This window comes from Telopea speciosissima, chromosome 10 (genome assembly GCF_018873765.1).
Source record: "Telopea speciosissima isolate NSW1024214 ecotype Mountain lineage chromosome 10, Tspe_v1, whole genome shotgun sequence".
Taxonomy (NCBI): domain Eukaryota; kingdom Viridiplantae; phylum Streptophyta; class Magnoliopsida; order Proteales; family Proteaceae; genus Telopea; species Telopea speciosissima.
The window spans coordinates 42026717-42170895 of record NC_057925.1 but is presented as its reverse complement, the minus strand read 5'-3'; the positions used below and the strand labels follow the sequence as shown (position 1 = coordinate 42170895).

Genomic DNA, 144179 nt, shown 5'->3' with positions numbered 1-144179 from the left:
ATAGACAGGTCCGTTAATACGAGCATTCCTGGCCAAGTTCTTGGCTATAACCATACTAAAGTTCTGATTACTAAGCCTAAAATATACATCCTGAGTTAAGTCTGATGTGTGAAGAAGCTTAGTGAACATGTGCAACGGCCAATTGCTTTTGGTTGGAGATGGAAGAGATTCAGTGATCCCTTGATTATCACACCAAATTTCCTTAATCTGCAACCCAATACTGGCAGCATGGTCCAGACCCTTACGGATCGCAAAAATGTACCATGTGGAATGATGATATAAGACTCATTCAAACGGTCCAGCCTTGAAAAGCTTATCAAGGTGGCCCGTCTCATTGTACCATGTGGAGTGATGATATGTCAATTCTATCCTTGGATAGCTCATGTCAAATTTAAATGTCTAATTCAATCACATACTCTCTCGTGTATTGACATACATCCCCATGTATGTTTGTGCATGTTTACAGTACCATGTTCATTACTGTAAACTCTTCCGTTGTCTTGATTTTCAAACTTTTATTTCTGTCACTTGATAGATTTGTGTGGGTCGAAATTCTATGTATAAGCAAGGTACCTGACTCTACTTGTCCACAAAATTTGAGCTCTTGGGATCTAACTTTGGGCAAATATTTGAGTTACTTATCAAGGCATGCCATTTTGATAAGTTTTGTCTAAAAAATTGAAGGGGAAAAACTCATTGCCTGAACTTCGGTAAAATTACCAAAGTGGCTCATTTTCATTTAGTGTGTGAAATGATGAGATAGTGGTAATTTTAATCATTAAATAGAGAAGGCACATGACATGGACTTGCGAAGTTTCCAAAGTCAGACCCTAGTTGAATCACATACCTCTCTGTGTAGTGGCATGCATTCCTACGTATGTCCATGGTACATGTTACATGCACTATCCCATAAGCTTGAATCATACCTCGATTTTCTTACCCTCAAAAAATAAAAATTCATACCTCAATTTTGCCATTTGATAAACTTTGAAATTTAAGTATCATGTAATTAGCACCAAATGGTAGATATTTAGGCCACCTTGCACTATCCCATAAGCTTGAATCATATCTTGATTTTATCACTTGACAAACTTTGAAATTTAAGTTTCATGCGATTGCCCGTTGATGAGAGTTTTAAACTCTATAATTTTAGATTTTTTTTTATAACGATAATTTTAAATAAATGATAGGTTTATCTACCTGCCACTAACTAAATTTTTCATAAGCCATTATCAATGTTTACATTTAATAAATTAAATGAGCCGACCTTGGGTGAGGCCGAAGAGAGTCCTAACATAAAAATCATGAAGCACGTGGCTACCACACCCTATTTAATATTTGGGAAAAAGAACACTACCTGGTCGCCTGACCTACATGGTTTCTATGGCCCCAACACAAGTGTGTGAAAGTACCATACTGCCCCAATAGATAGACGAAAATCTCATCCAAGATGATGCTTACACATGCACTCCCATTGGTAGTGTGTGCATGCAGGCTCTGGAGCCCTAGGCAGCGAACTCTTTCCCTTAATATTTAATAGTAGAAATACAGGTCTCTCTAGTCCAGGGATTTAGTTCTTGGTATCGAAACAAATATCAGTTAATTCCTAAATCAAGATATTGATACGTTTCAGCTTATTTTAATTTGGTATCATTTCAAATAAACTAAAAATTCAAAAAGAAGAATCTTTTGACCGATACCATTGATTTGTATCGATATCATATCAATATCCCATCATCTGATGCCGATACGATACAATAAGATACATAAACCAACCCTGCTTCAGTCTCCACTTTTGACTTCCTACTTCACTTGACAAGCCTAAAGCCCCACAGTAGTAAGAGTAAGGTCAATTAAAGGCATTCATCCAAAAAAAAGGGTCAATTAAAGGCTGAATTTTTTTATTTTTTTTAGGTCTTGTCCGACAAAAAGGCCTAAAGGGCAAAGGCCAACTAAGTGGGGAGGGCCCATGCACTGAAATGTATTGACCATTGCGCTTGGATCCTACACCGCAGACATGGACCCACAAACTCTAAATTAATATTACTAGACCTTCAATCTTGACCGATGGTTCCACTCTACACATTGAGCACATCTCGCTGTTGATTGTTGAAAGTTGAAACACATGCTTCACCAAATATGCAAGAAGTTTTTCTTCTTAAAAAAATAAAAAATAAAATAAAAAGGAGACTCATTTATGTGCCTAGTGGCATACCATAAGCTAACACCTTATGTGAATATTTCTCTCTTTTTTTTTGAAATGACTCATTTATTTTTCAAAAGGAGGAAAAGAGAGATAAGACACATGAGGGTGAACGAAATGACCACTCCACCCCCCTAAATACCCAGTCCATGTATTTCGACGCAGCAGCCTGCGCTACGACATAGAAAAAATCAGCCCAAAATAAATATGCAAGAAGTCACTTTCTTGAGGCATTCTTCTTTTCCAAATTAAGAAAGGGAGTAGTTATACACAATGGGAAAGAATGTCTCAAGAAAAGGATGGCATGTGTTAGCTCTCACACCTTTTCTCTTCTCTTAAGATGTGGTCCCTCTTGTAAACAAATCGTGAGGCATTCTCTTCTGTTATTAAATGTATAACTATATATATGATTTATATGATTACATCAGTCTTACCTGTTGCCATTTAAGATGTATGAAGATATATTTCGGAAAGCAAAAAAAGACTGATCAACAGCTCAACATTCCCTTCGCGTGTAACTTTAGCATACATTTAAGTCCTCTTTAAACAAACAGAGCCTAAGGCATTAGGTGGAGATGATCCCAAGTGTTAATGTTCGTTCGAATCAGATTGCTTGGGTGGATTCAACCAATTCCATTAAAAACCTAAAACCTATAAGTTAACATAATAGACATGCGGCCAACATGCAACAGTTACACCTATGGGTACATGATCCGGGTTTTCTGTGTCCATTGGATATGAGAGATGTTATTACATCCGAGCGACGTATAAATCCCTTACCCTAAATAGATATGAGGTTGACTACACTGGATGTACTGTCCCATTCACTGCCAATAAGAACCCATAGAATGGTTTTTGTAGAATGGCTAATTAATTAACTTAATATAATCTTACTCCTAATCTCCGCCCTCAAAGTAGGGAGTGCTCTTAGCGTTTAATATTCATGCCGCCTCGGGGCATTTTTTTTGCATTACATGTGACGATAGGCCAACTCACTCAAAACACCTACTCTCCTCAATTGTTTCTTACCAAACCTAAAGTCCTCTACGTCTCACCACTCTTATAAAGTCCCAACAACTCCTTTAATCCCCTCAACTTTTGGGTTATTTTTTGCTTATAAATACAAATCACTCCACTCTCTCTCTCTCCACCCACACCCACCTTTCCTGCCTGCCTCATTCTTCCTCTGTACCATTGGGTAAGAAATGAGTCTCCTAAGGAGACCTTACGCTTACTCAAAGATGGAGATGGAAGACCCAGAGGAGAAAGCTCATCGGCGGGCACAGTTCTTGATCTACAAGGTAATGGAACGAGCGGAGGATTCGCAATCCCGGAGGCGGCGGCGGCCATCGGTTCTGAGGATGAGAATATGTAAATTGAAGGTCAAGATTGGCAAGAGATTGAAGACAATGAGGAAGACTATGTTCCTCAGTATCTCTAAAGCTAGAATTAGCTTGTACAAGAAAATAATGGCTCAGTTGAAGATTCTAAATCGTTTGCTTCGTGGGGGAGAGGCCATGGTCAGTCTTCCTCCTCCTCTGTGCAATTGAGTTTCTTTTTGTTCTTCTCTGTTTCTTCTCTCATGGGTCTCTTTTCCTCCCCTGAGCATGAAAAACAGAGTTGTTCATATTTGAATTTTCACAGAAAGCAATTGAGTTGTTGTTGGTATTGTACTTTTAATTTTTTTACCCCAAAAAATTCAATAATAAAGAGGATTAAAGTTTTTCTATTCCTCTCAAAGTGTGGGGAGTTGAAGCCTGATGAAATCATGAAAGTATTTTAAGAGAATGTGGTTGCCATGTACAAGTAGGACTAACATGGATGGATTGATGGTGTATTTAGAATTAATATTTTTCTAATTGTTCCTTGTCTTATTTCCAGAAGTTCATTAAGATATGGATATAAAAGGGTTTTCAAAAATAAATTGAAAAACAATAACAATTGAAATTGGCTGGATCCGTGCAAAGACAAAGTTTAAATAATAGGAATAAATTATAATACAATGACTCAATGATATCTCACATAAATGGGATCGACTACATTGATACTTGCCCTCCAATCAGTTCTATTTGAGATTATACTTGACACAAGATCTAGACATATGTCATTAGCAAAAGATTTCGAATGCACATGTGAAATGATGTCATTACCCTCATTTCAAAAAACAAATGTATCATACTTAGGGGTGCCAATAAGAAATCCCTTTAGATTTTAGACTGAAACAAGTTTGCAATAAATGATTTCATCAAGATTTGATCCTATTTAAAGGAAGCTCATCACACATGTATGATATGCAAGGTTGCATCCTGTGGCCCAAAGTAGGGGTGAAATAGGGTCGGGTTGGGCCGGGTTTTTTAAAACCCTAACCCAATCCTGAGTCCTTTTAGCTCAACCCAAGCCCAACCAGCCCTAGGTTGGGCTGAGGCATCTCATCCCAGGCCCAGCCCTCCAGGGCTAGGTTGGCCCTGATTGACTCTGATTTTTTCTAGGGTTTGGTTGGCCTTGACTTGCCCTTCTTTTTTGTCATTTACGTCGTCCTATGCATTAAAAAAATGAGACACATGTGCTTGGGCATTGGTTTGCTTCATACTCAATTGAGTATTAGACTTTTCCTTGGGTTAAAAAACCTAGCCCAAGCTTAAGATTGTAAATATTTTCGTTTAATAGATAATTGCCTTTTTTTTTGGTAAACCAATAGATAATTAGATATTAAACCAAAATTGTAAAATATAAACAACAAATTGTAAAGTATAACCTAACACATGCAGGGCCAGGCCGGGTTGGGCTTGGCTTCACCCGAGGCCTTAACCCTGGCCCAACCCGACCTTGACCTGGGGCCTGAAAATTTCAACCCTAACCGCCCTCAGGGTTGAAAAATCCAGCCCAGGCCTATTCGAGCTCAAGGTGGGCTCGGACCGACAAGGCCAAACTTACACCCCTAGCCGGGCCAAAGTATTGGACAGTCGGAGAGAGAGAGAGACACAGATGGGTTGAAAGACAGATTGGGAAGAGAGATGGTGTGAGCAGGGGGTTTGAAAAATCAGAATGACCCAATTGAACCAATCTGATCTGATTGAATGAACTTTTTATAGGTTTGGTATTGATTTTGATTTTTAGAAACTGCTAAAAGGCCGTACCTACTAATCTGAATCTGACCAATACAACCATTGGGACTCAACTTTAACATAGCTTGACATGTGGGTATTGGGTTGAAGGTTGGACCAGAGTCGTCCAGACTGACCTGGAAGATATCTATGGGAGCAACTAGGGGAGAACCGGAGAAAATTAGAGCTAGCTAGAGAAGTTTCCAAGAATAAGTTGGAAGCTAGAGAGGATAGGATTGTAATAAAGGGTTTGTAGGATGGTTGTAGTGGGTTTTGTAGCTCAAGCATGATCCCATAATTTTAGTTTCTTTCTTCAATTTCGTCATTACTAACCATCTTCTAACCCTCTTAATTCCGTTTCACCTATCCGGGTGAGTGTGTGGTTCCACAGTGTGCAGGTACAGAACCACAATTGCTGCCGAGGAGGTAATTGATGGATTGCATTGGGCTCTTTGACAAATTTTTTCTCTCTTCTTCTTTACTTGTTGTTTCAGGTCCTCTTTCCCGCTGCTCTGTTCTTTTTCTTGGCTTGGTTAATATCTTTATGTTCTTGGCTCTTTGACAGAGTGGTGTTACTCGATCTATGCTTAATCCTCTTATAGGGTTTTGCTTTTACGACCTATTTCTCAATTCTTTCTCTTCAATTTTTATTCCCTGCTTTCCTCCATGTCTCGTCGGATTCCCCCACTTGAGCCTTCAGGTTCTAGAATGGGACGCTAGTATCATATGCATCGTTCTGCTGGTTCTGGGTGTGGCAGGCTTGAGGCTTCCTCTCGCTTCCGCCCAGCTACCATTGTAAAAGAAAATCAGGTTTTTTGTTCTGGCTCAGCCTCTCATAGTTCTGTGGTTCCTAGCATTTCTGCAAGTAAGGCTGGTTACAGGGAGAACCCGGTTTTGTTTGGGTTGACTGTTGGCTTCCCAAAACCTACAAAGGCGATCTTCTCCAACCATTTTTCTGTTATTTGGGAACCTTTTGGGGTCACTTCTATCACCTGGTTGGAACTTGGAAAGTTTTTGGTTGAAATGGTTTCTCTAGCTGCTCGAGATAGACTACAAGGCCTTTGTGTTAGAATATTTTATTTTATATTCTTTCCTATTGTGTGGGCTCAATTAATTGTGACAATTACCATTTAGAAAAGGTTGATCTAATAAGGAAGATATGCAATATCTTGAGAATCTAATATGGACGGACTAGTGTAGGCTCACAGATCATCGTTAGATCCGTAATGGGAAGATCTAATGGGAATCTGTTTAAAAGTGAAGCTAGGTCCCTCCTCTAAACCCTGATTATTCACAATATTGTAACACCACTCTGGAGAAACGGTGACTTGAAGGTTCTACCATTGAGCCAGTGATAAAAGGGAGTTTAGAGGAGAAGATCCTTGCTTCAAGGGATATTAAAGCTTATTCCGCCGCGTTCTTCATCGTCTCCATGGATCCCAAAGAAGGTACGCTCCCTAGAACGATTCTGTCACATAATGGTTGTGTTCTTAATCAGTCTATTTGCGATCCTGTACGGAGTTAATCTTACATGTGGTATCAGAGTAATTATAGACTTGATTATGAACCTATATGGATTGATTTGTGATTTCTGTTCATTATTGTGTTGAATCGATCTGCCGAAAAAAAAATTTTGGGGTTTCCTGTTGAACGCGTACGTTTTTCGGCCTCTGTTGGACTTTTCAATCGGTGAAAATCGAAACAAATTTTATAGGCTTGTAGGTCTCGGAATTCCGAGCAATTTGATGGGTGGTTCACCGCCAGAGACCGCCAGACGTGCTCTCACTCGGTGACGAACTCCAGCGGGTGATATCACTCGCTCGACTGGGTTTTAAAAATAATTATTAAAAAAAAAGAAAATTGACCTTGACCGGTGGGTCAACCCGGTAACCAGTGACCCGACCCATTTGGGTCAGGCCAGTAACCCGAGATCGCTGTCCATTGGACCAACTCGGAAACCCGAGACTGTGATCCATTCGGGTCTACCCGGGAACCCGACCTGGTGATCCATCCGGGTTGACCCATTGACCAGTTTTGGTGGCCCGTCCGATTAACCCGTTAACCCTGGTTGATCGCTGGCCGGTCCGGTTCACCCGCGTTGGACCGAACTGAGCCGAAACCCCCGGTTGGACCATTGCTAAACCCGGATTTGATTCCTTTTGATTCTAGAATCTTTGACCGCACGTGTGCTTCACGCGCCAACTTTGACCAGCACGTGAGGGAGCGTGGGAGCTCCGTTTGGGGCATTTCAGGTAATGTTGGATTTGGCTCGGAATTCCCTACATTTTGATAGGTAATTTGGGTATATTTGATGCCTCGGGATTTATGAAAATTACAAAATAGTGCTTTTTTTTTTTTTAAACTTTTCCACCCTTTTGCATGGTTTCTGGATTTTTTTTTTTTTTTTTTGTTAATTATGGAATTTTCTGCTATGATTCTGTAATTTCTGCATATTCTATATTGTTAGAATGTTTGTTTTATGTAATCTAGCAATTTTGGTTAATTAAGTTTGATTGCCTCTTCCAATCCCAAACCTTTTCAAACGATGTGATTGGCATGTGTTGTAATTTTTAGACAATTTAACCCCTTGTCATCCAGTCTAAAATTACATACATTATGGTTTGTGTGAGTAACATAAAATATGTCCCTATATGAGAGAGTTTTGTGAATCTAATTAAGTGGTGACCGCTAAAGTGGCACTCTTGGTTGAGTTCATGGAATATCGGTCTTATATGGCAATGGGATTTCTCTGGTTCTAATGCATAATTATACACCCAAAGGTGGTGATTGTGTATTAGTTCCTAGAAGGTCACACATGCAGCATATGGTTGAAGATTGACTGACCCAAGAAGTCTATACACCCAAAGGTGGTAGATTATCGAGGATTAGAATATATTCTCATGGCCGCTGATCTGTGAGGGGGTATTACAACTGCATATCATTAATTCTGCCCAAAGGTGTTTACATGGTGATGCTTGTGAACTCTCTAAAAGGTGTACTTATATGGTTTCAAAAGTTACACATTACTCACATTGTGCTAATAATATATATTGTTTGCTTTTTAGTTACTTTTTCTGTCAATAACAATATGGTTACCATCGAGATTCTTACGGGGATAAACTACAAGAAATGGAAAGAGGATTTTATGTTTGCTATGGAGATGACTGATGTCCATACATCTCTTGTTATGGACAAGCCAGTAGATCTAAAGATGATAAGATGGTACATGCTGCATGGACGAAGAGTAATCGTCTTTGTTTATTGTCCTTAAAGAGGACGATCAAGGAGCACCTGAAAAGTGGTTTTTCCTCTAATTGCACTACTAAGGAGTTGATGGCTGTATTGGCACAAAGGTACTGAGTCTCATCCAATGCTGAAATAGGAACCCTTCTGCAGGAACTTTTCAACATGACTTATGATGGTTCTAGAGGAGTTAGGGATTATATCATTAGGATGGTCTACTACCAGACCAAGCTGAAAGGCCTGAATGTTTTACTTCCTGACACTTGCATTGTTCATCAAGCCCTTAACACACTTCCATCTGAATTTGGAATTATCAAAACCAATTATTGATCTGCTGATGAATCCTGGCCCATCAATGACTTGATCTCTAGAACTGTGGCTGAGAAGGAGAAACTAAAGAAAAACAAAACCCATGTAGCCTTGGTTGCCTCTAAATCCAATACCCCAAAAGGAAAGAAGTCCAAATACCCTACCAAAAAGGATGCTCAGGTAAATAACAAAGAGTCCGGTCAGACTAACAATTTGGGTCCAAAGAAGGCTCCTTTTACGAAAGGAGGTGATCGTTGCTTCTTCTGTAAGAAGAAAGGTCACATAAAGCAGGACTGCGCTAAATACAAGGCTTGGTTGGCCAAGCATGAGAGCAAAGGTAATGATTCTTTGGCTTTTGTTTGTGAATCCAACTTGTCTAAAACCCCATCCAATACGTGGTGGCTAGATAGTGGTGCAACTAATCATGTTGGTTTTACCATATAAGGGTTCAGAAACAGGAGGAAACTAAATAAGGATGAGTCAAAGCTCTTCATAGGGAATAATGAACCAGTTGACGTGGAGTTTGTGGGAGATGTCACTTTAATCCTAGATAGTGGTTTTAATTTGATGTTGAAAGACACTTTTTATATACCTTCTTTTAGACGGAATTTGATTTTTGTTTATAGTTTGAACATGTGTGGCTACTCTTTTGAAATAAAGAATAACATTATTACAATGTTTTTTAATTCAAATAAGGTTGGTTGTTACACTATATCCAATGGATTATATAGATTGTGTTTGTCTCCCAATGAAATCTATGTCTCTTATAGTGCTGAGAAAATTATTTCCAAAAGACTCTTGCCTAAGGAACAGTCTTACACTCTATGGCATAAAAAGCTTGGGCACATCTCTAAAGAAAGAGTAGAAAGATTGATACAGTCTGGCATTCTGCCTACTCTTGAAGGTGAGCCTGAGACTTGTGTAGACTGTTGGAGGGGTAAAATGACCAAGACAAAGAAGAAATCAACAGTCCATAGTTCTGACCTGTTGGAGGTCATTCACACTGACATCAATGGACCTTATTCAGCCACGTTGTGTAGAAATCATTATTTCATCACATTTATTGATGATTATTTCCGATATGGTTACTTGTACTTAATTAAGGAAAAGTCTGAATCTCTTGAGAAATTCAAGATTTTGAGGATTGAGGTTGAGAAATAGTTAGGGAAAGTCATAAAAATTATTAGATCTGACCGGGGGGGAGAGTGTTATGGCAAACACGGCGATGCTGGATAGCTTAAGGGCCCGTTTGCCAAGTACTTCGAAGATTCTGGGATAGTAGGTCAGTTTACTATGCCTGGGAGTCCTGAGCAAAATGGGGTGGCCGAAAGGCATAATCGCACCCTTATGGATATGATTAAGAGTATGATAAGTAAGACAAACTTACCTGAGTTCTTGTGAGGTGAAGCTTTGAAAACAGCTCTTTGTATCCTCAACCGTGTTCCTTTCAAATCTGTTCCATTGACTCCTTTCGAGTTGTGGATTGGACGTAAACCTAGCTTGAACCATCTTAGAGTCTGGGGTTGTCCTGCAGAAGTAAGGTTGTATGATCCAGCATTGAGCAAGTTGAAATCCAGAACTACTCGTTGCTTCTTTGTTTCCTATCCAGATCATTCGAAGGGTTATCGTTTTTATTACCCTAGTGGAGGTACTAGAATTATGGATTCTCAGACAGCTAAGTTTCTGGAATTCGATGTGGTCGAGAAGAGTAGTACTTGTTCTCAGACTGTACAGGAAAGTAGTGGGATTGGGACGACTGTATTTTATCCTCTACCCATTCGGACCCAAGTTGTTTAATTCGGTGAATTATTCGCGAATAATTCGGCCGAACCGAATTTTACAAATAATTCGCCCGAATACAAATTGGGATCAAAGAAGCGATAAAATTCGCGCTTTATTAGACTTTTTAAAAATTTTGAGAATAATTCTGGTTTGGCCGAATTTTACCCGAATAATTCGGACTTTACGGTTAGGTTTCAGTTCACCGTTTCACACAATCACACTTGCAGTCGATTTTCAAACTCTTTTTCTCCGTTTCTTCTCCATAGAGGTAAGAGGATTAGATGATTGAAGATTAGAGGTGACCTACAGTTGCAGATAGCAAGAGTTTGTGGAAGTGGAGCTGTAAGTTGAAACTTGGAACTTAAAGTGAGTTTGAGTTTGTTTGAGTGGAAAAGCCAAACCCTATTCCTATTTTTATCTCGATTCGAAGTTTTGAACCAGCGAAAGCACAAACCCTTCTTCTTCAGCGCCTAGCGGAGAGCTTTACCTTCTCATCGGATTTGGATCTAAGGTATTTGCCTTCTCCCTCTTATCTATAAATTTATTGTTTTTCTATCCCACTGTAACAGTGTAACTTACTCTTTTCTCTCACACACATTAATCTCGAAAGGCTGAGCTTCAGAGAAATAGAGTGTGGCGGTCAAACCCAAATCAACTTTTCTATAATTATTGATGAAATTGGAAGCTTAAAAAGCTCTTCCCCTTTTTAATTCAATTCTACCGAAACTGATTGTGATAGTACCCATCAAACCTTTCCTGCTCTCTGATATCCTGCAATGTCACATACCCTTTCTCCATCCACGGTTTCAAAACCTCTAAAACCCCAGGATGAAGTGATGAACCCCTTCGGCATCATAAATTACACAATGGGATTTCTCTCCCAACAGTTTCACATGGTACGCCATCCACTCCCATATCCTCTGCGGTTGTTGAGAAGAATAAAGCAGGTCTTAGCTATGTAAGTGAGAAATTGATCTTGTTGTTTAGGGAAATTTTACCTTGTTTCTGTCAGACACTTTTTGTTTTTGGATTCAGATGGTTTAATCTTCTCATAAACATACTTGAAAAATCCATTTGTTTCCTAAACCAGAATCTTAGTTTTTAAAATAAACAGAAGCTCATAGTCTCATGCTGTAAAAAAAAAAAAAAATAGAGAAGAAGATCGATTAATTAGCTTTGTTTTAGCTAGTTACTGAGAGAGAGAGAGCCACTGTTGTTACCCACTTCTTTTAGCTTTCTTGATGTTCTCAGTGATTCAGTGTAGTGTGTACCCACCAAATTCTTTTTGAGAGGCCCTACAATCAGAGAGAGAGAAAGAGAGAAAGAGAGAGAGAGAGAGATTGGCCCTATAATCATGATGATCCCCAATTCCCATTGTATAACCCATACGGCTATACTTGCTGCATTCCATGACTGCAAAATTAATGGCCTTGCATTTCAAACCTCTCATCAGTTTTGACTTTTGAGTCCAACTCCAAACCATGACCATCTTTTTCTAGGCTAGTTGTAGTTTTACATTATTCCAGCCAAATAGAGGTTTTGCCCTCTTTATGTTTACTATTGAATATACTGATTATTGTTGTTTCTTAATGGGTTCAAAGTTCAAACCCATTTTTTTGCTACAATTTTTGTTCTATGGTTCTTATAGAATTTGATTTTATGTTTTGCATCAAATAGGAAAAATGGGAAAATTGAAAGACAAGTTTTGGCAACATGCTGAACAATTGGATAATGGTTACTTCAAATGTAAATTTTGTGAAAAACAATTTTACGAAGGGGTCACTAGGCTTAAGTATCATTTGGCTCGGGTTAGTGGTCATGATGTTGCCCCTTATGAAAAAGTAACTGATGATGTTCAAGCACAAGGCATTCTTCTTGTTAATTCTGAAACAAGTAATAAAAGACGTAAGGGTGAAAGTGGAACTTGTTCCAGTTCTTTTTCTATGACTTCACGTGGTCAGAGGCAATCCACAATGGAAGAAGCCATACCTAGTATAGATAAGCCAACTTGGGAAAACAGCCTCCGTGAATTCTTTATTAAAAACAACATTCCTTTCAATGTTGTTCAATCGGAGTCTTTCATCAATTTATTAAAGTGTACTGCCCGTTATGGCCCTAGTGTTCCTATTCCAAGTTATTCTACCCTTCGTGGTAGAATTATCCCTGAAGCAAGAAAGGGTCTTGAAAAATATGCTGGAGAAGTAAAGTTGTCTTGGAAGGAAACGGATTGTACCATTATGTCTGACTCATGGACTGACTTAAAGAGGCGGTCTTTTATTAATGTCACTGCTTGTTCATCGGGTGATGCTCTTTTCTTGAAATCAGAGGAATGTTCTCATGCTAGAGTGACTGGTCCATCTATCTTTGATATTCTGGAAGGTGTGCTTGAAAGTATTGGTCCAGAAAATGTTGTTTAGATAGTGTCAGACAATGCTTCCAATTATGGAAATGCATTTGATATGCTTCTAGGAAGATACCATTGGTTGTTTAAGACTCGATGTGCAGCTCATGAAATTAATTTAATGTTGAAGGATATTTATGAGACTGTGATATGGGTTCAGGAAATTTTTGATGAAGCAAAAGGCTTAATTGATTATATGTATAGATCTGTCATTGTCTTGCAGTTGATGAGACAACTCACACACAAAGATCTGAAATATCCTTGTAAAATCAGATTTGCTTCCAACTTCTTAATGCTTCAGTCCATTATTGAAGTGGAAGAAAAGCTTAAACTCCTAGTTGCATCAGCGGAGTAGAGGGGTCTAAGAAATTCTAGATCTTTTGAAGCAAATAGGGTATTGAATACTATTCAAAGAGAATCAATTTGGATTGAGTCAAAAGAGATTATGATGTTTATGAAATCGATTGTTCGAGTTCTTTGTTTGGTTGATGGTGATGGGCTTACCTTGGGGTACTTATATGAGGCAATGAAAAGAGCAAGAAGGGTACTAGAACAACTTAAGGAGACAGATAATCAGTATGAGCAGATTTTGGAAATCTTTGATAAAAGAAGGGATGGAAACATTTTGAGTCAAATTCACTCTGCAGCTGTCGTTCTTAACCCTGCTTATTATTGTGGTCCAAGATTTAAAAAGAATCTTAAATTCAAAGAAGCAATAGAGCTCATTGGTGATACATTGGTTCCACAAGCTGAGAGGGGAGATTTTTATGAACAGTTGGCATCATACCAAATGAAGGGTTCAATGATTTTTTCTTCAAGGGCCATGATAATGATGAAAAAATGTCATCCTCGTAAGTTTTTTAAGAACTTTCAATTTAAAATTTTTATTCTATTCTTTTTTATGTAAAAATTATTTATAATTTAGAATTACATATTTATATTTCTTTTATTTTTTTTTTCCCAATGACAGGAGTTTGGTGGTCTCTTCAAGGTGATACTATTCCTATCTTACAAAAGTATGTTATTCGAGTTTTAAGCCAACCATGTAGTTCTTCAGCCTGTGAGAGAAATTGGAGTGCTTGGGATGTTGCACAAACAAAAAAGAGGAACAGATTGTCAGCAGAGATGTTAGCTGATTTAGTTTATGTCAGGATGAATTCATTGATGATGGAAAAGAAGGCTGCACTTGAACAAAAAAATATGTTGCCTATTAATCTTGACAACATAAGTGTTTACCATGATGATGAGAGTGTTGAGGACATTGATAGAGAGCTAGAGAGATTATTGGATGATGTGGATGATAACTTTGTTGAAGACTTGTTATTTGGAGCAGTTGGCACTTTTACTGAAAGCGAGACTCAGCCCCTTGATAGTTTTGTTTGACTTATTTAAATTATAGAAACATTATTATGTTACCTTTTGGTTTTTATTGATGTTTATTGTTGGATTATATGATGGCATGTTCGATCAAAACAGGATTTCAACTTTGGACCACGCTCAGGTTGAACTTGGCTATGAATTAATTAGTGGGGATCTATGGAACTGATAGACTTTTGTCAAATTCATTTAAATGATTAATATTCTGTCCAAATTGTATTTTAATTTTTACATCACTTACATTTTATGCACATATGTTAATTGATTTAAAACAGTTAATACTTAATACAAATAATAAAAATAATGTCCGAATTTTTTGCCCGAATTTGGTTTTTGTAAACGAATAATTCTCGAATCCGAATCCGAATTTTATTTAGTTCATTTTTTTGACCACCATTGTGACCGAATCTTTAAAATTACCGAACGCATTATTCCGAATAATTCTTCTCCCGAATAATTCCCGAATCCGAATTTGCTAACTAGGATTCAGACAGATGCAAAACCTGTTGCACCAGAGGTTGTACCTATTGAGGTTCAAGAACCTATTATTGATCTTGTTCCTGCTAAAGCTCCTCAGGTTCAGGATGTGGTTGTGGAGGCTCCACTTAGGAGATCCATTAGGGAGAGGAGGTCATCCATATCACCCGACTATGTGGTCTATCTGGGAGAGCATGACTATGACATTGGTCCTATAGCAGATCTAGTTACTTATTCGGAAGCTGATTCTGGCCCTTAGTCAGATTTATGGTTGGAAGCAATGAAAGATGAGATGCAATCGATGAGACATAATGGTGTTTGGGAGCTTGTTGAGTTACCTGAAGGTTTCAAGCCTATTAGATGTAAATGGGTGTACAAAACCAAAAAGGATTCCGAATGTAAGATTGAGAGGTTTAAAGCCAGACTAGTAGCCAAGGGATTTACTCAGAAAGAGAGAGTTGACTATAATGAGACTTTCTCACTAGTTTCTTCGAAGGACTCTTTCAGGGTAATTATAGCATTAGTAGCTCATTTCAACATGGAGTTACACCAGATGGACGTGAAGACTGCCTTTCTGAATGGAAACCTTGATGAAGAGATCTATATGGTTCAACCTGAAGGTTTTTTTATGGATGGTTCAGACCATCTAGTGTGTAGACTTAAGAAGTCTATCTATGGCCTCAAGCAAGCCTCCAGACAGTGGTACATAAAGTTTGATAGTGTTGTGACTTCATTCGGGTTTGTTGAGAACCGCATGGATCAGTGTATACACTATAAGGTGAGTGGGAGGAAATTTATCTTCCTGGTACTTTATGTGGATGACATTTTGCTTGCAAGTAGTGACGTTGGATTGTTACATGAGACAAAGCAGTTGTTGTCTAAGGAGTTTGACATGAAGGACCTTGATAAGGCATCTTTTGTTCTTGGCATTGAGATCCACAGAGATCGTTCACGCCACCTGTTAGGTTTTTCCCAGAGGGGTTACATTGATCATGTCTTGAAGAGGTTCAGTATGCAGGATTGTAAACCTGAGAATGTTCCAATTCTCAAGGGAGACAAGCTGAGCTTATCACAGTGCCTTAAAAATGATGCTGAGAGAGAACAAATGAAGTTGGTACCCTATGCTAATGCGCTTGGAAGCATCATGTATGCTCAAGTTTGTACTAGACCAGATATTGCTTTTGCAACAAAACTTCTAGGCAGATATCAGTCCAACCCTGGTCACGATCACTGGGTTGCTGCCAAGAAGGTTTTGAGGTACTTGAAGAGGACAAGGGATTATATGTTGATCTACAGACGTGTTCAAGACCTGCAGCTAATAGGGTTTTCAGATTCTGACTTTGCTGGCTGTTAGGATGACAGGAAATCCACATTAGGTTATATTTTCTTAATGGCAGGAGGGGCAATGTTGTGGAAAAGCACGAAGCAGGGAGTGATTACTTCTTCAACTATGCAAACAGAGTTTGTAGCATGCTATGGGACACCTACTCAGGCAGTTTGGCTAAGGAATCTCATAAGAGAGTTGACAGTGTTTGATTTTGTGGATAGACCTATCCAGTTATACTGTGATAACAATTCTGCAATGTTGGTTATCAACAACAATAAAGGTATCATAGGATCTAAACACATGGAGATCAAATATTTGACCATCAAGGAAATGGTCAAAGAAGGTGACATCACAGTGGAGCACATTGGCACAGATGACATGGTTGCTGATCCCCTAACTAAAGCCCTTCACCCTAATGGTTTGAGAGACATATTGCTAGCATGGGCTTAGAAGCATCATTAGATGCGGTCATTTAGTGGGAGTCATTTTATTTTTGCTCTATTGTGTAATGAAGTTAGCATCTGTGCTTTATCTTTTGATAAAAATTTTGGAATTCATATATCAACTATCTATGGCATGAATTTTTTATTTAATAAAGTGTAGTTTATTATGACATATTGTATATGTATCTGTTATAAAGTCTTTAGGTATGTGATAACCTTAAGCAAAGGCTGGGGCATTTATTTTTTGCCTTAAGGTATGTCTTATATCACATAAAGTAAAACTCGAGTTACTACATGTAAGACATACAGGTTTGTTGAAACCATAAAGTTTTTCTGTAATGTGTCCTTGCGTCACTTACGGAAAGAGAATCGGACTGACAAAAAGATGACACATAAAGATTATCTATAAAGTGTCATTCAGTTGTTACACTACCATATTGCATCCATTTCAGTAGAGTTAAGGGCATTCGTGACTATGAATGGTCCTGTGTCGCTTAAAAGATGTAGTTACCACCATGATCCGGTGTTTGAGACTCTATGTGAGGGGATTGATCCTTTAGAATTATCTCTAGACCAACATAAAGGCACGCACAAATTTTCAAAAATGATTTTGAACTGTTTTGAACAAAAACAAAATTTTTTGGCTTTCTAACTTTGGTTACAATTAATATAGCCCAAGTGGGATAATGTTAGAATATTTTATTTTATATTCTTTCCTATTGTGTGGGCTCAATTAATTGTGGCAATTACCATTTAGAAAAGGTTGGTCTAATAAGGAAGATATGCAATATCTTGGGAATCTAATATGGACTGACTAGTGTAGACTCACAGATCACCGTTAGATCTGTAATGAGAAGATCTAATGGGAATCTGTATAAAAAGGAAGCTAGGTCCCTCCTCTAAACCCTGATCATTCACAATATTGTAACACCACTCTGGAGAAACGGTGACTTGAAGGTTCTACCATTGAGCCAGTGCTAAAGGGGAGTTTAGAGGAGAAGATCCTTGCTTCAAGGGAGATTAAAGCTTATTCCGCTGCATTCTTCATCGTCTCCATGGATCCCAAAGAAGGTATGCTCCCTAGAACGATTCTGTCACATAATGGTTGTGTTCTTAATCAGTCTATTTGCGATCATGTACGAATTTAATCTTACACTTTGCCCCTGGTGGTGCAGAAAGGTTATGATTAATCTTGTTTTTCATCCATTAGATGACGAGTTATTTGCTTTTGAACGTGATATTGTGCCTCTATGGGTTCTATTCAGTCCCATCCCTTTGGAAGCCTATTCTTTTGATACTATAAAATAAGCTGTCTCCTGTGTTGGTAAAGTTCAAGACTTGTTCCTTAATACGGCTAAGTTGGGGTTACCATCTAATGTTGCTCGAGTGAAAATCTTATTCAAGTGGAGGAGACCAAATTGCATTCATTCCAAAATATGTAACAATAGAGGGGATTCTTTGTCTGTGTTTCTCAAATATGAGGCTTTTAAAATTTGTGGTATATGTGGACATCTCTATCATGAGGAGAACAGTTGCCTCACATCTTCAGAGCCTTGTCGTCTAGTAAGACCCCTTCGGTTAGTTTCTTTGAGCAAGCTTTAACTCTACCACTTCGTGTAAATTTCACGGGTGTGATGGCTTCGAACTCCTTGGCTAGGGATGAGGTTAACCAAGGTGATTCCCCGATTTCTGAACCTGATCTCCTTTTGGCTTATAACAGTGGACCAAACTGTTTAGGGCAGTTGAGTGGTGCTGTTGAGCTGCCTGGCTACAACTTGCCAGTGGCCTCTTCTATTGAGATTGAGTCTAGTATTTTTACTCTTGGTGATTCGGGTGGTGAGGATGTGGCTTTGGATGTTGAGGATTTTTCTTTTGGGAAGTCTCCTGATATTCTTTTGGAACCAGCTACTGGCAACTCTATCTCAAGGTCTATCTTGTCTACCTCTTCTCCTAGTGATGATGTGTTTTTATCATCGATTCTCTCTGACTTTCAGTCGAATGTGGATTTCTTTAATATTATTGAGGATGTTTTTCTTGATGATGGAGAAACTACTTCTAACTTGGGACCCAGTTCTGTTGTGCCAACTATTGACTTGAATCATTTAGATTTTGATCCATCCGTTGGAAATGCTTTTGATCCTGTCATCCCTGAACCAAATAGAAGGAGGCTTGTTCAGGAGGTCTTGGTGGGGAATCCTCTCTGCTGTTCTATTCCTAAAAAAAGAAAAATATTGTCTCCTTCTTTTCCCAATTCTCTTGAGTCTGAAGTCTCAGCTTTCAAAGCTTTGTTGGAACTTTCTCTTACTGCCTAGAATGATCCTTCTTCCTTTATTTCTTTGATTAAGGATTTTGTTAATGAGCTTGATGGTGATTTCCATAATGGTGGTTCGGGTTTACCCTCTGATGACGGCATCTCTCTTGGATCTGTACCTGGCACATCGGTGGAGATACACACACATAACCCGGTGTTCTCTTTAACTCAGTACCAGCAGTTTTTCAACTTTTTCTTTGTGTTTTTTTTATTATTCTGCTTAGTTTATCTATCTGTATTCTAGACCTTAACAACCATGCTTTGCATCGGACTTTTCATCCTTGGAGAGGTTATAAATTCTGTAGGTGTCCTTTCCTTATATATTCTCTTTATCCTTGTTGACATAATGCTTATCCTCTCCTGGAATACTAGAGCTTTTAACAATAGCTTTACTAAAAAATATTTATCTTTTCATTTAAATAAATTTGCGCCTGATATAATTTTCCTTTGTGAAACTAAGTGTGTGGATCATGCTTGCTTATAGCTTAAACCTCATATAACTGATTACAAATCTGTTTGTTATATTAATAGTAGTGGTTCTAGAGGAGGACAGGGTGGGCTTTGAACTCTTTCTAAACCAAGTTTAAATGTTTTGGATTCCTTCCTTTCTAGCAATTTTATTGGGATTAAAATTGAGGAATGCGGTGGTAACATTTTTTGGTTAATTTGCTTATATGCACCACCACATCAAGCTGTCAGATGTCAGTGTTGGATGGAATTATTTGATTTTGTATCCTCCCTGGACTGTATGTTTTGTATCATTGGGGATTTTAATGAAGTTCTTGCTCCTGAGAAATTAGGGGGGTCTCCTTTTCAACCTTCCTCGTGTCACTCAAAAACTTAAGGACATTATTCATTCTTTCTCTCTTGAGGATGTGGCTTTTCGAGGTTCTCGCTTCACTTAGACAAATAAGCAAAAACCACCTAGACTCATCAAAGAATGTCTTGGTAGGGTATTAGCTTCTCCTCAATGGTTCTCTTGTTTTCCTCTAGCTTTTGTTTCTAAATTATCTCCAGTAGGTTCTGATCACAATCCTTTGTTTCTTTCCACTTCTGGATCTCGTCCCAGTTACAAAAAAGTTTTTCATTTTCAGGAATCTTGGATCTATCACCCTGAATTTTCTTCTTTTTGTTTGTCCTCTTGGAATTATTTGTCTGGAGATCCAATTGTTAAGAAACTTGCATCCTTCTCAAATTTGTTGAAATCTTGAAATAGAGTGGTGTTTGGGCATATTAATTTCCTTAAGAATCATATGTTTGACAATTACCTTAGTTGCTCGAATAAGTCTGTTTCGGATCAATTCATGATGGATAAAATTCACGGCCAGTTGAAATGGATTTTTGATGCGGAAGAGGCTTTTTGGTTACAGATATCGAGACATTTATATATCCGAGATGGAGATCGCAACATTAAATTCTACCATTCAGTGGTGAAGTCTAATTTGAGGAAAAGAAGGATTGATTTTATTTGGGATGAGGAGAGTCACAGGATTGATAATCCAACGGATATGGCTCACATTTTTGCTTCCCATTTGAAGGAAGTTTTTGCAACTTCGAACCCCTTAGATGCAGGGTTTGTGGAATGTTTTTTTCCTCAAGTTCTTTCTTCAGCGGATGCATATTTTATTTGCTCTCCCCCTTCTTTGGAAGAGATCAAGAAAGTTGTGTTTTCATTTGGTTCCCTTAAAGCTCTAGGTACTGATGGCTTCCAAGCATGTTTCTTTCAAAAATTCTGGAATTTGGTAAGCCCTAACTTACTCTCTTTCTCCTCTAAATTCTTTGTTGATACCCTTATCCCTCAAGGGGTGAATCATACCCTAATTTGTCTTATCCCAAAGAAGGATTCGGCAGTTCGGGTTAGGGATTTCAGACCTATCAGTTTGTGCAATGTGGTTTACAAAATTTTACCTAAACTAATTGCCAACAGACTAAGAGATTTTTTAAACACTTTTATCTCCCCTTTTCAGTCAGCTATTATCCCGAGGAGATAAATTATTGATAATATTATGATTGCATAGGAAATCTTCCATTTTCTTGAACACAGCAGAGGTAAGACAGGTTATGTTGCTATTAAGATAGATATGTCAAAGGCTTATGATAGAATTGAGTGGAGTCTTATTACCTCTTTGTTTCAATTTCTAGGGTTTGGTGATAAATGGTGCAATTTGATCCTTTCTTTAATTTTCACAACCTCCTTTTCTATTAAATTAGATGATAGTCCTTTTGATTTCTTTAAGGCCTCGAGGGGCATTCGACAAGGTTGTCCTCTTAGTTCTTATTTATTCATTGTGGCCATGGAAGTTTTGTCTAGAATCTTTTTGACTTATATAGGGATTTGATTATGTTTCGGGGTATTAAAGTGGTTAGAACAGCGCCTAAAATCTCCCATCTTTTGTTTGCGGATGACCTTTTTATTTTCTATCGGGCCTCTCGTGATGATTTATTATCTATTAAGGCCATTTTGGATCTTTTTCGGATTTGTCAGGCCAAGAAATTAATCTTTCTAAGAGTGGTATTCATTTCAGTAGAAATGTACCACTGGTGGAAAGATCGGCTCTTTGTTCCCTCATTGGAATTAAAGGAATGGCTAAAGATGTTGTTTATTTGGGAACTAACATGTTTCATGGCAGATCTAAAGTCAAAGAATGGAGAAAGTGATTGGGAAAATGAAAAATAAATTTTTTCTTTGGAAATCCAATTTTTTGTCTTATGCAAGTCGTAGGGTTTTAATCGAATCTGTTCTTGCTTCTACCCCTGCATATTTGATGAACTGCTTTCAGTTTCCTAAAATCTGTCGTAACATTGATTCTCTATGTCTCAATTTTTGGTTGGGGAACTTAGGCAATAAGAAAAAATCTACTCTCATTTCTTGGGATAGGATGTGTGTCCCTAAATGAAATAGAGGTTTGGGTATTCGAAAGGCTGAGGTCCATAATAAGGCTTTGTTAATGAAATTAGGGTGGAGACTCATGTCGAAGTCATCTTCTCTTTGGGCTCGCACCCTTAAAGTTAAGTAATTCCAAAAACTTCCTTCTTTGATCCTGAAGTCAGGAAAAAAGGGGCTCTTGGACTTGGAATAGCATAAACCACATCATTCTAGGTTTGCAAGAGATTGTAATTAGGAAATTGGCAATGGTAAATCAATCTTCTTTTGGACTGACCTGTGGATTCCCTCATTTCGAGGTTGTCTTCTTCCTTCTTTACGTGATCTATCTAAGAGGGATGAAAAGGTTGATGATTTTGTTGTTGATTCAGGGTGGAATTTAGCTTTGATTGATGAATCAATTCCTTTACTTCTATCTTCTAATATTTACAGGATCAATTTGTCCTTGACAAATGATAGCTGGTGGTGTACTTTGGCCAAGAATGGAAAATTTAGTACTAAATTAGTAGCTAAATCTTTAATTTCTTTTGATTCCAATAATAACACTTTTCGAATCTCTTGGTGGAAATTTTTTTGGAAATTGAAGATTCACCCCAAGTTTAAAGTCTTTTTCTGGCAACTGTTAAATGCAGGTCTTCCAATTAAGGCGCTCATTTCCAAATGACTTCAGATCGATACTACTTGGGCTTTTATGTGGAAGTTGTGTCGAATCCTACTGGCACTTATTCCTTTCATGTGACTGGACTAAACACATCTGAGCTGCTGGGCCGTTGGGGCTAAGAACTAAATGCTTGTCGCATTCATCGTTGGAAAATTTATGTTATTGAGACCCTGTTTACTCGCAACCTACATATATAACTTTATTTGGGCTGCTAGAAACAAAGTGGTAATTAGTCTAGAAAAGCCTGATCCCATTTGGGTTTTAAAACAGACTAAAACATGGATGACCGATTTGGAAATATCCCCACCCCCTATTACATCCCACTATGTAAGCATGGGTAATGAAGATGAGGTAGTATTATCTAGCTTTTCTTGTCTTCCGCAATTCAATTATCCTATTTTAATCTATGCAGGATACCAGCAACCAGGAGTAACCTCTGCGGGATGGTCTGTTATCTTTTTGCTAGATGGTAGATTCCTTTTGCCTATTGCAGGCTTTATTAAGAGTTCCAGTGGTATAGATCATGATGTGATCAGTATTAGAACAGGACCTGACCTATCAAGGAATTTAAAGTTGAAGATTAAAGAAGTGTGGTGCTCAAATCGTTGGATCGTTGATCTTCTTCCATCTCCAACATCTAATCCTTAGCCTTGGTCTCTATTAAAAGACTTTTTGTACATAAACAATATAGGACCTGATATTTACTATACTTCTAAGGGGGATCCTTTTTGTATAGCAATAACTAGTAACCTAGCTAAATTTGCACAATCTACACAATCTATGTACATTATTTCTAAGTAGTTTTTAATATATTTTATTTTCTCATGCAAAAAAAAAAAAAAAAAAAACTAATAAAACCAAAAGTAAATCCGATAAAATTTTATATTTATATTTTTCTTTTTATATATGAAAAATGATGACTAATGCTAGAACGATGAGATAACCATTAAAAGAGACCAAAACAGATTAGACCGATAGCTACTGCTTTTTTCTACCCAAAAAAAAAAAAAAGCTACATGGTTGTGGCCAGAGCCCGGAGGAGAGAAGAGAGAGAAGGAGAGGGGCAAGTGGCGTATAGGTGGGGGAGAGACCGAGAGAGACGTGGGAGATGGAGTAGAGAGAGAGAGGGAGAGGTCATGTCATCATGATTGAGGTAAGAGGGAGAGAGATTAATAGTGGGTGAGTCAGAGGGACTGCAGAAGCGAAGAGAGAGAGAGAGGGGGTTAGGCCGGCTGGCTCTAGGAATTGGGAGTGGGTGATTTTTTTTTTAATGTTTTTTATTAAAATAATAAAGGTGTGAGTTTTTGTTTATTTAACTCGTGATCAATATGGGATTTGCCCTTTGCAACAAAAAAAAATAAAACAAAAATACGGGATTGGCCCTCAGAATGACTTAAAAAAATATTTTGAACAAAGGGTGACAGTTAATCATGAAATTCATTATTTAGTAAGGATACAATTGAGGCCATTTGAAACAGGATTTTTAATATCTTTGGTGTTCTTGAGATGCGGGATGGAGCCTTTTACTTAGAACTAGGGATGTAAATGATTAGCTAAAAATCAGTGTCTGGTCTATGTTCGAATTCATTTTAGGGTTTTCAAATTCAAAATTTTGATTTTTGAAAAATATTTGAATCCATTTGAAATATAATTGGATTCAGATTCGGATAGTTTGATTTCTTATCAAATAATATTCAAATAATTTACTATTCTATTGTAAAATGCTATTCATTTAATATTTTTTGTAAGAACATATAATATAAATTATGATATTACCCTTATTATAAACATTTTTATAAGGATATTTTGGTAATTAGAGTTGAAAACAGTAATCAGAATCAGAAATCCATAATCGATATTGGTTAGATTCGTTTATTAATTGGATAGTTTACCAGATCGGATAATATCCGGATATCCGATAAACTCTAAAATTCGGATATGATATTAGTTTTTAAAACTCCGTTGGATATCGGATCGAATACGGATATGTCATTCAGTAAACGGATTCAGATTCGGATAATAGTAAATCTGAACCAAATCCGATCCATTTACATCCCTATCTAGAACCCTTTGGTTTTCAAAACAGGGAAACACAAGATTTTAAACAATGTTATTTCTCACGTTAAATCTAATTTAGGAATGTGAAAAGCCTCTTTGTTGTATCACGTAAATAGATCTGTCTTGATAAAGTCGGTGTTGAATTATGTCCCAACTTATTGGATGTCTATCTTCCAGTTCCCTGTAATGGTTTGTGCACAACTAGACTCTTTATCCATTAGATTTTAGCATGGATACAATGATGAGTCTATTAGGCATTGGTCATTATCTCATGGAAATCCTTGTGTTTACCAAAGTTCTTAGGAGGTTTAAGTTTTCGACCCAATTTTGTTTGTAATAATGTCATGTTGGTCAAGCTAACGTTCAGGGTTCTGTCCCATCCTTAGGAATTATAGGTTTAAATAGTAAAGGCCAGATACTTTCCTAGCTACTACTACTCTATAAGAACCTCATGTAATAACTAAAAAAGGTTCCCTCATTTGAGATAGGATTTTTTTTTTTTTTGGGGTAATAATTTGAGATAGGATTGTACTGCTCTTTTGTTATTAAAACAACTGATTTGTTGTCAAGTTTCTGGTCATTCTGTAACGACCCCAAATCCGGACAGAACATAAGGTACTGCCCTCACGGATGTTGATCAGAGATCACCATTTACATTCATATAAATATTACAACTCTCATATACAACACATACACAACGGAAGACTTAATAACACTAAAGTTGGATTTAGATTAACATATTGTATAAACAAAAGCTAGAGGCAAAAACTGTAAGTTTAACAGAGTTATCAAAAAGTACTACTTAAATAGTAATTCCCTCTGTCTAAATATGAGATGTTTTTTGTCTTGAAAAGTAGTTGTGTTGCTTCTTAAACTTGAGTTAGGGGATAACTTCTATTCCTATAAAAGGCGTATATGGTGCATCTTATAGAATTTGAGAATCCATCCTAGGTTTAGAGAATTTCTGTGGAGGGTTATGGTTGATGGGCTTGTTATGCGTAATAGACTTAAAAAGTTTCTTCATGTTGATACTTAATGCCCTCTCTGTGAATCTGCACCTGAATCACCATGACTTCTGTTCTTCTAGTTGAGCCGATGGGAGTATCTACGGAGTTCTTCCAAGCACTATCCATTGTGCTTTTTATGAATCACTGATTTGTTGATTTGTTCCTGTACTTTTTCTACCTCTGATTTGCACTGTTTGCTATCTATCCCTACTATTACTATGTATGCTATTTATTTATTTTTTTGATGAAACTTTGTATGCTATTTATTTACAACGTAATAGGTTTGTTTTTCAGAATACTCAACCTCCACCTTATGATACTGTTAAATTTATTTATAAATGGACATTTGATTTGTTGCATCTCTTTGCTCTTGCATTATCTAAGGCCATTTTTTGTATGATTTTTATTTCAATTTTTTATCAAGAAATTGAAATTCTTTTGGTTGCATCAGTTTGAAATATTTTAAGAATAAAAAATTCATTTGGTATTTCAAATTTTGAGAATAAATTATTTATATTTCTTTGGGAGAGGGTGGTGGTGGTGGTGGGGTGGAAGCAGAAAAGGTCCGGGCTAGGAAGGTGTGGTGATGGTTGTGGTGGCATAATGGTGGGAGACCATCATGAGAAGAGTAAGGGTGATGTTTTATTTTTAACATGAAACTACTGCTTTGCCCATCAAATTATTCATGTGCTCATTAAAGAGCAAGAGTAAAATAAATTTTAATTTCAAAGTTGAAACTATCTCCTGTGCTAGAATTTCTATTCCATTTGATTTTTATTTCATTGAAATAAGGTGCAAAAATCAAACCAAAAAATTTCCAAAATAGAAATCACCCCATGAAATTGAAATAGAAATCATACTAAATTAGGCCTTACTCGTCAAATTGCTTGTTATTGATGTCCCCTGTTGAATATCAAGCCTTGCCGATCGGGGATCAAGTAGTTCTTATATGTGATGGCTCTTTTGAGGAGGGTACTTGTTGTAATGGATGGAATCCTGTAGTACTCTATGATTTTATTTTTCACTATGCTGCTCCGAGTTCTAGTACTATAGGGAAAATGTTGGTACCGAAGGCCAGAGGGATATTGTAGGGATTGCAGCAAGTCATGGCTAAAGGATTCAGGGAAGTTGAGGTGTGGGTACATGGTTAATGCAAGGCACTCGTGCCGTTTGGCACTTAGATTTGTTTAACCTTTTGTTAGTTACATTTTCTTTAATGACGTACGTTAAGGTTTGTATTCTCTATAAGGATGCCTATATAGTTTTAATAGTAAGTAAGTTAGCAATTAGGGCCATGATAACTCAGTTAAATCAACTTGTCGAGGATGATGTATCTATAATTTTATTATCATAAAATTTATTTTCATTATTACAAACAAACAAAAAAATCAAATCACCATGGGTGGTGTAAAACTTTCTCCAATGATAAAATTACCTTACTCGTACTAATATGCAAATTGTCACACCCCCATAACGACTAGATCTGGTGGGGCCCATGACACCGGATCTAACTGGGGGTCATGCAAGCAAAGCTTAAATAGTTTTATTAAAAACATATTGTGCATGGATCTTAAACATTCATGAAGTTTAAAATTCCAAACCTAACATGGTAAAACCATTCCTTAGATCCATAACTAGATAATTATCAGAGTCATAGTGGGACATCAAATTAAAAACCATTAAAACTTACACCAATTCATTGGGTGGTAACACTGTGGCATCAACTCAGTTTAATATAGTCATCCTTAAGAAGTACAATTCTTAAACATCTATAATAAAATGTTTAAATAAGCATATCATAGACCGTAGCTAAACTTTCAAGAACAGCAAGGTTCCCTTCAATCCAAGTGATCCTGCTCGATCACGATTCTCTTTCCTTTGTCTTTGGCTCCTTTCTCTATAAAAACATTTATGATAATGGAATGAGCTTGACAGCCCAGTAAGCAAGATAAACAACCATTCATAATTAAACATACTCTTTATTTTAATCAAAACTAGGGTAACATGGATCTTTCATTATTTATATTTTTCTTTATATCATTCACACGATACTCGTTTAACATTCTTAGCCTTAATCTTAGTTCCTTATTGGAAATAGTTTCCTTTCCTTTTGGGCCGTGTCTTGGCCAAAGCCTCAACGCCTCTCTAAGCTTTTTATGTCGGGTCATGTCTTGGCCTTAGCCTCAATGCCTCTCAAAACACCATTAATTACCATTTCGAGTTGTCCACTTACTTAAGATATATTTTACATTCTTTCTTAAACATTTGATTTCCATTATGTATATGTGTACCTTTCCCTTGATCACTCTTAGCTCTATCTTGAATATGTGAGTAATACATAGGAGCATAACCTAGTTGCGAATCACAACATAAGCATAAATATTCAATTCACATGCACAGTACATAAACCATCATCATGCATCTATCTCAATCATATTCTCAATTGTATATATAATGCTAATTATCATTTTCTTCTATAATTAAATAAAACTTTCACTTCCATTCTAACATACATATCTTCATATACTATACATACAAAAATTTTTAAGTGGCATAATTGTTAAACCCTTGTTTGTCCCCATACAGATTTCTAGAATACGATTGAATCAAATAACGCAGGGAAAGCAAAAGTGTACCTGGCACCCACGTGTGTTAATGAAGAATAGATAAGATCGCCTCCAATAGCTGTAACAATCCGTCAGATAATGAATGCAATCCGCGATGGGGATCTTCTGCCGTCTCCTAGACTCTCCCACAGCTCCCTTTTTTGTGGAGAAAAGAGAAAAGAGAATAGTGACTGCAAGGACCCCTCATCAGTAGTATTTATAATACTCCCCAAACCCTAACCCACTTCCACAATGGGCCAGGCCAGTCCGGTCCATCTCAATAAAATAGTAGCATGTCACGTCAGTCTTTGTATTTCTTGATCCCCATCAATGATCGACCCGATAATTAATTAAGCCCACACTCGTCGCATTTTGGAAAAATCCTAACAATCTCCCACTTGGGCTAGATTAATTATAAGGTCATCATTATCAGATGTGGCCATGGGATCTCAATACAACAATAATGCTACTAAACCTTGATCCAATCAGTAAATATATCGATGTCGAGCAACAACAGAAAATACACCTTAACATACGGCATATCACTTTCTGTCAGCTACAAACAAGGATTTACCTACTAACATGAACCGCCTTGAGATGATTCTGTACAAGGAATGGCATATACGTCTGTGATCACATAAATATCGTCATCATTCCTTGTGGGTCCTCAAAGGCATCATGAGCATCATACGATTCATGGATTACCTTTGAACATCGTCATGATTCGTTGATAATCAAACGACTTGGTTTATCACCAATCAAAGATCCATAGCTAGAAATAGTCGAACGACTTGGTTCGTCGCCAATCGAACATCCTTGGACCAAAAGGCCCTCAACACATCAATCATATACATGCATGCAAATGCTATTCATCACATCGAGCAGAAGCATCATAATCAAAACGAAACATAAATTAAGTCCTCCCACTCAACAAGCATATCAACGTAATAAGAAGGACTCTCAATTCACAAACAAATCAATTATGTAAAGAAGTACTCCCACTGATCAAAAGAATCGAGCAAACTAAATCGACAAAGTTTGAAAATAAATATTCAAACCACAAATTTCGCATAAAGCAATCAAAATCATCAAACTACTCAAATCGATTACTTCTTTTGTTCTCAGTCAAGTTACCATTCCCAAGATTCTTCTCTTTCTTTCTTGTGCATAATTAGATATCAATTCCTTCAAGGGTATAATCGTAGTTTATTAAGTGCATCAATTTCTTTAATATGTTCTTCGTGATTTATTTGCTCATTCATTCCTTTCATTATTCCTTATTTTATTTCAGTGTTTGGTTTCATCTTTTCATATTATTGATGCATTTTCAATCCATGCCATCGAAGTAGCTTCCGTCAAATGGCTCAAAATCGGTTATACCCCATAGGTTACAAATTGTTAATCTTTCATCATTTCAATGCTTATTAATGGATTATTCGTTTATAGTTCGTTATGCAAGTTGGTTAACCTTCAGTTACCATAATTATTCACTTATTATTTCATCTATCATAATAAGTTATCGTCATTCGTCACTCGCATAACATTCCATCAATATATAGAAACAAACATCATAGCATTAAAGGTTTCTATATCGCACAAATCAACATGTTCTTTAATCATCGCGTGTCCATTCATCATTTAAACATGCTACATATCATCATAAAATAAGTGGTTCTAAATATTTATCATCAACACATCAAGTACATGTATGCATACAATCAAGATGATAAATATCAATCAACACTACTTCTTTATAATATTGCATTCTTGCCCTTTCGGGTCAAAGGTACACGTCTTTATCATACCGCAAATGCCGCAAGATAGCAACAACTTTCAAAAATCTCCCTCCACCTTCGGATGATAGAGAAAATTCTAGGTTATGCACCTCAATAACAATTTATCGCACTGCAATTACCGCGAGATATCGATGACTTTTAGAAATTTTCCTCCACCTTTGGGCGATAAGAAAACCCCTAGGACAGTATCCCAAATTCATTGAGTATACTATCTTTGGATGGACACACTGCCTTTCCGTGAAGATATTAGTAGTTTTCAAAAATTCCAGCACCTTTGGGCAACTAGAACCCTTAGACCACTATCCTTCCAATCCATGTGCATATCACCTCGTCAAATTTTGGCAACATCGTTTTTGGGCTAATGGCACTTATTCCGCTACCTTGACAGAACCATAAAAGGATTCAATGTGCCACTTTGGTGGATCACCATTTTATCCTCTCATAATTTTTCAACCAGATATGCAACAATATATGTGGAAGTAAACACATCGATCGTCCATAATGTGTTGTAACATGCACATTCATCGTCCAAGCGGCAATGGTCAATCTAAAATAGTCCAAATACGCTCAAAGCAACATAATCATCCAAAATAGGTCCTTGGAAGTATTAAACGTCCAAAATCAGGTACCAGTGGGTAGGTCTTGAAATTGCGAACGAAACAAGACCAACCAAAGCCCAATCAGATGCTCCACTCGCCCATACGTCACTCAAAAGTGACATAATCGTCATTAATAGGTCCCATAAATTCAATCAAATATTCGAACTGAATACCCAAAACGTCGGCCTTGAAAAATACAAACAAAATGGGGCATCTAAGAATAGAATCCAATCAAAATGGCGTTCCAAAATAGGAAAAATTGCTTCTGGAACAATAAAAACGTTCTAAAATAGTTAATTCTGTTTCCAAAACAATTGAAAAACGTAAAAATGGTTAAAACCATAATCTTTGTTTATCCAAGGTATGCTAAATTGCATATCAAAACGAAGAGCACGAAAAAACAGACACACTAGAAAAAGCCGCATCTCAAAATTCATCTAAACGAACCCACACGGTCCATTTGAAATTTTCTAGTCATTTTCCCTTCTTTTTTTTGTTTTAAAAGGCGAATTGAACCGACCCGAGCCAAATCAAACCGAATCAATCAAACCAAACAAGACCGAACATGGTTCACCTGAACCTAACCACTGGTCCACCCAACCGGGCCATCAGGTCAAAAATAGGTCGAAAGACAAGTCATGTTTGACTCGGGTCGGTTCAGCTTTGACCGGGTCAAACGTGACCCGCAAGTATCAGGGCTGACGTCTCGATGACGTCAGCATCGCTATGAATTTCTTTTTTCTTTTTTTCTTTTTCTGTAACGGCCGCCGGCGCGTGGATCTCACTAGCGTCTTTGGCCGAAGTGTCCAGCCACCGGCGGTGATGATCCACACGTTGCCGCGGTCGTCTCTCCGAGCCCTTCGCACCCATATAAAAATATTCAACTTTCGCTAGTGGAAAAATCCGGCAACGGCAAAAACGTACGGTTTTGTCAAAAATCCCAATTTTCGTCGTCAAAACTCGATCCAAGTTCTTAATCAATCGATCTTAGGTCTGTATGGTCATCTCTGATGCCACTTATTAGAACACGCAAGGGTTTTGCCAAACCCGAATCTGTCCCTATACAGGTTTCTAGAATACGATTGAATCAAATAACGCAAGGAAAACAAAAGTGTACCTGGCACCCACGTGTGTTAATGAAGAACATATAAGATCGCCTCCAATAGCTGCAACAATCCGTCAGATAATGAATGCAATCCGCGATGGGGATCTTCTGCCGTCTCCTAGACTCTCCCACAGCTCCCTTTCTTGTGGAGAAAAGAGAAAAGAGAATAGTGACTGCAGGGACCCCTCATCAGTAGTATTTATAATACTCCCCAAACCCTAACCCACTTCCACAATGGGCCAAGCTGGTCCGGTCCGTCTCAATAAAATAGTAGCATGCCACGTCAGCCTTTGTATTTCTTGATCCCCATCAATGATCGACCCGATAATTAATTAAGCCCACACTCGTCACATTTTGGGAAAATCCTAACAATAATAACACTCATTTATTTGTTCATTTGATCATTCAAAAATACATTTATTTTATAACCATAAATTTTAATATGATCATGTATCATTACTTACCTTTCAACGCTTTCCAATATTTTCAACTTGGTTCCAATCTTTGAGTGGCCCTAAGGGTCATTAAATTAATCCATTTTTATGTCATTCTTGGTGTCCAAGGACTGACCAAAATATAGAACAAAGCTGTATAAACATTTTTTGAAAAATCACATTTTCAATTTTTGGGACCATTCTGTTTAGGGAAAAATATAACATGAAATCCGAAATTGAAGAAATTCTATAAAAACTCATTCCAACATTGGGGATTTTATTCCCAAGTTCCCAAGCATGCTTTCTATCATTAATACCTAGCAAATTAAACTTCCAAATTTACTTAGAAAGCTCTAACTTATGCTAATTTGATCAATCAATTAATCAAAAGGAGATACCTTCTTCTCAAATGAAAAACCCATTTTCAAACTTTGGGGGTTTCTTCTCCTAGCTCCCAAACATGAAATAGCCTACTAAAACCCCTCAAATTAATGCTTTAAAATCCCTTAGAGACATCAAATAATTCATAAATCAATCAATTTAAGAATAAAAAGAAATACCTTTTTTTTCAAGAAAAAACTCTTAATTTCAAGTGTTCTTCCTTCAATCCTCTTCTCCAATCAAGGGATTCCTTCAAATCAACATAACTATAACTTCCTTACAACCTAAACAAAAGGTTTAAACAATCAATTTCATAGATCTATACTTTTAATTCAAAGATTAAAGCTATAATCAAGCTTACTTACCTTTAGATTTCAAGTAGGAGATTGCTCCTTCAAACCAAAGCTTAAATCCTTCAATTATATCCCTAAACTTGATTCAATCATCTTCAATTTCATCATAAAGACCTTCAAATCTTCAATCCAAAGTAAAATCCCCTTCTTCTTTATTTTTTATTTTTTTTTCCTCTTTCTCTTCTTTAGCAAAGTGAATAGAACTAAAACAATGGTGAATTTTCTTTTCCATAAGGACTATTTATAATTCATGGCACTTTGGTAAATATCAAGTCTCCATTTGAAAATACCCAAAAAATCATGTCAAAAACCTAAGCCCTAACCTAACATCCAATAGTGCTTAAGGATAAAATATCTAGCTAATGTCTTTACTTAAATACCCTTAGTTTCATTGTTAGATTAAAATTAACTCAACCCAAATTCACTTAAATTAACTCAAGCCAAATTCACTTAAATTCATTTAAATTAACTCAGGCCAAATTCACTTAAATTTACTCAAATTAAATTCACTTAAATTAACTTAAATGCATAAATGAAATTAAATCAAACCAAATGAACCTAAATGAACTCAATTTCACAAATTGGCCCAAAATCAAACACGTACATTACATTTCAGGCCCATAAATAAAATAAAAACCATAGGCTTTAATAAAAAATCTCATAAGGCCCATACCTAGCCATTAATCAAGAATAAGCCCATGAATCATTTTAACACAAGTAAAAATCATAATTACAAGAGAATTCTTATCAAAATCAAACAATATCATATAGTAGAATCGATCTCCTTCCATCAGTCCAGTCACTCTATAAAAAAAAAAGGATTATTTTCAAATGCCCCTTAAAAATGACCAAACTTACAGTTGCCCCCCCTGAATTTTTACTAATTCCACGTGCACCCCTGCTTTCCAAACTAAGTACCACTACAGTCCCTCCCGTTAGACAGATCTGTTATGTTATAACGGATCCCAATTTTGTAACATTGATGGACCATTCTGCCCCTTGATAGGGTAGAATGACAAAAATACCCTTATTTGAAAAAAAAAAAAAAAAAAAAAAAAAAAAAAAAAAAAAAACCACAAACCCTGGAACTCATCTTCCCCAAATCGATTTGGGGAAGATGAGATGAGTTGCAGGTATCTTTTAACCCATTTGCAATCATCCCTGCAACAACAGTCGCTGTTCTTCGTGTTCTGTCTCGCTTCTCCTTCACGAACTCTCAACCTCAAAACCCAATCCAAAGGTTCTGAGCTTCACCGGAGCTGCGATGATTCCTCACTCATACCCCATGGACTCTTATAACAAAGCTGGAGAGCTCGCGTCCACCATCCTCGCCTCTTCATCTCCTCTCATGATCTCTGCTGCTTCCACTGCAGTCAAAGCATTCCTCCATAAGCACAACGCAGACCAGTGCCGATCCTTCTTCTCGATCGTGTTTCCTTCTCTAGGTCTCTTTTCTTCTGTCTTCAAATGCTCCACTCTCATTTAGTTACAAACCATGTTCTTGCAAGTTGTAACGTTTTCAACTACTTATTTATTTCATTTATTCAAATATATTTGTTGTTTTGTGAATACAAAGCTTGAAGACTAGTAGTGATATCAGAAACTTAGGGTTCCAGATGTTTTTATCAATTTGAGAAGGGTTCTCTTCTTTGATTTAGAACACTTTGTTGGTTTTGAAAAAGAGAAAAAAAATTCCCTGGTTTTTTAAAGCCCTAAATCGTGGGAGCTCCTTGATCCGATGGTTCCACTCTATAGAAAATCGGCAACACAATTTGCCCCTTCTTCTTGCACTCTGCTATCATGGCGATCTCAATAAGGCATCATTTGCTAGAAGCATAGCCTTTGGAGAAGATCGGGATCGCGATCGTCGATTGCTGGATTGCGGCGAGAAGCTCTGGACCGATCCCTTCTCCTGTGTTGAGTTCATCGTCATCTCTGAAGGTGTGAATTTCATTGTCTTTCAGAGCTTTGTAGAGGTGATCAGTGAAGCTATTGCCAGTGTCTTCACCTCTGAAACTCAAGAAAACCTCATAGTTCAATCCAGATGAAGTAGATGAAGAAGAAGAAGAAGAAGAAGATAAAACCGAACTTTTCTTCTTCTTGGGGCTAACAGGTTTAGTGTCGGTGAGTTTGTTGAGGACAACACCGGCGCCTAAGATGAGAAGAAAATCGATGACGAAACCAAAAACAGGGCGTACCCATCCGTAACTTTTTTTTTTTTTTTTTTTTTAAAGTTAGGGCATTTTTTTCATTAACTTTTTTTTTTTAAAGTAAGGGCAATTTTGTCATTCTACTCTATCAAGGGGCAGAATGGTCCAACAATGTTCAAAAACTGGATCCGTTATAACATGACGTCTGTGACTAACGGGAGGGACTATAGTGGTACTTAGTTTAGAAAGCAGGGGTGCATGTGAAATTAGTGAAAGTTCAGGGGGACAATTGTAAGTTTGGCCATTTTCAGGGGGGCATTTGAAAATAATCCAAAAAATAATAATAACTAATATTAAAAGACAGCACTTGGGTCGGGGTATTACACAAATTGTCATACTTAAACAATGTGTTTCAAAATTCTGGTTTTTTTTTTTGGTGTGTGTGTAAGAAAATATTATTAAGGATAACGTGAAAAACTCATGGCGGGGCATTACACAAATAACGCAACCATCGATCAGAAATAGGCCACACCATCGTACACGTCATCGATAGGGCCCTCTTGGCAAGGAGTCAACCAAGCTTTTATTCTCCCTTGGAACAAAAGTGAAAATACAACTAACAAAGTAACTGATAGAAATATGAAATTCAGAACCTCTTTTTTCAACAAAATAGCATGTTTCAATTTTCTATACCAAAAGAAGATAGAAAAGCAACAAAAAGTTAAAAGTTCAGACTAAATGAAATTTTGCATTATTACCTCACCCTCACAAATGATCACCTTTGGTTGGACTGAGCATGGATCCTTTGCCAAATCATGCAAACTTGTGCAATCTTAGATCTGCTCCACTGAGTTAATTCCATTTAAGATACTAACTACTTAACTACAATCGACAAAGTGACTCTTGTTTCGTAAAATGCCCATAGTTTTTCTTATTTGGTGCTAATTTTCTTTTTGTTCAAAACTTGTTCAAAATCTTTTCCAGTGACTGAAACTTCAAAACTTGACAAAGAAACTGAAAAAAGATTTAGATCCGCAATCCAATAGACATGGGGGATCTTGATAAAAGTAAATCGTCTTCAGTCAATGTACAATTGGATGGGGAGAAGGAACAAATAATTTCAAATCTTAAATATATATATTCGGGGATGAATGAAATGTCTAAAATAATACTAGGAAAAATGTTTATGTACGGTGTCGGACAACTTGTTCGTCCTCACACCTCTCTCAAATTACAGAGAATGAACTCTCATTACAAATATATTGTGAAACCTACATAGGCACACATTACCAAAATACCCTTGTAGCCCTTCAAAAAAATTCCTTAGCCCTTGAGGAAATCAATGGTACCTTTTAACGGCCTTTCAGAATCAGCCCACAAAACAACAAAATATGACATCGTATGCCTAACAGCACCAACAAGTTCTTACTTGCCCTGGCCTCTAGGAAGGGGATGACCGATTGCAGGGAAGCACTGATTTCGTGTCACTGTCTTCTTCTTCATCTAGTGCTTCTGACCCTCCATCTGTAAAAGCATGTTTGAGTTATGAATAAATTGAAAGAGACCATGTATATCTTTAATTGATAAAGTTAGTAACCCCTCTCCCTCCCAAATCAGGGATGAAGGTGGGGCCATGCGAGTGGTGGCAGGGCGAAGGGTGGAGGGTGGAGGAGGGTCGGTTGGGGAGATGCTTGAGGGAGCTGTGAGAGGAGTGTTGTAGGGGGAGGTGCTTGGGGGAGGGGAGGGGTCATGGATAATTTAGAAATTTTGTATTACCAGAGAAGATAGAGAGGTAGAAATTTTTTTTTAAAGAAGTTTGGAATAGGAAGAGTTTGAGTAAATATATGAGAAGTATAAGAGAGTGATAAAAATGTCCTCTTCAAGAATTCACCAATGAAAAAAAGTACCCCACCCACAATTAAGAGAATCAAGGGTCATTTTTATCCCTCGTATTATATGAAGTCTGCCTACCCCTAGGATTCCCATCAATATTAATAATGTGAAGGAACCTCATTATTGTGGGGGATGAGAACTCGGTCCAACCCGCATGTGTTGCAATCTACCTAGTTTATTTTGATTATGGGAACCACACTAACGCAGGGATGGCCCCCACAATCATAGTAAGATCTGAGCATTGGTTAGGGTGTGGCATGGTTGGAAAACCAGGTTTTCTGACTTCACTCGTCTTTAAAAAAAAACCTAGTGACTCAGTTTGTCAAACCTAGTCAAGACAAGTCACGTTTTTTGTTATTTTAAAATTTAATGCAAGAAATATCTATAAATTAGTAAAAAATCAGAAAAAATACAAACAAAATATGGAAAAACCAGAAAAAAAAAAAAACACCAAGGAATCACATATTAATGCATTTTGAGTTTATGCCATTGAACAAGAGAAGGGAGTCGATGAGGAGTTGAGGATTACTTATTGTTTTAGAATACAAATTTATTGTTTTACTCAACTCAATTTCTAAGTGAATCGATTTTATGGTTTTTAAAAAACGACTAAACTCGCCGACTTTGTTATGAATGGGTAAAAATACCGAACTCCTTTTGACTCTTACAATTTATAATCCAATCTCATTATTTTTTTTGTGCAGAGGGTTGTTGCTTGGTGCGATGGCAAGGTCTCGTTATCGTCAACGTAGTGGCGCAAGTTCGAGTCTTGGGAATCAACCTCTCCGTGAAGGGGGTAAGGCTGCCTACCATCTACCTCTCTCAGACCCTGCAAAATGCGAGAGCCTTCTGGGTACAACCCTTCATGTTATTTTTTACCCTGACCTAATGTACATGATTCTTGACTAGGTTTTCCAAAAATTTGCCTCGACTTGGGTGACTCCCCTAGTCAAAACTCAGTTTTCGAACTATGGGGCATGAGGCATTATATAACCACATAACCACACACGCGATGACATCCAAGTACTAGTAGAGGAGGATGAGGATCTTGACTTAGCGTCTTAGCATCATCGTTGCTAAGGCTGAATGCTTTGAATTTTTTTTTTTTTTGATGAAAATGGTAAAATATATAAAATTATAGAGAGGAATCTACATCAAAGTTTTGTTGAGAGGAGTTACAATAATCCTTTAGGGCATTGAAAGCCAACAGTCTAACTGTGCTATATAAAAGTTCATTACTACTCCAAGCGAATCTAATACTAGTAAAATTTTCTATTTTATCAGCTAATCAAAATAAAGCCTGACTAGGTTCCGGGGTATGCACATATGGTCAAAAGGGTGTAGATATGTGTGCATAGAGCTCTATTGTTGCACCAAATTTCTTTGAGATTGATGTTAGCATCTTCAACATGTTTCCACCCCTGTAGAATTTCAAATAATTTAGCTTCCATCGCATCAGTTGTTGTGAGGCAACTTGCAGATGTTAAAACACCTTGTTCAGCTAGCAAAATGTAAAAAGCCCAGCTGGTTAATCTTATTTGAGGATTATATATGCCTGTACATATTAAAATAGGGAGTTGTAAATCGGGGTTAGAGACATGATTCATCATATTAGTGGGGTGTGGTTAGTGGAGATGCAATGGGGGTTGATGCTAGGGGGGGGGGGAGAGTGAATATTTAAATTAGAAAGCCATTTAATTACATCCTTGATAACCAATTGAAGATCAACTCTAGCTAAAGGGGATGGAAATTGCTTCTAAATTACAACTATTAGATTAATTCGGACTCATTGGTCGGGGCAAGGAGCCTTTTAACCCTTTAATTACTTTGTTCTTTACATTCCAACCAAAATAGCAGGTAATAATAAAAACAGAACAAAACCAAATAGAAGATTATTTATCCATGACTTTAGAATGAAGAAAAGAAGCACACAGATGTGCCATTGAAGGATTGGAGAGAAGCTCTGTTCTCAATCTGAGAGGGCTTGATGCCCAGATACACTTAGTCCAATCACATGATAGAAAAAGATGCCAAATGGATTCATCACAAGAAACACAGAAAACACATGTTGGCTCGACAGACATCCATTTTGAGAGAGTTGCTTTGACAAGCAGTCCTGCATTTAAGACATGCCAAAAGAACATTTTAAATTTTAGAATGAATATTAATTTTCCAAAATAATCGCCACCATTCAATGGGAATGGAGCTAGATTGATTAGTTGCATCAATGAACTTGGCCTCGTGTTGAGTGGAAAAAGATCCTGTTGCGTCAGGAAATCGTCGGGTGGTCCTGCGAGTGCCGTCACCTGCAAGAGGACCAAGAAGTCACCAGAGAGAACTGGTGTGGTTCCGGCCTAGGGCTCTCCGATGCCAAAGTCAGATCTCCTGAGCAAACAGATGAATACTGATTATTCCATATGGGTTGAGGGTGTGAGATACCTCTTCTTTTATAGTGGTCTGTGGTGGAGTGGAGAGTCCCTAGTTGATGTGGAGTCTTCTTCGTGGGTTGAGGAGTCCTGAGTAGCAGGGCTCCTCCCTGGTTGTTTGTCTTCTCGTGAGACTTAGTATCCCAGTAGGGTTGTCCTTCTTGGTGGATAGATCCTTCTACGTGGTAGATAAGGTCCCTGGTGCTTAAGTCCATTCGGGTTACGTAAGTGGTAGGTGATGGCCCGGAGTCCTCGCGGTGGTGTATATCTTGATGGCGACGTGGTGGTGGTGTCGTCCAGCTTGTACCTGCACCCTGTCGAGGTCTCAATACCTCAGTGGATGAGGCCTGAGAGGGAAAGATGTCCAGGTGGTCCTTGGCCCAAGGTGGGTGGTGCCTAGGGCGGCTGGCGCCCTGGTGGATGGCACACCAGGGGATGGCACCCAAGTGAGGGTGATGGTGCCCAAGGTGTAGCTGGTGTCTGGGTGGATTTCCTGCTGTTAGTGTCCGGGTGGATCTCCTGCTGTTGGTGTCTAGGTGGATCTCCTGTTGTTCAGGGACACGTGGCATCTTCTGATAGATTGGGATAATTTGTGGTTCATCAGATCCAATACTAGATAAGGAGCATCTCCATTGATCATCAAATTCTGTAACATTGATCTTCAAGATTTCATCAATAAAAACATCAGAAAAATTATTATTGAGTAATGCAAAATCCCATACACTATCAAATATTAAGTCCTTAACCCTGCTTAAGGAACGAACATGTACAATCTTTGGTGGCAGAGAAAAACCCGGGATTGAGGGGATCCAAGGGTCATATACCAGCAATGTGTTCTATTTCCATTACCTATCTAAGAAAAGATAATTTGTTTAGATTTGATAATAAAGCAGCAATCTTTACCAAAAAACAAAAAAAATAATAAAGCAGCAATGCTGTTCCAAGTGAAGACCCTATTTTTGAAAGAACTTTTGAATCAAACAGGTAAGTCCTTGGGAAATACTTCGGCTTTGAATGTTCTTGCCCAAAAGGAAGAACCCTGAATGCTTTGAATTTTGACCAGGAACCATAAATAACTTAAACATGACCAAAATGGTCTGATCACCTTTGATACATTAGGGTCGTGGTGTTCTGGTCTACCAACTCTCAACGAATTGGACGGTGTAGATCGAAAATCAGGTGAACCCACGTAGACTTCGTCTCGATGACGTGCTCCCATGTTTTTAGTATGATCTTAGAAGATTCCTTGGGGCCGCCTTGTTTCTCTTGAATCTGACGTGGAAATAAGGAGAAATGCAAAAGAGTGCGTGTGGTTAGGTTCTGTGGGTGTCACGAATTTAGTAGAACCAACACCTTTTTTCCGGGAAAACCCTGTGAAATCGTTGCCCACGGCTGGTTGGCTGGCTCTAAAACGCTCCGCTTTTGCTCTTGTGTTCTTCCTTCTCCTTATATACCTTCAAAGACGGGTTCTCTTTTCCCGGGCGTTCGTCTCTCAGCCACCGCTCATTCCCTCGAATCTCGTTCTCTCTCCAATTCTAGGGTTTTCTCTCCCATTCCCCTTTTCCTCCTCTTCCTCAATTGTTCCTGAATCAGGTACGTCTAATTCTTCTTTTCTCTGTTCGTATCTGTTTCATTGAAGCTAAAATTAATTTTGCGTGATCGAACTATTTCGTGATTACTAATTGAATATCTTGTAAAAAATTCTCGAGATATTCATTTTTATTTGTCTTCGTCTGTCATTATTGAGCTGTAATTATCGTTAGGGAGGTTTGTTGTTGTCGATTCCATCCAATTTTCGCTGCCTTTGGCTGTTGACCGTTGTTTAAGGTTGCTCTTGCGGAATGTAGGGTCTAGTTGATGAATTCGGAATCAGTTGTTTTGAATTTATGTAATTGAACGAACTTTTCATTGTCGATGCAGTGAGCTTTTGTTCCGGCTATCTGAATTTGATGAATTCACTGCTCAGCTTGAGAGATTAGCTGCTTTAGGATTTGGCGACTTTTTCACTGTCACGATTCAATGAATCTAGTGTGCTTCTAGTGGTTTTTGTTCAATTCATTGTAGGATTTGAGAGTTTTGTGCTCTCCTTGAGTTAAGATGAGTGTGTTGGGGTTTGATGTCGGAAATGATAAGTGCGTCGTTGCTGCTGCAAAGCAGCGGGGCATTGATGTTTTGCTTAACGAGGAATCGAATCGTGAAACACCATCTGTTGTCTCATTTGGTGAGAAGCAACGGTTCTTGGGCTCCGCTGGAGCTGCTTCTGCAACCATGAATCCAAAATCCACAATCTCTCAGGTGAAGAGGTTGATTGGTTTGAACTTCAGGCAGCCTGATGTTCAGAATGAACTCCGTTTCTTCCCCTTTGAGACTTCAGAGGCTGCTGATGGTGGAATTCTGATCCATTTGCAATATATGGGGGAGACTCAGAAGTTTACTCCTGTTCAAATTTTGGCAATGCTTTTCTCACATTTGAAACAGATGGCAGAGAAGAATCTGGAAAATCCAGTCTCGGATTGTGTTATTGGCATTCCTTCATACTTCACTGATTTGCAAAGACGTGGGTATTTGAATGCTGCAGCAATAGCTGGGTTGAAAACATTGAGGTTGATGCATGACTGTACTGCCACTGCACTTGGTTATGGGATTTACAAAACGGATTTCTCCACTACAGGTCCTTCTTATGTTGTGTTTGTCGACATTGGTCATTGTGACACGCAGGTCTCTGTTGCAGCATTTGAGGCGGGCCATATGAAGATCGTTTCTCATGCTTTTGATAGAAACTTGGGAGGGAGGGAATTCGATGAGGTTTTGTTTAGTTATTTTGCATCGCAGTTCAAAGAGAAGTATAATATTGATGTGCATTCAAATGTCAGGGCATCTATAAGGTTGAGAGCAGCATGTGAGAAATTGAAGAAGGTCCTAAGTGCAAATGCAGAGGCACCACTGAATATCGAGTGTTTGATGGATGAGAAAGATGTGAAGAGTTTTATTAAAAGGGAGGAGTTTGAGAAGCTGTCGTCTGGTTTATTGGAGAGGATTACAGTTCCTTGTAATAGGGCTGTAGCTGATGCTGGTTTGACTGTGGATAAGATCCATTCAGTTGAGCTTGTGGGGTCGGGGTCTCGGATACCTGCTATCACAAGATCGTTGGCTTCTTTTTTCAGGAGGGAGCCTAGACGGTCGCTGAATGCAAGTGAGTGTGTGGCCCGTGGATGTGCTCTTCAGTGTGCAATGCTCAGCCCAATATACCGGGTCAGAGAGTATGAGGTTGGTTGACTTTTTAGTTATTGACTTTTGCCAAATTTTCCATATAGTAAATGCAGTTAGTTTTTGTGAATGCATATGCTGTTGGGTTAATCATTAGTTATGCCTGATGCATTTATGGTTTGTCTTGTGGTTCAAATATCTGCATACGTTCTCTTTTGAACCTTTTCTTGACGATTTCTTGTCACAAATAGTTACCATCCTTAAAAAAATATTTGCTTTTTTGTTTTGTTTTGTTGATTTTCTAAATCCATATTGTGCCGTTAATGCTTGCCCCTTTGGGGCTGATCTTTCTAATCAACATGCTTGGTTCGCTTGGTTAGTCATGACATTTGATGTGGCATTCATGAATTTTTTTCCTTTATCTCTTCCTGTGCTTTTGACCACCACTATATGATGCTGGATATTATTCCACTTGCTAGGTAAATCTATCTAGTCTACATGTCTGTAGCTCTTGTAAATCTCTGGTGGTTTCTTTGATCTAGTGTAACCCCCCCCCAAGAAAAAAAAGAAGAAGACTTGTTAATGGATGCGCTCCGCAAAAGATTCTGTGTCTTTCTTTTCTCCCCCCCTCCCCATCTGTGGCTGAAAGGCATGTGAATTGCTTGTATATGCTTGTTTCAAAGTCCTATTTGTTCTGCTTAATTTTTTGCTACCAAATATGTTGTTGGTTCCATTCATTGTAAATTTTCCCAGGATTACCGGTTTTAAAATCAGTGCTTGTTCCAGGTAGGTAATGCCTTTCTCTGGGTTGTCTTTAGTGGTTCACGAATTATCAAGTGATGAGAAGTTTGTATGGAACTGAGGGAATTGGAGATTAATCTGTTGATCTTTTTAGCGTTCTGCAGGGTCATACATTCCTAGAAAGGATGAATGGGAGTGTAATTGTTAACGTCCCATAATTACTACTTTGCATTTCAGGTCTTAAAAATTCAATTGAACTCTTAGAAAACAAGTCTGTGTCTAGATCTGATTTCTTTTGGGAAAAAATTTCCCTTAAATTTTAATGTTTATTCCATCTTTATGGTTGTTCTGCTTCTTAGTCGTTGTCTTAAATTTTGAGCAAAACACAAGCTATTAGTTGAATGAAGTTGTACTTCAGTATACATTTAAGAATATCGGGTTCATTTACTTGGAGTTTTAATTCTTGTGCTTTTCCTTAATCCTAACGAAGCAGGAAACGGATCTTGACAACTAGGAGCTTTTTAATAGGATTTGCTTCTTCCTACAGTCCTGCACATTGCTACACCAGAAATGTAAAATGTTGAAACATTGCTTTGACAAACTTTTTAAACTTTGTTGGTATGATTCACCATTTTGTGTAAATGTTGTTGACATTGATATGCATACAGTTTGCCTTTAATATGTAATGCAATGTTTAGGGGTGGTGGGTGAGATGCATTACTATCATACGCCGTACATTGATATGAGAAAGACCACTGCACCCGAAAAGGCAAGCGGTTTAGAGCTCAGTCATCCAAACTTGAATCCCCAACATAACCTTAAAATGTGTGTGCCCAACTTGTTGTGGGCTAATTGCCTTGTTTTCTATGTTCAGCAAGTTTCCTTTTTTCTTGGCCTTAAAACGCTGTATTTTCTTATGATAATTGAGGATTTGATAACTTTTTATTCTGTTAAAAATTAGAGAACAACATTCTTTTTTCATGGCTCAATTCTTGACCATATAGCGGTGTAAATCTTATCACTTGGGCCTTCCAATCAATGACTAATGACTCCGGTATGTTATGTTTTCTAAATTTTATAAAAAAACCTTGAAATAGAATATGCCCAGGGAAGTATCACAGTCGTTCAGCATTTCCTATTCAATTGATGGTTGATCACAAATATGGCCTATTTGTTTGATGTGTTGGATCACATTAGGCTGAATTTGAACTCATTATCCATGAATTATGGAAAACTCTTTTAACCCCCCCACCCCCCCCAACAAAAAAAAGAAAAGAAAAGGAGAACCATGCAAAATTCAATGCAAGTCGCCTCATATCTTTTTAGTCCTTTAATTCTTGAGTTTCTTTCACTTCCCATTAGGATACACTCAAATTTTGACCTTAATGTCATGACTTGCTTGATTCAAACTGGTTCTGAGTCATGCTTCAATGAACAAGAAACTATCAATTTGAAACTTTTCACTTCTTTATGTATGGGCATAAAAAAGATACATTTCTCTGACAGGAATTTGAGTCATACCACTTCCGTTGGATCCATTGATCCATGGGAGATCATCTAGCTGAAAAGTTCAAGATTGTGAGCAAACGATGTCAATAAAACCACATGCAGTAACATGTTATTAACACGTGTGTGATGGGTTGTGTCATTCTTTTCATGTTTCTTAGCCCTTTAATTTGTTCTTTTTTTTTGAAGGAAAAAAAAATTCTATTTTTAGCATATTTGATTTCTATTACTTGAGCAATTGCAATAATTTAGTGAGTTGCAATTTATTAGTTATAGTGAATAACAATAACTAATAAATTTTTTTTAGTGAAAAACAATCTTATTTTTATAGCAAGTTCAAAATTACGTTTTACAGTACGTCTTATTTATCATTTTCTTAGTAAATACTCCTGTTCCTTAAAACTATCCAGTTTGGTCTTTTTAACTACTTCCAAAATGTTAATTATTTCTATAATTCATGAATGAAGTTTGGTTGCTCTTACCATTTTCCCCACTGTCACACTAGTACAAACTTGCAACCTACTTCATGATGAGGGGAATTGAGAAACCTGACAAAAATAATTTGTAGAAAGGGGTAATTTTGAGTTTTCATTACCATTCCTTAAAATGTGTGATTTTCAAAATGGACAATCTCTAACAGAACAGAGGGAGTATGAGTTTCTTTAGTATTTTGCTTGTTTGTTTAGTTTTTCCTTTTTTGTTTTTTTAAAGTCTTGATAGTTGAAACTCTATTTGACTTCGAGCCATAGTATTAAATCTCGTTTTGGAAGACCATTTTGGCCAGACCGAAATTTCCGAGATACCGAAATTTTGTCGAAATTTGTATTTTTCCTATGATTTTTGCTTGGCCATTTGTGGGTGTAAATGGAATGCCGAAACGAAATGACCGAAATAACCGGAATTTCGACGAAACAGTGCATTTTTTAGACCGAAATTACTGAGATTTCCGAAACATGATGACTGAAATTTCCAAAATATTGCATTTGTTTCATTTGATTTTGTATTTTGTTTTGACTCGATCGAAATACTCGAAAACGAAACGAGATTTTGAAATATGCTCAGAACTGCTTCTGGCTATAGGGTGTGCCCGTAGATGAGGGGAAACTTGACAAAATAATTTGTCCAAAGTGGTAAGTTGGAGTATTCGTGACAATTCCTTAAAATATGTGATTTCCAAAGTGGACAATCTCTAACAGAACAGAGGGAGTATGAGTTTATTTAGTTTTTTGGATTTTCCTCTTTCTTGTTATATATATATTTATTTATTTATTAAAGTCTTGAAAGTTGAAACTCTATTAATTTATTTATTAAAGTCTTGAGAGTTGAAACTCTATTAGATTTGGAACTGCTTTTGGCTATGGGTTCTGTTTTGGTCATGGAGTCATATTATGATTCAGTTGAGAGTCTATGGTGTGTTTTTCAGTCCAAACTTGTGTTGTAGTTTGAATAACATATAGACAGGTGTCAAATGTAGAAATAGGGCACTGTTAACCTACCCTACAGTTAGGATCAATAGGCTGTCCAACAATAACTTTCAGAGGTAGCAGCAGTCCTTCAAATGCTTCTCAGGAATACGTTGAATCACAGAAAATAAGATAGAAACTAAGAATAAAGCAGAAAATAGAGAAGAAGAAATCGATGGATAGAAGAAGGGAAGAAGGGAAGAAGGGATAGGGATGGGTTTCTCACCCACGTCCTCTCACCAATGGCATCTCACCATACTCTTTCAGAGAGCAACTGACTCACTCAGCAAGGCATAGCTTTCTCTTTTGTTTTAGTCAAATCAGTCCGGAGGATTCTTTCCTTTCAGGTATTAATAGATTGCAATTACAAAGAGAGAAAAACCAGAAATAGAAACCAGTACATGCGTGGCCTATAGTAGGCTGTTAAACCATATAGATCAAATCTATTTAAATAGAAATTCTACCCTTTTGCTGTCAATTGAGAATAGCACCAATGTTTCTACTCTTTTTTCTGTCAATAGGGAATAACACCACCATAGTAACTACAAAAATAGAAACTAAAGACAAGGAAACTAAAGAAATAACAAGCAAACAAAATAGCAACTCATCTAGCTAATTTCCCCATCAAAGATCCACCATACCTCCATCAATTCGGGCCCCACTCCAGCCATACACAAGTTCTGGAATTCCTTCTCCATGCAAAGATCCATTGGGCCCCACAACATCTGACAAAAATCTTCCACTGGACATGCTGTTCGACGACTATCTTGGTCAGAACCTGGCTGGACCCGTGGGCCTAAATAACACCATCACGCATGGTTTAAAGTATCGACCGATACGATACGATACTGACCGATACGATACATACCGATACGTCTCTTTTTAAAAAAAAAATGAACTGTCTCGAAGTGTATCGACCGATACGGGCCGATACGATACGATACGACTGATACGTATCGATACCATTGATACGTCTAGTAAAGGGTTCAGTGGGTGGTTTAATACGTATCGATTACGGCTCGATACATACCGATACATCACCGATATGTCCCGAAACATACCGATACGCACCGATACATACCGATATGTACCGATACCATTGATACATTCCATAAAAAAACCATTTTCACTCACAAGCTCGATACAATTCCTAATCTAACGAAAAAATGAAGGAAAACTCTTAACCAAGAGTCTAAAATCTTGCATTTAATCTTGGTTTTTCATACTTTTAAACTAAAAAACGAATCAAGGAGTGCTACAACATCATCCTTTGCATTATCCAATACTCTTCAGGGCTATAGACGATTACAACATGTGAGAAACTTCATCTTTTATAACAATTTCAATTTAATGCACTTGTTTGGTTATACATTATTCACCATTTTAGGTTTTATGCATGACACTTATTATATATTGCTTATTTATATTGGTTTTTGTTCCCAAAGTGTATTTTCATGTGTATCTTGACCATTTCTACGCGTATTTGTATTGTTCGATACGTATCTCCGAAACGATACGATACGATACGTCTCTTAAAATCACCCGACCGATATGATACCCTATACTGATACTTTAAACTTTGCCATCACATAGGCCCAAATATGGGCCTGCGCATGGCTTAAACTGATGGCCAAAACAGGCCTTGTTTTGGGCTGTCCATAACCAAGACCATGTGGACCTTTAAGGGGCCTGTTTGGATTGACCTCACACAGCATCAGTGTTTTTGCTGCAGTTGCTGGCTCTTACTGCTGAATTTTTGATATTTTTGTCCTTGAGCTGCCACTTTGTGCTTTTTTATGTATCTTTTGAGTTTTTCTACATCTTGAAGTGGTCCAGTCATAGATCTTCAATTCTTTCGTTACTTGGTTGAGCTAAAGGAGGTTACTTATTGATGACGCCAATATCTTGATGGTTCTTCCTGTGCTCTTGATTTCTTACAAGATGCATATCCAACTTCAATCTGAATTTTAAAATCCAAGATATCAAATCCTACAGAGCACACACTCCCAACACAAAGGAGATACCTTATTTCTCCAAACTGGTTACTCCCCCAGCCCCATAAAATTTTCCTTATTGATCTCTTGATTTTCTGAATAATCCAAGATATCACATCCTACTCCATCTAAAGAGAGAGAAAGTGAACACCTTATTTCTTCCAATTGGCTAGTCTCCCATGCCCTAAAAATGTTTCTTATTCATTTCTCCATTTTTTGAATAATATTAAACTTCTTACATAAGGTTTTGACCCTCAAACCCCATGCCCTAAAAATGGGGCCCTTTTGCTTTTCACTCCTTACCTATTTGAAAACACTGTCTCTAGGCCAATTCAACATAAATCCTGAAAAGTGATCCAACTGAATCTTTTATGGACATAATCCTAATACCTTGACCCTATAATGTAGTCCTGGATCTGAATTACTCAAACCAGAAACCAAATAGGATCTTTTAATCAAAGGATGGTTCAATCTAGGGTTAACAGACCAAAAATAGGTTAATTAGGGTTGGTAATAGGAAGTTAACTTACTGATTTCAGAGGTGTAATAATCTGATTTCAGGAAGCTAATGGGGTAGGAATTAAAATCGGCAGCAAGCTATGAGGGGTTAAAACAGAGTTGAAGTAGGAGTAGGGGCATAATAGGAAAGTTGGGAATAAATCCAAATCGGTCCACTGGAATTCTGTCAAATTTGAATGATTTCCCAAATTAGGGTTCATGGAGGTCTGGTAAAAATCTAAAGTCAATCGGATGGCTGGTTCATGGATCCCGAAAATCACCTTGTATGTGATCTTCTAGAAGAGGAGATCCAATTTGCAGGTTTGAAAGGTTTGTACTTGTTAATGGCAACAAACTGAAATAGAACGTTCAAACTTGAAGACTGAAGAGCAGCAGTAGAGAATGCAATAAGGTAACCAAACGATCCACCTGAGCTTCCCACCGCTAGGTGTCAATCGGATCGAATACCGATTCCTTCAAACCTTGATCAAACACAAGATTCTTCTTCACGAGGAAGACTAGTTGCAGAGCTGCAGCTTTGTTTTTGCTTTCTAGATTCTGTGAGAGGTAAAAAAGAGCCTCCACGGTCTTCTTTATTTAAATACCTAAAGGCCAAGTACTTCTAATCACACTAGGGGACTACAAGTCCACCTAGCTGAGTTAAAATAACAAAACACTTCCTCTCTTATGCGTGGAGAGGGGTGGACCCAACTTACCAGAAGTAAAAAGTAAATAAATCAAATCAGTTAAATTGAACCAAAGTGGGACCAACTTGGACCCGGTTCAATTTAAAACAAAATACATAAAAAATAAACTATGGGAACTAAAACAGCAAGCTAAAACTAAATGTTGAATAATGTAAACCAGAATACCGTGGGGGGTATTCTGGTCTTTTGGGTGTTTTATTTTATGTTTTAAATTGTTTTGAGCACTGCCTAGCTATGTCGGCTATGGCAGGGCTATTTTGGTCATGTAATTTCATTATTAAGAGTTATAAATAAAGGGCTTGACTGATCACAATCGATCATTCAAGCATTCTCCAATTTCTGTTTTTGATAACATGGTATCAGAGCTATCTTCTCTGATCTAGGGTTTTCAAGACCTATCCCCTCCATCGACTTCTTCTCTTTCATCCCCTTCATCGACTTCTTTCCTCTCTCTTCTTTCTCTTCCTTTGGTTCTCTCAATTCTTCAAGGGCAGCACTAATGAGGTGACCCTGTTATGGTTCGAGTGCTGCCCTCCATTCCACCTCAGTTTTAATGCCATAAGTACAAGATCGATAGCTGCTGTTTTTGCCTCTGCGATTTTTTGCTGCTCCTATTTTTTGGAAGATTGACCCTATCGACATGGAATGTTAATTGTTCACTTTTGGAGCACCATCGGCAGACCTTTGGACAGCATACATCACATCTGAATTCTCCCAATTTGAAGTCCTCAAGTTGCAGCCCTTCTCTCGTATTATCGATCTCAATTGTTAGGGTTATTTCAAAACCCTAACACCTTATCGATTTGGGTTTTCTTGGCTACTATTTGGGAAGATTTTTTTAGGAATAATTCCCTAATTATTCTGCTGCAATTGACCTTGGATTGCAACCCCAATCGCTGCAGTTTGTTGAAGATCAGATTTTTCCCCATAATTCAAGAATCGATATTTGCCTGACTGAATTATGGGTGACTCAGAGATAACCTCTGCTGCTTCTGGAGGAGATCAGATCAGGAATGATTTCCTTCCCTATGCTGCTGCCATCAAGCTTGATAGTACCAACTATCTTATTTGGGCCAGATCATTATCTCTGACTGTGGCTGGTAGGGGATTCACTGGCCACCTTACTGGTACCACCAAACAGCCCACTGAAGAAGGTGCTGCTCGTACTAAATGGGTAGCCAATGATGCAATGGTGATGTCCTTTGTTCTGAACTCCATGACCACTGACCTCTCTAGTCAGTATCTTCTCCTTGACACTGCTACTAAGATATGGACTGCTGTCAAGGGTACTTATGGTCGTTCAGGGAATGGTGCTCAAGTTTATGAGATCAGGAAAACTCTTCAAAAGAGTACTCAGTAGGAGATGACAGTCACTAAGTACTATGCTGCCCTCAAATGTTTATGGCAGCAATTGGATCACTATGCTCGATTTCAGCCTACCACTGCTGCAGATATCACTGCCTACCACACCTATGTAGATCAGTTTCGGGTGTATGACTTTCTGGCTGGACTCAATGATGAGTATGATCCTATTTGGGTGCAGGTTCTTGGTCGGGTTCCTTTTCCCACTTTGGAGGAAACTTTTTCCTACGTTCACAGTGAAGAGACAGGGAGGGCTGCTATGATGATCACTCCTAAGGTTGAAAGATCAGCCTTACAGACTGCTGGTTCCACTAATGACACTTCTGCTGATAATGTTGCTGCTACAGCTACTACTAAGGAGTCTGTGAAGTGTGACCATTGCCATAAACCATATCACACTAAGGCTCAGTGTTGGAAGCTTCATGGGAAGCCTGCTGATTTTGAGAGCAGACGGGGTCATACCAAGCCTAAAAACAAAACCAATCACACTGAAAGTGTAGCTCCAGCTCCCACTACTGACATCGGTTTCTCCCAGGAAGAACTCCATGCTCTCCGTCGTCTGTTGAATACATCTGCTGCCCCCACCACATCTGCTGCCAATTCGGGTTCCTTCTTTACCCGTACAGGTATTTCCTTTGCTGGTCATTGTGCATCAGTAGTTTCCACTCCTTGGATCAGACTCTGGAGCTACTGATCACATGACAGGTTCCTCCAGTCTTTTTAACACCTACTTTCCTGCTTCTGGTAAGGACAAAGTTAAAATTGCCGATGGGTCTCTCTCCTCCATATCTGGGAAAGGATCCATTGGCTGTTCCCCTTCTTTAACATTATCTTCTGTGTTGCATATTCCCAAGTTTACCACTAACCTTCTCTCCATTAGCAGTATTACCAAATCTTTAAATTGTAAGGTGACCTTCTTTCCTACTCATTGTGTTTTTTAGGAATTGGACTCGGGGAAGACGATTGGATCGGGTAAAGTGCATGGCGGATTGTACCTGCTTGATGGAGATCCTACATCTACTCAGGCTTTACCTTCTAGGCTTTGTTCCTTGGCATCATTTTCCTCTGAACTACACATGTGGCACTCTAGACTAGGACACCCCCCTTTAGGTACTTTATCTACTTTATTTCCAGCTTTAAGTAATATTTGTAATAAAGAAGATTTCTTTTGTGAGCCTTGTGTCTTGGCCAAACAGACACGTTCCAACTATCCAACTTCTAATAAAAGATCATCTTCTTTATTTCATGTTGTTCATTCTGATGTGTGGGGTCCTGGTAGAAAAGTTTCTCTTTCGGGTCATCGGTGGTATGCCACCTTTATTGATTGCCATTCTAGGTTCACTTGGGTCTATCTTATGCACACTAAAAGTAAAGTTTTTTCTTGTTTTCAGCACTTTCACTAGCTGGTTAAAACTCAGTTTAATGCCACTCTTCACATTTTAAGGAGTGATAATGGGAGAGAGTATATGGCAGGTCAGTTCCAACAGTACTTGGCTGCCCATGGCATCCTTCATCAGACCAGCTGTGTTGATACTCCAGCCCAAAATGGTGTGGCTGAGAGGAAGAATCGCCACCTCTTGGAGGTAGCTCGTGCCCTTCTGTTTGCCCGTAATGTCCCTTCCATTTATTGGGGGGATGCTGTCCTTACTGCCGCCTATTTAATTAATAGGCTGCTCAGTTGGGTCCTTCAATCTAGAGCCCCTATTGAGCTCTTACTTTGCTCATCCTCCTTTGTTGTTCCTCCTAAGGTTTTTGGCTGCGTTTGCTATGCCAGGGATATAAGTTCCCCGGGCAAACTTGACCCACGTAGTCTTCGGTGCATTTTCTTAGGGTACTCTGCTACACAAAAGGGGTACAAGTGCTATCACCCTCCCTCCCGGCAAACCTTTGTCAGCATGGATGTCGTGTTTCATGAGAGTGTTTCCTACTATGTGTCCCCACCTCTTCAGGGGGAGAGTGGTAGTGGAGATGTGTTGACTATAGACTCTTCACCTCCCCTCCAGTCTGATTATAATGAGTCTGACTCTGTTCCTGTTCAGCCTACTTCTGGTCCTACTTCTAGTCCTCCCCCCGAGTCAGTGGAGAGGTTCCTGTACAGGGGGAGATAACCTCCATTCAGGGGGAGCAAACCACTCCAGCCCAGACTCCTGTCCAGAGGACCATTAGTGAATTTCAGAGGAGGATTGATGCTAACAATATGAAGACCTATACAAGGAAACATAAGCAGGTTCAATCGACTGTTGCTCCTGTACCCATTCCATTGCCGAACCTGGATCCAGAACCTGCCTCTCCACCTGGTAATGTTCCTTCTCCTGAGTTACCTTTTGCCCTTCGCAAAGGTGTCAGGTCTTGCACTCAGCATCCCATATCTCATGTTGTTTCATATGATTCCCTTTCCCCATCATTTCGTGCTTTTATTTCTTCTCTTTCTTCTGTTTGTGTTCCTGACAATTGGTAGGAAGCTCTCTCAGATGGAAAGTGGAAGGCAGCCATGATGGAAGAAATGGAGGCTTTGAAGAAAAATAACACATGGGAGCTTGTGGTTCTTCCACCTGGGAAGAAAACCGTTGGATGTAGATGGGTGTTTGTGGTGAAACAGAAGGTGGATGGCACTGTGGATAGGTATGAAGCATGACTCGTGGCCAAGGGTTTTACTCAGACATATGGCATTGATTACCAGGAGACCTTTGCACTGGTTGCAAAGTTGAATACAGTCCGTGTGTTGTTATCATGTGCAGTTAACCTTGGTTGGGATTTGCAGCAGCTAGATGTTAAAAATGCCTTCCTAAATGGAGCATTGGAGGAGGAGGTATATATGGACATCCCACCAGGGTTCTCCTGTGACAGAAATAAAGGGAAAGTGTGCAGACTGAAGCGTGCACTATATGGGCTGAAACAGTCACCCAGAGCTTGATTTGGTCGATTCCACAAGGCCATGATTTCTGTGGGCTATAAGCAGAGTAATGCTGATCACACACTCTTTATTAAGAGGGTTGGTGAAAAACTCACTATTCTTATAGTCTACGTTGATGACATAGTGGTTACCGGCAATGATGGTGATGAGATCAGACAGTTGAAGACCTTCTTTGGCCAGGAATTCGAGATCAAGGATCTAGGGAAATTGAGATACTTTCTTGGGATTGAAGTGGCCAGATCTTCAAAAGGCATATTTCTCTCCCAAAGAAAGTATGTCCTAGACTTGTTGGCTGAAACAGGTTTGCTAGGCTGCCATCCTTCGGATACTCCTATGGATCCCACTGTTCGGCTTAAGGAAAATGAGGGTGAGCCTGTTGATAAAGGCCGGTACCAAAGACTTGTAGGGAAGCTGATTTACCTTTCACACACTCGTCCAGACATTGCTGTTGCTGTAAGTGCTGTGAGTCAGTTTATGCATAATCCCTACACTTCTCATATGGAAGCTGTTCTTCGTATTCTATACTATTTGAAGTCAGCTCCTGGGAAAGGCATTCTTTTGTCTTCACATGGTCACCTACGGATAGAAGCATACACCGATGCTGATTGGGTAGGTTCTGCAGATCGGAAGTCCATTTCTGGGTATTGCTCCTTTGTAGGTGGAAATCTTGTCACCTGGCGTAGCAAGAAGCAAAATGTAGTTGCCCGTTCTAGTGCCGAAGCTGAATTTCGAGCTATGGCACAAGGCATTTGTGAGTTACTCTGGCTTAAAGGTTCGCTACAAGATCTGGGTATTCCTATTCGTCTTCCTATGATGTTGTTCTGTGACAACAAGGTTGCAATCAACATAGCACACAACCCGGTACAGCATGACCGTACCAAGAATGTTGAAGTGGATAGGCATTTCATCAAGGAGAAATTAGAAGATGGGCAGATTTGTATTCCCTTTGTGACTTCTTCTGATCAGCTTGCTGATGTCTTCACCAAGGGACTGCCTGGAAAGTTATTTCATCCTAATCTAGTCAAGTTGGGCATGGTCGACATCTTTGCTCCAACTTGAGGGGCAGTATTGGATAATGTAAACCAGAATACCGTGGGGGGTATTCTGGTCTTTTGGGTGTTTTATTTTATGTTTTAAGTTGTTTTGAGCACTGCCTAGCTATGTCGGCTATGGTAGGGCTATTTTGGTCATGTAATTTCATTATTAAGAGTTATAAATAAAGGGCTTGACTGATCACAATCGATCATTCAAGCATTCTCCAATTTTTGTTTTTGATAACACTAAACAATAAGCTATTTGGACTTCTTACGGATGTAGGTCTTCAGATCTGCATCACCCTATTTTATTTACCTTTTAAAATCCTACTTGCATTGCCTAGGGCGTATCTACCATACCTTTAACCCTAAAACCCTACCCTTTTCTCTTGAATTTTGCTTGGTGCATCACCCTATTTTATTTACCTTTTAAAACCTTACTTGCATTGCCTAGGGCCCATCTACAATACCTTTTAACCCTAAAACCCTACCCTTTTCTCTTGAATTTTGCTTTGGTGAAATTGTAGGATTACCATTCTACTCACTCAGTTAGTAAAGACCACGTTCTCATCACTCACAAAGTAAAGACTAGTGATGCAGATAAAACACAGAAGTGGGCTTATTGTAGTGGAAATAAGCCTTGGGTTAGAGTTGAATCAATAGGGTAGGCATTTCCGTTTTTCATGGGGAGGCATGGTGGTCATTCCGCCCCCCCTCTGTGTCTGGGCTCAGGGGCCACGCTCCCCCACAGAAACCATTTCCCTTTGTTTTATTACGTAATTGTTATTTTATGTAGTTGTTAAGGATTGGATAGTCTTCTATGAATAGATTTCTACATTGGATAGAGTTTTAATCATGTGGGACACTTTCTTTTCTAGTTAGTTAAGATAGAGTTTTAGCTATAAGGGACATCTATTCCTATTATGGATAACTTTTCTTGTTCCTTACTTTCCTATTTGAAGTACACTTTCTTTTCCTATTATAAGCATAGTTGTCACGTCATCTAGGCTTCTAGGTGACCCAAGGTGTTGGAGAGGGTAAAAAAGCAAGGTGACACCAACTAGGCGATCAAGGCCATAGAACCTCGCACAGTTTTTATCAATGAAAGAAAGCTTTGCCCCTCAAATTATGTGGTGAATCAGAATTCTGGTGATTCAACTGGTGGGTTGGTGCTGATTCCAGCCTAAGCCTTGGGTGGTGATTTCCAGGTCATATTTTCTTTCCTTTCCATCTTCTTTATCTTTCTAACTTGCTGAAATACAGTTGTGGACTCATCCAATTTCTACTAGGATTCTTCATTAACTGATGGTCCCACCATTGGATGGTCTTGATATTCTGATATAATAAAGAGCGTCCCAGTGCATGAGGGTCTCGCTACTGCAAGGTCTGGAAGGGGCAAATGTGCGCAGCCTTACCCCCGCTTCGCGGAGAGGCTGTTTCCATGTTTTGAACCCACAACATGATAGTTGCAATTGCGCAACTTAACTGTTGCGTCAAGGCTCGCCCACTATTGATATTCTGATATAATATTCCCCTAAATATTCTAAGACTTCGACCAGCTTTGGGTTTAGTTCTGATCTTTTGTTGTTGAGTTATTTAAATTCTCTTATTCTGGTTCTACAATTTTGTTATGAGAATCCTTGTTTGAGTGGAATTCTACAGATTTCAGAATCAGATCATCTGATCTTTCTGAAACTTTGGTATGTTCTTCTCCTATATTAGAGTAGAATTTCATCATATTTTATTTTTTAATTCTGTGTAATGAGTTTTCTTTTAATCGGGTTCCTACTTTCCCGCGATTCTGGAAATTTCTGTTGGTTTCTAAACCCTAAGGTCCTAGGTGATTAGGACCACATTATTTGATATCAGAGCCATGGCCATCAGCGAATTAAGGAACCTTGAGATGGTCTGACATAAAAATTCCATTGATCAGTTGACTGAGATAGTCAGAGAAATGAATGATTATATGTCAGAAACATTATGGAAACCAACTAATGTAGTCGAGGCCCTAAATCAGCAAAGAGGGAGCACCTCAACATTAATTCCCAATCATTGAATGAGCTCAAATTTGTACCACCATAGGCACCAGTCAACAAAGCTGCGCCTAAACTCGTGGTTCAAGTTGAAGAGGTTACATAGGACTGCAACAACGGAAAGGGAACGTTTGATGACCTTATGACGCAAGATCAACAAAAAGAGGATTCTAATGTGGAGGCTGTTAAGTTGCGGTACTATATTACTATTAGGATTAGTTGGTGATAACGATAGGTGGAGTGTCCCTATCGTGATGTGCTTTTGTCTTTTTGTGTTTCCTTGATAGTTGGTAGTTAGTCTTAGGCTTGTCCAATATATACTCCTACTAGGAGTCCGTTTGTTTTATTGTTATAAATGAAGGTAGTAGTTTACGATAGAGCTAGACTGAATCTATCTCTCTCTCCTCTCTCCTCTCTCCTCTCTTTTCTTCATAGATTCTGGTTTGCTTTCTCTTTGGTTTTGTCACATGGTATCAGAGCTGTAACCAGTACTTGCCTTCTCCTTGATATCTGGTTTGAGAGTCGTCTAAGGTTCACTAGTTTGTGGTGTACAACCACCTATGCTGGCAATTCCTAATTGTGAAACCCTAGTTGATAGGAGAAGAACTAAGGTTTTGATGAAGATTTATTTGTAAGAAAACATAGTTTTCATGGCGTCGCCTAGGCACTGCCTTGGTGTCCAGGCAGGTTTTTTTGAGGTCAAACTATTGGTCGCCTTATGTTAAGGCACTGTTGTAATTTATTATTATTGTTTACTATTGGTTTGTGTACATAATTCTGGTACACAGGCATCACACCGAATCACTTAACAGGAAACATAAATTGAAACCAACTCTCAACTCTCGCTACTCACTCTTTGAATCCCTCAGATAATGAAACCCTCGACTCTGCTCCAGCTCCAGCCACTCCGGCGACCACGAACATGGCTGGTGACAGACTGCAACATCAGATTTTCTCCCGGTAAGTTCTCTTCTTTTCTATTGTCATTTTTCCTCTGTTCTTCTTCTTCTCTGCGATTTTTATCCTCCCAAGTTCCCCATCTCCCAGCTCCTCTCAAGTACCCCCTTGAAAATCATGACATGTGGCACTTTTTAATCCAACGGTCATGTTCTTCGTTTTTCTTTCTTTCTTCTTTCTTCTCCACAGAACAGCACCGCCACACCTGCCACTCCCGCCCCCATCCCCTGCTCTTTCCGACACCCCCACTCTAAAATTCCTTCTTCTCTGTTGCGAATTTTTTTTCTTTGGTCTTCTTCTTCTCCTCCTCCGAACTCGACTCTACTCCGTTGATTTTTTTTTTCCTTTTCCGGATTCTTCTTCTTGGCCAGCGCCACCTTGATTGCAATACATTTTTTTGTCTTCTTCCTCTTCCTCTCTTGTTCTTCATTTTTTTCCCACTCTCTTCTTCTTTTCCCATTTTTTCTACTTTACTCCCCCCCCTCCGGCGACACTCTGTAATACGATGCCCTTTTTTTTAATATATATATAGATATATTCTTCTTATTTCCTCTTTTTCCCCCCCCCCCTTCAATCTCTCTACTTCTTTTCCTTTTATTTCCCTTTCTTCTTCTTCGGTAATCTGGCTGTGTTTTTTATATTTTATCTTTTTTCCTTCTTCAGTTCTTCCTCTTCCTCCTCATTTTCTTTACTGCAGAGTTGTTGAAACAAACCATAGCGAGTTCGACTGAGGACCTTCACAAAGTTGTAGAGACCATCTCCCAGGATCATGGCGATAACAATGAAAATTCGTAACGCAACACAAGCCAAGTGTTAAATGGTGAAGATGATTCTGACAAATCGATTAAGTTCCTCCATATACCAAATGCCGTTCTATTTCAACACCTCTGGGATTTTATTAACCAATCTATCATTTTCTTGAGCTTGGTTGCAAATACTCTTTTATTGTTAGCATACTTTCTACAATCTGTAGTCTGCATTGTTGTTTTGTTACTTCCACATGGCAAATTAATGGTGTAATAGTAGCATAATTCTATGATTGTGTGATTTACTGATTTTGTAATTCTGTGATACAATTGTGCAATATAACCCTGAACATCAGCATCTAGGTTTAACCCACTCATACACGCCTAGGGCGCCTAGGCGGAACCATATTGCCTAAGCACTTAGGTGCCCCTTCACTGCCTTGGGTCGCCTTGACAACTATGTATGAAAATCATGCCTGTGCATGAAGATGTTCTGCAGTTTTGATGGTGTGCATCCTCTACTGCCATTGCTCCTATTCTCTTAACTGATTTGCTGCTGATTTAAATCGAACCAACATCGAAGTTTTCTGTTCTGCTGATTTGATGATCGAAGATTTATCTGGTATTGTTACTGCAATCTGCTGGAGTCGATTTGTTGCTGATTTATTTTGTTTGATTCTTGTTTCTGTCGGAGGCTATAGTACCAGCGGTTTGCTTCTTGTGAGATTCCTGTAATCACACCTCTGTCCTAGTTACAGATCTGAATCTGCTACTGCTATCGTTTGCTACTGTTACCGTTGATGTATCTTGTTGCTTTGCGTTTGATTGAGAGGAATGATTAGACTGCCTGTGAGACAGCCCTACTTTATTTATAATAAGTAACAAACTGGTACAAGTACAATAAGGCTCCTATGGACAGATTTACCCTTATACCCATATTACAACACTACCCGTCAAGAAGGTGCATAGATGTCACAGACGCCCAACTTGCACACTATAGGATGAAACAATTTACTAATTAACTCTTTGTAAAAACATCTGCTAACTGATCTCCAGATTTTACAAAAGGAATACAAATCAGTCATCAATCTTAATTTTCTTTCATGAAATGACGATCTATCTCCACATGTTTGGTGCAATCGTGCTGAACTGGATTGTGAGCAATACTAATTGTAGACTTACTGTCACAATAAAGCATCATAGGAAGAGAAACGGGAAGGTCCAGATCTTTCAAGAGACCTTGAAGCCACATCAACTCACAAATGCCATGAGACATGGCACGAAATTCACCTTCAGCACTGGACCGAGCAACAACTGCCTTTTTCAGCACTGGATCGAGCAACAACTGCCTGCTTCTTACTCCTCCAAGTTACTAGGTTCCATCCCACAAAAGTACCATAACAGGTGATAGATCGCTGATCATCTAGAGAGCTGGCCCAATCAGCATTAGTAAAGGCCTCAACTCGTAAATGGCCAGGAGAAGAGAGGAGGATTCCCTTTCCTGGTGCAGACTTTAGGTAGCACAAGATCTAGAACACAACTTCTAAGTGTGAACACAACTTCTAAGTGTGAGGAGTAAAGATCATGCATGTATTGGCTTACCAGACTAACAACAAAGGCAATATAATGCAGATCCGGGACCCAAATCGGATCGCTTATGGGCCCACCAGAATCATAGAAGGGTTAAATAAAAGGGTTGATGTCAAAATCCATAAATAAATCAATGTATACAAGGAGGGTGGCAATGCTGTAAATAAGTTGAAGTCATAAGTGAATGGCAGAGTTGTAATTTATTGGAACTCCAAAACACAAGCAAAGGCTTATAACGTACCTAGTGTAAAGGGTATACTTGGAACTAAGGGTAAAATAAGGACATGAGAGATTAAAGGGCTAAGCGGAGGGTATTATTGGAAAGTAGGGCAATAAAATAATAGAAAAGAAGAATCGTGGAAGAAGGATTAGGGATGTAAATGAATAGCCGAAATTCGCTTCCGAATCCGTGTCCGTATCCATTTAGCACTATCTGAATCCGTCCGAAAGCTAAACGGATACGGATACGGATACGGATAGACTATAGCTATCCGAAAAGCTATTTACATGTAAACAGATAAATATCCGATCCATATCTGTGTCTGTATCCGTTTAACACTATCCGAATCCGTCCGAAAGCTAATCGGATGCGGATGCGGATTCCGATCCGTTTACATCTCTAAGAAGGATTTGGGGGTTGTTGTCTTCAACCTCTAGAACCAACCAGAGGTGGAAAAACCAAACACGATTTGGAGAAGAAATCCTCCCAACACAGGTTGGATCGAGTTGGGGATTTAGAGAGAGTATCACAACTACTTATTCAATGGATATTAGCAATAATCGAATCGATAGATCAAAGAACCAGGTAGGATTCAAAGTCTGCAACTGAATCTTACGGTAGGATGAAACAGTCCTAAATTCTGCTTTTAGTCTATTTCTTTAATCGATCTGGGAGGAAAGCCAAACCAATGAAGCTCTACCAGGTTTGCAAAGGTTGGGACTGATTACTCAATTAGAACAGTGTACGATCATGAAACCAGGCGAACAGAACATGTTATATAAAAGTAGGATTAAATAAAAAAGGTAACAGTAGAAAAGAGAAGATAATAGAAGAAGAAGAAGAAGAAGAAGAAGAAGAACATGGGTTTGGATCGGTCCAAGGCAGTGTACCTGCATCACCATATCATGGCGAGTGTGGGATACTGTCCCTTGTCCACTGGATTACCACTCTCACTAGAGAGATGAATATTCGCTTCAGGAGGAGTATCTTAAGGCCTACAACCTAGCATCCCTGTTTCAGATAAAAGATCAAACGTATATTTCCATTGAGATAGGAAAAGATCCTTGATGGAATGGGCAACCTCAATATTGAATTATTGAGAAAATAACGCAGTACCTAGGTCCTTGTTCTCAAACTCTTGACCAAGGTAAACCTTCAGGTGAAATATTTTCTCTGTTTCACTCCCACTGACTACAATGTCATCAATGTACACATGAGATTAGCAATCTTAGAACCAGTCCGCTTAATGAACAAAGTGTGAACATCATTGCTTTGAGTGTAGCCTACATACACCATGGCTTTGTGGAATCTCCAAGGCACGAGGAGATTGCTTTAACCTATACAGAGCTCGCTTGAGCTTACAAACCATTTCCTTGGTTTTCTGACATGAGAAGCTAGGAGGAATTTCCATGTACACTTTTTCCATTCACCATGAAGAAATGTGTTCTTGACGTCAAGTTGTTGCAAATCCCATCCTAGATTCACAGCACAAGAAAGAATCACACGGATGGTATTCATTTTTGCAGCGAACGTCTCCTGGTAATCTAGACTGTAAGTCTGAGTAAATCCTCTTGCAACCACCTGGCCTTGTACCGGTCCACTTCGCATCCATATTTTTCTTTACATTGAAAACCCAACTACCATTCTTTTTTCAGGGCTTGCATTTCTTCAATCAAGCCTGTCTTTTACCACAGTTCTGTGATAGCTTCCTGCCAATTATGGGGAATAGAAATAGATGACAAGCAAGATACAAAGGTATGATATGAAGGAGAGAGAGCGAGTTGTACGAAACCACCTTAGCAATAGGATGTTGAGTACAAGATCTCGTTCCCTTTCAAACAATGGGTAAGTCAAGAGATGGGTCAGATATAATAGAAGAATCACAATGAGTATTACTAGACCGAGAATTAAGACCTAAATCAGGAGATGACGGCTGGCTAGGTGGTGGTGCAGGTATCATAGGTGCCACTGGGATGGTGTCTATTTGTTGCTCACAATGACGATGGACATATACTTTCATGAGCGGCTGAACATGAACAAGACCCTCCCCTTGAATTGAAGGACCTAGAGAAGTAGAGTCAGAGGCAAGAATAGGGACGACCAAAGGCACATCTTCACCAAACAGAGAAGTATCCCCCCATGAAGAGTTGCCGGAGAGTAGTAGGCAGCAAACCCATGGAACACAACGCCCATAGAAACAAGGACCCGAAGGAGGGTGGTAACACTGTAGTCCTTTTGGGTAGGAGAGTATCCAATGAATACACACTTAAGTCCCCGGTGATTGAACATGCCATGAAGATGATGATTTCGGACAAAACAGACACATCTGAAGACTTTAGGTGGAATAAGAAAGGTGGAAGAACCCTGTAGAACTGCAATAGGAGCCTTAAAGTCAACGACACAAGTTGGCATCCGGTTGATGGGATAAGCGAAAATGAGGACAACTTCACTCTAATACTGAGGAAGAACATTCATTTCAAACATAAGAGACGGGCCACTTCCAACAAATGCCTATTCTTGCGTTCAACCACACCTTTTGAGCCGGTGTATCAACGTAACTGGTCTAATGGATAATCCCCTGAGGAGCAAGATAAGACTGAAAGGAACCCTTCATATATTCTCTGCCATTATCACTACGGAGGATTTTGGTGGTAGAGTTAAACTGCGTATGGACCATGGTGTAAAAAAGTTGAAACAGCAAAACACTTTACTCTTTTGATGCATCCAATAAATCCAGGTAACCCGTGTATGACAATCAATAAAAGTCACAAACCAACGATAACCAATAATGGAAGAACAACGGGCACGACCCACACGTCAGAGTGAATTAACATAAAAGGATGACTTCTATTGTTCAAACTGGAATAAGTAGAACGAGTTTGCTTGGCTAAAACACAAGCATCACAAAAGAAATCTCTGGGATTATAGTGCTGAAATAAACTAAGAAAAGTTTTAACCAAAGTGCCAACAGGGGGATGACATAAGCGCCTATGCCAAAGAAGTAACTCAAAAGATGCTGAAGGAGAACCGGTTTGATGAGCTTGATCCATTGAAGAAGTGTCATTGTTGGGCAAATAAAGACCACCATGCACCCTACCACAACCAATCGTTTTCTCCGTAACTAGATCTTGAAAAACACAATGAGAAGGGAAAAAAGTCACTTTACAATTCAGATTACTGGTAAGACGACTGATAGAAAGAAGATTAGTAGAAAAATCTGGAACATGAAGAACAAATGCTAAGGATAAAGAGGGAGAACAAGGTATAGAACCCTTTCTAGAAACCGAGGAGAGGGAACCATTAGCCACTCTAACGTTGTCTTTAGTAGAACAAGGGGAACACTGAAAAAAGAGACCAGAAGAGCCTGTCATATGATTAGTAGCACCAGAGTTAATGATCAAAGGACGAGATACAACCGATGCACAATGACCACCAAGAGTAGGCAAGGCGGGAGTAAGAGGAGACCAGAGCAGATGGAAGGCTCCAGTCGATTCATCAAATGCCGAAGCGTAACAAGCTCATCCTGAGAAAGAGAGGAACTGGTACTATCATGAGTAGGTTCAGAGGCCTCTGTGGGATGTGCAGCCTGCGAGGATCGGCCACGGCCTCGTGAGGAGGAGGAGGTAGGTCGGCAATGCAGCTTCCAATAGAAGTGCTTGGTATGACGTTCCTTTTCGCAGTAGTCACACTTGACCGGTTCCCTATTAGAGCAAAATCAGGGGAATGATCATTGGATCGAGGGGGACTACTTTTCGGCTGAGTGGACCCAGAGAGTAAAGCTGATCGGTCCTGAATAGTGTGCTGTAACATAGCATTGCAGCGGTTGTTCTCCAACTGGATTAATGAATAAGACTGCTCCAAGGTATGGAAAGGGTCCCGACTAAGTACTTGGGCACGAATCTGCTCATACTCAACTGATGCAGATTTATCATCGAAATAGGCTTGTTTTATTTGGAATAAGTCTAGGGTTGGGTTCTATATATGTTAGGCCTTTGATCCCATGGGTTTTTGATGTATTAGGTCACTTTTATGGACCTTTAGTATGGGTAATAGGGTTGCATACGGGATTCAATGTTTTATTTCCCATACTTAGTTTTATTTTATGTTTTAAATTGAACCGGTCCAAAACTGGTTTGAACCAGTGGTTCAATTTAAGTGAAGTTAGAATATTCTGTTTTTTTTTTATTCTCTAGGACTTTAATTTAAGTATCTAGTTGGGCTGAATTAGGACTCTATTTTGAGTCTATGGGTTACCTAATAAGTTAAGGATTGGGTTAGGCCTTTCCTTTTTAGTGTAGGAGTCTATTTTTGAGTCTTTTATATAAGGTTGTAAGGGGGGGCAAGTATTGAACACGAATTTTGATATTATGAAAAGCTTTTTCTGCTCTTCTTCTCCATTGAAGATTTTTGTCTTGTGTTTGATCAAGGTTGGTGGGATCGGTGTTTGATCCGATTGACACCTTGTGGTGGGAAGCCCGGGTGGTTTGTTGGTGGGATTAGTGTGTGATCCAATTGACACCTTGCGGTGTGAAGCCCAGGTGGTTCTGTGAAGCTTTCTTTCAATTCTTTGAAGATCTCTTTCAAGTTCAAGATCAAGATTCAAGATTTATTCAAGATCCTCTAACCAACTGAGCTGCCCTTGCAGCGACAGACGACAGTAAGTTGGAATCATTCCCATCCACAATCTTCTTCTCCTAATCCTCTACATCCCCAAGGCCTTCTTAATCATCCAGAGAAAGCTCGTAGTGACATGACTATTGAGGAAAGGATTGGAACTGCAAAAATATATAAGGGAATGCTCTTTTCAAAGATGAGAAACTTGAGGATACCCATTCTTCTCCTAATCCTCCAAACCACCCTAAAACCCTAATTTTCCCACCCATCACTTGAAACCATCCCATCTCCCAATATTCTTAACAAACCATTCAGCTAACAACATCTTCACATAATTGAATCAAGTATTCTCCTGCCCAATTGAAATACTTGAACCAAGCTGTTTTCCCATTACCCCATTCAAACCGCAACATCCCACCTATTTCTGGAGATCATCCCATTACTCAAATTCTTCACAGACCAATCCAACCATAAGAAACACACCATACCTGAATCGAATTTCATTCCCTACATTAGGAATTATTAATCCAAACCCTAGCCCCAAATTCCCATCCTAAACCCTAGATCCCTCTCTTTTCCTCTTTTCGAAAACCTGAAACCCTAAGCCTAAGTTGCTGCCCATTTGAATTTACACAGTTCCATCCATCAAAACATCTCAGGACCTTCACTGATAGACTCCCCTACACCTTCCTAGCATAACCAACACCTCAAACCCTAACCCTAATTGTGACCTAAAACCCTATTTTGACATATTCGGACTACCTATTCATATCAGATACTGGTTTACTGGCTCCTAGTTGGCCTCCTACCAATCTAGGACTACATTATCAATGTTCAACATCATAAACCCGACGAAACTTATTTGGTTACACTTTGCTTTACCACATGTTTACAACCCCCATGAGTTGGTTTGGAAAATGAGGATTAGGGTTTGGAAATCGAGCTTCAGAAGTCGCCATGGATTTATCGTCTTCAATGATCTAAGTAGAAGAAGATTGATAACCAGAAAAAGATGTTCTGGTTGGCTTTCATCTCTGTCGATCTGCCGTGGTTACTGCGTGGGGATCCTGGTTTCTTGGTTGCAAGGTTGAAGACACAATGATGCAGGAGAATCTTGGACCGGGGCCAACACAATTGGTACACTACCTTGGACCGACCCAAATCTGCGTATCCAGATATTGAAGACACAATGATGCAAGAGAATCTTGGACCGGGACCGACACAATTGGTACACTACCTTGGACCGACCCAAATCCGCGTATCCAGATGGAGATGAATCGGATTCAAATATGGTTTTATTCTGTTAGATATTTAAGATTTTATTATTTATTTTATTGGGATAATTATGTAAGGAGAACTTTTAATTTGGGTAGGATTTATAGGATGAGTTCTAGTAAGTTTTAAATTGTCTTTTTTGTTAAGAGTCCTAGAGTAGTTGTTTCCTTTTTAAAGTCTTTTATTTTCTTATTTATATGGTTGTAACCAACGTATTGGACAAATTAATGAAGAATGAATTGAAGTTAGTTTGTGCGTGTGCACTCCTTCCCCCCTCTCTTCTTCTCACGGTTTCTTCTCTTTCCCCCTGCAATTCTGATTTCCATCTAGCTTTTCTCTTCTCCTTCCCGGTCTCCCATTATCTGGTATCAGAGCCCAAACCTGGGTGAAATCTCTCTCTCGGATTCTTTACCCTCTCAGTCTCTCTTTTCCCCATTCTGTTCTTCTTCCTCCTTTTTCTTTCCTAATTTCTTTTCTCTGTGGTTGTGACCGAACAACACCAGCAGCAACCCCAACCTTCACTTTGATTCCCCGAAAACCCCTCCCCATCGATTCCCACTGCAACAACACTCCACCTGTTTTGTTTTTCCCTGCTGTGACAGTGAAAAAAAAGAAAAAAAACTCCCTGCAGCCCTCCATCTTCCCAACCCTTCCCGATTCGCAGTAACCCTTTTCTCTTTGTTTCCCCTGCTGTGACTACTATCCAAAAAAAAAAAAAAAAAAGAAGCAACCCCATCCTCACCGTCCCCACTGAAACCCTACCCCAACCCAACAACCTATCGACTTTGCTGAAACCCCATCCCATTCATCTGGAAAAAAAAAAAAAAAATCCTGAATCCCATTGTTTCTTTTCCCCCTTCTGCAAACCATTCGAACCACCCCTACTTCTCGTTTTTCCAGCACCAACCCCACCGTCTTCCTTTCCCCTCTTAAGTTTCCACCGAAAAAAAATAAAAAATGGAAAAGAGTTTCAGAGAAGAGAAGAAAGGGCAAGAGAAAAAAAAAATAAAAAAAATCTACATACCTGGTTCAAGACTTCACAGCAGGTCAACTCCCGGCATTGACGGCATCCTTCGAGCTGATTTTCTGGTTCGATTCCATGCGCCTCCTCCTTCGCCTCACAGTTTTTTCAGTTGGTTTTGATCACTGCAGCCGCAATACCTGTCAGATTCTCCGCTGCTAGAAGCCAAGTGAAACACCCCTCCTCTGTCGTTTTCCCCTAGAGTACATGACTCCAAGCAGGAGACGTTAACCTACTCTTTTTGTGTTCCTTTATTTTTTTTCCTAAAGTGCCCTTTCCCCATATTACCCCCACTTAACTCATTTGGTTCCTTTTAAGTTTTATTCTATCTTACTTTCCAGAATTATTCCTCTTAAATCATCACACGATTTTTTTTAAACCAAAAATGTTTTTTTTTTTTCCTTTTATAGCCCTTTAGTACCTTATTTTTCCCACCTTGTCCTTGTTTCCTAGTTTACCGTCCTCACCCATTGTTACACCACCCTTTCATTTCTTCTCTTTCAATCCACTACCCCAATGGGTCCTGAAGTGTAGACCAGAATACTTCAACAAAATGACAAAGCCATAAGAATCCTTCAAGCAAACCTTGAATGGTTGAAGACTGAATTAAAGTTCCAACAACATGACAAAGACATAAGAGCCCTTCAAGCAAACCATGAATTGTTGAAGGCTGAGTTAAAGCCCCAAGGTCAGATTTTGACCCAGGTCGTCGAAGATCACAATGAAATCGACGGTCCGATCGAAGAATTTAAATTCCATGATCAGATTTTGACCCAGGCAGTTGAAAATCACAATAAAATCAACGGTTCGATCGAAGAATTGAAATTCCATGATCAGATTTCAATCCAGGCAATGCCGTTAGCCGATGAACATCAAGAAATCGTGACGGATCAGATTTCAATCCAGGCGATGCCGTTGGCCGGTGAAAATCAAGAAATCGTGGCAGTTGATCTTTTAGTTGATCCATTTGAATATGTGCTTTCCCATGATTACTTCCATCAAGAATTTTGGCTCGTGGATTTTATACAAGTTGGATGTGTACTGATATTTGATGTCGATCGGACGATTTTGATTCTCTCGTTCTACAAAACTTGTGGACGAGTTTTTCTAAACTCCTGGAGAATTGATGCAGGAAAATCTTGGACTGGGGCTTACCCAACTGGTACACTACCTTGGACCGACCCAAATCCAGTTGCATATCTAGATGGAGATAAACTGGATCCAAATATGGTTTTATTCTGGTAGATATTTAGGATTTTATTATTTATTTTATTGAGGTAATTATGTAAGGAGATCTTTTAATTTGGGTAGGATTTATAGGATGAGTTTTATTAAGTTTTAAATTGTCTTTTTTGTTAAGAGTCCTAGAGTAGTTGTTTCGTTTTTAAAGTCTTTTATTTTCTTATTTATATGGTTGTAACCAACGTATTGGACAAATTAATGAAGAATGAATTGAAGTTAGTTTGTGCGTGTGCACTCCTTCCCTCCCCCCCTCTTCTTCTTCTCACGGTTTCTTCTCTTTCTCTCCTACAATTCTGATTTCTATCTAGCTTTTCTCTTCTCCTTCCCAATCCCCCATTACACAATCCTTTTACTCGTAAGTCAATGGGTTGAAAGCGCAATCCCTCTTCTGGTATCCTGCTGGTTACGTGACTGTGAAGAAGATAGTCACGTTATTTGCTTTATTTATCTTCTCACATCCCACGTTCCATAAATACCCTTGTCTTTATGCCTAATTCAACCCATATCCATATTTCATGGTATTGCCTAGTCTATCCCCAAATAATAAATTCTAATTCCCTTTATGTTACAATGCTTCTTTATTTACCAATAGTCCCTTGAAAATTTCTGGATATTTATAGATCTGCCACTATCTCTTGTTATTGACATATTTTTGAGTATTCTCTTGCTTGGGTGGGCCCATAAGTGCGGCCAAAATTTATAGAATTTCCATTGGTTGCAAATTTGTAATTTTATTGCTTTGGTAGGCCCCAGATTGCATCATTCTGGGATTGCAATTTTTTGCAGATTGGTACTTGATATTTATAGATCTGAACATTTTTTATAATATATTTGGTGTTGGTTCTTTCATGTGAAGCCATTATTTTGCTGATGTTATTATTGGAGATTATTTGCTTAGATTTATGTAAATCTGGCCAATGGTTGATCTTATTAGCGTCTGCTCTTGATTATTGGATTTATGTGATGCTCATCCTTCATGATGCTGGTTATTGACTGCATATTTTATTGGATTTGCTTAGATTTATGTAAATCTGTCCTATGGTTGATCTTATTTGCGTTTGCTCTTGATTATTGGATTTATGTGATGCTGATCCTTATGATGTTGAATTATTCTTTATTACATCCTCTGCATTATTTATCCATGTGCAATGCTACATGTGAGGGGGAGATTGAAGATTATTGTTATTATCTGCTCAAGTCATCAACTGAAGAATAATATTTTGTTTATGTCATTTACTTGTGTCCTCAGCAACAATTTTATCTATGAAGATGGTTATTTGCGGTATTCAGCAACAATGCAATTTATGAGTGGTTCGAAAAACCTTATGCTGTCTGGTTTGCATTAGCCTTATGCTATCTGGTTCCTAGCAACCTTATGTTGAGTTATTTGCTCTCCAAAAACCAGATGTTGTTACTTGGTTTGTAGTGACCTATACTGCATTTTTACCTGGTTTGCAGCTACCTATGCTGCAATTTTATCTGTGACCTATATTTGGGGTTCATAAATGCATCGATATTTGCATTTTTATCTGTCCTCTTTCTGAAGCTTACTACCTGCTTTCCTTGAGAAGGGCTTATGATGTATCTGTTGCATGTTGCATGTTGCACTTGATCTCTCTTCTTTGTGAAGAATACTACTTACTACTTTCCTTTTTTGAGAAGGGCTTATGATGTTGCTATTGCTGTTATGATGATTGGTGTGCTTGAGTTGATATTGCTACCAGAATGAAGTTCTCTTTGTGCTTACTAGCGTCTCTGACTGTTATATATATTCAAGACTGGTGCTACTTTTACTGTTTACTCTTGTTGTTCCAAGCTGGAGCTTTTATATATATATATATATATTTATATAAGATAATGATTAGTTGGTGATCACAATAGGGGAAGTGTTAAGTTGCAGTCCTATATTACTAGTAGGATTAGTTGGTGATCACGATAGGGGGAGCTTCCCTATTTTGATATGTTTTTGTCTCTTTGTGTTTCCTTGTTAGTTGTTAGTTAGTCGTAGGCTTGTCCAATGTAGACTCCTAGTAGGAGTCTATTTGTTTTACTGTTATAAATAAAGGTAGTAGTCCACGATAGAGCCAGACTGAATCTATCGTGGTTCAGCACATCCTCTCTCCCATCGTTCTCTCTCTCTCTCTCTCTCGCTTTTCTTCATAGATTCTAGTTTGCTTTCTCTTTGGTTTTGTCACATAGGGCTACGTGAAGATATTAAGCGAACGAAGTTGAAACAACAGTGAGTGATGAGGTAGTGGTCAAGAATGATTGTCAAAATGATAAACCATACTAATCCATGATGACTCAATACATTATTCTTACTATCGGAGAAGCTGTTGACTTCATGATTCCACCTTGCTATTTAGAAGAGAAAACCCCCTAGATCGAGGACTGCATTCCTAACACCTCTGCACAACCAAAATTTTGTGAGGGACTCATTCATTAAGGCTACTACACACATGTAGCTACCCTCCCCCTTGCCCCAACAAAACTCATGGACGAGAATTTTTTCAAGCTGAGGAGAATTGATCAGATAAAACACCAAAGTGGATTTATTTTCACTAAAATAAGCCTTGGGTTGGATTCTATACATGTTGCCAATGGGTTTTTATTGTAAACGCCACTTTAATTGGCCTAAAATATGAGTAGGAGGAATGATATGGGATTTACTTTATTAGTTTAGTTTGTGTGTTTTATTTTATTAAGTTATTTCTTTAGTTGTTAGGGATTGGATAGAATCTTGTATGAATATTACTCCTATTCCAACATTGGATAAAGTTTTAATCATGTGGGACACTTATCTTATCTAGTTAGTTAAGAATTAAGATACAGTTTTAGTTATAAACTTATAAGGGACATATGGATAGAGTTTCTTATTTCTTTCTTTCCTATTTCAAGTACACTTTTAGTTTCTATTTAAAGGTTATAAGCCCATAGAGCCCCACATTTTTTATCAATGAAAGAAAGCTTTGCTTCGTCAAATTTTGTGGTGAATCAGAATTATGTTATGGTGATTCAACTGGCCCTGTTGTTGTGATTCAACAGGTAGGTTGGTTGTGATTCCCATGTATATCCTCTTTCCTTTCTATCTTCTTTATCTTTCTAGGTTGCTGAATAACAATTATGGACTTGTTCGGTCTCAACTAGGATTCTTCGTTAACTGATGATCCAACCATTGGATGGTTTGATATTCTGATATAATATCCCCCTAAATATTCTAAGCCTTTGATCAGCTTTTGGGTTTAGTTCTGATCTTCTGTTGTTGAGTTATTTAACTTCTCTTATTCTGGTTCTACAATTCTGTTATGAGATTCCTTGTTTGAGTGGAATTCTGCCAGATTTCAGAATCAGACTATCTGATCTTTCTGAAGCTTTGGTATGTTCTTCTATATTAGAGTAGTATTTGACCAGAATTTAAATCATATCTGATTCTTTGATTCTTTGTTATTGAATTTTCTTTGAATCTGGTTCCTTCTTTCCTGCGATTCTGAAGATTTCTGTTGGTTTCTAAACCCTATTGTTGTTGTTGATTCGAACCACATTAACTAGAGGCTAGTTGATGCATTTGCCAGTGACTTCTTGTAAGAAAACCAGCTGATATATCAAAAGGCTCCTTTAGGACAACAAATAATACTTGTTGGCCAAATTTAGCTAAGGATTTGTTCTGGTTCTACCAATCGAACCAAAATTTCCCTATTATTTGACTTATAATTTTGATATTTATTGAGTATAAGGGTGTTTGTATTCAAAGGGGAAATATTAGGGCCTAATTTTGTAATTGGCATTAGAATGGTTGATGCTTGTGTTACTTGATTAGAAGAATTACTGTTTGAGATGGTGGAGATTGGATGGGCTGGTGGGTTTATTAATGTCTAGGAATAGAATTCCATAACATGGAAACTGAAGAATATAAAGAAGTTCACAATGGCTGTTCAATAAAGTTCTACTCAATTGTCATGAAGTTTGGATGGTATTAAACCAATTCTGTCAGGCAGCATGGGGATCTGATCAATCAGCTTTACCAGCAATCGGCAGCAGGCCAGCACCATTTGGGCACTAATAATGGTTTCTAGGGAAGTAGTGAAATATGGGAAAATCATTGAGTGAGTTGCTTCTTTATGGCCAAAGCCAAGAGGCACAAAGTGATGAAAGACTCCTCAAGATCCTGTTCAATTTCATAAACCAGAACTGAACCACAATAGTACAATACTGACTAAAACTGTAGATATGACTCTAACTACTATTTGCATGCAAAGTCAAAGATTACTGGCACCTCTGATGTGTGCTGTGCGCTTAGACTCCTTTTTCCACATGCTTATAAGTTTAAGTTTCAAATAATTAACTACTTGCTTATTAATTTAAGTTTCAATAATCAAATTAAGTACCAAATAGGGATGTGTCCCATGCTTTGCAGCCCATGGTAGTTGATGCACTTCTGGAATTTTGCTCTGCTTTCTGTTTTCCCCATAGCATATGCATGATCCTTCTGTGGAGTGGTATAATCATCCACGACTCCTATTGACCTTCTTATGAGGAGTACATTTGATATTCCAATGTGAAGAGTTGGAATTATCAGACATACATGCTCCTGCATCATAATGACTTTCTATTGAACTTTTCCCGCCTTTTTTTTTTGGGGGGGGGGGGGGGAAGAGAAGAAAGATTTGGGTACTTATGCGGAAAGAGGCACTATATAATGGAAAATAAAATAATGTCTGACCACCTTGACCAAACTACTAGACTTTCTCTTTCTATGATGATCATGGGTTTATGACTCTTCCTTTCTTTTTTCTTTTCTACTTTTTCATCATGGAGAATGGTGGATGAAGTTGTTCTATTTGTGGTTGATTTTGTTATTTGTATGGTGGAAGGCCTACCTGTCGTTAGATTGCAGATTCAACTGACTGCGACTCATACATGCCAGTTTTTGTTTTGTTTTTTTTTCTGGATGATTTTCACACATGCAAGCACCCATAGATGTAGTACGTATGGCGCATTGGTGCTTATACATGTGTCACAAATTTTTGTTGGCAGGTGCAAGATTCGTTTCCTTTTTCGATTGGATTCTCATCAGATGAAGGTCCCATTTACACATTATCAAATAGCATATTATTTCCAAAAGGGCAATCCATTCCAAGTATTAAAATGCTTTCATTTCATCGAACTCATACATTCCACCTTGAAGCATTTTATGCTGATCAAAGTGAATTGCCTCCTGGTGTTTCTCCAAGAATTAGCTGTTTCACGGTATGCACACCCTAATTGCTTGCCTTCTCTTCTGATTCTTGTGCTCGTAGATTAATTTTATTATTTGATGTAATGCATTGTAGTAAGTTTTGAATGCTCATATTATTCAAACTTGGAAAAAGACTGTCTCACCAGCGAGTGATTTGACCCCATCAATTTCATGAGCGGAAAAAGTGTCTCAGGGCATTTCAGTGGTTACATGTACTCATCTGGTGTATTTATATAAATACCTCTAGATACTTTTTTCTGCTGTGTGGTATGATCAGGTTAGCTATCTAGCTCACCACCGATTCACATCCTTCAACCTTAAGTGCTAATGCTTGTCTTCTTTTTGAATCTCATGAATGGCTAAAATTTCTTGATGCTGCTGCAATATCATCATAGTTAATATGTCAAGTAATGTAGCCAGCAACACAGAGTTTGTTCATGCTTTCTGAAGAATCTGAATATCATCGACTTTTTCTGAATAGCAGTGTGGTGGGTCAAAGGCTTTTATATATTGTTATGATAACTTGTTGCGAGTGTTATGTTACATTGTTGAAAGTGATTATACATCAATATTTGCTTGGTTTCTATCAAGGTTTGAGATTTTGACAAGATAGGTCATTTTGACCTGTCAAACCCAAATATTTTGTCGAAATGTGTGAATTCTGTCGAAATGGTCGTAATTCGGTAAAATTTTGGAAAATTAGGAACAAAAGGGAAATACTAAGAATTTGCAATGAAACTGATGAGGTATGGTAAGCTGAAATGAATGAACACTATCGAACTTAATAGAAAACCAGAATTGCAGTGACCAAAACTCAGGTTGGTTACGTGCTCAAAATTTCAGGTTCATCCGATTTAGGCATTGGGAGAAATAAATAGAAACAAAAATTAGAAAGTAGGGAAAATAGAAATTAGAAACTAAAGGAGATTTAATATAACGTGCAATCCAGCAGTCTGATGGACTGCAGACTAGGATCGAAGGGAGCAGAAAAGGGGAAGAGCAACATATCAAAATCGCAGTACAATCTGACGGTAAGATTTTCTGAAATCAAAGACTGAAGATTAAAATATGCTGCTGTCTAAAACACCTATCACAGACACTAAACTAGGCTGGAAAACTTCAGAACTGATGAGGAGATTGTAGAACAGTAACAGTCAATTAATCAAGCATTAAAATAAGTTCTGATATTACCTGAATAAAAATCCACGTCAGTGAAGGTTGGTTGCTGGAAAACTGCTGTGAACCATACTCAAAGAGCATATATTGTCTCAACCAAAATCATGGTCATAGGGAGCCCTTCCTCTTTATTTATAATCTTCAAATCATCATATCACAAAGTTTGCAACTCCCAATAGTGTGGAGAGAATGCTTTGCTGCCAAGCTAACTAAAAAAATAGTAATTGACATCAAAATTGAAACTTAATGACAATAGAAACTCTAGCTATTGACTCAATAGCAATACAAGAAAATGACTATTGAAATAGAAACTAAGATATAATATCCTACAGAATATTGGCAGCATCTCTCAACCATGCCAGCTGTCATATGTCCCAAAACTGAAGCATACAATGATAGACATATGCGAGCAGTATCACTGTTTATGTGACAAGTACCACGTGAACAGTAACATGTGCGCAGTACTCTTCCTTGAGCTGCTTCAGATCTACCCAGCTTGAAAAAACTCGACCTCGAGTTTTATCGAGTCGAGGGATCAACTCTGTATGATAGTTATCGAACTTCAGCCCATACAAGTGCTCCGGTATCTCACAATAGGTAGGGGTGTAATCCTCAAGGCGTGGTCCCCTCTCCTCAAAAACTTGGGTGGAATAAACTCAACGTGCTCCACCTTGGGTTCAGCTTCAACTGAGATGTGTATTTCTGTAGGAATCTCTGACTGTGGTGTCAATCTCTGTCTCAATCTCTGTGATAGTACCAAGTTCTTTGTCTTCTGCTCTGTCGCCCTCTTCATCTGTGTCAGTGATAGTGTGAAGACATATAAGATTGACACCTTGAGTGTTCTTGGCTTCTTGCCACAATAGTAAGCATCATCAACAAGTGGATATGGCTTGGTCACTTCCACTTCATTATCCTCCTCAGTAGTATCAGTAATCACAACATTCAATTGTAGTTGCAAAGGGAAGAATTTTGCGACATGTCCAAACTCCTGACAATGGCAACATTGCGTTCTGTGGATACCATCCGTAGGTGCTTTCCATTTGTTGTTGGTATGTGCGGAGATAGTAATAGGTGTTGGTCGATCCGTAGGCCTATCAGTTGTCAGGTCCCTTCTACTCTCCCTGGCTTGAGAACCAAACCGTCTCGTCGAAGCCTTCAACAAGTTCTCTGCTCGGAGTGCTTTCTGAAAACAATCATGCAAGTCATATATGTCAGCAACTCCAATTCTATCCCGAATGTCCGGCCTTAATGCCAATTTGAATCGGGATGGCAGTTAGTCATCGTCCTCCTCAACATATGTAACATGAGGGCGTCATTGATCCATATATTCTACTACAGGCATGATACCTTGTCGAAGAGAGCTCAGCTTGTCATGCAACTGGGGCTTAAAAGTTGGGGGAAAATATTTTTCTTTCAAAGCTTCCTTTATCTCTCCCCAAGTAGTGATGGAAGCATCAAGGTTTTGCATCCTCCTTTCTTGGTTCCTCCACCATTCCCAACTCCCAAGCGGGTCCAATCAGCTTAGCACGAGCAAGTTTCAACTTTCGGGGCTCTGTCAATCTAAACCAATCAAAGTAATCCTCTAAACAACATTACCAGTTATAGAATACCTGAGGAGTTGTCTGTACTATTATTCTTTGACGTTCCCGTAGAGTCCTTGAAAAATTAGTTGCTGTAGAGTACTCATATACATCTTAATGAGGCCTAGAACTGGCAATGTTAGGCTCTGATACCAAATGATGAGGTATGGTAGGCTGAAACGAGTCAACACTATCAAACCTAATAGAAAACCAGAATTGCAGTGACCAAAACTCAACAGAATCTGTGGACAGAATAAAAAAGGTGTACCCAGTGCCCGAGGCTCCCACTACTGCAAAATCTGGGAAGGGGCTTAACTCAACAGAATCTGTGGATAGATGTAGAAGTAATAATAACTGTAATCAAGCTAATGGATGGGGGGCTGAAATTACAGTCAAAGGTCCTGTTGATTTGGTTATATGCTCAAAATTTCAGGTACATCCAATGGGGGGTATTAAGAGAAATAAACAGAAACTAGAAAGTAGGGAAAACAGAAAATAGCAACTAAAGGAGATTTAATATAACTTGCAATCCAGCAGTCTGATGGACTTCAGACTAGGATCAAAGGGAGCAGAAAAGGGGAGGAACATCATATCAAAATCTCAATACAAGCTAAAGGTTAGATCTTTTGAAATCAAAGACTGAAGATTAAAATATGCTGATGTTTTACGTTTGCAACACATAGAGTAAGTTATCAGTTCTATGAGGTGGTTAAGCTTGTCATCATCATGAGGGGCTGGGAGGAATGTGGATCACTTTCGGCCATGGCTCTAATAGACTGACACCAAATGATGAGATATGTTAGGCTGAAACGAGTCAACACTATCAAACCTATAGGGGAATCTTTTTTTTTTGGGTGAATAAAAGAATTCATGAACTGAGGAAAGAGGGGCTCCCATAGGGGGAAAAACAAAAGCCCACGGCTAAGAACACTTCAGCTAGAAGGAGCTGAAGCTGAAAAAGAGACATTTGAAAGACCCCAGGAGACAACAATAAGTCTGTTCCTTGGGGTGTCCGAACAAAAGGAGGGGGGGGGGCAGACAGTAATTTGGAAGAGATTTCAAAAGAAATAGAATCCCAAATCTGTTGATAGGAACGAGAATTGGAGGTCCATTTTCTAATATTCCGCTCCATCCAAACATGGTTAAGGGCAGCACAGAAGGCCATCTTTCCCACAGTGTCACAGATAGAGGATCCACCAAAAGTCATATCAACCCAAATCCATTCTCTAGAGAAGTTGAGGATCCTTCTAGGGGAAGGCCAACACTTGGACAGGATGCCTTTCCATATGGCCTTGGAGGTAGGACAATCAAAGAAAAGATGATCCGTGTCTTCAAGATTGCTCCAACAAAGACAACAGGTATTGGAAACATGGATCTAGCACCTGCGAAGGAAAGCTTGCGTAGGAAGACAATCGGAGAAAACTCTCCAAGCAGTGAAGCAGTGCCGAGGGATGTGATGCTTGAACCCAAGCAGCTTCCTCCAGATAGCAGTCAGACCTTTGTGCCGGATAAGATTCCAAGCTCCCTTAGAAGAGAAAATGTGAGAGTTGTTTGCAGTCCATGAGACACAATCTCCCCTAGAAGGCAGTCTTCTGCTGATGGACTGAAGATCATTCCAAATAAGGGCTAGCGGTATGGAAGAGGTTGGGGGGGGGCAGTCATTCAGGCGGATGATGTCAGCAACAAGAGCCTGCCTATGGAGACCGGTTGCATAGATCGTCCATGGAGTAACAAGGTGAAGTAAAATACCCTTGGGGTGCCAATTATCCAACCAAAGAGAAGTGGAGAGACCATCTCCAATGTGGTTGAGAATGTGACTTTGAACAAGATGACGAGTCTCGAGGATCTTACGCCAAACCCAAGAAGCATCAGAGGAGACAGAAGCAGTCCAGATAGAGTCTTGTCGAAGAAGACCCGAGTAAACCCAGTCGACCCAAATGCTCTTTTTCTTTGAAGCAATCTTCCAGATGAGCTTGATAATACCAGCCAAGTTGACTTCCTTGATTCTTCTGATGCCCAGGCCACCCTCCTTTTTTGGGAGGCAAACTGAAGCCCATCTAAGGGGGTGGAGAAATCTTGGAGTATCAGCTCCTTTCAAGAGGTAAGCAGCTAGCAGAGACTCCAAGGACTTGATGATAGCTTGCGGTGGCCCATAAATACCGGACCAGTAGATGTAAGAAGCTCCTAGGACAGATCTGATGAGGACCAGCCTGCTTGCATAGGAGAGAAGCTTGGCTTTCCATAACTGAAGTCTTTTCCTTATAAGGTCCAACATGGGAGTACAATGATGAGCAGAGAGCCTGGCTGGAATCAAAGGAAGCCCCAGATACTTGACAGGCAGTTGGCCCTCATGGAACCCTGATCTCTCTAAAAACTCACTTTTGTCCGGGCCTGGAATACCAACAAAGAAGATGAGGGACTTGGAAGGGTTGATGCGAAGGCCCGATATCTGATGAAATTGCTGCAAGCAGAGCAAGATACACTCGAGGGAGGCTATGGAAGCCTTGGAAAATATCATCAAGTCATCTGCAAATGCAAGGTGGGTAAGCTTTAAAGTTTTGCACTTGGGCATTGGAGTAATGAGCTACTAGTCAGTACAGGACTGAATTTGCGTAGAGAGGACTTCCAGGGCCAAGGTGAACAAGTAAGGGGATAAAGGGCATCCCTGACGGATTCCCACAGTAGCACCAAAGTAACCAGCCGGACTGCCATGGACAAGGATTGAGAACATAGGAGAGGAGATGCAGTGACTTATCCAGTGGACAAAAGGCATAGGGAAGCCCATCTTGAGCATAACTTGAGAAATATAATCTCACCTGAGAGAGTCAAAAGCCTTGTGAATGTCAATCTTTAATGGGATAGAGGGCGAATGATTCTTCCTGTCAAACCCTCTAACTATATCATTGCACAAAAGAATATTGTCAGAGATGTTCCTGCCTGGGATAAAAGCTGATTGGTTGTCACTGACTAGTAAATCCACCACACTCTTGAGTCTTCTGGCAAGGATCTTTGCAATAAATTTGTAGATAATATTGCAAAGGGCAATGGGCCTGAAGTCGTTCATCAAGGTCGCACCTTCCTTTTTAGGGATAAGGCACAGGAAAGTATGATTAACTCCCTTGATCTGACTGGGATTAAAGAAGAAGCTCACAATGGCAGCAATGAGGTCCACCTTAATGATATCCCAAGAAGCAAGAAAAAATCCCATGCTGAAACCATCTGGCCCTGGAACTCCAGACACCTTTGAGGAGTGAATGGCTTCCAAAATCTCCTCTTCTTTAGGAATAGAGCTCAAGATATCCATGTGACTAGTAGGGATGAACTTGTTAAGTAGCTGACTTTGCAGGGGAACATAATCCATCAAGGGAGCATTGAAGATACCTTTGAAGTGCTGAACAGCCAACTCCTTAATGTCTTTCACAGTGGTAGCTATAGAGCCATCAGTGGAAGTGAGCTGGGTGATGGAGTTTGCATTGACATTGGCCTTGACTGAGCGATGGAAGTAAGCCGTGTTAGAGTCACCCAAATCAAGCCATTTGATTCTTGATTACTGCTTGAGGAAGCTCTCTTCCCTAGAGAGCAAAGTAGAAAGCTCAGCAGTAAGCTCTTTCTCAGATTCAGCAAGGGAAGTATTGAGCATATCTGACTGCAGCTACACCTGAATAGAGAGAAGTCTCTCTTTGCAATCAGCAACTTGAAGGGAGATGTCACCGAAGGTATTCTTGTTCCAGCTCTTGAGGGCCTCCTTGACATTGCGAAGCTTTCTAGAGAATGCAACAAGGGGAGAAGTGAAGGCGAAAACAGGCTTGGCCCAAGCCTCCAAAACCGTGGGCAAGAAGGTAGGGTGGGAGGGCCACATATCAAAATACTTGAAGGGCTTTGGGCCAAAAGAAGTGTAAGGCTGAATGACAAGGGCTATAGGAGAATGATCCGAGATATCAGGGCTCTCAAAGGTGGCAAGGGAAGAGGGGAAGGAAGTGAGCCAAGCCTCATTAACTAAAATCCTGTGAAGCTTGTAAGAGATACGATGGATACCAGCCCTTTTGTTGCACCAAGTAAGGGGGAAACCAGTCCAACGGAGATCATTGACTCCTATATCATCGAGACTATCATTGAAATTTTCCATAGCTTCCAAATCAAGCTGGTTACTACCCTGTTTCTCAGAGGAGAATCTGATGACATTGAAGTCACCCCCCAAGCCCCATGGAAGAGGCCCAATATAGCTGGCAATGGCACGCAGATCAGTCCAAAGAAGAGACCTTTGAATGGGACAGTTGTGAGCATAGATGACAGAAAAAAAGAAAGAAGCCTGGCCTAGGCAGTCCGAAAAACAGAGGTGAATGAATTGGGAGGAAGAGGACAGAAAAGAAATGGAGATTTTTCGAGGATCCTAGATGACCCAAATACGGCCATTTGGGTGGGAGGAGTAATTAGATAAGAAGGACCAGCTAGGGGCTAAAGACTTGAGGATTTTATCGGCATTTGGCTGTTTGATATGAGTTTCAAGGAGGCAGCAGAAAACAGCATGAGAAGAACGAATCTTTGAGCGAATAGAAGCTTGTTTCGAGGCAGAGTTTAGGCCTTGAGTATTCCAAAGGAAGCCGCTGATCATTGAGAAAGAGGGAGGAGGGGCAGCGGAGACTCCAGGAGTCGAGTCATGACTGAGCGAGACCTAGTTTCACTTCGGTGCCATCGGCTGTAAGAGCTATGGCGAGAAGAACTCTGGTTCAGGTTGCAGGGAAACCGAAAGCTAACAGCAGAAGGATCAGGTGAAGAAGATGGGTCATTCGGGTTAAGAGCATGTGCAGGAAACAGATGTTGGCCCGACCCGGAAGGGTTAAGAGAACCAGGATTTAAGTGGATAAGAGGGACAGGGCCCAGCTGGCCCAAGATGGGCTGTTCTAGGCCAGGCAAAAGAACCCCCGAGTGGGCCACAGTCGAAGAGGTGGAACCGTCCATAGTAGTGGGTCCTAGGCTTGACTTCTCTAAAAAGCCAGACGACGAGTTAATTTCCAATAAACCTTGAAGGCAAGAGGCCCGAGGCAGTATCGTAGGAGCTGAAACCATCGGGAGCAAAGTGGGTAATCCCAGAGTAGCAGTGTCACCAGAGCTTGAAATGGTAAGATCAGTAGTAGGATCTTCCGACAGCCTGGATCTGCTGCGCGGCAAAACATCGAAATGGAGTTTTTCAGGGCAGGCGACGATAGCCGCGTCATCAACATCGTCTCCTGCCGAAAAAGCACCTGCAGCGTCAACATCGTGGTCAGCCTGAAGCCTGAACCTATTCTGAGCCAGAGGAACAATCCTTGAAGCCCACAATGAGGACTTGTTGCTTGCCGGCTGCGGCTTAGAAGCCGGAATGGGGTTCTGAAAGCGAGATCTGTGTCTTCTCCGACCACGATAGCGTTGTCGCAGATGAGTAGAAGTCCTCTGGTCTTCACCAGCAGCCGGAGAAATCCCTTCGACAGAGTCATCAGCAAGGGGAGAAGGGTCTTCAGGGACAAGGGCCTTCGGGGAGCAGAGGCTGGAATCATGTCCGAAGATTTTGCAAACAGTGCAGTGAGGAGGCTTCCAGTCATAATGGATTTCTTGCTCGAAAGAGAAGTCATCTCCTTCAACGACCTTGATGAAAGTGGGTAGGGCTTCTTGCGCAGAGACTTCCACATAGAGACGAGCAAAGGCCAGCCTATCTTTTCGCCTGGTCCTCACATCAGTGAATAGGGGCTTTCCCAGAACAGAGCCCAAAGAGCTCAGGCCATCCGTACACCAGTAGTGAAGGGGAAGGTCCGGCAGGGTAATCCATAAAGGAATCGAAGAAAGATCAGTGCGCCTGAGCTGCAAGCCTGCAATTGCCGATGCCACTGCTTGAGGAAGATAGGCTTTTTTCCAACAAGCCAGGGCCCTCCTTCTAAGACACGAACCTTGTCGGAAGCCGAGGAGAATTTGAATAGGAAGAAGCTATTATCCAAGAGAGAGACATCTAAAGAAGCCTGAGGTCTCCACTGTTTGGAGAGAGAAGCTTTGACAATCGGGAATGGAGGGCGAGAGCCCAGAAAGTTTCCAACTAGGCTGTTCTCCCAGAGCTTAGCTTCAAATTCCAGGACTTCAGAAGGGTAGAGGGCTGCCTTAGTCGAGCCATCCATAGTAGGAGCAATGAAATGAAGGGGTAGTCCATCAGGCGATGGGGCAGAAGCAGGATTGCAAAGGGAAGACCAGGGGGCAGAAGAGGAGGGTTGAGGAGCAGGGGTGGAGGAGGGATTGGGCAATGGAGAAGGAGGATCAGGGCTGTGAGAAGAGGCCGGCATTGCACCGGGAGAGACAGAAGAGGGGAGGGACAATCAGGCCGGCCAGGATGGCCGGAAAAAACGACGGGGTGCTTCAAGCATCACAGGCAGGCGCCGTCCCAACAATAAGTCTGTTCCTTGGGTGTCCGAACAAAAGGCTATAGGGGAATCTTTTTTTTTGGGTGAATAAAGGGGAATCTTATTTATGCATAAATAAATTAATGCAGTGCTAATAATCAAGTCAAAGGGTCTCCAAACTCTTGAAGTAGGAAACAAGAATTCGATGAGAAAGATATGTTTTTTTTTTTTTTTATAAAAAATTTTAAATCTGAAACTGAAATAGAATAAAATAAAAGAAAAGACAGAAAAGATATGATCAGGAATCACCACCTGATCTGTAGGGCTGGAATCACCACCAGGTAGCCTACTGAATCACCACAGCAGGGAGCATTCTGAATCATCATAGAACAAAGGGCAACAAGCTAAATTCGTTACTCAAATTCATGTACAGCGCTGTAGCCCCTTACAAACTTATATAAAAAACTAAAAAACAGACTATAACTCAAAAAACGAAAGGTTGGATATTGCGTTGGACTCATGTGCCTTCCAGAACCTGGGGAGTTCCCTTGCTCCTGCGGCGAACGATTAGCCAGCCTTGTGGTGGCAAAAGGATTAGATGTCCCCCCATGCTACGGTTCCCTGTGGTCTGAACCCGGTGCTCCATTAGGTTAGGGAGCTGGGCGATAATAGCTCCTCCGCATCCCAAAGCGCGCTGCTCTCCTAGGTGCGTAATTCGTTACTCAAATTCATGTGCAGTGCTGTAGCCCCTTACAAACTTAAATAAAAACTAAAAAACAGACTAAAAGGACATACCCAGTGCACAAGGCTCCCGCCACTGCAGGGTCTGGGAAGAGAATGTATGCAGTCTTGCCCCTGTTTTCACAGAGAAGCTGTTTCCAGACTCGAACCAGTGACCACTTGGTCACAATGGAGCAACCTTTACCGTTGCACCAAAGCCCACCCTCAAAAAATGAAAGGTCCAAGGTTGGGTATTGTTGGTGATTCCAGCCCTACAGATTAGGTGGTGATTCCTGCTTATATCTTTTTTATCTTTTCTTTTATTTTTATTCTATTTCATTTTCAAATTTAAAATCCAAAAAAAAATTCCTATCTTTCCCATCGTATTCTAGTTTCCTACTTCAACTTGTATTTCTCCAAATCTCTTGTTTTGAAATTGATGTCTGTATTCTGTTCCAGTTCTCTGTTCTGCTATTATTTCTGAATCTTGTAATGGTTTCAAAATCCGAACTTTCTAATTAAAACCTGAAATCCTACTGCAACTAGGATTCATACAATTTTCAGCTTTCTGGTTCTGTTTTTGAAATACTGTTTCTATAGCGATTACTATTCAATCAGTTATTAGAGCCTTAGTTGATCTCTCTTTAGAGCCCTAATTCTGTCCATCGATTTCACAGTTGTCGAGTTGTCCATCTCCAAGTAGGATTACTTCACAAGTGTGAATCTGAGGATCAGATTTTGATCGCACTTTGCAGAAATCTTCTACACTGAATTCAGACCCTTAGACTTCATTATTGGCCAAAGTAGACCTACTGCTAGTCTGTTATTAGTTTTCTTTTCGAATTTGGTTTGTCCTTTTTAAATCTGCGATCTATCACAAGTTGATTCCCTTCCGGAACTCCACTGGTTTTGCATTAACATTGCATTAATTCGTATCAGAGCTATGTAAGGACTAAGGACTATAAAGGGTTGCTGATTATTGTCATACTGTTCGAGGTCAAAATTCAACTTCAAATTAAAAGTTGATCGTGCAGCTCTGATTTGATGTCACTTCAAAACTCGTGGATGAGTTTTTTCAAGCCGGGAAGAGTTGATGCAGATAAAACATAGATGTGGGCTTATTTTAGTGGATAGGCATGGGTTGGGTTATATATGTGTTGGGCCATTGTCCAATGGATAGTCATTGTAATGGACCACTTTAATGGGCCTAAATATGGGTAAGAGGTAGGAATATGAGATTTGCTTCATTAGTTAATTAGAGTTCTTATATGGCTCATAATGTAGTCCTAGATAGAGGATAGGTCTACTAGGATGACCAGGACCTTCCTAAATCAGTTGGCCGATTAGGGCAGAATTAGGGTTAGGCTTAGGGTAATGGGGTGGGATCTTATTTAGTAAAGTTAGGCAGGTTTTTAGAAGCCTAATGATGTAGGTTGGGTGAGGTTTGAGTGAAGATTTAAAAATCTAAAAATTAGGGTTAGGGTTTTGGGTTTTGGAAAATAGGAAAAGGGATATCAGTGAGGTTCGGCTGTAATTTGGACAGGTTTCCATGGCTGGATTATTCTGGGCAGCTTTTAGGGTTTTTAGGTTTAATGGAGATGAGAAGGGATTAGGGTTTGGTTGATGTGTTGGGGCAGCAACCTGGATTGAGTGTAGGGTGAGGTGAGAGGATGTTGTGATTGAATTATGGACGAGTTTTGATGGTTAAGGCTGTGATTGAATCAGGGTTTAAGAGATTCAAATAAAAAAAAGCGGGGAATGTTAGGGTAGGCTGTAGAGGATTAGAAGAAGAAGGGAATGACTGAAAATATTAAATAACTTCCTAGAATTGCAGGTTCTTCAATGGCAGCTTGAAGATGAGCTTGAACAAGACCTCCCGATCTTAACAGATGCAAGGAGTCGATCGGAGTCCACCAATCCCTTCCATCTTGATATGACTGACAAGGCTTCCTTGATATTACCCACAAGGAACACTCTCAAAGAGTTGAACAGCAGCAGCAATGGCAGCAATATAGATAACGATTTTTTTTTAAGTCTAACTGTGGGGGAGCCTCCCACGTTTTCATTAGTAAATAATATGGCCCAAGGCCCAATCCTATTACAAATCTAAAAGCTCTCCCTCTAAAGATCATGGAGGGATGAAATTAAAACACTTAAAACAAAAGATTCCTAGTCTACCAATAAGAAATAGACACTAGCAACCAATAAGAATTAATCACTTAAATTGAACCAAAACTGAACCGGTTCAATTTAAGTTACATTTTAGCTGATAAATAAACCAAGTATAGAATGCAGAAAATTAAAACTAAGGCTAAAATAACTAAGTATAAAACTAGTCTAAGGCTCCAACACTAGGCCCTATGATTAGGGCAGCTTGTCTTCTTTGCGGATGCTTGGATCTGCATCAGCTCAGTTTCTTTATTGTTTCAGTTTTTTAGTCAGTTTATGTTACCTTATCAATTCAGGATTGGTTTAGGCCTTTCCTTTCTTGAGTTTGAGTCTTTTTTAGTCTTTTATATAAGTTTGTAAAGGGCTACAGCCCTAGACACGAATTTAAGTAATGAAATGGGCTTGTTGCCCTTGGTTATGTGGTGATTCAGAATGCTCCCTGCTGTGGTGATTCCATAGGGCTCTCCTTGGTGGTGATTCCAAGGTTGGGTATTGATGGTGATTCCAACCCTGCAAATCAGGTAGTGGTTCCTGATCATATCTTTTCTAGCTTTTCTTTTATTTCTATTCTACATTGAATCGCCAGAGCATGTAGCATTCTTAATCACCATAGAACCAAGGGAAACAAACCAAATTCATTGCTCAAATTCGTGTTTAGGAGTGTAGCCCCTTACATAATTATAGAATGGACTAAAAAACAAATTCAAACTTAAAAAAAACATAAACTAAAAGGCCTAAACTAGTCCTGAACTGATAAGGTAACATAAATGGATTAGGAAACTGAAACATAATAGGAATTGACCCAAATAAGGAATCTAATTTAACTAATGAAGTAAATCCCATACTCCTACCTCCTAGCCATATTTTAGGCACATTAAAGTGGCCCATTGCAATGATATCCATTGGACCAACATATATATAACCCAACCCAAGGCTTATTTCCACTAAAATAATCCCACATCTGTGTTTTATCTGCATCAACTCTCTCTGGCTTGAAAAAACTCGTTCACGAGCTTTGAAGTGATGTTGAATCAGATCCGCACGATAAAATTTTAATTTGAATTTTGACCTTCCTCGAATAGTAAGAAGATAATCAACAACCCTTTGTAGTTCTTCCATAGAACCAATTAATGCAATGCTAATCCCGAATCAGTGGAGATCTAGTGGGAGATCAGCTTGCAACAAGATAGTAGGAAAAAAAGGACAAATCAGATTTGAAAAGAAAACTAATTGCAGAATAGCAATAAGTCTGATTTATCCTATAATCAAGTCAAAGGGTCTGAATTTAGTGTAGAAGATCTTACAAAGTGATCAAAATCTGATTGTCAGATTCACACTTGTGGAGTAACCATACTTGGGGAAGGACAACTCAACAACTGCAGAATCAATGGACAAAATGACGGATCTAAACTGAGATCAACTGAGGTTATAATAAGTGATTGAACAATAACAGCATGTAGGAACAAAATTTCCAAAATGGAACCTTAAATCTGAAAATTGTATGAATCTTAGTTGCAGTACGATTTCAGGTTTTAATTGGAAAGTTCAGATTTTTTAATCCGTCACCAAAATTCAAGTAATAGTAGAGCAGAAAACTGAAATCAGAATTCAGAGATCAATTTTAGAACAAGAGATTTGGAGAAATCCAAGTGGAAGTAGGAAACTAGAATTTGAGGGGAAAGATACGATTCTTTTTTGGATTTTAGAACTGAAATTGAAATAAAATACAAATTAAAAAAAATAAATAGAAAAGATATAGTCAGGAATTGCCACTTGATCTGTAGGGGTGGAATCACCACCAGGGAGCCTACTGAATCACCATAGAACCAAGGGCACAACAAGCCAAATTCATTACTCAAATTCGTGTGTAGGGTTGTAGGCCCTTACAAACTTTTATAAAGAATAAAAAAACAGACTCAAACTCAAATAAGGAAAGGTTTGATAAGGTTACATAAACTGACTAGGAAACTGAAATAATAAAGGAAACTGACCCAAATAAGGACTCTAATTAAACTAATAAAGTAAATCCCCTGTATTTTCATCTCCTACCCATATTTCTGTCCATTACAACGAATACCCATTGGATCAACGGCCCAACACATATAATCCAACCCTAGGCTTATTTCCACTGAAATAATCCCACATCGATGTTTTATTTGCATCAAATACATATGTATCAATGATTAGATTTGAAAAAAGAACACACAAAGTGGTATTTTTGTTTTGCACCCTATTTTGCTAGGGTAAGCATTCAAACATTTGCTCAAGTCTAGCAAAAAATTTGAAACAAGATAAGTTTTAGGGACTTGCTACTTTCTTGAAGTTTCAACTCAAATGTCTCTTTGCAATCTTGTTGTGGGAGTTTAGATGATTTTGGGAGAGAGGTTTGAATCTCCAAAGATTTGTAAGTTCTTGTACAAATTAAGTGTTCTACCAATTTCCTCTCCTTTCTCTAATTTCGACTAACTTCTTTAATTTTTCCGATTTTGACTCATTTCGACTTGAGATTTGGAATTTTATATGAAAGGAGTGTGACATTTCGATTATTCCAACACATTTCCATTATTTCAACTGAAATTTTGACATTTTGATCATGTTGTTTTGCTCATTTTGACGAAATAGTACAAACAGGAATTTCTATCACTCCCCCATACTTACCCTACATTTACTAAAACTCCCCTACTCAAACCTTCACATCTGTTTCCCCGCCCCTCCCCCCCCCCCCCCAAAAAAAAAAAAAAAAAAGTGACCTCCTACCTCTCCTTCTCCCCTGGTACTTAAGATACCCAAATTACCCCTCCTTTATTAATAGAAGTGGAACCCACATCTCACTCGTCTGCCGCTGCACCCCCCTCTCCTGAATTCAAAGCGGCTCATCCATTTGGCTTTGTTGATATATCATGTGAGAAAAGGACTAAACGTTATAAGCCTCGTCGTCCAGTTTAGCTTTCCCCCCGGTTTCCCATGAAAATGGATTGGATGAGATTTAGGTAATCCTTGTAGAAACGGGACTGAAAACTAATTTCTGGACCTGGGCAGCCCAGATCTCTCAGCTCTTTTGCTGCTAATCCCAATCGGGCTTAATTCAAACCCAGAATCGGAACCGACCTTATTATTCCTCTTCTTGTTATAACTTATTCAGTTCCTGTGACCCAAGCCATTTACATCCGACCTGCAGTTTCCCCTTAATTGCTATCCATTTAATTAATTCTTAATCCATGCCCACTGGTTCAATGAATTATCAAAATAAAGGTAAAGAATTTCAGAGGCAAAAACTTCTCGTAGCTTCAATAAAATATTAACTTCTCTTGAAAATTTAATAATTACCACAAAAATACTCTCCCAATTATTAAATAACTTATGAGAACTATCCATTTATCGTTAATAACTCTTATCTTGCGGGAAACTACAAATGATTAATCCTAACCATCCATTCACACTTCACAGAAGTGCAGATCATGAGGGTGGGGTTGGGGGTGACAGGGGCAGGGGCGGGGGGTGACAGGGGTGGGGTGGTTGGGACTAGGATTGAGTGGAGAGGTGAGGGGGTTGCAGTGGCGGGGCAAGGTGAGCTGTGTTCTGCAGGAGAAGAAGTCATGCAGATTTATCACCAAACTGGACTTCTTTTATTAGGAATAAGTCTAGGGTTGGGTTACATACATGTTGGGCCTTTGATCCAATGGGTTTCTAATGTAATAGGCCACTTTTATGGGTTTAAAATATGGGTAACTAGGTTGCATATGGGATTAACTCCCATACTTAGTTTTATTTTCCTACTTAGCTTTTTATTTGGTTTTTTAAATTGAACCGGTTCAACCAATGGTTCAATTTAAGTGATTTTATTAGTTTTTCTTTTAGTTGTTTAGTTGGGCTGGATTAGGACTCTATTTTGAGTCTATTTCAGTTTCATAGTCAGTTTAAGTTAGCTAATAGGTTAGGGATAGGGTTAGGCCTTTCCTTTTTAGTGTCTAAGTCTATTTTTAAGTCTTCTATATAAGTTTGTAAGGGAGGCCAGCATTGAATACGAATTTTGATTAATAAAAACTCAGCTTTATGCTTGATGCCTTTGTTGCTGCTGTTGCTTATTGTGAGTGTGCATCCTTGTGGATCTCAAGGTGGATAAGGTGGGTGGACTCCTGCGACTCCTTGCATCGTGAAGATCGGGAGGTTTTCTCACAATTGCTCAAGCTGCTGTTCTTGGGGATCTCTTCAAACCAGTAAGCTATTTTAATTTCAGTTTATTCCTTCTACTTCTCATCCTCTAACCTAAACCTACCTTCCCCATCGATCCAATTCAGTTCATCAAACCAGCATCCTTATTCCCTCCATCAATCATCATTAAACTTCATCCACAACCTTCATACTTTACTCGACAACAACCCTAATATCAGTTCTCCATTGCAGCCTTATAATCCCTTAAACCCTAATTAGGCCCTACAGCCCTAACTTTAACCTAGACCTAACCACCCATCAAAATCTGATCTTTTTATTGTCATCTCACTCCCCATACTGCCATTAACACTCGACCAGCTCACTTTCCCCAGATTCCATCTCTATACCCTAGATTCTAAAAACACCCAATTTTTACAAGGCATCTAACCCGAAACCCTAGATTTCCAACTTCATCCAAATCAAACCAAACTTACATTAATAGACTCCTAAAAACCTGCTCATAATAATTAAATAAAACCCTAGCTCAAAATCCTAACCCTAATCCTAATTCTGCCCTAGTTTATCTATTCTGTTCCATTCGGCCAGCATAGTCAAAAACTCTGATTTACCTGGCTCCTAGTAGGCCTCCTACCTATCTAGGACTACATTAAGGAGGAGGAGGAAGAGGAGTAAGACATGGGTCCCATTGCTGGTAATAAAGGAGGGGTTATTTGGGTATTTTAAAGTACCATGGGAGAAGGAGTAGTAGGAGTTTACTTTTTGGGGGGAATCAAATGTGAAAGTTTGAGTAAATATAGGGAACTATAGGGGGGTGATGGAAATTTTCCCAGTATTATGTTTTATGTATTTTACATGTGATTTTGTTTTGAGGTCTCCATCAAAATCTATATATTTCACCAACATTTCGTTCGAAATTTCAAACATTGCTTTCCCTCTGGGGTCTAGACTATTTGAGAATCATTGAAAAGGTCAACAAATTGTGGTGTGCCAAAAACAAATTGTTGTTCAGTCACGAGCACTTAGATGCTCTTCTTCCGTTATATTTTTAGTTGCATTGTAATACTAATTAAAAGCTTACTTTCAAAAGCTTTCAGCTGAAATTTCCTGTGTAGCTTCATTGTCCCAACAGGGAAACTGGTTGTGGCTCTTTGAAAACCTATATTCTTCCCCTGGTTTTGAATTTTCAGATCATCATCTCTGCCAAATGGAGATCCCAAGCTTAGACATTTCAGATGTTCTTCAACTGCTGATGTGAGATGTTGATCTGGAATTTGATCATATTAAGTTCTATAGATGCCTGCATGCTGCTTGAGCAAATAATAATCTGTAACAATGACTGCAATTTGTCCTACCTTCCTGAGTGTTTTTGATAATTCACCTAAAGGGTTTATTTTATTGGAAATAAACTTTGGGTTGGGTCTTATATGTATTGGGATTTTGATCCCATGGCTTTACTTTGTAATTGGCCAATTTAATGAGCCTAAAATATGGGTAGAAAGTAGGAAAACGGGATTTTCTTCATTAGTTTAGTTAGAGTCTTATTTTGAGTTTGTTTTCTTTATTATTTCACTTTCCTAGTCAATTTAGGTTACCTTATTAGTTAAGGATAGGGTTAGGCCTTTCCTTTTTAGTGTCTAAGTCTATATTTGAGTCTTCTATATAGGTTTATAAGGGAGGCCAACATTGTACACGAATTTGATTAATGAAATATTGGCCTTAGCCTTTGTGAAAATCCTGAGATAGGATGGGTGAGATGCCCAGGCTGAGATAACCAACCCTTCCTTTCCCCCTTCTTCCCTACTCGATCCCCATTCTTCTTCTATTTTCTGTTTTGTTTTAGAACCTGCAATCAAGCCATCGGGTGTGTATTCTAGCGTTTGCCTCAAGGTTTTGAGATCCAAGAGTCATTCAACACCACTGGTTCGATTGTTGCGGCTTCTCTTTATTTAGGAGATTATTTATTCTTGATTGCTGCTTCAACAGGTTACAAATTTGTGGGTTTTTATTTGTTACTTCAACGAAGAAAATTGTTCCCTCATATGATTTTAGTTCCCATTGTTCTCTTGGTTCCCTCATATGATTTCTTATTTGTTGGAGGGTTTTCTATTTGATCCTGCCTAGGATTAGACCTATTCAGGTTCTAGTCTTACATTAGTGTTGCTATTGCTCATAACTGCGGAAGTGGTGTTGATGAATTTGGTTGTATTATTCATGATCTTTCATTGATATTCAGATTTTTAGAATCTATAAAAACATCCAAGGGAACATATAGTTTCTTGTTTCTGGTAAACATTATACTCTACATAAATACCTTATCAAAAAGCATGAAAACTGTGAATGTCATAGTTTTTAATCTTCAAGCATTTATAACTATGATGCATGAGACAAGCAAATCTCTTGCTGCAGCTTCTCCCAGAGTGGTGCTAGGGGATGTACATTTGCTCAGTTGTTTCCCTCTTAGGTAGGCAGTTGCCTTGCTTTATGACTTCATGTTGGAACATTTTCTTACAAAGAGAACTTACAACTGTCCAACATGACGATGTAGATCCATCTAGTCAGTACACCAACATGGGTGGTTGATGTAGTTCAAGAGAACAAGAAGGGCAGCAGCAAACCAGGCCTTCAAACTGGACCAAGAATGGACTAATATGTGTAATTTTAAGTGTTCATTACCCCAGGTGTCTTACCCTCAACTGGGAAATCTGGTCCATCGTGTTGTGTACTTTCTATTGGGATTCAACTTATTTTCCGATTTATGAGGCTGTCCAGTTCTGTCGGCTATTAAGACTACCCTGCTGTTGTATCCCCTGTGAACGATTGCCATTGGCAATATACCTATTAGGTCTGGTGGTTTACCTGGGCATCAAAGATCCTATTGTTAGCATGTTGACAGGTCTGTACTTGTTTTACTGTTGCTGGTTATATGCTATGACTACTGTTGGCAGATTAGAGTGATCCTATTGTGGGATTGGTTCCTAGTTGATTAGTTGGGAGCTGGTCCTACACTAGTTGTGGTCTTTTTCTGATTAAATTTTGACATTTTTTTGGGGATCAGAAACAATGAGATATTGCATTTCATTGAGCAAAAAAAAAATAATTACAATTGATTGTAAACTAAGCTGCCAATATGTCTATGAACAAAAAAAAAAAAAAAAAGACACAAAAGGTGTCATTCGAACAGCAAGGAATCCCACTGGAAGTGAAACCATTCCTATGATCCTATCTACTCCAATAAATTCTATGTAAGATAAAGCCCTATAGGTTAGATTCTTGGCAATATTGGCACAGATTCTCAGGATAACTCTGGTATTATCTTCAAAATTATTCTGTTTCTCTCCTTCCAAGGACCCCACTCGGCTGCATATGGCAGTAACTTCCATAGGACAGATCCTTTCAAACTAAGGGATTCTTAGAACGTTGAGAGAACATTTATTTCCACACTTTAAGTACAAGGATACAGAAAAAGAAAGATGGGGTGCTGTAATGCAGGTCGATCAGAGGATCTGCTGGTGGTGGGCTTTTTAAGATATAAAGAAATACACTGCTAGCAATGGAGCCGCAATGATTAGGGAAGAAAGGGGATCGCAAGCATGAGAGAAAAGGGAGAAGTCATGGGGAAGAGAGAGAGAGGAGAGATAACAAAAGAGAAGAAAAGGAATCAGGTATGGGATACCAATCCCGTATGCACTTCTCAACAGCACCAAAACTATTGAAAAGACTCAAATTTCTTTAATCAAAACATCCTTTGTTGATGGGGTGTATTACATATAAAGATCTTCTGAAATTTCTATACCGACTCCTAAGAGGACTCCTAGTCACTCTCACACACTCAATAAAGTATATAAACTCAAAACATAACTCTGCTATTAAGTATTCTATTCTAATTCAAAACACTTAACTAAAAAGGACTCTCTTTTGGCTAAACTAACTTACTTCACAGCACATGAGGCCCACACAATCTTATCTATATACTTAATCCCATTACATCATTTAACCCAAAAATAAAAAGCTCAAGGTCCAGAGAATCCAACCATGAGCCAAAATGAAATCTTCGGAGGCCTGATTGGCCCAATTGGATAATCTTTAGCTTCATCACGCTGACTTCTCAGGAGATAACCAATACTTATAATTTATTTTTGTGCAGTTTGTTTGGATATATCACTTAATTCTCATTTCATCTTCCTTGGATTTATATTCTGTGTTCTGTTGACAATCAATAATAGATTTGATGATTTAATATTTCCACAGATCGGTCCTTTCCAACTTTCTCATGCTGATAAAAGCAAAGTTAAAGTTAGACTCCAATTAAATCTTCATGGGATTGTTACTGTAGATTCAGCATCAGTAAGTATTAGAATGGAGTTTTTACTTTCATTAAAGTGTTGAGCTCCATGTGTCGGTGACATTTTATTAATTATTTTTTTAATACTCTATAGTTGTTAGAAGATCAGATTGATGATCCAAGGACAAGGGATAACACTCATTTAAACACCAGAAATTCGGAGAATGAGTCTACTTCTGGGTCTTCTGAGGCTGTGGCAAATGGTACTGATGGCATTTCACATCCTGGGTCTTCAGATATGCCTGCTGTAAGTTCACCTATAGTATTCTATATTACTGTGTATGCTTCTGGATTAGAGCTCACTTGCAGGTGCACTGGAAAATCTTAATTTTCCTAGAAGTTTCTTGGTGTCTGGGTACAGTGCCTGGAGTAGTTGCTTATATCTTTACTTCTGCCTATGTTCACATTTATGTTTATGATGAATTTCAGACTTATGGATGCAGATATCCATGCAGAACTGTTCGTCTGATTAAGAACCACGATATATTTCTAGTCTTTCTTAAAGAATGGGCAGATGTAGATTTGAGATGTATAAGCTACTCACACTGCCTTCAACTTATGCAGGATGATGGAATGAGAAAGGGCAGGCACTTGCAGAGGCATGAAATACCAGTCAGTGAGAATGTTTATGGTGGGATGACCAAGGCTGAGCTCTCAGAAGCTCATGAGAAAGAACTTCAATTGGAACAACAGGACAGGATTATGGAGCAAACCAAAGATAAAAAGAATGCCCTGGAGTCATACGTCTATGAAATCCGCAACAAGGTAGAATTTGGAAGTTAAATATAACAGTTCTCCTTTCTGGGTTTAATGCTTGGGTCTGACATAATGATTTTTTCAGTGCCTAAGTTAATCCAAAATGACCTAAACAAATTTGCCTTGCCTCGATGATGTAAAATCTGACCAGGAAAGCATGTAGTAGTAATAGCTTTAGTTTTGGGCCTTTCCCACATTGAAACATAGGCGGTTATTGAATTATCTGCCTACTCATTTTGTTGGTTTTAGGAAATATGTTAAGTTGTTTTAAATGAAAGTAAACTTAGATAGTATGCTTGTTTCTTTTGAGGCTAGCTATGAGACTAATTCATTTTAGGGTTTAGTTTGGATGTTATTAATATAGTTTCATGATGTTTACCCTGTACATTTTTGAATTTGATGTTGTTGGGGGAGTTCTGAAAACCTAGGTATGTTTTTGTCTTTCCATTTATTCTAATATTTTCTTCCCCCTTCTCTCTTCTTTGTCTTCCTTTAAAATTCTGTTGCTTTTGTGAAATCAGCATCTATCATCTTTTGTTTTTATCTATTCTACTACAAATCTTAAAATCCGATCTTTGGATCATTAATTCTAGATCCAAGAAACCTAGTTTCTCCCTACTTTCTCTTTGCTGAAAATTGTAAACTAGATTCCATTTATTTTGTTCTCTTTAAGGTTTATCACTCATGGGATAAGGTTTTGCCTGCTCTGACCTTTGTCACTGAATTTCCAGAAATATGCGTTGGAGTTCTCAAATCCTTTGATGTCAAGGCCTGCAGTTGTCTAATTTATTAAATCACCTGCAAACTGCATTTCATTTTGTACCCACATTGGTAAAATTGTCCCTAGCATTCCCCAAAATTTTTTGCAAATAGAACCATGTTAATTGAGCCTTAAATTTTCCGCAAAAAGAAGAAAAGAATTGAACCATACCCTAAGCAAGGTAAGTGGGGTCTCGATTATACCAACATGGCATCGACATTGGGTCCCAGTACAGAAAGGCCCGTGTCCTAAAAATGTAGTTTCTTCTCTTTATCCAATGACGTGGTAAAGACATTGGAAAAATTACAACTTTCATCCAACATTCTGATGTAAATGTACTCAGAAATTTAGAACTGATTTTAGAATCATTGTTTGAACTCTCTCTGTCTCTCTCTCACACACACACACACATATATGTGTTCAATGTAAGTCTGCATCTGTTTTTTTTTTCCTACTGCACTGTGGAATGATACATGTACTGCAATAGATTTTTTTTTGGACTCTCTCTCTCTCTCTCTCTCTCTCTCTCACACACACACACACACACACACACACACTTTCACATATATGTGTTCAATGTAAGTCTGCATCTGTTTTTTTTTTGGCTGCCCTGTGGAATGATACATGTACTGCCATAGATTTTCCATACATATCGGAGCTTTGCAACTGATTTAGAGAAGGAAGGGATCTCCAGAAATTTACAACAGACAGAAGAGTGGCTTTATGATGATGGAAATGATGAATCTGAAAAGGTCTACACAAGCAAACTGGAGGATCTTAGGAAGGTGAATTTTTTTTTTTTTTTTTTGAAATTGTAACATTATTAACTTCTTTTTCCTTAGTGATGAATTGGATTTATATTTTCTGATAGATGGTGGATCCTGTTGAAAGCCGTTTTAAAGACGAAGAAACGAGAGCACAGGCTACTAGAGATCTGTTGCAGTGTATTGTGGATCACCGGATGGCTGCGAGATCACTTCCACCGAATGAAAGAGATGCTGTATGAACCGAACTTAAAGAATTGTCTGATGATGATGATTTCCCAATTTATAAAAGAGAAATGTTGTTGTATGGTGGCCATGGGGGTTGGATTTGTTTCTAATAGATTTTTACTCTTATGTTGTGTGCAGGTCATTAATGAGTGCAACAAAGCCGAACAGTGGTTACGAGATAAAAATCACCAGCAGGATTTATTGCCCAAGAATATTGACCCAATATTATGGTCGAACGAAATCGAAAAAGTGACCGAGGCACTTCGCGCGTAATGTTCTCATATTGCTGATTTACCATTCAGAATTCTTAAGTAACTCTGTGTTATCAAGCATAAATCATTCACAGTTGGATCTAACTAATTGATCATAAACGATTTGTGATATGTTATGGGAAAAAAGAAAAATGGAAAAATTTACAGAAAATTTAACGCAGACTGACACTGATGATTAATCGGTTTGGTTAGGTTAACTTGTAAGATTTGTGACCTTCTAGCAATTCTAATTCATGCTGTAGTTGTAGTTATTTATTATTATTTTTTTACTTCTTGTATGCTCAAGAATCTGATGGAAATCAATTTATGGTATTCAGGAATTGCAGACATATATCAAGAGCTAAGTCCTCTCCTCCGAGGTCGGAAAACACCAGGGGACAAGAGCATCCAAGTACACCTGATAACATGCGAACAGATTGAGGTGGTGTTCTACAGGTCTCAAGATTCATATAATATTATTTTTTGGTCCATTATACCTTTACTTTCATCGCAGTACTTGTTGCATTCTCTTGATGAACAAAGCAGTTCAAATCCTTAATATTTAAGGTAGGTGCCAGGTCTTGCTTCTCGTTTGAAGGCTCTGCCTTTGCCATCAAGCATCGCAGTGTTATTGTACGACGTTTTGTAGACTAATTCATCATGTTCCAATGCTTTCCACCCATTACCATGGTTTGGTTGGACCTTGACCAGTAGTTTTGTTGTGATTTAGCTGGTCCAATACAGGGTTAAAAGGACTGTCCACTCTGTTGTATTAAATGTGTTGGCCTAGGGCGGTCTTGCAATGTATGTGTGAAGCCGTGAAGGTCATTTTTGCTGTTGCTGATGTAACTCGTGGAATCGATACCAGTATTTTATTATCAGCATAGATTAAAGAAGTCCAGGGCATGATCTAGTTTTTCCTGTGCCTGGGGTAGCTTTAATGGGGTCATTGAGTTTTTCACCCTCCCCCCCTTGGTTTTTTGCTATATTCATCTTCGTTTGATGGCATTTCAGTAATTTTATAAAAACTTTGAATAGGAGTTTGAGCAACTTTCCTTGCTTACTTTGAGCTAAAATTTGGCCATTGAGATTTATGTGAGGTCATTTATCAATTAGATTAACTCATGTATTGTCAAGTTGCAAATTGTGAAGCATTATACTTCACTAGGCAGATGGATCCTTTGTGTGTGTGTGTTGGGGGTGTGGGGTGGGGTGGGGTGGGGTGGGGAGTTGGACTTTGAGGGGGGCTGGGAGCAAAGAGATTAAAACATTTCTCATCCACTCCCCCACAGATTTAAAATTGGAATTGGATTGGGCAAACACAGATTTTAAAATCCAATTCCTGCCATTCCAAAGCAGGCAATCAATATGGGGTTCCTAGGCTTCACGTAAAAACTTGTCGATTTCCATTGATTCTGATTGAACCAAACTGGAATAAAATTGGATCGATACGGCTGGGCTGGGCTGGACTTTATTCAGATACAGATTCCTTGTTTTAAACCCCTGACCGATAAATTTGGGTCATCTGTAGTGCGACATAGTGTGTACCGCATCATCTGATGGCTCAGAGTGCTCGGGCATGTAGTCCAAAACCCAGGTGGGGTGTTGGATTGTGTGTTTAAGCACCGTGGGCCGTTGGATGTGCGCTACCCTGTGTCGCATTACAGAGGAGCCCAACGCCCCTACACCCCACCCCCCCCCCCCTCCCCCCCAAAAAAAAAATTGATAAGCTTGTCAATCGATAGGATATTAGACCAATGGGTTTAAAATTGTACACAAATTTCAAGAAAAATTACATTTTGGCCTTAAGAGCGGATCAGATAAGTATCTTCAATACGAGAGCAGACAAATAAGTGCACACCATTAATCAGCATTCCGGTGGACAACTGATTTGTGAGGTTTCTCTCATTGAGTGCATCATTAGATTTTCTCACTCTATGAGTACTTCCTTTGCGTCTGCCCACTTTGCTAAACGTTTCTTAGCATCCTCTACCTGAAATAAAAAATTCAAGAGCTTACAGATATTTTTGTATCTTATGCTTGGAAGGTCTAACCGCTCTAATCGTTTCTTGCTAATCTTTTTATTTTTAACGAAAACATTGGCAATTCCTAGGCTATTAAAACAATGTGTAAAATTACCTCTTTATTCCAATCGGTACGATATGTATACCACAACAAAATGATGGTTTGCATCAGAGTGCCACCTATCATCCCAGACCATATTCCCTACAAACAACAAAAGCATCAAAGCGTTTTAGTAAAAAAATTTCCCCTCAAACTTCTATTTTCATCTATCTATCTATCTATCTTCTCTCCCTAATTCACTGTCCAGTAGCAGATGATAAGAAAGAGAGAGATAGATGCCTATAATGACTTTATTGCACAATAAATAAATATTGTTTACCTTAGCACCGAGGTTGTATTTGAAACCCAGTAAGACCCCTAATGGGATTCCAACCAGGTAATAGCATCCCACGTTAACATAAGCAACAAACGTTTGCCAACCACACCCAACAGCCACACCTTTCACCCACGAAAAAAAAAAGGTTTTGTTTCTGATAAGAAACTGAAACAAGTGGGGACCGAAGAAATTCTCATTAATGGAGAGAGAGATAGATAGGTAGGTAGAGGGGGGATTCGGGTCCTCTGTAGCGCGACACAGTGTGTTGCACACCATTTGATGGTCCTATGTGCTTGGGCACGCAAGGCCGATGAATGTGCACTACACACTGTGTTGTGCCACAGAGGAGCCAAACGCGTACCTGATAAGACGGGTTGGACACCATTAAGAATGAGAGTAATGCATAGGAGTGGAGAAAGGTCAGAGACAGCATCAGCGACGGTTTTGCCATCCGTGAAAGCATAACTGATGACATGACGAAGTGCAAGCACTACACCTGCGGCTATAACTGCTATTATGAAAGATAACAAATTAACCATCACCACTGAGAATGCTGCCGATCTTGGGTTTCCAGCTCCAAGCTCGTTGCTCACCCTCACACTGTTTTTTTTTTTTTTTAATTTTAAAAAACTCACCCATTAGTATTAATCCCTTCCATCACCATAATAATATATTAGTTAAGAAATAACAACACTAATGTTGAATCTTATTAATTAATGGCTTAAAGAGAGTTATGTTTTGACTAACCTTGCAGCTGCATTGAATCCCACCGAAATCATGAAAACCCATCCAGATATCGTCGTACTGCACATGGTATAGCATATGACAAGATCATATAATATAAGATGATTTTAATAGCCCTTGCTGCAAAATATGAGCAAAGATAAAAAATAAATTAAAGCAAAGATAATATGTCTCGAAATAGTTACTTCCTTAAAGGGGTGTAAGTTTGGCCTTGTTGGTCCGAACCCATTCTGAGCCCGAATAGGGTCTAGGTTAAGATATTTGGCCCTGAGGGCGGGTCAGGGGCTGAAAATTTCTAACCCTGAGTCAGGGTCGGGTGGGGTCAGGGTTGAGGCCTCAGGCTAAACGTGGCCCGGCCCGACCTAACCCTGTTTTAAGTTATACTATAAAATGTATATTGATATAATATATATATTACAAACTTTCAACGTCACCCACATTTTGTTATATAATATATTATATATGAAAATAATAAGTGATATAATACATTTTCTTGGGGCATTGTTCTCTGTGTGGCAGCGCAAGCTATGCCCAGGCACATGGGGGTGGGTGCAATGACCACCTTGCCCCCTGCACAGGCTGCCCATGTACCTAGACGCAGCTTGCGCTACGGCGCAGAGAACATTCTCCCTTATTATATTGTCATTTTACACAAAATTGATAATTTTCTCATTGGCCCATTATAGCCCATGCATTTCCTTCCCCCCTCCCTAGGACCATGGCTAATCAGGTAAGCCTGGCCCGACCCTGAGGGCGGGTCAAGGTTGGATTTTTCAAGCCCAGAGTTAGGGTCGGGTTGGGCCTAGGCCCAGCTAAAGGGACTCAAGGTTGGGCTAGGGTTCTATAAAGCCTGGCCAAACCCGACCCTATTGGAGCCCTACTTCCTTATGTATCTATTGAAAATTGCAGCTACCCCATTATCCCCAATATTATAAAACATAATTGTTTGAGTAAGAGTTTCCGGTTCTTGATAGATATAAAAATTATGGGAAAGGTGAGGTTCTTTGATGGTTTGCTGCAACTCCTGCGACACATTCCAAACCTGTAGGTTAGACCATCCCTTGGAAAAAGCAAAAGTGAGACCCTTTTAGAAGCCCCTTTGCTTGGATCGTTATCACTTCAAGTACTTGACGCGGTCAAGTGTGCATCGTGCGGCTGGGCACCACCCATGTGTGCACGGTGGGGCCCACCAACCCACCGTGGACACATGGGTGGTGCCCAGCCACACGATGCGCACTTGACCGCGTCAAGTACTTGACGTGATAATTTTCCCCTTGGGATCGTAGCTTCTACTTCTATACAGTTGGCTGTCCTAATACTCTCAAGTTCAACCAAAATAAAAGAATTTGCATCTTTGTTTTCCATATAAATTAGTAATGATGAGATTAGGGTAGTGGATCGCATGGGCCATGCACCAACATGGAGCCAATGAAAGCATGGGTGGTGTGGTCAATAAGAGTATGTTTTTCGTATTTCATACGAGGAGGTATGGTGGACTTTTATCCCCTGAGGTTCGCTGATTGATACGATTATGCGGTTCCTCTCATAGGGGTTGAAATGATCATTCTACCCCTTGACTGAACACACTGCTTGACTGGGGTCCACCTCCCTTTTATTAGAGGCACTAGGAAACTGTACCGGACAGAGAACCACAGGTGATAAAAATTGAGGTATGGTCATCATTTTGTGAGAATTTTGTGAGAATAGATCCTCTCCACTTACAAGTGAGAGGCAACCATTTGTCCGATTGTCCCTTTTGTTTCCATAAACACCATTCCTCACCTTGTAAACGACAATAATGGGACAGGCTGTTGCAATTAAATTTTTTTTTTTGTTTGATATATCAGGTGGTTGCAATTCACATGTATCGTACGCACATATGCAGAGGAATTTAACTCTCATTTCACCCGTTGATGCAGCCACTGTGCGAACTACTTTTGGTTTGTTTTCTGCATGATTAGGTTTCTGTCTCTACACCTTTTCCTAAGCAGACCACAGTCATGCAGACCACAGTCATGCAAGAGTTCAGATCTGTTAGTGCCGGTAAGCCGTGCAGTCGGTATGCGGCGTCACATAGGCAGGGGAGAGAAATGACTGTCCCACCCACTTCCTGAACACCCTGTTGGAGTGGGGTTCATGTCCTGGCTGTGTGAAGCCCACGGCTGCCTATCAGCAGAGGATTCAAATTGCCCGTGATAGAAGTGCGATCAATTTGGATTCTCTACTGCCACGCTGTCCGGCAGGACCTTACTACCAAGACACAGCAAGACGATAAATGATCGCCTTACCCCCACTCGGGTAAGGCACTCGGGCATGGGTAAGGCGGTAATTTATCGCCTTGCTGTGTCTTGGCAGGGCAGCTCAGCAGTAGAGGATCAGGGTCCTACAAAGTGGATCCAGATCCTTTACGATGCACTGCCAGTGGAGGCCTGTGCGGAGTAGACTGAGCCGCGTGTGCAAAGACCACCTTATCCCTGCCCAAATGCCTTGCCCGAGTGGGGGTAAGGCAGTCATTGTGCACGGGACCCAGTCTGTACCGCACAGGCCGCTACAGACAACTGTGCCGTAGACAATCTGAATTGCTGCAAAGTTGCATGGTGGGAGTAGGACACTGTCCACACACCCCAAACATTGCTGCCACTACAGTGATAAAAGCAATAATCGAATCGAAATTAAGCTTCCCTTCACTTACCAAATGGAGAGAGAATCCAAAGCAATTGCAGGGTTTTCCAGCAAACCAGCAAGAAGAACAAGTATCTGCATATACCAAGTCTCTAAACAAAGCATCACCGCCGATGAAACCGATAACTTCAAGAACTCCGATAACCCAGAAAACGCTTCCAGTGTGAACCCCTTCCATGTGTTCTTGCATCTTTCACTCCTCACAATGTACACAAACTGTGCCACCACAATCACCCACCACGACAAACTCAACACCAAAGAAGCCCCTAAAAGCCCCAATTCCAATTTGTAAATTGCAAGCCAACTCAGTAACAGATGCAGAGCTAATGTTGCAGTGGATATGTAAGCACTAGGGGCAACGATGCTCTGTGCCTGCAAGAACTTCTGGATTGGAAAATTGACTGCGTAAGCGAAAATCTGTGGAATTAATCCATGTACGAACAGCGCAGCTGCAGATGCGATCATGGGAGACTGGCCTAGAAGGATTAAAATGGGTTTGCAGAAGATGTAAATCATCATGAGAGGAATCCCAGTTGCCATGAGAAGAATAGTCGATCTCTGTAGATAGATTCCCAACATTTCATACTTTGATGCTCCATATGCTTGTCCACATAGTGTCTCCACTGCACTTCCCATTCCTAGCTGTTCTAATTAACAATCATTATTAAACCCAGCAGAAGGGGGCAAAATCAAAAGAAAAAGGAAATTTATTTTTTTTTTGTTTTGTTCTGAGAAACAGAGTATAATAAATACCATGAGACCATAGGTGAGGATTTGAATGCCAGTATTGCCAAGGGAAGCAGCAGCGAGTTCAAGGTTGCCGAGATGACCGGAGAAAATCTGGGTAGACATGGACATGAAATAATTAATCATGTAAACCGCCACCGCAGGGGCGGCGAGGTGGAAGAGGAGTTTGAATTCAATTGAAGTGGCCAATTGGAGACGCTTCAACTGTGATAGTTGTGTGTCGTTAAGTACTCTCTCTAATTGATCATTTGATTGATGATGCTTCGATGATGTTCTTGGTGTTGATGGTGGTGATTTCGACTGTGAATCAAGGAGAGGTTCATGGATGTCTTCTTGATGAACACCTTCCATGTCGGAGATGAGATATGGTTCTTCCTTCTACCAGTAGAGAGGGAGAAGAAAAGGAGTAATTTGTATTTTGGTACAGGGGGATCCAGGCAAACAAATCAAACATGCACCCTCATGTGAGTAAATGGCTCAAAGCAGCAAAGACCCCATAAGGCCTTGCAGAATGAGAGAATTATGATTTCTGTCATTATAAGAGTGTGATCAGCATGATCAGCATGATCAGAAGCAGAGCATCATCCACTTCACTTTTCAACAGCTCAAATTCTCAAAACTTGAAAAAAAAATTTCTTAATGCGTGGTGGGTACCTGCTGCAGCGAAGTTTGGTCGACCATGATTCATAATGAGTCTGTTCAAGAGACACCATAAAATTAAGATTGGCTTATTAACATATTTCAGACTTGGGTTTTAGCTTCATCCACATATCTGTTCATTCGTGGGTTCTAGGGCTTGGGTATTTTAGACAAAAAATTTTTTTTGTGAATAAAAGAAAAATAAAAAAATAGATTAATATATATATATTGTGACTATATATACATATATTAAAAAAGAAAAAAAAAATAACAGGACAAGAGTCAAAAAGGCTAACTAAGGAAAAAGATCACCAATGTAAGGTAACGGTAGAAACAACCATAAAAAAGATGTTGATGATACAACAAAACTAAGGGATGGTGAAAAAAACTCTCTCACATTAGATTGATCTCAATTTCTTATTCTTTCAATTAGTGAATAATAAGGCTCATTATAATATTGGCATATATCATGACACGTGTTGATGACGAAAAACAGTTTCATCTGACTGAATTTGTGGCACCTCAAAAGTGTTCTCATGGTTTAGTATGATGATTGAATTAGATATGATGCTGGGTCAGATCAAATGACTAAGGTTCCTTCCATCTTAAGCAATGCCATTTGGAATCCTGATCCTTACATCTCCCTTTTCCTCGTGCAAGTTTGGGGTGATCTTCAATCTATTCCTAGAAGGCCTAGTGGCAAGGCTGACCTCGTCCATTGGATGGCCTGCTATTCAGGTAAATTATCATCTAGCTCGGCTTGGAATCTGATCAGATCTCAGATGCCATTGGTTTCTTGGACCAAGTTGGTATCGTCTAAGGGATATAACCCTAGGCGGAGCTTCATCACTTGGAGAGCTCTTACCTTTACTCTTCCCACCTAAGCTTCTTGTAGAGATCCATCTCTATCCCAAACTGTTCTTTGTGTTGGAATGCTATCGAGGATATCAATAATCTCTTTATTTTTTTCCCTGCCAATATTCTAAGGCTATTGGGAATCATCGGTCCTTCAATTTTATTGCTCTTCCCCTAGACAAATTAGGTCCTTTGAGAGAAAATGGTCATGGGTTCTTCTTTCCCACTTCAAAGGCAAATCAGACTGTGACTCCATTGTCCGTTTGGCCTTCTGTGCTATGATTTACCATATTTGATGGGCACGAAATATGAGACGTTCCTCTTGCAGAGATTCGGGTTATTGCCTCTTCTTGGGATATTCCAATGCAATTCTCAAGCTCCCCCCTTAGTCCTTAGCCTCCCATGGATTCCTCTGGTTTAGTTTATAATGCTTTAATATTGTTTGTATAATTTTGCTCCTTTGAGTTGGGGTCCTCGTTGTTTTTGGCTTCTTGGGTGGCTTGTTTTGTTGAGCTTTACCTCCCCCTTCTTTATTCCTTGCCTTTTCTAATATATTATTTATGGAGAAAATGGCTCTATCCGAGGGTGTGACCCCTGCGCCCAATCACAAGATGGGGCAAAATGACCACCCTGCCCCATGAAAGGTGGAAATCCCACCCCTATTGATGCTTCCGTTCCTCTCGTGCCTATCAGTGGATAGTCCCTTCGCTTCGCTCATCTATTGACGTACTAAGAGAGTGAAAGAATGTCTTCTTTCTGTCCGCCTATTGCTAAAGAAAGTCAATGAAGAAAGGCAATCCGAGATTGAGTTTCTATTTTTTTTTCCGATTCGGCAGTTCGATCTATGATTTATCATTCATGGACGTTGATAAGATCCTTCCATTTAGCAGCACCTTAGGATGGCATAGCCTTAAAGTCAACGGCGAGGTTCAAACAAGGAAAGGCTTACGGTAGATACCTAGGCACCCAGAGACGAGGAAGGACGTAGTAAGCGACGGCCCCTAATAACCAACAAATGGCAAGTGCTTTTCCTTGTGTAGATCCTATTTCAATGGGAACTTGATGAGTCGATCTGCCTACATGTCTTGCTTGGGGCACATTGGCAAAGACATTACAGTTAACTATTTAGGACAAGTGGCATTCCTTGCTATTCCAATCTAAGTGGTCCTATTCTGTGTCCCATGCTTGGCAAAGAGGCGAAGAAATAGATTCGTTATTCCATTCCAATCTAATCAAGAACGGGAGAATGAACTAACATCCGGTTCAGGTATCTCGATTGAAATACCCATAAATTCCTTATGTTACTCCTATGGCCCCTGTGCTGGTGTGCAGGGGCCATAATCTTGAACAGAAAATGCGTTCTCATTATTTATTCACAAAGGGGGGGGGGCACTCATCCAAGTGTTCTAGCTCTCATGCTCTATGTATGATGCATATGGTATTTTGATTTCTATCCTCAATACACTACTCCATGAAACAAGCGGCTTCTAGGGAGAGATTTCGACTATGCTTTTGTTATTCATAAGCTCCTATTTACTTGAGGGTTTTGCTCTATGTACCGACAAAATGTCATTATCTTTGCCTAGTGTAATTAACATCAGATGGTGATAGTTTTTTTTTTTTTTTTTTGTGGTAAAAAGATGATGATAGTTTAGTATAACAATGCATCGTTATAGGAAAATTATCCCTTCTTTAACGGATACAATTCACAATCTTAAGAATAATCATCTTAATAAGAGTCATTAATTAATCAATCCTTTAATGCAAGGGCTAAGTGATGCTTCACACCAAGAAGGAGTTGTCACGGGCAAGGGGAAAAAGAAAATGATATGAGTCCCTTCCCAATCTTAGAAGAAAGAATTTTGCATATGAGAAAGGATGTGATCACTGTCCTAAGTATCAGTATTGTATCAATCGTATCTGTGAATCCCAGGTTGACACTGAGAGGGGGTGAATCAGTGTCTTCAAGAACTATTTTGCAAACCACACAAATAACCACAAACACTGACGTAGTTCTTTGAGCAAAACTTGACTGGCCGGGCAGTCTCGAGTTTACCGATCCCACACACAAGGGTATGCACGCCTGCCTCACTACCACAGTGTGGTCAGGTCTACCAAACAATGTACACTTATTTTGTAGATTAAACACACTCCAATATATGCAATGAAAGTAAAGCAGACACAAGACACCAAATTTACGTGGTTCAGCCAAACTCCCTACATCCACGGGGCAATACCCTACCCAGGGTTTCGTATATTGCTCAATACTCTACTCAATGGTTTTTTAACTCCAACAACAGCCCAGGAACTCCAGCCCCTGCTTCAATCTGAGTTGCAACTCAGACAAGGGCAACAACCCCAAACCCTAGACAAGCCCCAACTTGCTAGGTTCACACTATAAAATAAAAAAATTAAATCCCTCCCATTACATTAACCATCTAGGGTTTTACAATATTCAACAATCCCTATAAAAAATAAAAAGGGGATTTTTAATTGTGGAATACCTCTGCCCGTCTATTCCCGTTGTTGACCATTTGCTTGGTGTGCACTTGCAACCTTGAATGCACTCAAACAATAGATCCCATCTTCCCAAACATGAAAAACCTTCAACACCATGAAACAAGGGTTTTTCAAATCTTAAACACCTCTCCCTAGGTATTCCCATACTCCATTGTATCTCTGACGCGTTGTTAGTACGCTGAACACATCCCCATATGCACACGAATCAAGAAAACCACCAAAATATATCTTATGTGCAATCTGCATAAGTTTTTTTTTCCCACATTTTTAAGTCTTCATAAAGATAGGTCTTGTCTCTATGAACGTGCAACACTTCACAGCTTGCAAAACGGAGTTAAAACAAGTGATATATTTTAATTTCAGTGAAACCTTAAGAACCAGGGGTATAACAGGGTTATTGCGCACAACCAGCAACACACCAGGCGCAAGAATCTTTTACGTCGCCGCAGCTACACTGTTAGCTTGTGCTAATAACACCTCCGAATATGGCATCTTTCAATCTGGGCCATTTAACTATTATATGGTGCATACTGGAACACCCTAAGCACCATCCTCTCAGCCAACCAAAGTGCACCAAGTGGAATCTAAAACGTTTCAAGAGGTTTTACCTAAAATTTCGAGATTCTCCCATAAATAGAAAATGTTCAGAATGCTATGAGCTACTGGAATACACATCTTTTTGCAGGATAAACTTCCAGTAGCTACCTCAAATTTGTTCACACTCTCCCAATTTGCTCCGTTTTTGCATAGTCACACATGAATCATCTTAACTCCTCCATCTGAGATTAGAACGATGTGAAACCAATTTCTTTGAAACCACAATTCAACAAACTACATTTCCTGTGAAGATTAGTTTTTCCAATTCTGCCATTAAACCTCCCAAAATTTGCATCAAAGTGTCTAACAATGCATTGACATATGAACTTCCAATTTTAACAATATGGGGCCTTCACCTGCTGCTTCGGCCTTCTACCAAACACTTTATAAATATGTAATAAGCCTGTCAAAGCTTCCAAAAGCTATCAACTCTTCCCGTAAACCTACGTAACACTATTAAATCTTGTTTGCACAAAGATTAACTTGTCTGTACTGCAAACTCATTGTCTATCACTGCCGGAGCTGCCATGTCACCTATATATCGTCTAAAAATCTCTAAAATGTCACTAAATATTGACATAAGTTGCCAACAATGAATTGAAAACCCATGATCCATTTTCCCAATAGTATCGATGAATATGTATTGGTATCGTTAGTATCCGATATTGATACGACAGTGATACCATAACGGTGGTATCGATACAAGAATGGTAAAATAATAAAAAAAAAATCAAGATATCGGTATTTTTGAGGGCCAAGTCGGTCTAATCCGGCTCAATAGATACTGATACCTAAGACCATGAATACATTTTCCGATATTTTATTTATTTATTTATTTATTTTTTTGATATAGGAACTCTTCCTAACACTGCTGAACTAGTAGCAGTTCTTTTTGCGATCCGCAAAGGCTGTGATCGAGCGGCCTGCATTGAATTGAAGATTAAAGAAGTGTGGGTGGATCAAAAACTGATTACCAATACTCTTCCATCTCCTACCAAATGCCCGTGGCCGTGGTTTTTGTTCAAAGATTTTCTATATATTTCTAACCATATCCAAGATGTTAGGCTTACCATGGATGGTGATAAGTTCTATCTAACTTTAGTTAAAAATATGGCAAAAAATGCTTGCTCGAACATATCTACAGGTGATGTAAATTAATTTCCCTTTTGTAATCCACTTTCTTTTCTCATAAAAAGAAAAAAAAAAGTTTTCTTTTTAATTAATTAAGACTTCACATCGACTTTTTTGACCCTTTATTTCTAGAAAATCACGTACAGGCACAGCCACACATGACAGCATGCCTCTTTTATCCCTTCTTTCCTTCTATCTTTTAAATTATTGATTCGAAGTTGGCCCAAGTCATCAGTCACGTAATGCTGAACTCAACTTCTAGCTTGTCTCATACATATTTATATTCCCACAGCCACACACGACAACAACTCTCTTTCTTTTCTTCTATCTTTAACCTTCGACTCGAAGTTGGCCAAGTGGCTATGTCACTAGTCATGTAATGCTGAACTCGATCAACTCCTTCTCTCATATTAATTATTTGCCCTAAATAGCCTCACAATTCCATTCTTATACATAAAGAACCTCGACCACATGCTTACAGTCTTTCAAGATTTTGTTGTTTTTTTGGTGGAAACATTCTTTCAATGTCACTACCCTACAATTGAATTTTCTTATGCTCAAGGTTTATAAATATTTACTATTTAAAAGTTGGGAAAAGAGCACTACTTGGTCGCGTGGCCAGTGTGGCTCCTGCGCCTAAACATAATTTAGTCCTGCCCCCATGAAAAGTACCGCCCAGCCCTCATGGAGAGGCAGAAATTCCACCCACATCGATGATTGTGTGCACGTTTCCATTGGCCAAAGCACACGTGCAGGCTCTAGAGGCACAAGCAGTGTTCTCTCACCCTTAAAAGTTTTATCTAGTCTACATTTCGTCGATAAATAGATCTAAAGTTCCTCGGGAGACAACCTCTCCGAGGCTGCATTCATTATGACCCTCCCCAAACCTTACAATGAAGGAGCCTCATGCACTAGGTATGTTAGGTCTGCAAGAGGGTCGGATTGGGCTGGACTATTTAAAACCCCGGCCCAACCCTAAGCACCCATAGCTAGGCCCAGGTCCGGCCCGACCCTAACTCAGGGCCAGATAATTGAACCTTGACCCGCTGCCCTCAGGGCCAGGTTGAGCTAACCCTGATTGGCCTTGACCATGGAGAGGAGGAAGGGAGATACCGGGGTTGGGCTAGGCTAGGGAGAGGAAAAAGAGGAAGGCCTGATTTGGTATGAATTCTATTTCAATTTCAGGGGGTGATTTCTATTTTGGAAATTGTTTGATTTTATTTTTACACCTTATTTCAGCGAAATAGAAATCAAGTGGAATAGAGATTCTGAAATAGCTAAGGAGCTATTTTAGAATTTCTATTTCATTTAATTGTACACTTGCTCTTTAATGAACCCATGGTTAATTTGATGGGGAAAGTAGTAAATTTATGTTAAAAATAAATCACCACCCTTCTTCTCCTAATGGTCTCACCACCACCATCCCCATCGCCACCACCATCTGTCCCAAAGAAATATGGAGAATCTATTATCAGAAATTGAAGTACCAAATGGATTTTTTTATTCTTGAAATATTTCATATGGATACAACCAAAACAATTTCATTTTTTTGATAAGAAATCATTTGCTGACTATTTCATGAAATCAATCTGAAATTGAAATAGAAATCATACCAAATTTGGCCAAAGAAGAGAAAGAAGAGAGGTGGAGGAAGAAGATAGGGTCGGGCCAAGTTCAACAAGGTCTCAAACCTGGCCCAAGAGTGTGGCTCCTATGCCAACACAAGGGCCAGTAGGAGCGCACGTGGAAGCATCAACATGAGTGAGATATTTTTATTTTTCATGGAGACAGAACAATCATTTCACGGAACTAAATCTAGGCGCAGGAGCTACACTCCCAAACAGATTCTTTTTTCTCTAAAACTTTCCTATCTTAGAGATAAAAAATATTTTAAAATTCATTTGTAAAGGAAAATTTTCCTTCAACTACAGTCAATATTCACCCGGCCAGAAATATTCTATCATTATAATTACTTCCCTTATTCTCAAGCCCCCATCTAATTAGTGCAATCCTTTTCACCATGGCTTAAGGAACTCTAACACTCCACGTCTCCACCACAAAGTGGAGTACGTAGATGGAGTACTACAAGAAGAAGAAGAAGAAGAAGAAGAAGAAAAGAAACAATGGAACAAGCTAAGGAAAGATTACTACTCTTTCTTGAGTTTTTAATACAATATTTGGCTCATTGGCCTTCTCACTTCGCTATCAACCAAAGCTCTTTTTGCTTCTACCAATGTTTGTCGACTTTATTTAAAACTATAGCGACATTGCCGTGAGTCTTTATTCTGAAAACGCCCACCCATGGGTTATATCAAAATCAATACAGATGGTGCAAGCTGAGGAAATTCAGGTTTAACAGGTATTGGAGGGATGTGTAGAGATGCCTCTAGTCAATTGTTGTTCTGTTTTGCGGAGGGCATTGGTTCAACATACTCTACAGTGGCCGAGGTCATGGCAATCAGAAAGGCCCTTTCTTATATTGGCCTTAAATAAGGGTATGTGTTATGTACATGGTCCCACATCGGTCCCGTAAGGACTTGGGTGTGAGCATATATAATATTGGATTTTCTCTCCTTGTAGACTGATTTATTAGGGTAAGTTCTTCCAATCCTAACAGTATTGGATCACATTATTGTGGAGAGTGACAATCTAATAGTTGTCAACATTCTCAAAGGTCAATCCCAAGCGATCCCGTAGAATACTCTTTCTTCCCTAGAGGTTTTCATGAATAAATTTCTCTTTAGCAAAAAAACAAAAAAGTCTTCGTCTCTTTTAAGATTTTTTTCAGATTTTTTCATAGTTGTTTTATTTGAGACTTTAAAGAGCATACGGAAGGAAAATTGGTTGGTGAAGGGACTGCGGATAGAGATAAGAATCTCAATGATAAGAAAGAGATAATAATTTATACAAGGCCAAGATAGTATATGTTCTTTAAATCTCACTCCTTCATGACATAGAAGATGTCAATATATACCAGCAGTGTGAGGAAAGTAAGATGGAGAAGAAAGAAGGTGAGAAGACAAAGTGTACAATATATATAATGGGAAAATATTAAAAATGGGGGGGTGTATGAGACATTTTACAAGGGGAGTGCTACAATAATCTGAATCTTACGAGGGGTGTCAACATGCAATTTTGAAACTAAGTTAGTGTTGTGCTAATCTTTTACCTTGCTCGATTATAGTGTAAAGAAAAGATTGTTTCAGGCTACTGTGGAAGGTGCACTCATAGTGTTGTAAAATTGTATTTTCTGTTATTGATTTCTATTGAGAAGATTATACATATATTTAATGAAGAAGGTTTTAGACTGGTAGGCATTGGTTTTTGCACAGGTTTGGAGTCAACATACCAGCTCTCTTAAGTAAGTCATCAGTGTAACGAGATCAAGATAGAGGAAGACCATTAGAGTGAGGGAGAGCATCAATGCAGAGAAAAAATGAAGATTGAGGACCAAGGTCCTTAATTGAAAATTCACTAGCTAGTTGATGAAGTAACTTGGAAACCTGAATTGGAGCACTACTCGTAACAAGAATGTCACCAACATAAATCAGGACTATAAACAAATGCCATATCAGTCTTGTAAATGAAAAGTGATGGATTAGTTTTGGATGCCTAAAAACCGAAACTTAAGAGAAACTAGGACAATCTTTAAAAAGTCAAGCTCTGGGGGCTTGCTTTAAACCATAGAGAGAGTGATAAGGCCTGGCACTGTCCCCAAAACCCTGGTGGATGAATTATGTAAACTTCCTCATTATAAACACCATGTAAGAAAGTGCTATGAACATCAAGTTGTTGCATTGGCCAACCCTGGGAAACTGCAATAGCCAAAATAGAACGTATAGTAGTAGGTTTAATAACAAGACTAAAGTTTCATTATAAGCCAGGCCTTCCTGTTGATGAAACCCCTCAGCAACAAGGCACGCTTTATAACGCTCAAGAGAACCATCGGCCTTGCATTTAATGCGATACACCCACTTGCATCTATAAGGACAATGACATACCGGGGGATTGCCATGTGTCCTCCACCTCATTCCCTCTTTGGTGGGAGGGGGGGGAGAGGAGAGAGAGGTTAATTGAATATTTCGAATCACCTCCTAGAATAAGGGTTTAGAACTCATAAAGAAAAGTTGACTCCTGTATTGCCCATTTGGGATTGATCGGTCGATCGGTCTGGATACGAGTCATATTACGGTCCAAGGAAGATATGAGACACCGCAGTCCGCCTGGTTAAGCCAGTCTTCCTAGTACTTGGTTAAGCTTGGGAATAACATACTTTGAGGTGGTAGAATGTAAAATACAAGAATGAGTAAAAAGAAGGTAAAAATTCAAGAATGGTGAAAAGACATAACCGGAGGTCTGGTTGCACGGGAAGGGTTAGTATACATGAAAGTGAAGAAAGAGGTAGATGTGTGGAGAGATAAAATACATAACACATATGTAATATCACACATGCTTAAATGAGATGATGAAGACTATGATGCATAACTATTATGACGAAGGTACAATAGTGATGGAGACATGGTAAACAGAGAGAAAAAGCCTAATCTACATGCATGCATGGAAGAGATCAAGATATGGTGACATTGGGGGCATGAACTTACTATGCATGGATGCTAATAGGGGCTAGGGATCATGAGCGATGATGGGTAAACATGTGCATTATTGTACGAATAAGAATAAAGAAAAAAATAGGCAAACACCAACATCATGCAAAATATATCTAAAAGAGGGACTAAAAGGGAGAAGGCATGCATGAATGGTAAACATATCTATTCTAAAGGGGAGGGAACTTGCACTAGAAATGAATATGGTGAATGCTACAACAAGAAGGTTGTGCGTGTGATCACCATCTAAAAAGATGGGATCACAAACCTTCTTTTATGATGCAAAATATAAAAAAGGGGTGAGACGTAAAAACTAAAACAAAGTAAATAAAATATATGGACTTTACCTAGTAGAAGCGAGACTTGGAATTAAGGGGGTTAGAGGCTTCCCTTTGTGACTCAGGAGAAGAGTGTTGGAGGATCATTACGCCGCTTATGAAAGCTAAGTCGAACTCCCTTAGATAGCACTTCGTCGTAGTGCTTAAAACTCACTAAAAAAGGGTTCAAAGTAGAGAACCAAACACTAGAATCCCAAGGACTTAGTTGGGGACCAAAAAGGGACCCTTCCCAAAGTGAGAGAGGGGGTATTTATAATTATAGGGGGTGAGTGCACTCCCAAATTTGTCCATGGACTGAAGTTTTGATCCGAATCATTAGTGGGGTATCTTGTGAGGTGTCTTTGCATCGATGGTGGGGGTTTTGCCAAACTTATGGCCAATGGAGTGTGGGCAAGTGTTATGTTTCCAAATTTGAGGTTTATTGGAGCCTACAGAGTCAATACTCAGATCTAAGTTGCCAAAATTGGACTTGGTTGTGAATGGAAGCAAAATATGACCCAAACATGGCAAGTTTTGGTGTCTCGGATTGCATAGGAATCAATATTAAAGTGGGTCAGAGTCGACATCTACATGCTATCAATTAACATGGATCGATGTCTATTCGGGGGTTGTTAAGTGTTGGTTGAAATATGTTTGAATGTCGAGTATACATAAACATTCAAAGAGCATTGCTCAACATTAATAGGGGGTAGGGTCAATGTCGATGTAAGGGTGGTTCAATGTCGACTTAGGTCGTTTGAGTGTCTACCCTAGGTTTGAGTGTTAACATGGGATTTTTGGCTACTCAGGCTAGTTGCAAAGTGAACTGGGTCAGGTCTAGCCCTTCCAAGGGTGATTTGGAATGTCCAGATGCTTGCGTTTTGGCTTTAGTGAGGATTTGCAGGGTTTTCCCTCTCAGGGGTGTTTTGGGTGAACGATTGGTGGATGGAATCGGGAAGTGCACACTTACCCTACATTTACAGATACCCAAACTTTATGCCTTGAAGGGTGCTCATCATCGTCTCGAGAAGCCTCCCGGGGGGACTAAATGATGTGTCTAGTGCCATTCTGTATGAGGACATTAAACTCATCTGGCATAGTTGCATGTCATTATGGGATTTTAAAGGCTTGGGAGAAGCAAGTAGGTTCAATGGGTGAAAGGGATGCAGGTCTAGTAGATGGGTTGATGAAGGCAGATAGGCTGTGTGGGTGAGAGTGGAGTTGTATGTGGAGAATTTTAATAGGTGGTGGCATAGGGGGGGGAAGGGAAGAAGTTAAAGACAACTAGGGAGAGTAGAGAGGGAGGCAACGGATTGGAGAGGAGACAATAGAGGCCAGCATATAATTCCACAAGGGGACGGGTATAGGGAGGAGGAGATGAGGAAGCATGGGGAAACATTAGAGGTAGAGCGAGTTGATGAGGAGAGGAAATGAGCAAGGGGGATGGGGGAGACAGTAATAGAGGGGGTGGGGGATGCATTAGTAGATCGTAAGGGGGAGGGGAGAAGGAGAAAAATGTTTATGACTAAGAGGGATACTAGCCCAAGGAATGGAGGAGGCGGGAGGAGGGGAAGACAGACAAGGTATAGTAAAGGTCAAAAATGGGAAATAGGACCCGTCAAAACGAACATGACGAGTAATATACAACCTGTTAGTGGTGAGATCCAAATAGTGATACCCAGTGTGGGAGTAACTATAACCAAGAAAAACACATTTTGTAGAACGAAAAATCCATTTTATAGGTACTATACGGACAGAGATACAGTAAACAATGACAACCAAAAATACGTAAAAAGGAGTCGTCTAGTGACTCGTTGTAAACAAGTTGAAAAGGGGTAATATTGTCAGACACTTTGGAGGGCATTCTATTTATGAGATACAAAGTAGTTTCGAAAGCGTAATGCCAATATGCCTGGGAATTAAGCCATGAGCTAATAAAGGGAGACATGTTTCAACTATTTAACGATGATGACGTTCAACAATACCTTACTATTAATGGGTATGGGGACAAGATAATTGATGGGAGATACCCAGTTAGGTAAAAAATTTGGTAGGGAGTGATATTCACCACTTCAATCTGTTTGAATAGATTTTAACCTACGGGAAAAATGTCGTTCAACCGAAGCTTGAAATTGCCAAAAAGTACAAAAAACTTCAAATTTATAGACCATAGGATAAAACCAAGTATATTTAGAAAGGTCATCCACAAAACTTAAAAAGTATTTATGATCACCAGAGGAAGGGGTGGGGGAAGGTCCCCAAACATCACTATAAACCAAATCAAGTGGAAATAAATTTACAAAAGAAGAAGAACCTAAGGACAACCTACATGCCCTGTCAAGATGGCAGACAATACAGACTTTATTAAACCACGTGGACTAACATGTGATGCGTAACATAAACCAGAGAAGAAGCTTGTGTGGATGACCTAGACGTCGATGCCAACCATCAATGGACATTCGTTCAACAAAATTAACAAGGGGTGGATACCGAGAGGCCGCAAGAGTGTAAAGACGGTTGTTACTCGGGCCGGAAAGGAGTATTGACTTGGTTACCTAGTCTTTGACAAGAAAATGAGAAGTATGAAATTCAAGGAAAACATTATTATCTTATGCAAAATTCTGATCAGACAAGAGGGGTTTAGAAATAGAGGGAACATGTACAATGTTAAAAGATGAAAAGAAAGAGAAGAATAGGGAGACAAAAGGAAGAGAAGAATAGGGAGACAAAAGGGAAGAAGAACCAATATGGGAGATGGAAATACCCTTACCATTATCAACGTGAAGATGATCTTATCCTATGTAACTATCATATGAGGAGAGAAAATGTAAATCCGGAGTGGCATGTTGAGAAGCACCAATTTTAGGATGGGTATAGTGAGCGGTGGGGGCATAAGAATGGGGATTGTAAGAGGGGTTGGGGTATAAGGAGGGGAAAGGTAGGGGTTTGGGTGGGAGGGTACGGTGGTGGTAACAAGTTGCAGCAGTATGATTTGTGCACTGTCAGATAGTGCAAAAGAAATTGCCTCCTTGAGGAGAGGATCGACCATGGCCATGTCCAGATCAGCCATGTCCTCCACGACCTTGAGAATAACCATGACCAGAGGGGAATCCGGGATCATTGGAGGAAGGGGAGGACCATTGAGCGATATTGGTGGTTGGAGAAGATAGTGACACATTTGAGATGGAGAGCTTACGAAAGGCATGCATGCTTTCATGATTGAGGACCAATCCATGAAGCTCTGTGTAGGAGGGAAGCTCAGACAAGCAAGAATGGAGGGTACTATATCTTGGAGATCATTACAAAGACCAAGAAGACATGAAAATTGAAATTCTCTAGTTGAAGATGTTTACTAGTGGCAGATAGTTCATCTGCAACAGATTTTTAGCCCACTAAAAGAATACACAGATTCATCTAATTTCTTATGGAGATTTCGCAGACTGAGAAGAAGGGACATCAGGCGAGTGAAGGAAGCCGATCCGAAAGACGCTTTGAGGGCAGACCAAATCTTATGACTCGTGTCTTTGTCAAGAATAAGTGGGACAACATCCTTAGACAAAGAGGTGATAAACAGATTGACAAGTTGTGAGTCCTGCTGCTGCCATGATAGAGCTTCTTATGGGTTGATTGGGCAAGGGATAGAGCCATCAATGAAACCAAACAAACTCTGGCATTTGAGGAATGGGACAAGTTGTTTCTTCCATAAGAGAAAATTGGTGGGAGTTGATTTTAGAGAGAGGAACTGGTGGGGAAAGCGAGGGAGATGGAGGGAGAGGCGGATGGGGAGTCAATGGTAGAAGCAACAATGGTGAGAGATTATGGACCCGTGGCCATAATGAGTGGTGGCCGACTACGGATGATGGATGATGAATGTGAGTTGTAATGGACAACAAGGGATGTATATGTTGTGGTGGGTAATAGGATGATGACTTAAGGGGGTTTGGATGGTGAGTAGGGCGGTGAATGTTGATGGAGGTATTAAAAAAGGATGGAGAATTAAAGGTGAGGATGGTAGTGTGGTGGTGAGGGTCGATTGAAGATGGCAGCGATCCGATGAACCAAGTGTAGATGGTTCAACAAACCAAAGGAGATGGCAACGATCAGGCAACAACTTAATGGAGGAGTGATCGAATGAATCTTAGTGGCTTAATGGATTGCAGGTTGTAGTGATCTCAGGAGTGTAGCAGTGCAACATTGGTGTTGAGTTCTTAAAAAAAAAGATGGATCCACAACTCGTTATAGACTGTGGTACTAATACCATGATAGTGTTGTAAATTTATATTTTCTATTATTGATTTCTATTAAAAATATTACAAATATATATACTGAAGAAGGTAACCCTAGTCGGTTAGATACAAAAGAAGCATAGAGGCATAAGGAGATTACATGTGATATCAAAGGATGGAATCCTAATAAAACTACACCACCGTGTATTGAGTTACCCAAGTGATATGAGACGTAATATACGTCAATATACAATAGTACATTCTTCTCTCTCTTTCTCTGTTCTCCTAACATGAAACAACCTCCCTGCGGCCCTTTATGTATGAAACAGTTTCATTACTCCTCGTTGATGAATTCCTGTGTCGTTTGTTCAGAAAAACCCTCTCCTTAATAGTAAACAAATAATAATATATGTTTTCTTTCATTCTTATTACTGATTCTTAATTATAATAGCAAGAAAATACTTGCGTACTCTATACGTGGTTTCAAAATATGGTATTGGATTGATTGTATCAACCAATTTGTAGTAAACTGATATTGATATTGTTAGACTATAGTTATTGTTGTTGTCATTGTTGTCAACACAATCAATTGAGCAACATACTTACATAGATGGTATTGTGAGCATAGGAATGGCAGTGATACAATTTTTTGGGGTACTATAGTCATATAGACATGTAGACATGTATAGTGTTATGGCAGCGTTTCTGGAGGCTGTGGCAGTATACTAGTTGAGTTGGCATAGTTGGATTTGTCAAACAAGTTAAACATAGGTTGGATAGCTTACTAAGGCTTCTGGGCATGTGTGGCAATATTCGGAGGTGTTTGATAGTGTTTTATGATGTTTGGTGATGTTTGACAGAGGTTGGAAGCAACAAAGTTTTAGTTTATGTCAATTTCTGAAAGTGTGTCATAGGAGCACGCAGAAGGGGTAACATTGGGCTGATTTGGAACAATCCTCTTCGTAGAATCTGAAGTAGGCATAAACTAGAAAGGTTTTAGTGCGATGATTCGTCTTTGTAACGCAACTAGAATCACCAAATTTCGAGTTTATACGGAGAAGTTATGTTGATTTTTGTACGGTCACATGATTTAAGAGAAATTATGGGAAAGTTGTAAGTTTGAAGATGATACGGTATATAAGGTGCACATTCCAAGGTGTTTTGATCGTATTCAGACCTTTGACATGATATTGGTCCCATTTTCACGTTTTGAGCATATGGGTCATGTGGTGTGCATGATGAAATTCTTGGTGACAATATTGGGATGTGTTGGAGGTGTTAGAGATGAGCTAGGAGTGTTTCGAATGTTTTTGAATGTTTTTGGGATGGTTCAACATGCGTTCGGTGTGTTTCGATGCTCAAGGCATTACATGGCATAGTGATGTGTTTCGAAATGCATCTAATGAGTTTCAAATGTTTTTGGCATGATGTGGATGTTCGTAGAATGGTGGCATGGATGCATATAGCATGATCATGATGTGCATGAGTTTGTGAAGATCATGGTCCAAATGATTTGTGGTAGTATGATTGTGGGGTTCACCAAGTGTTTAGGTGGTTTGGTGACATGGCAATGAGGTGGCAGCATTAGTTGTGGTGATGTGGCTAGGCACAAGGCCATATGGCCTATGGATTAGGAGTAGTGGCAATAGAGGCTCGCAAGGGGTGCTTGGTTGATTAGCATAGCAGTGGATGCATGGCCATAAGCCCCATGCGTATGGGTGGCACGAGGGGTGCAAGCAGCCCTTAAGGTTAAGACTTAGGCGGCACACAACCAAATTTATTGGCAGCATAACCTTGCTCGCAGGCACGTGGCATGGCCTTGCGCGCGCTGGGTGGCATGCCTACAGAGGCCCCCATGTGTGCGACTAGACCATGCCGGGCTTACGAACATGACTCAATGCCTTCCTTTTCTCTTCAATATGCTTCCAGAGTTAACAAGGGCCTTTTTGGCCCCAGGAGTTAATGTGAAATGATTTTAGAAGTCGGGAGCCCTTCATAAATTATGCAAAAGGTGGAGGGGATTATGGATAATTATGGAAGTTTTAGTTGAAATATTTGTTCCTATGGGAGATTCGAGATCTAGGGCTCAGATTGAGCCACTATAGTGAGATTCCAATCCTAGGAAGCACAGTAGTCGTCAGTACATCAGATCTTGCGCAAGATTCCTTATTGGTCCGTGAATTTGTACCTCGATAATCTACACTGAGAAAAATTTAAATCCGAGATTCCCTTGATTGAGTTATGATTAGCTTCGTAGAGATACGTGCATATTCGATGTTATACGAGTACCGAGGTTAGAGCTATTGTGCAACATAGCTATATTATGCATACTCCCCAGATTCTGTTTGCTTAGGTTTTAAGACATGAACACTTTTTGTGTCAGTTGCTCACATGATCTAAGGCCTGTAATCGCAGACGCATGGAATCTTAAGGATTCAACGGTCCTTGCCCTTGTCGACATGTATGTGATACTTAACAAGTCACTATTTAAAGCTATGATGTGCGATTTATCATGAAAAACTCAAAAATGACAATTGGTCATTTTAGGATCCATTTTGGTGCTTAAAAATTAAGAATTTTCCAAATTTTCGTGGAGAACACATTGTGACTGCTTGAAAGAGCTCATGTGTGCCCAAATTTCAATTTTTGAGTGTATTTTTATGCTCAATGCATTCGTGTGCATGGAATGACTTGAAGATTGCTTGAGTTCATCATTTTGGAGGTGTGTAATCTTGGAGGAGCTTGTGGTGGTGATTGTGAGTGGAGAACTTCAAATGGATAACCCACTTAGGTGAAATCTTACTTTTCTTTCATTAGTAGATCCTAGGTTATGTTGATGTATGATGTATTCAACTAGTTGGTCATTGCAGGGATTGGGGATTTCAATTTTACATTCTTAGTTTCATTATAATAGACTTTTGAATTGTTACTCATAGGGTTTTGAAACAAATCCTAGAAGGACTTAGTTATTCATAGTTAGGGGTTGTGAGTGTTTGGTATAGTTGCCCTTTGTTTTTGTATTATCAAGGACTGAAGCCATAACTATAGTTGCATTGTTGGAGAGTATTGTGGAAATACAAAACACAATATGGGTATTGTATTGTGGATGTAAACGTATTATTGAACCATGCATATTTATGTGTGTGGTTTGTTACTTGTACATTTTGAATTGTTGTGGGGTGTACATAGTGGATGTGTTACTCTAGGTAGGCCTAACCAATCTGGGTGGTAGGAGGGAGTATGCACGAATTATAGTTGGTCAATGGGTGCCCCAATCAATGGTGTTTTTATTGATTCGTTTTAGCTCTTAGCAACCCATGAGTGCATGATTTAAACTAGTGACCATCTGTAAAACTGCTTTGGTAAGGAATTTTTGGGGACTAATGATTCACCCCCTTTTTAGTATTGAAACCTAGTACAACAAGTGGTATCAGAACCACAGTGTGGGCTTTAATTGCAGTTGAGTTATAAAATAATGAGCAAAGGTGTCAAGTTCTAAATACACCTATAGAGGTGTTATTCACACTCCCATTAATTAAAGAGAATGAAAATAAATACAAATTACATTTGTCAAGGATCTTGCTTCAAGTTTTTAGTCGCAACCTCCTAAGTTCGAAACTTTAAACCCACTAGGATGTCACCCTATTTTGTTAATGGCATTCTCAACTTGATGCCATCAAATCGGCAACAATAGAAAAATGATAGAAAAAAACTTTATTATTTGGTGTAACCACAAGTGGCTACACTGACACGAACACAGTTTTGTCTTACCCCCATACAATATATGGTATTTTAGATAACGAAAAAATTACCCTCATTAGTTGTCTTAAATGGGAGTGAGTTTTGTCTCCTTTGTGCTACATAGGATAGTGATGAATTATTGTCGCCACTTTTGGTTATACCAAGATTAACCCTTAATTAATTATAGTTAGGTTGTTGCCAATATGGAAAGGAATCTGCAAGCCACACCAATGGTTATTTCTTAGAGCCTACATAGTTAAAGTAAGAGAGAGAACATAATATAAAAAAAAAAGGGAAAATTTCATAGACACTCCACTCCCTGTAAATGAATTGTATATCATGGACACCCCAAAAAATCCTAAAATATCATAGATACCCCTTATTTTTTTTATTTTATATCGACTTAGTCCACTCCGTTAGGTCTTAGCAATTAAGTCCCAGGTAACTCTTTTATAATGGCAAAATTATCCTTCCAACATGGTGAACTCCCCCACCATAATACCCTTAAGGTTAAAACCCCAACACCCTTCCTCCCCATTTGTTTACAACTTATGTTTGTTTTTGTACAAAACCAACAATTCTTTAGAGTAACTTGATTTGTTTTGGTTTCAATCAGTTACCATTCTTATATGAAATTCTGCAAATCACTTAGGTAAACTTGAGCCCCACCTAATTTCTTAGATTTGGGGCCTATCGTAGAAAATTGAGCCGAATGGAAGCTGTAGAAAACCCTTGAAACAAGGAGGCTACCGATCTCGATGTTTTCTTTTAACTTTCCTCCTCTCCTCATCTTTATTTGCAGTTACGACTGGAAACTAAAACTGAAATCTAGGAGAATAGCAGCACAACCCTTTCACTGCCAATATGGAGAACTCAAACTAATGATGGTAGAACGGCTCTTCATGAAGTGTTACGAAGCAAACACGAGGATGTGGCACTACACCTACTGGATCTGACTAGTTCAGCAAACCCTTCTTTTCCTTTTCCATTTTCATCGCACCTCAACACTTTCACTGATTACCAGTACAGTCTGTGTCTGTTATCTCCTATTCTTCTCTAAGTCTTCCTTTCGTTTGTTTTCTTTGGATCAAACGTAGATTCTTCTAAGTTGGGGGATGGGGTTAGAGTTTGGCTTTTTGGATCTGAATTGATGCTCTGGGAACCCATGTTTATATTGGGAAATTTTTGTTAGGATTTAGGAAGATTAGGATTTCTTGCTAAGCTGATTGAGAACATTGCAGTGTTCTACGCATTTTTCTTCTCCATTTTGGTTTTTGATTTGTGATTTTGTTTAACCCATGTTTGGATTGGGAAATATTTGTTAGGATTTAAGGTATCTTGCTGAGCTGATTGAGAACATTGTAGTATTCTCCGCATTTTTCTTCTACATTTTGGTTTTTGGTTTCTGATTTTTTATTTTGTTTTGTTCATTTTTATTGGCCGTCTCCTAAACTGCCTTCTTGGTAGTTGGAGCTAATTGCGCTTCTGTATTTTTCATACTCATCGCTTTCTCTAGGAGTAGGGCAATGAATTGGGATGAAGAACAAGGGTTGGGTCGCCTAAGATGGAGTTGCCATACTTGATTGTCGTTGGAGTTGGAGTTGGCGCAGGTGATGGTCTCCCATTAACGGTTTTACAGTAGTTCTCCAAAGGTACGAATAGGGAAGAAGATGCATCTACGGTAAGAATAGGGAAGAAAAGGGAAGAAGATGGAATGAAAGGTTATTATTTAAATAACTAATGGGGTTAAAATGGACATTTCAACATGGGATGCTAACTGTGCTTAACGTCAGGGGGAAGGTTGATATTTTAGGATTTTTGGGGTGTCCGTGATATACGATTCATTTACAGGGGGTGTAAAATTACCCTAAAAAAATGGGAGAGAATTTTTTGTCCGGGAGTGCGACTCCTGCGCCAGCGTGGGGCCAATGGGCGCGCCTGTGGAAGCATCAACAGGGACGGGATTTCTACTTTTCATGGGGGTAAGCAGTCATTTAATGGGGGACTGAGTTTGGGCACAATATCTACACTCACGGGCAGAGTCCTTTTTTCCTTAAAAAAAACACATGAGAGGTAAATTTTTCCCTTATAATTATATGGGATTGAGTTCTATGTTCGAGAGCCTAACATATGCTATCACTCCCTAGGTCTATATCTCTCATTCTTCAATAGGGGCAGAGATGTAATTTTATAGCAAAATATAGAGATAAACACAAGTAGACGCCAACCTATACTACACTCCCAGACAGAGAACATTGTTCCTAATTAAATTTACATGGGTGCACTCTGAAAATACCAAATGAGAAGCTCGATGAAGCTTCTCAAAAATCAAAATTCTCAAAAGTGACGAATACATCTCAATTGGCTGCACCAGTCACCTAAAGCAATCTAAACATCTCGACCAACAAGCGGCAAACAAATGTTGGTGAAACCATAATTTTCCACATTGAAAAGGTCTGCATTTCGAAATTCGAATTGGAGTTGCAATCCAGTGAAACCCATGTAGATTTATGAGGGCTTTTATGATCATCTAAAGTTTGATGGTGAAACTTATTAATTACAAAGGAGTTATCTTCCAAAAAAATTAGTGGTGTTAGACTACTCACGCAAGAGACTATAAAGACTTATAAAGACTTACAAGAGTGTTTTTTTTTTTGGGGAAATAGAACTCTACCTGGATGCGTGCGATGTGCTGCTCCTGTGCCCAAACACAGGGATATGTGAAATGATCGTCGTGCCCCTGGGAATTTTGCCTTTCCATGGGGGTACAACGATCATTTTGCGCGCCCCTGTGTCAGCGCACCGCACATGCCCAGGTAGCGTTCTTTCTCCCTTTCTTTTTAATGAACAAAATCTTTATTAATTAAAATAGAAACAAGTGCACATCAGAGTCCATAGTTACACAACTTGTTTCCACTCTCTCCTTCTTAGTTAACCTATCAACCACCGAAATTACAAATCTATCTTTCCTTACAAAGACTACATATTGAAAATATCTAACAAGATGGTAAATTTCTTCTAAGAGAGAAGAAAGTCCATGACCATTCTACTTGATACAACAACAAACTTAGCCTTATCCCAACTAAATGGGGTCATACTACATAGATCCTTGCAAAACAAAGTAGGGCAAACTGACTAAAAGTAATAGGAATGAAGAAAAGAAGTGCAAAATGAGAAATGAAAGTAAGAGGAAAGAGGCATAACCCAAGAACTCAGGAAAATGTCAGCTAGATGGGGTTTGACACATGAATCTTTGCCCTCCAATAAGGCTCTATCTAAGGTCATACTTGGAACAAGACCCATACTACGCATGGTATTCCTCACAACCTCTCCTATGATCATTTTAGGCTTGCCCCTAGCACTTTTAGCTCCTTCAATCAAGATCAAATCACTCCTCCATACTGGGGCATCCGTAGGCCTCCATTAAACATGGTCATACCACCTCAGACGACATTCTCGGAGTTTGTCATTGATCAGAGCAACTCCCAAATCAGCTCTAATACGTTCATTCCTTACTTTATCCTTCCTAGTTTTGCCGCACATCCATCTTAACAACCTCATATCTGCTACATATAGCTTCTCTATATGACACTTATTAACTATCCAACACTCTTCCCCATACATCATAGCTGGTCAAACAACAATCCTATAAAACTTTCCTTCATGCTTTAAAGGAATACGTTGGTCACACAATATTCCGGTTGCACCTCTCCACTTCATCCATCCCACTTTAATTCTCTGTGAAACATCATCATCTATGCCACCTTCTTTATTTATGGTTAACCCTAGATATCTAAAATATTCATTTTACGGTATCTCTCTCCTCAATTTTCACCATGTCATTATCCATCATAGTGTGACTAAAGTTACACATCATATACTCCGTCTTTAATCTACTAATCTTAAAGCCTATTGTTCCAAGGGTTGATCTCCACACCTCTCACTTAGCGTTAATCAATGCTTTGTCTTGTCCACCAAAATGTTATCATTGGCAAAGAGCATACACCATGGACCTTATCTTAAATGCTCTTGGTTTATTCATCCATGATAAGCACAAACAAATAAGGGCTTAGGACTGATCCCTGATGTAACCCAATCATAATTGAAAATTCCTTGCCCTAACCTCCCACAGATCTCACACTAGTCATCATGTCCTCATACATATCTTTAATTATATCTATATATTTACTCAACACCTCTCTCTTCACAAGAACATGCCAAATTAAGTCTTAAGGTACTCTATCACAGGTTTTTTTCAAGTCAATAAAGATCAATGGAGATCCTTCTTGCTAGCTCTACATCTTTCCATGAGCCTCCTCAGTAGATAAATTGCTTATGTCGTGGATTTACCTAGCATAAAACCAAATTGGTTCTTCGAGTTAAGCGTCTCTCTTCTCAAACAGGCTTCAATAATATTCTCCAATAATTCTATAGTATGACTTATTAGTTTTATGCTTCTATAGTTATTGAAGCTCTAAATATTGCCTTTATTTTTGTAGATCGAAACTATAATGCTTCTCCTCCATTCATCTGGTATTTTTCTTGTGTTCATAATCTTGTTAAATATTTTGGTTAACCAATATACCCCACATACTCCTAGGGTATTCCACACTTCTATTGGGGTTTATATGGCCGGGCCTAGTGTCCTACCTACTTTCATCTTTCTTAAGGCTTCTTTAACCTCCACCACACCAATCTTTGGTACATAGCTATGACGTGTAATGACTTGATGAGTAATGCGATCATCCGGGTCATTCTTATTCAAACTATCTTCATTTAGTAGTTCACAAATATACTCATCCCATCTCCTCACAATGTCGTCATACCTTACCAACACTCTTTTGTCCTCACATTTTATACATCTCACATGGTCGAAATCTCTACTCTTCCTTTTTCTTATTTTAGCTATCTTATAGGTAATTTCTTTCCCTTCTTATGTGTTTAGATTAAAATAGAGGTCCTCATATTTCTTCTATCTAGCTATCTCCACAATCTTCTTAGCCTCAAATCTAGCCTCATTATACCTCTTTTTATCTTTTGTTTCTTTAGTCTGTTGTCATGTCTTAAAATACACTTTCTTGATATTGATAGCTGTTGGACCTCAACATCCCACCACCAGGTCTCCCTAGGGGCTTGATGACTACCCTTCGCTTCCCCTAGAATTTCTTTGGCAATCCTCTAAATCTCGTTCCACGTCACATTGGTGTCTCCCTCAAAGTCCCACTTTCCTTGTTTGACCATATTATCAGTAATTGTGCCTAGGGACCCTTTTAATCTCCACTACCTTATCTTAGGATACATAGGTTCCATTCTCCTACGCTTCTGTTCACTGAGACACATATCCTAGGACCACCAATCTATGTAGGGTGGTTAGAGTCTCCATAGGAATAACCTTATAGTCCTTACACAACATCTTGTCTGCACTTTTAGTTAGGAAGAAATTTATTTGACTGATATGATTCCCACTTTTGTAGGTAACTAGGTGCTACTTTCTTTTTCTTTTTTTTTCAAAGAAAGTGTTCACAATGAATAGATTATAAGCTATCGCAAAGTCTAAGATTGAGGTCACCTCCTCATTCCTCTATCCAACCCAAAAGCCTCCATGGACACCTTCATAGCCTCTATGATCACTCTCAACATATCAGTTCAGGTCACCTCCAATATAATCGATTCATCCTGGCCAAAACCCTATAAGAAATCATCCATTGAATCCCAAAATTGGCACTTACTACTTTCATCCAATCCTATTTGGGGTGCAAAAGCGCAAACCCCTTCTTTAGACCACAAAATTAAAGGTTCACAGTCGGTCCAAACTTCAACTTCCATCCAACCTTGTTCTCTGGCATAAAACTTATAAGAGTGTTGAAACAGATGAAACTACTAACTACAGATAGATCATGCAAGAAATATAGGTGAGCAACAAAGATAACAAACAGCTTAGACTATGAACACATGCATATCAAGAAAAAAAAATTGGATCTTTTTCCCTTCGGATCTTATGAGTGGAAATGATCTCTTCAATTGTATTGCAACAATAGGAGAGATGGAATCATACCACATCATATGGTAATAAGTTGTGTGGGACACCCAGAAGGGGGTGTGGACCATACCAGTTTGAATGTAGCAACTAGGTAGAGATAATGCCGATTTGTTGGGGTTATGTCTTATATTCTTCACTTACCAATGTTGTTAGTATTGAGCTAATATATATGTTTCATTGGGTTGAATTGACGTTCACTACATGTATAGTGGTAAAATTGTAATTGTGTGGGAGGATTAAGATTTCTAAGATGCCTATATATTAGAGAAAATATCAACGCCACCCCTTGAGGTATGCCATTATTTTAAGGGAAATTATTAGCACCATCCCCTGATGTTTGCCTATATTTTAAGGCACACCCACTAACTACCATATTATCAGCGCCACCCCTTGCTTTACCAAACTAATTCCACACAGACCCCCTATCGTTAGTTAAGAGGTGTTAAGTGATGATGTCAGCTATATAACATTTTTTAAAAGACAATTCTGCCCTTCTTAGTGGGTGAAGTACCTAATCTACCCTTTCAATTAAAACACCCACAAACCCTTTCTTCCTCACATTCAGCTAACAACATTGGAGAACATCCAATGCAACCTATCATCTTCATCTCTACCCTCTTTCATTTTTACGATTTTCATACTGAAACTCTTATTCCATCATCACTGAACCATTCCAACTCTACCTTCCGCCTTTCCAAAAGAAAACCTAACCTAGTCGTCCCACCATCTCCACCTTCTAATCCACTGACCAAACATTTTCTTCTCTATTTTTCTCCCAACCAAAAACTTATTTCTCTCATCCTCCACTAGTCCTCCAAAACCCACCGATCAAAACCCCTACCCATTATGACTGAACCCATTACTAACCTACCATTTACATTCTACTGTTGCTAAAATCGCATTTCCATTATTCCCTTTCTATTCTCTTCTATATTTTCCAGCTATTACACCATTACCGTGGTGTTTCTGTGACCATATGAACCTATAACCCATTCTACCCCCCCCCCCGTCTTTCTTCTATTCGATTTCCTCACCTTCAATGTATCCTTGTGACCCCAACTGTAGGAAGAAACAGCCACGGTACAATCGATGAAAATAATTTCAGGGGATCCATGGCAGCTCAGTTCATCCTAGGGAAGAAGTGATTCAAACCATTCGATTTTGACGACCGTGAGAGGGGAAACATTAATTCTTCATCACGGTACCAACCTGGGGAACTCAGGAAAACCCTCTGACTTCTTCATTGTTGCTGCTCCACCTCCATCGGATAACCACAATTGAACCTCAACGTTTCTGCCGTTGCAATTCCTATGGTTTCTGTTTAATTTTATTTGATTGTGTCGGTCTGTAATATGAATTCCCACCCCTGTTTTTGATTTTGTTCGTCGTACCATTCTGCCTGTGACTGACCTTCATCGATCTTCTGCCACCGACCCGCATTGCAAGCGCATACCCGGATCAGAGAGAACCGACCCCCATTGCCAATATTTGAAGTTTGCCACAGCTTCAGGGTGGAAGAAATGGTTGGGTACTGGTTTTCACTAGAAAAACAACATTTTTCTTCGTGGCCATCGCCTTCACTACCGTTGTTAATGGTGTTGTGGTGATTGTTTCCGGTGGCGCTTGTTCTGGCGGCATTGTTTTGGGGGCTTGGGAAGTGAAGGAAGAGGGGGCGTCTTCTTCTTTTTCTTAGGGGAGTACAATGTGCCTGTTAAGAAATGATTTAGACAAGGTTTTTTTAATGTTTTAGTATGAGGGGTATTTTGGATAAAATAATTTTAGTGGTTAACACCGTTCAAAAATGGGTAATCATTGATATTATGGTAATTAGTGGGTGTACCTTAAAATATAGGCAAATGTGAGGGGGGTGATTTCCCTTATTTTAAAACACCAACACTAAGTATGCAAATATCCACCTTAACCCAGATTCTAACAGGGTTAATACCATGAAATGCAATTTAGTAAATTACCCTATACACTAAAACACTCACCAGTTCCATAGGAGGGCGTGCATTATGGTCCTCTCCTGCGCTGCTTCTTCACTGTTAAACAACGCCATGACCCTGTTGTCGGAAAGTAGCTCTGCAACTACCTTCGCCCTCACAAGAGACGCGTCTTTGCCACCACCACCGGCTGTGTTGCCGCCGCTTCCGATGAGTTTGTTGACCACCGTAACCGCCACTCCGGCACTGATGTGGCACCTCCCCAATAACCCTAGTCGATGGATATTTGCATACTTCTTTAATGGCGAATTCCAAGTTTTTCATCAACATAAGTTTGCCAAATAACAAATACTGGTTTGCTAGTGCTTTGTAGCTTTTAGGAGACTGAAACAAATATGGGTTTCTTCCTAAGAAATCAGAGTCTAGTATCTTTACTCTCGACATCGGTGGACAGCTCTTTCAAACCACTAGACAAACCCTTGCCCAAGCTAGTTCTAAATCTCTCCTTTCCATGTTTTCCAATCCTTCTGTAGTTCCATCAGGTGTTCGATTCGTGGACAGAGACCCAAAGATCTTTTCCATCTTCCCGTCCCTTCTAAGAACAAGGGTTTTGTGCAAGAAACCTTAAATTGGGAGAATCCAACCAAAGCCAGCTCCATTGTATAGGCGATTGGTTCTTCCCTCGTGATTGGGTATGTGATTGCAGCAGCGGTGGCCATCTGTTGGGTGCGAGATGTGGCCATGGAGTGGGTGTTGGATGCACTAGGCGCAAATGGCAGCAGGGGGCCGGGGAGCCCAGGGAGAAGGACAGGGCCTCGCAGGGATGGTGGCGGGGGAGATGGAGTAGAGAGGGGGCGGGGTGAGTTGCAAGCGGAGAAGCAGATAAGGGGCTAGGGTGAGTTGCAGTGAGTACTGCGACTCCTGGCGACAAATCGAGGCTAGGTTGAAGTGGTACGTGGCGATTGGCAGCAGTGGAGGTGGTTACATTTTGAAGAGGCAATGGCAGTTGGCAGCAGCGGAGGTGGTGGCGTAGGCTGGTGCGATGACGATACATATGGGAAGGCAGGTATTATGGAGTGAGTTGCATGGGCAGGGAGAGGGGGAGGGAGCTGGAGCTAGAGCCAAAGCCAGCGAGGGAGGGGAAAGGGTGAAGGACTGCTAGAGGGGAGAGGGATGCCATGGTAGCCGGAGATGGAGAAGAAAGGGGAGGGGAGAGAGAGAGTGGGAGGGAGGTGAAATTATAAAAACATCCACAGTTCATCTAATAGGTGTGTCTCAACTTGCTTTACTAAACAGCCCTTCCAGTCAGGTGAATTTGGTCATCATCCAGAATTATTTTTATTGCAGTCTAACACAGTTATGAATTGTTGATGATATGATCTTGCCACGTTGGCTTCATCCAATTGTTTTTAACTAAAAACATCAAAATTAATGGGTGCAAGGGTAAAAATGAAGACTGCAATTTTAAAAGGAACTTCCAGATCAAGAGACATCACAAATGTTATTTTTTCTCTGTTTTTTTTCTGTTTCTAGCATCTATAACAGAGGAACATCCAGATCAAGAGACAAGGCTCACAAAGCAACCCATTCGGCTCAAAAAAATTCAAAGCTATATAACAGGGAAAATTCAAGGGCAGAGGTCTTCGAGACATCAAAACATATAGAATCTAAAAATTGATGAATTATCTTTATAATTTACACTACAGATCTCATGAAAAAAAACAGAAAATGAGAAGAAAAAAAAGCCCTAAGATCTTGAACAGGGAGCGACAGAGAGGGAAAGAGAGAGTGAGCGAGAGAGAGTGCATGATGGAAAAGACAGAGTTACCTTGAGAGTTGCAGAAAATCACCGAAATCCGTTCAGATCGAGAACCCCCAGAGCGCGACAGAGCAAGAGAGCGAGACGAGACAGTGAGACCAAGGAGAAGAGTGCGTGAAGAAGCTCTTTTTGCGCCACCGAGATCCCTTCTGATCTATAGGAGAACCCCCAGAGAGTTCCAGGCAGCGAGAGAACGAGAGAACGAGACCTTTGTGAAGTTGTGAGATTGATCTGTAGGAGAACCCACAGAGAGCGAGAGATCAGATCGAGAGAGTGAGAGATCGAGGGAGCGAGAGAGCGAGAGAGTTCCTTCGTTGAAGAATAGTGTTAGGTTTTGGGGTGGGGTTGGGTTAAAGTATCGGGCACAGTTTTTAATCAGTTTGTGCTGAGCAAGCAGAACATGTAAGACATGTTCTGTAAAATGTCTTCTGGAGAGTAGAAATTCTGATTTATGCTCCAGAAAACAATTTATAAAGAACAGTGATTATCAAGCAGTTTTTGTGCTCTGATGTGTTTTTCAACATAAAAGAACACCAGAAACTATTTCTGGGAATGTTATCAAGCGGTGCCATTGTCTTTAAGAAAAAATTAACATGCTAACATCACTACTTAACAATTAAAATGTTAACACCGTTTGAATCTGAGTTAATGTTGATATTTGCATACTTAGCGTAAGTGCTTTAAAATAATGGTATATCTCAGGGGTGGGGCTGATAATTTTCCTATAGACCATCTATATAAGAAAAACCCAAGATAGTACTACAGTGAAGTGGAAAGAAGTATGGAGTTTTTCTGTGAATAACTAAATTCTTTGGTATTGTTACATGGATATAAACATCCATGCCAAATCACAGTAAATTTTTTGTATTTATGTGACTGTCTGCTTTTCTTCCTTCTTATGTTTGCGCACTCATCCCAACACAATGCATAAAGCGTGTGTAGAAATTGTTGACAAGTACTCTTTTCAGTGGTGCATGCCAATGATCACCTTGAAATTCTTTGCACAAAGTCATGACAATGGCCAACAGGGAGGTAAAGTTCTTTGGGAGCCAAAAACCCACATAGAAAGAACGGAAAAAATAAATGTGTTGCAACAATAGGTGGTGAAATGACACGATACAAGAAAAGGAATCTGCACACTACACTAGAGAAGTTGAAAAATGGTATCACCAATATGGGGTATACATGGGGCCCACATAGTCAGCACAGGCGAGAATTTTAGTATGGATCCCACTGTTTATTATGTGTACAAAGGTATAAAAGAATCTATACAAGGGCAATGTAGTAATCTTCTTCCCAAAATTTAACGTGATTGCACATTGTTTCTGGCAAGAATTACATACCAATATGAAATATCAACCAGCGTTTTAAAAACCTAGAATCAGGTATTGGATCAGCCAAGATCAGTAAGAGTCGGCCTAAATATGCCCTAACCCTAGTTTTTGGAAGGGGATCGGCTGAACCGGATACGGCAGAATCGGGATCTGCCAACCGATTTAAAGGCCAATCTGGTTGATGCAATCCAGATTTTTGAAACCCTGATATCAATACATTATATGGAAAATCTTGGTAGGAAACACTCATCCTTATGATTTTTTCTTGGCAGTAGCTCTCTTCTTTGACCTTTTGAATCCTTTTCCACTCTCCTGTCAACAAGAATAGACTGAATGTCAATCGTGTGTAATGAGTAAGAAGAAGATCAAATCCCTGGTCTTTTTTACCCATAACAGTAATAAGTTTATCTCAACCCCACTAGTCTTACCACCACATAATAATTCAAAGGAAAATGTAGAAAGACCTGCAGGAATATCAGATGTTATCTTCTTACTAAATAACTAGTGTATCTTGGAAACCAGGTAACCCGCGTTAGCAGTTTGGTCAGAACAGAGTCAAGGCAAGATGTCCTTTTAATTTATAGCACTTACTGCAATTCGGATGGGCAAGGATGACAATTCCGTTCTCCATACCTAAAAAAAAAAAGAGCGTCCTAGTGCACAAGGCTCCCACTAGTGTAGGAGCAAATGTACGCAGCCTTACCCCCTGCTTCGCAGGAGGGGCAAATGAAAATTCCTTTCTCCATACCTCATGCCCCTAATTCAAATATAAAAGTTCACCATACACTAGAAAATGATTATGGTTTAACAATCCCACTTAGAGGTCGCTCAAAGTTCACCAGACCCCGCAGTGGCGGGAGCCTCGTGCACTGGGTACGCCCTTTTATTATTCTGCATCAAACAATTGATCACTGAAACATCTTGCGACAGAGATATAAACAACTTACAATCAAGCAACAGCCACTGGCAGGGATATTGGGAAAAATTGTATAAAGAAAAGTTAAACATGACCATTCTATGCACAGATGGATCAGAACATCAGCATGAAATTTATCTAGAAGTACCTTCTTGTAATGCATAAAGGCAACTCGCCCTGTCAACTCTTGTCCTCTTTTAGAGACGTAAACCTGATGATCAAGAGATAACATCAACAGAACATAAACTCTGAACCAAAATGAAATTAGCAAATGTTCTATTGAACTTCCAAAACATACTTGAGAGAGATCACTGAGAATAAAATATAACACAGGTTTGACTGAGCAAAAGCATAATATAGCATTTCTAGTTACCCTTTTTCCATCCTGGCCTGTGTACCACCGACTAGCAGAATGGCCTGCTGCATGAACTCGTCTTTTGCCAGCATTTTTTGGAATGCACGCAGAGCTTTTGGGGTTGACCCACTCCCCAGACGGTTGTGAGACCTCTTTAGCATTAGAATTTTTGACCTTCCTTTTGCCTCTTTTTGAACCTCCGTCAAGAGACTTGTTCCCAGCGCCATCGATCTGCTGACAGACTGTGTGAGCGAATTGACTCCTGAGATGACAACAATATAGAATGTCAGAAAAGAGTTTAAAAATTTTTCAAACATCAAAGACTACATCAGAAGTAATTTGAGATGGGTTACCTGTAATCAATGATTGATACATCAAACTGCTGGTGCCCTCTGTCATTAACATCACTAAGAGGGAAGAAGTTAGGTAACCGTTCACGGACTAATTTCTGGATCCTTGGGTCCTCATGGTAAAAATACCGACATGCAGGAGGAAGAGGACTTGGCAGATTCCCACAATGTTTCACATTTTCACTGATACTGCTCTTCTGATAACAACCTTCGGAGCTACTGACAGATAGACCTTTCTCCATCTGTGCTATATTCTTATCCTTCACTGGCCTGAAATATTCATCACAAAACTCATCCAGAGCTGGGGTTGGAATACTTAGATTCTTCTTTGGAATGAAATCTTTCCATAAATCCTCAGTTGTAAACATACTTGCAGAAGCATTAGGCTTCTTTGTTTGATTCCCTGGCATATATTGGTCTGGATTACAGTGTCTTTCTTTTGCAGCAGCATCATTCTTACCAGCATCATGACATAAGTCTTCACTAGTAGAAGGTTCATCCGAATCAGAATCAAGCAACTGGAATCTTCTGAGAGGACTGAGAGTTAACTTTGGAAACATCAACTTGCTGTCACCTGCCTCCAAATTTGCAGAAGTTGAGGCATTTGAAGCTGGTGTGAATTTCCCCACTTTATTCTTGCTTATTGACTGTCCGGTCAAGACCCTACGGCCATGAAATTGAGACTTTGAACTGTTACTTACGGAACGGTTTTGTATTGCTGAACATCCAACAGTTTCTCCTAAGGAAAATTTAGAAAGAGAAAATCCAGTTCAATGAATATTCAGCTAGAAATAGAGAAAACTACAGTCACTTGCATTAATGTATGGATATCTAGATCCAAAATTGCATACATTGCGAAGAATAACTTATTAACTACAGATTCACTCCATACTTTTCAAAGGAAGGATAGGATTAATTACTAACAAATAGGCATTAACAAGATTGTCAAAATGATCAGACAACAGAGCTGTTGATCAACCATGCAATCATGGGGTGATATAGATAGATCATAAAAAACTAAAATAATATATTCACCCATAAAAAATGTAAAATATGATATTAAAGAAACAGCAAAACTATTGGACACTATGTTCAACAACATAGTTTAATTCTAATTTCTAACATAGCTCCTATAATTAAAAATTAAAAGTAAAATATCATATTTTTTGTAAGTAAAATAAAATAATTATATAGTGTAACATACAAAACCAATGGGTGGCTGCCCAGCCTGAACTTAGGAGAACCCCTGGAACCCAGGCAACTATCAATTTATGAAAAGCCTAGACTTGTGAATACCGGACCTACTAGGACTAGCTAATTACCTAGGTTATGCCTTCACAACATTGACAATTAAGATCAATTATACATGCAATTAGAAAAGTCGGACTATTATATTTCTTTCAGTTTTATTGCTTCATTTATCTTTTAAATATTGAGTTTCTAACCAGAATGGAGCATTTATGATTTTATGTCCAATAATGCATAGTAATGTAAATGAAATTAAGCAACTGATTTGTTGTAGTTGGTCAACTTTTTATTCAATGCATATGTTTTCTTATTTTAAATGATTCATTGAAGAAAAGAAAAAGAACATAAAAATTAGGAAGGAGTTCAACAAATAAACATGGTCAATATAAAGCAGCCTGTGATGCAGGTTTATCACCAGATTGGGCTTCTTTCCTTAGAAATAAGTCTAGGGTTGGGTTATGGACATGTTGGCCCTTTGATCCCATGGGTTTCTATATAATAGGCCTCTTTAATGGGCCTAAAATATGGGTACATAAGTTGCATACAGGATTAGCCCTATACTTAGTTTATTTTTATGTTTTAGTGTTTTAAATTGAACTAGTTCAACCACTGGTCCAATTTAAGTGATTTTAGAATATTCTCTTACGATAGAATCTTTTTAACTTAAGTCATATTTTAGGGTCCACACCTCTACACGAATTTTAGAGGTAGTGTTTTGTATTTAGACTCAGCCTGGGATTTATTATTCCTAGACTGTAATGTAGTCCTAGGTAGGAGTAGTCCCGCTAGGAGCCAGGGTAATGGGGTCACACACAAGGGCTGGCCGATTGGGTTAGGATTCAGAAATCTAGGTCAAAACTAGGGTTAGGGTTGGACAATGGTAATAGGGTTTATGGGGTTTTAATGGAGTGGAGGAATGGAGGGAGTATAGTGGGGATTATGGACTGGGTTTAAGGTCGAGTGTAGGGAGAGGTGTGGGGGATATAGGCTGGAAGTATGGTTCGAAATTGATGGCCAGATCTGTAGTTATGAGGGAGTCCTAGTTGAGGTAGGAGTTGCAGGTTTAATGGAGATTAGGGTTTGATGGATGGAGGGGCATGTGGATTAGGTCTAATGGAAGGATAATGGCTGGGTAGAAGAAGGTTTTAAAACAAAGTGCAGGTTCAAACTTACTGTAATGCAGAAACAATGGCAGCAGCTTGATAACTTGAAGAAATCTCCCGATCTTCACGATGCAAGGAGTAGCAGGAGTCCACCCACCCTGTACCACCTTGAGATCCACAAGGATATACACTCACAAGGAGCAGCAACAATAGCAGCAAGGCTAAGAAACATAAATTTTTAATAATGAACTGTGGGGGAGCCTCCCACGTTGGGTTTTATTTATAGCCAGGGCTGAGCCCAAATCCTAGTCAGATTAGGACTGATAATTCCAAATCTGAATCCTAATTACAAAACAGCAGACTTGTACTCTAAATATGAGTACAAGTTTAAACAAAACAAATAACAAATCATCCCTCTAATAAAATCGTGGAGGGGAAATAAACTAAGCAGCAACTTAAATAGTTAAAAGGGGAAAAGACTGGTTTACCCCTAATAACTAAAACACTAAAAAAAACTAAGTCTAGGGAAAAGAAAGGCTCCAACGAAAACACAAAAAAACAGCCAAGTCATGGCTTCTTCTACTTGCTAGTGCTTGGACCTGCATCAGGCTGCATAGGAATTTAGGCCTTTAGCCATTATAAAGAAAGGCAAACCGTGGAGCTCCTCTTTACCTCACTGTTTACGAAATTTCTCTCTTGCAAGCTACCGCTGTAATACCCGTGCCCAAAATGTAGGGGTAATTTAGACTTTTCACCTTGTGTGCAGAATCTATACCAGTGGACCAATGAAGGGTGAAATTTTGGTTGTTAGCATGCACGCTTGAGGTAAGAACTTGCTAGCATTTTATTTTATTTTTAGTATGAGTGTAGGATAGGCATATTTGTAATTACACCAAGTGGCTTACCCCAGTGGTTAAAACCTTATATCTAATTAACGAAGTCTAAGGTTCAATTCTTGAGGGAATCAATTAATTGGAATTTTATTTCTTTTGCTTTGAACATCTTGGTGGGCCCCACCTAAAAACTACTAGGTGAGAAAATAGGGATGGAGATTCCCCATGTTTAAAGAAAACGTGAAAGAGGGAGAGAGAGAGAGAGAGATTGAGTTGAAATAGGAAATAAATAAAGAAATTAGAGAAGAAAGAGGACTTGAGTTTAAAACAAATAAATAATTAAAGAGGGGTGTTGAAATCTCATGAAATAAGGAAAGTTACCCCTACGTAATTCAAGCTGTCCAATAGAGTCCGAGCAATTGTAGCAAGTTTGTGAGAGAGAAAAAAAAGGGCTGTAAAGTTGAGTTGTAATGGGAAAAGAGAGAGTGTGATTGGGTAATAATGGGAAAGAGGGAAAGAGATAAGGGAGAGAAGCTGAGATCGTGAAAGAGAGAGAATCATGCAAAGGGAGAAAGAGAGGCAGAAATCGTGGGAAAAAAACAAGGAGAGGAAGAAAGAAAAGAAGAGAAGGAAAAAAAAAGGAGGGAGATCTGTCCACCATTAGAGCACCTTCAAATTTTTCTTTAGAAATTCGATTTTCAGCAAACCAGTGAGTTAATATCTACTACTTTATGCTTTTCCTCTCTTCATTTTACAATTCTGATTTTGCAAGCATGTGTTTAAAAACTTTATTTGAGAAATCTATGTTGAAAAATTCATTGATTTAAGGGCATAATAGCATGAAATATAGTGAGAAGGATGTTATGATGATATTCTTCATGATTATGGAAGCATGACAACTCCTTGCATGCTTAAGGATGTATGGATGTTTATTTATTTTTATTATTTAATTGTGATTGAGAAGATGAGCCCGTAGTACGGTACGGGGCATACTTCATGTCCTCATCTTTGGTGAGTGAGCTGCGCTTGTAGTACAGTGCAAGGCAGATGTTTGTGGTTACAATGATGTGCATGTTCATGATTAAATTCGGATATCGTGGTTATGCTTTTGGCCAGGTGTAACCATGATGTTTGTACTTGATTATGTGTATGCTATGTTGTTGTTTTGTGAAATTTGCTACAATGATGAGTAACCCTAATTTTATGTATGCATGTTTTTCCAACTCTGCTAAGGTGTATATTTTTAAAATATTCGTATGAGGTTTGGATGTTGTCTCGCTAAGTTTCTTCCCGAAGCTTACCCCAATTATGTTTCATATGAAGAGACCGTAGATATTGATCAAACCTGTGTGGAAAATCAAGAGGACGGAGCTTATGGTTGTGACGGAGACATACATTAGGATTGAATCTTGAAGCTTATTTAAATTTTGTTTTAGACTTGATGATGCAGATTCATCATCAAATAGGGCTTGTTTCATTGGGAATAAGTATAGGGTTGGGATATATATATATTGGGCCTTTGTTCCCAAGGGTTTTCTATGTATTAGGCCACTTTAGTGGGCCTGAAATAGGGGTATATAGGTTGCATACGGGATTAGCCCAATACTTAGTTTTTATTTTGTGTTTTTAATTGAACCGGTTTAAATTGGTTGCATCCAATTGGTTCAATTGGTCTAATTTAAGTGAAGTGATCCTATTGGCTAAGAGGTTCTTATATCCTATTGGCTACTAGGGAATCTTCTTTATTTTAAGTAGTTTAAGTTGTTTTAAGTCATTCGGACTCTATTTTGAGTCTATTTGAGTTTCCTAGTCAGTTTAAGTTGCCTAATAGGTTAGGGATAAGGTTAGGCCATTCCTTTTTAGTGTCTAAGTCTATTTTTGAGTCTTCTATATAAGTTTGTAAGGGAGGCCAGCATTGAACACGAATTTGATTAATAAAAACTCAGCTTTATGCTTGTTGCCTTTGTTGCTGCCTTTGCTCCATCGTGAGTGTGCCTTGTGAGTAATATCAAGGTTGCCTTGTGAATAATATCAAGGTGAAGGGATTGGTGGATCTCCAATCGACTCCTTGCATTGTGAAGATCGGGAGGGCTGCTACTTATTTCCTTGCATCTTGTAGATCGGGAGACCCCATTATTCATCTTCAAAGTTGCTACCATTGAAGATCTCTGCAAATCCAGTAAGTTTCAATCTGAGATTTGATTTCAAACCTTCTTCTTTTAATCTGTCCAGCCATTCCCCTTCATTAGACCTAGTCCAAACTCCCCTCCATCCATCAAACCCTAACCCATTAAAACCCTAAATCCAATTCTGCCCTAAATTGCAGAATTTTAAAACCTTCCCAAACCCTAACTTCTTTATACCAAAATAACCCCCTAGACCTACCCATTAATACCCTATAAACCTCTTTCCTAAAATCTGCCCCTAAACCCTAGATCTTACAAACAGTCCATTTTCATAAGGCATCCTACCCAAAACCCTAGAATTCCAACCTTAACCAAATTTGATCCAACTTATACCATTAGACTCATTAAATTCTGCCCATCATTACCAAATAAAACCCTAACCATAACCCTAATTCTACCCTAATTAGCCTAAGCTGTCCCAATCGGCCTGCCTTGTTAAGAGATCCTATTACCCTGGTTCCTAGTGGGATTACTCCTACCTAGGACTACATTAAATTGGTATCAGAGCTATGGTGGAGGGAAGCTCCAACCAAGCCTCGAAAGACCCACCTCCCTTCGTTTTCAAGACCCAAGTTTGTCTACCCAATGGGAGCACAGCCATCTTAGTTGTTGATGAGAGGAGATGTAACAACATTATTTCACAATCCGTGGTGGATATGTTGTCCCAATCAGGAGAGATTTGCATCGAGCCTACAGGTAAAGTCTGTGTTGAATTTGGGTGTTCTTCATATCATGATGGTGCTTGGTGTAAGCCGGTACCATCTCCAAGGATCTTTATTGCGATGAGGTTGCAATTGGTTGGACCAACAAGGTTGGATTGAACCGAAAACAACTTGTGTGTCCTACCCGATCGACAGCGTCTATACCATTTGTTTACTCTAAAAGGATTACAACCAAAGGTTACCACATCGATCGTCATCCACAAGGATCGCGAACATGTCAACTCAAATGCAAGTGACATCGATTGTGTTTGAAGTTTCACCTATGGCAAATGCACCAACAAAAGATTCTACTAAAGCGGTTTGTGTTGAAGAGATTCAAGAACCTATAGCTAAAGAAATTCAAGAAGACCAAGCTGCACCGAGTTGAGATCATGGTTGAGAAGCTCGGCCATCAAATTGATGTGGAGATCCAACACACAATGGTAGAAGAAACTATCAAGAGGGCAAAGTAGACAAGGGAGCACATGGAAGATGAAGTGGTGATTGACAACACTCCACAAGAAATCATCGACATCCAAGATGTTGTTCTTGAAGAGGTCGAGCACATAGAGTTTGTTATGCCACTATGGTTCTTTGAAGAGAACGCTCCACGCATTGAAGACTTTATCCCCAATGTTCCCGCTTCACCGAAATTCTGTTTGGGGATGGTCAAAGTCGCGATCACATGTTGATTCCCCTCATCACTACAAAATTCGAGGACGAATTTTTTCAAGTTGGGGAGAGTTGATGCGATTCATCATCAAATAGGGCTTGTTTCATTGGGAATAAGTGTAGGGTTGGGATATATATATGTTGGGCCTTTGTTCCCAAGGGTTTTCTATGTATTAGGCCACTTTAGTGGGCCTAAAATAGGGGTATATAAGTTGCATACGGGATTAGCCCAATACTTAGTTTTTATTTTGTGTTTTTAATTGAACCGGTTTAAATTGGTTGCATCCAATTGGTTCAATTGGTCTAATTTAAGTGAAGTGATCCTATTGGCTAAGAGGTTCTTATATCCTATTGGCTACTAGGGAATCTTCTTTATTTTAAGTAGTTTAAGTTGTTTTAAGTCATTCGGACTCTATTTTGAGTCTATTTGAGTTTCCTAGTCAGTTTAAGTTGCCTAATAGGTTAGGGATAAGGTTAGGCCATTCCTTTTTAGTGTCTAAGTCTATTTTTGAGTCTTCTATATAAGTTTGTAAGGGAGGCCAGCATTGAACACGAATTTGATTAATAAAAACTCAGCTTTATGCTTGTTGCCTTTGTTGCTGCCTTTGCTCCATCGTGAGTGTGCCTTGTGAGTAATATCAAGGTTGCCTTGTGAATAATATCAAGGTGAAGGGATTGGTGGATCTCCAATCGACTCCTTGCATTGTGAAGATCGGGAGGGCTGCTACTTATTTCCTTGCATCTTGTAGATCGGGAGACCCCATTGTTCATCTTCAAAGTTGCTACCATTGAAGATCTATGCAAATCCAGTAAGTTTCAATCTGAGATTTGATTTCAAACCTTCTTCTTCTAATCTGTCCAGCCATTCCCCTTCATTAGACCTAGTCCAAACTCCCCTCCATCCATCAAACCCTAACCTCCATTAAAACCCTAAATCCAATTCTGCCCTAAATTGCAGAATTTTAAAACCTTCCCAAACCCTAACTTCTTTATACCAAAATAACCCCCTAGACCTGCCCATTAATACCCTATAAACCTCTTTCCTAAAATCTGCCCCTAAACCCTAGATCTTACAAACAGTCCATTTTCATAAGGCATCCTACCCAAAACCCTAGAATTCCAACCTTAACCAAATTTGATCCAACTTATACCATTAGACTCATTAAATTCTGCCCATCATTACCAAATAAAACCCTAACCATAACCCTAATTCTACCCTAATTAGCCTAAGCTGTCCCAATCGGCCAGCCTTGTTAAGAGATCCTATTACCCTGGTTCCTAGTGGGATTACTCCTACCCAAGGTTCGAGAACTCGGGTCTCGGTGGCATCTCGGCTAGGCCAGAAACCGAGTCGAGCCGAGATCTCGCCGAGATCTCGGCGAGTTGGTGCAATTTTTTTTTTTTGGACTCGGACCCCCAACTCGGTGGGTTGTACACATATTTTGGGTCTGAAACTTGGTATCCAGCCTATTTCAGGCCATTTAAACACAATGGCATGCCCAGATTTGCCAAAAAACAAGTCCAAATATGAGTTTCACTTTGGACCATAGGTTGGTAGGCGACGAGTCGTACTAAAAGTCTAAAACAACATAATCTATATATAATTTAGTAAAACATAGCAAATTAGCAATCAAAACATTCTAATTTGCACACATCAATCAAAACATTCAAATAAAATGTACATTACATCAATGTTCACTTAATTTGTTACATAAAATGAGATTGAACAAGAAATTCATCCCTATATCGATCCACATATAATTCCCATGTCATGGAATTGCTATAGTGTTGCAAATAGTGTGACACAGCCTTCCATATAAGTCTTCGATCAACATATACCAATCTCCCTATCTTAGGGTACATGGGAGGTCATTGGTATGAGGTGTAAGATCCACTCTATCGTCATATTGAGTTTGAGGCATGTATGACTGGTTTGGGACTAGGAATGTATGCCCAACACTGACCTAGAGCTTTGATGTCATACTCACCGCCATCGCCCATCCGACCATAGGCACTATAATCGAACCGGTCTCTGCTGGCCATAGTCATAGCCATGATGATCTTGAGATGATTGCCATGATCGATGCTCACTAGTAGTATCTATACTCATGCTTCAAACTTGTAAGCATGGTGTTCATATCTTTGTTGTTCCTCCTCCTGAGCATATGACTGATGTGAATGTTTGCGACCCTTCTTTCTGTTGTATGTTTTAGGGTAGCCACCATGGTCTTGATCTTGAGTGGCATGCGTAAACTGAGACTCACCGGTGAAACGCACAGGGTCCTCCTGCGTTCCAACTTCTTGCTCGTACTGCTCGCGCATCCCCTCATGACGATCATCATAATAACCGCCACTCCGCATGCCACTAGCAGCAGCAGCTTCACCACCATCACCATCACCATCACCATCACCATCACTAGCATCACCAGCGTGTCATCACCACCACCATCATCATCATCGCCAGGACTTCCTACAGAGCTCAAAAGGTTTCGGTGACTCGCATG

General features: G+C 39.3%; 5 protein-coding genes and 1 long non-coding RNA gene across 7 annotated transcripts in view; 4 read left to right on the top strand and 2 right to left on the bottom strand.

Moving 5' to 3' along the window:
• The first annotated feature begins 3363 nt into the window (after window positions 1-3363).
• On the top strand, window positions 3364-3806 carry LOC122643597. The gene has a single exon (XM_043837211.1). The coding sequence runs from the start codon at window positions 3409-3411 to the stop codon at window positions 3751-3753; it is 345 nt and encodes a 114-aa protein (XP_043693146.1). The 5' UTR covers window positions 3364-3408; the 3' UTR covers window positions 3754-3806.
• An 8517-nt stretch (window positions 3807-12323) lies between these two features.
• LOC122643581 lies at window positions 12324-13397 on the top strand. Its single transcript, XM_043837196.1, has 2 exons — window positions 12324-13020; window positions 13111-13397. Exons 1-2 carry the CDS (start codon window positions 12324-12326, stop codon window positions 13395-13397), a joined length of 984 nt encoding a protein of 327 aa, XP_043693131.1.
• Window positions 13398-40670: 27273 nt separating this feature from the next.
• On the top strand, window positions 40671-97560 carry LOC122642488 (heat shock 70 kDa protein 16). 2 transcript variants are annotated; one of them, XM_043835986.1, is made up of 10 exons: window positions 40671-40923; window positions 41251-42597; window positions 73489-73701; window positions 94119-94214; window positions 94322-94459; window positions 94777-94977; window positions 96367-96513; window positions 96600-96728; window positions 96859-96989; window positions 97310-97560. In XM_043835986.1, exons 2-10 carry the CDS (start codon window positions 41428-41430, stop codon window positions 97410-97412), a joined length of 2328 nt encoding a protein of 775 aa, XP_043691921.1. In that variant the 5' UTR covers window positions 40671-40923; window positions 41251-41427; the 3' UTR covers window positions 97413-97560. The 2 variants fall into 2 exon arrangements, with proteins under 2 accessions (XP_043691921.1, XP_043691920.1); XM_043835985.1 differs by having other exon boundaries at window positions 40672-40923; window positions 94307-94459.
• Window positions 56342-72029, top strand: LOC122642490. The gene is made up of 3 exons (XR_006330051.1): window positions 56342-56479; window positions 57084-57086; window positions 71826-72029. It is a non-coding gene; the product is annotated as an uncharacterized LOC122642490 (long non-coding RNA).
• Window positions 97561-98901: 1341 nt separating the features above from the next.
• On the bottom strand, window positions 98902-103896 carry LOC122641592 (protein DETOXIFICATION 40-like). Its single transcript, XM_043834876.1, has 7 exons — window positions 103552-103896; window positions 102809-103440; window positions 100120-100176; window positions 99734-99972; window positions 99376-99494; window positions 99111-99197; window positions 98902-98964 (listed from the first exon to the last, which is right to left on the bottom strand). Exons 1-7 carry the CDS (start codon window positions 103894-103896, stop codon window positions 98902-98904), a joined length of 1542 nt encoding a protein of 513 aa, XP_043690811.1.
• Window positions 103897-133456: 29560 nt separating this feature from the next.
• Window positions 133457-144179, bottom strand: part of LOC122641763 — a 20089-nt gene continuing 9366 nt past the window's right edge. Inside the window, exons 2-5 of the mRNA XM_043835058.1 lie at window positions 134936-135671; window positions 134601-134844; window positions 134376-134438; window positions 133457-133623 (exon numbers count right to left, since the gene is read on the bottom strand). Coding sequence (XP_043690993.1) covers window positions 133564-133623; window positions 134376-134438; window positions 134601-134844; window positions 134936-135671 — 1103 coding nt within the window. The 3' untranslated portion in view covers window positions 133457-133563. The remainder of the gene's footprint in view (window positions 133624-134375; window positions 134439-134600; window positions 134845-134935; window positions 135672-144179) is intronic.

Excerpts from the sequence above, each read along its gene's own strand:
- LOC122643581 (XM_043837196.1), top strand. The coding sequence starts at position 12,324 with ATGGGAAAATTGAAAGACAAGTTTTGGCAACATGCTGAACAATTGGAT. Across the intron at positions 13,021-13,110 it reads TATCTTTGATATTCTGGAAG|GAAGATACCATTGGTTGTTT; the intron begins GTGTGCTTGAAA and ends ATATGCTTCTAG.
- LOC122643597 (XM_043837211.1), top strand. The coding sequence starts at position 3,409 with ATGAGTCTCCTAAGGAGACCTTACGCTTACTCAAAGATGGAGATGGAA.
- LOC122641592 (XM_043834876.1), bottom strand. The coding sequence starts at position 103,896 with ATGGAAGGTGTTCATCAAGAAGACATCCATGAACCTCTCCTTGATTCA. Across the intron at positions 103,441-103,551 it reads TCCTCACCTATGGTCTCATG|CTAGGAATGGGAAGTGCAGT; the intron begins GTATTTATTATA and ends TAATTAGAACAG. Across the intron at positions 99,973-100,119 it reads GGATTCAATGCAGCTGCAAG|TGTGAGGGTGAGCAACGAGC; the intron begins GTTAGTCAAAAC and ends AAAAAAAAACAG.
- LOC122642488 (XM_043835985.1), top strand. The coding sequence starts at position 41,428 with ATGAGTGTGTTGGGGTTTGATGTCGGAAATGATAAGTGCGTCGTTGCT. Across the intron at positions 94,215-94,306 it reads TTACTGTAGATTCAGCATCA|TTGTTAGAAGATCAGATTGA; the intron begins GTAAGTATTAGA and ends AATACTCTATAG. Across the intron at positions 94,460-94,776 it reads GGTCTTCAGATATGCCTGCT|GATGATGGAATGAGAAAGGG; the intron begins GTAAGTTCACCT and ends CAACTTATGCAG.